Genomic DNA, 121,061 nt, shown 5'->3' on the forward strand with positions numbered 1-121,061 from the left:
TGTCATTCGGAACCGCTACATCGATCACTACGGCCATCTTCTTCTGTTTGTCTACCACCACTATGTCCGGTTGGTTAGCCACCACCATTTTGTCCATCTGTATCTGGAAGTCCCACAGGATCTTAGCTCGGTCATTCTCCACCACCCTTGGGGGCATCTCCCATTTTGAGCTCAGGACTTCCAGGTTATACTCGGCACAGATGTTCCTGTACACTATGCCGGCCACTTGGTTATGGCGTTCCATGTATGCCTTGCCTGCTAGCATCTTGCACCCTGCTGTTACAGTGGGGCAAAAAAGTATTTAGTCAGCCACCGATTGTGCAAGTTCCCCCACCTAAAATGATGACAGAGGTCAGTAATTTGCACCAGAGGTACACTTCAACTGTGAGAGACAGAATGTGAAAAAAAAAATCCATGAATCCACATGGTAGGATTTGTAAAGAATTTATTGGTAAATCAGGGTGGAAAATAAGTATTTGGTCAATAACAAAAATACAACTCAATACTTTGTAACATAACCTTTGTTGGCAATAACAGAGGTCAAACGTTTACTATAGGTCTTTACCAGGTTTGCACACACAGTAGCTGGTATTTTGGCCCATTCCTCCATGCAGATCTTCTCGAGAGCAGTGATGTTTTGGGGCTGTCGCCGAGCAACACGGACTTTCAAGTCCCGCCACAGATTTTCTATGGGGTTGAGGTCTGGAGACTGGCTAGGCCACTCCAGGACTTTCAAATGCTTCTTACGGAGCCACTCCTTTGTTGCCCGGGCGGTGTGTTTTGGATCATTGTCATGTTGGAAGACCCAGCCTTGTTTCATCTTCAAAGTTCTCACTGATGGAAGGAGGTTTTGGCTCAAAATCTCACGATACATGGCCCCATTCATTCTGTCCTTAACACGGATCAGTCGTCCTGTCCCCTTGGCAGAAAAACAGCCCCATAGCATGATGTTTCCACCCCCATGCTTCACAGTAGGTATGGTGTTCTTGGGATGCAACTCAGTATTCTTCTTCCTCCAAACACGACGAGTTGAGTTTATACCAAAAAGTTCTACTTTGGTTTCATCTGACCACATGACATTCTCCCAATCCTCTGCTGTATCATCCATGTGCTCTCTGGCAAACTTCAGACGGGCCTGGACATGCACTGGCTTCAGCAGCGGAACACGTCTGGCACTGCGGGATTTGATTCCCTGCCGTTGTAGTGTGTTACTGATGGTGACCTTTGTTACTTTGGTCCCAGCTCTCTGCAGGTCATTCACCAGGTCCCCCCGTGTGGTTCTGGGATCTTTGCTCACCGTTCTCATGATCATTTTGACCCCACGGGATGAGATCTTGCGTGGAGCCCCAGATCGAGGGAGATTATCAGTGGTCTTGTATGTCTTCCATTTTCTGATGATTGCTCCCACAGTTGATTTTTTCACACCAAGCTGCTTGCCTATTGTAGATTCACTCTTCCCAGTCTGGTGCAGCTCTACAATACTTTTCCTGGTGTCCTTCGAAAGCTCTTTGGTCTTGGCCATGGCGGAGTTTGGAGTCTGACTGTTTGAGGCTGTGGACAGGTGTCTTTTATACAGATGATGAGTTCAAACAGGTGCCATTCATACAGGTAACGAGTGGGGGACAGAAAAGCTTCTTACAGAAGACGTTACAGGTCTGTGAGAGCCAGAGATTTTCCTTGTTTGAGGTGACCAAATACTTATTTTCCACCCTAATTTACGAATAAATTCTTTACAAATCCTACCATGTGGATTCATGGATTTTTTTTTCACATTCTGTCTCTCACAGTTGAAGTGTACCTCTGGTGCAAATTACTGACCTCTGTCATCATTTTAAGTGGGGGAACTTGCACAATCGGTGGCTGACTACATACTTTTTTGCCCCACTGTATATATATATATATATATATATGATTGTTTGTGTATTAATACAAAAACAATAGACATGCATTCGATTGTGTAATTTAAATGATCTAGGTAGCTCTGTTTTGGAAGTTCAGTTAGAAATGTATTTTGGAGTTTTTACGTGCTTTGGAATTTCTAAGTGCTTTGGAGTTTGTACGTGTTTCGTCTCTAGGGGCCCCCATAAATATTTATATATAAACATATATAAAGAAAACCAAGTTTTTTTACATTACTAATTCCTTTTGTGCATAATTTTATATTATTGTTAATAATAAATTAATTAAAGCAACAAAACAACCTGAAGAGCTGGTTGGGAGCCGAAAGGGCCGGTTCTCTAAAAAGAGCCGGAAATCCCATCACTATTAGCAAGCAGTTTGCTGACTGTAGCGTGGGAGATGGGTGGTCTCGTAGGGTGTCTTGCATTGAAATCTGCTGCAATGACCCGGTTACTGCATTCACCAGATATCAACACAATTTCGATCCGCTCCTCACGTGTTAACCTCTTCAACATGTCAATGGCTGTGAACAAAGAGAAACTTGTAAATAACTCATGAAAGAATAAAGTTACGTTGAAACCAAGCACACCATTGTTTTTCTTGTGACATTACCAGTAAGTTTGATGTGTCACATGGCCCTCTTCCTATAGAGATTGACAGACCACATGACTTTCACGCATTGCATGCCGTGAACTCGTGGCAAAACAATCCAAGTACCTGCATCAAATGCAAGCATTTGCAGCACCGCAAAACGTTCATTCTTCGGTTCCAATAAATTCTTGCTTTGTCTTTGCCCCCCAAAAAGGTATGTACAAAACGAAGGAGAACAATGCCGGTCCGTACAAAGACAGACTTGATGAAAAGTCAAAGAAAAGATACGAGGAAAAAAATCTAACCAGTGAAAGGGTCAGACCCTCACGAGCACACAGAGGGACAAAATACGTTAGCGTGCTGCCCAACTTCACCACGCTCATATTTATAATCATACGGTTCTTGGAGTGAGTGCATACACTCGTGAAGTTTAGTAACTTTAGGTCACTGCAACAAGCCCAGGTACAGTTTACCGACGGATGGGTACAGGACCTTGAAATGCACCGTGTAGAAAGTAAAGACCATCGTATGTATCATAAGTTTACCAGTCTCACAAATCGTAATCAGTGAATCAGCAGATCTTAAGTTCTGAGGAAGAGAATTCCACAGTCTGGTGGCCACAGTAGCAAAAGCTCGATCACCCCTAGTTTTCAGTCTCGTATACTGAATAACAAGTAATCCCTGACCACAAGACCTCAGAGACCTACTAGGGGCATAGGGCTGTAAAAGTTCAATGATGTATGATGGTGCTTGTTCTTGAAGAGCCTTAAATGTCAGAACCAGAATCTTAAAGTGGACTCTGAATTCGATAGGGAGCCAGTGTAACTGTATAAGCAACGGTGTTATATGTGAGTATTTCGATGTTTTCGTCAGAAGCCTTGCTGCAGCATTTTGGACAGTCTGCAGACGCTCCAGGGAACTTTTGTTTAGACATGTGAACAGTGAATTGCAATAGTCCAGTCGTGATGAAATAAAAGCATGAATAACAATCTCCAGTTCAGTATGAGATATTATGGGGCTCAATTTAGAAATATTTCTTAAATGATAGAAGCAAGACCGAACCAGAGATTTGACGTGAATATCCAATGTAAGAGCAGGATCGAAGGTTATCCCTAGGTTCCTGATAGATGGTTTCACAAATGTTGAAAGGGGACCAAGAGCATTCATTATGCTGGGTACATGTGTGTCTGGAGCACATAAAAGGACTTCAGTTTTATTTTCATTTAGTTGGAGGAAATTGTCGGCCATCCAACCTTTGATGGTTTCCAAACACACATTTAAAGTCCGCAGCTTAGAAGCATCTTCAGGTTTAAAAGATATATAGAGTTGGATGTCGTCTGCGTAGCAGTGGTAACAAATATCCTCAAAAGGGCTCAAAATATGCTGGAGAGGAAGTAAATAAATTAAAAACAATAATGGCCCCAGCACAGAGCCTTGTGGCACACCAAAGGACAGGGACGTAGAAGATGACCTGTACTTAGAAACTGCCACAGAAGAGTATCGTTCACAAAGATACGAGGAGAACCACTCTAAGGCAGACCCAGATACACCGACCCAGTATTTCAGCCTATCAAGCAAAATATAATGGTCAACGGTGTCAAAGGCCGACGTGAGATCCAACATTAAGAGAACAGAACACTTACCTGCATCGTTTTGCATCAGAATGTCATTGGAAACTCTAAGAAGGGCTGTTTCAGTAGAATGAGCTTTACGAAAGCCAGACTGAAATTTGTCAAAGATATTATATTTGTCTAAAACTTCTGTAAGCTGCTTAGCCACAATCTTCTCTAAAATCTTAGCAATTAACGGTATTTTTGAGATCGGTCTGTAGTTGCTAGTGAGAGATGGGTCCAGCATAGGCTTTTTTAACAGGGGGTATATAACAGCAGTTTTAAAATAAGCAGGGACTTTGTCAGATCCCAAAGAGGTGTTAATTATAGTGAGCATACAGGGACCAATAGAGTAAAAGACATTTTTGAATAACGATGCGGGTAAAATGTCGAGTGAACAAGAGGATACTTTTGTTGCACTAACTATTTTTCCCAGCTCGGATAGTGAAACAGGTAAAAATCTTTCTAAAACAACAGGCCGAACTGGCGTGGGAACTGACAGTGCAGATGCTGATGGGGACAATTTTTTCCTTATATTGCTAATTTTTTCTAAAAAGAAAGCAAGAAATGTTTCACAGTCTTCAGCAGAAGAAATAATGGCAGCAGGTGGAGCAGGAGTAATGATATCAGTAATAGTATCAAATAAGACCTTAGGATTACCTCTGCTCTTTGCAACCAACTGAGAAAAGTAAGCAGCCCTTGCATCTCTAATAGCATTGTTAAAAGAGGCTAAAAGATCCTTTAAATAAAGGAGATGAACATTTAAATGAGTTTTCCTCCATAACCACTCAGCTTTACGACAATTATGTTTTATAGAGCGGATGTTGTCATTTAGCCAAGGTAGGGACTTGGAAACAGGCACAGGTCTCATTTTAACCGGACAGATTTCATCTAAGATCGAAAGACAATGATGATTAAATAGATCTGTTGAGAAATCAACACCGTTTTGTGGGGATAGTGTTAAATTAAAAGCATCTGAGAACTTCTGCGCTGTGGAGGAATTTATAATGCGCGACATAACTGCCCGGTGAACAGGAGACATAGGCTCATGAAAAGACATGTTAAAAAGAATACAATAATGGTCAGAGATAAAAATGTCCTTAGAACAAATACAATCAATATTCAAACCCAAGGTAAAGACAAGGTCCAGTGTGTGACCTTTGTTATGTGTGGGGCCGGACACATGCTGGATAAAATGAAAAGAATCCATAATGTTGATAAAACCCCTGGCAAAGAGGTCGGACTCATCATCAACATGTATATTAAAATCCCCCACTAAAAGCAATTTGGACAACCTCATAGTAGAGGACAGGAAGTCGCTAAACTCCGCTAAAAACAAGCTGTTTGGGCCGGGTGGACGATACACCACAGCACAGTAAAAAGGATCCTTACTGCCGATTTTAATGAGCTGCAATTCAAAAGAAAGAAAGTGTCCAACTTTCACTGAACGGCAGTTGAAACGGCTCTGAAATGCCACCGCGAGACCTCCTCCACGACCAGATCCCCGAGGCTGGCTGATGACAGAAAAGCCATTTGGGCACATTTCAATAAGAGACGAATAGTCCAAGCCCCGCTGCCAGGTCTCGGTCAGAAGCAGGAAGTCCAGATTTTTAGAAGCAATAAAATCGTTAAGCACAAACGATTTATTAGTCAAAGATCGGGCATTAAAGAGCGCCATAGTCAGCGGGGTGAGAGCATCATTATTGGGAGAAGCTCGAGTTAAAGGACGTAAATACTCGAGATTAGAGCCTTCACGTTCGTATATTCCACTCACCGAGGGGATGAAAAGCGAGTCAGCAGGAGAGTCTGGATGAACCCTTCTGAGGTAGCACGGTCTCGGAGAGCCAGGCCCTGTATATCCAAGCAGGGCCGTGGAGAACAAATTCCTCTCTATGGAGCTGTTTTGAGCGTAAGTAACAGAGCACGCACGGCATCGCTTTCCAATCAGCCCCCGTCGCCAGAAAAGCCTAAGCTTCACCTGGATACCTGATCTCCTTCCTCTTCTTCTCCGTGATCTACGGGGAACGCTGAGAACGCTGGCCGAGGATCCAGCCACTGGCGGTAGATGGAAAGTGCCAAAGGAGTGCGGGGAAAAGTGCGGAGAATGGAAAGTGCCAAAGGAGGAGGACGATGAAACATCTTGGGCCATCATTGAAGATCGGATTGATAACAGCGTCAAACGATCATAAACCAAGGCAGCCAGAACATCATTGATACAAATAAAAAACAGCAGAGTAGAGAAAAAAAACACGACGATAGAACGTGACAAACTGCACCCGGCAGCGGCGAAGCCAAACACAGGCGCCATCATACCGGAAGTGCTGATACAAAACAACTGTTTTATCATGTGAATAAAAGTATATGTTTTTGTCACTGTACCATGGTAATAACAGAAGCGAAACACAATATTGTGTCAGGAAAATTCACTATTTATGCACAATAAACAAAGGAGCATAGCACGACAATTTCTGTTCAGCGCCAGACTTGCTTGTAACCTATATCACCAATTATGTTAAGAAAAATGACGCATTAACTACAACAGCAGACTGACCTTTGTGGGAATGCTTGGAGCAGACTAACCTGTGAGCTGGAGTGTTCTGAGACATTATATTTGGTCTTTGAATGGCTGCAATCCAGTCGCCTCTTTGTTACTTCGGAAACACGGCTCGAACAATTTCTCTTCAACGACGTAATCTGATAACAACTGATCTCTTTACCCGTCGGCTTTCCGTGGCTGTCATGTGACCGGCTATTGCAGTTAATAATACAACAGCTTCTTGACATTTTTGTGTTTCTTTTTATCGCTGTGTGACTGATTTCAATTGAAAGCCTGCGTGCGCTAGTACCTCTTGCCACGAGTTCCCAGAATTCCTTGCGGTTTTACCCCTGAGTGACGTCACATTTTCAATCTCTATTGAAGAAACAAAAGTTGTATCCAAGATGGCCGATTTCTAAATGGCCACCATGGTCACCACCCATCTTGAGGAGTTTGCCCCCTCACATATACTAATGTGCCACAAACAGGACTTTAATAATGGATTGGATTTATATAGCGCTTTTCAAGGCACCCAAAGCGCTTTACAATGCCACTATTCATTCACTCTCGCATTCACACACTGGTGGAGGCAGCTACGGTTGTAGCCACAGCTGCCCTGGGGCAGACTGACAGAAGCGAGGCTGCCATATCGTGCCATCGGCCCCTCTGGCCAACACCAGTAGGCAAGTAGGGTAAAGTGTCTTGCCCAAGGACACAACGACCAGGACAGAGAGCCCGGGGATCGAACTGGCGACCTTCTGGTTACAGATACGCTTCCCAACCCCCTGAGCCACAGTCGCAATATCACCAACCATTCCCATGTTATTACGCTGTATCCATATAAATGGCCCACCCTGTACACACGCAGTTACTGTCCCTCCATTTACAAAGGCAGAGGCGTCACGGTGTGATTATTTTACGTGTAGTTTTCCTGTGTAATAATATTCAACATTGCTATCAATACATTTTTCAAAAATTGCCTCTCTGTGCCAAATGGGTTTAAAAACATAAAAAACTGGGATACTGTTTGTCTGTGATTTAGACGGGGGGAACAAATCGTGGCAGGATCAGCCTGATATTATTTGTATCCCGCTGTAACTTTACTGTATAAAGAGCAAACATCTCCAACATGTCAGGAGTAGTTAGTCACTACAACAAGTGTTTGTGAACTAAAAATCAATAATGTTGTATACTGTTTGTCCATGATTTGAACAGCCCAGCGCTGCTCCAGACGAAGGGAAAACCAATTCTGCAGGGAGACCTACCTCGGCACTTGTGCAGGTGAAGCCGAAGGGAAGATTTGCTTCACCATATTTTCTAGTCTTTGGCTTAGAATGAAGTTGGTTTGGAAACATATTCAGCGATGCTTCATCTCCTGCTTTGCGTTTGTGTTGGCGCCCCGTGTTAACAGTGTCCAAGTGGGGTTTTTTTGGATTTTTCCCCTTTTCATACCACGTCCCCCCTGCAATGGCTCTGCGCCCCCCCCCCCCCCCCCCCCCCTAGGGGGCGGGCCCCGCAATCTGGGAAGCTCTGCACTAACCAGATCCAGTAGAGACTCTAGCATGAAGAGTTGGACACCACCAGATCCTCACAGGATTCACACCAGCTGGTTAGGGAAGCTAACTGCAAATGGATTAGACACACCTGCAATGACTAACTGAAGCCGGATAGTCTTGATCCCCGAGGATCCCCAGGACAGACTGGTCCCATCCAATTGTGAGCCAATAACCTGGCTTAGTACCACTTGGAAGCTTCTGTCAGGCGTCAGAGCAGCTAAGATGACCAGGCAAATAGCTCAATACATAAGAGGAGCAACAACAGGGATTGGCAGAAACACCAGAAGCACGAAACACCAGCTACAGTTGCTCAAGACTGCAAGACCAGACTTACTAACCTTAATCCCTAGAACTTCACAAGATCAACAGGACCCCAAGAGCCTTCATCAGGAACTCAGTTGAGATGTGGCGGACAACACTAGAGGCCAACTTCAAGCCCGTAGCACAAGTCACCATCAAGTATGGGATCTACCAAGGAGATGCTCTGTCCCCACTGCTGTTCTGCATAGGCCTGAACCCCCTCAGTGAGACCATTGACAAGACTGGCTACGGATACCGACTACGGAGTGACGCAGTCGTCAGCCACCTCCTGTACATGGATGACATTAAGCTGTATGGAGAAAGCTGGATTGGAGAAATATAGTCAGATGATAACAAAGAGAGGGAAGGTACTCAGAACTGAGGGGATTGAACTACCAGAAGGCAACATTGCAGACATTGAGGACACCTACAATTACCTGGGTATTCCAAAGGCAAACGGGAACCATGAAGAGGCTGCTAGGAAAGCTGCAACCACCAAGTGCCTGTAGAGATGAGGTAAGTCCTGAGGAGTCAACTAAATGGAAAATCAACACCTACACCCTGCTGGTGATCAGATAACCTCCTGGGATAACAAGCTGGGCAAATGAGTAGATAGAAGCCAATGACATCAAGAAAAGGACGTTTCTGCTAAAAGTTAGCAGAAAGAAACTAAAAGTTAGTTTCAAGTGCTTGCTCATACGGTGTTATGTGATTTTTGGGTTTTCTCTCCAATATTGGAGGTCTTTAGGTTATATAAAATTTCAGTTCTTTGTATTCTTGAACGGCCAAGAAAGACACGGCTCAAAGTGGTCAAACTCAAAAAATGATCATTAATTTTACATATTCCGGAATATGGAGACCTGAACACACGAACACACAAGCTCAGGTCTGAAGCTCAAACAGAAAGCCTAGTCATTTATATAGACGTCACACACACTTTAAGCTTCGATCAAAGACTCTGCTTAGTTTCACTTTCTGGCTGCAGGTCCTATTTTCTCTGCAAAAGCATGCAGTTTCCTGTCAGTACTTTGTGGCACAGACTGTACTCAGAGTTGGGCCTTTTATATAAAACAATATAATCAGCAAATACGCATTCAGATTATTATATATTTAAATCTCAACAGTTACAATATAAAGCACCTTTAGGTGAGTGTTGTATAGCAGCGGTCCCCAACCTGTTTTTCACCACGGACCGGTTTATGCCCGACAATATTTTCACAGACCGGCCTTTAAGGTGTCGCGGATAAATACAGCAAAATAAAACTAGTACTGAAAAAAAGAAGATTTATTCATAACACACGTGGAAAGACCCAGGAAAACCGAGTTAACAATAAAAACTATAACAAAATAACGCTGAAAACCGATAAAAACCCTGAAAACCAGACATTTCACACCTGAGCCTCAACTCTCGCGGCCCGGTACCAAACGACTCACGGACCGGACCCGGCTCTGGAGGACTCGGGGGTCCATGAGCAGTTTTGACTGTTGTTGTTGTTATTATTATTATTATTATTATCGTTATTATTTGGTGATGTGTGTGTTTTTCTGCAAAATGCTGTGTTATTCTGTGTTTCACTCATTATATGTATAGGCAGGGTGTGGGTGTGTACATGTGTGTGTGTCTGGAGGATGGAGGACAGCCACCTGCAGGCCTCGTCAGGGGAGCTACTTAGGAGAGTGTTGGAGCTCTCACCGACGCGGGATCATTGCGTTGTCATCCCAAGTTAGTGTGTGGCAGTGTATAAGAGCGCAGTTCGTATATGCCCGTGGGGGTCAGTGTTGACGGCTGTTTCTGTGGTTTTCCTGCAGGTGGAAGAGTGGACCAGAAAGGCAGCACGCACGGGTGTGCGGAAGCACGACAGCGGGGAGCACGAGCACAGACGTCGGAGGGGAGCACACACACAGGAGTCAAGGGAGCAACGGGGATTTATTGTGTTTACAGCTTTCACTGTAAATAAAGTGCACTGTTTGCATCGCAGAAACCTGCGTTTTGGGTCCTCATTCCCCACATCCCCACGGTCTGCCAGCCAGACCGTGACAGAATTGGTGTTATTTAAATAAAATTGAACCGAATAACACTGAGAAATCTGATAATGATTAATAACAGCCCTACAGACAGCTGCACCTCTGTAAGTGGCTTCAAGGAAACCAAACCAAAACCTCTCTTCCCTACAGAAACCTGTTGCTAGGCAACAGCGAGGTTCGACCACTTCTCCAGGATGAGAGAATGGCGTCTCTGCTGCCACCTGTAGGTATGGAGGTTTTCAGATGCTTCACAGCAGTCTCAAAGGAGGTGGTCCAACAACGACACGAAGCTGAGGTAAAGGAGCGAAAGGCGTGGAAGCACCAAAAGGTACCGATCAACTTTCAGGAATCAGTGATAGATAATCAATCAGTAAAATTAATACTGCTGATAAGTTGCATGAGGGGAAGCTCTTCTGTGTAACTCAGGCAAGTGAGAAAAACCTGACCAAACCTGCTCGTCACCTGGAGACTGGGAAGTCCCTCCCTTTCATCTATGGTGCCCCCCCCCCTCAGCTTCTCTGCACCCCATTGGAGGATCTGGATCCCTTCTACCAATCACAGAAGGTCTCTGATCCCCTGGTCTCTCTGATGTGTCTGTCCATCTGACCTGTCTTTCTCTGTCTTTCTTGGACCCGTCTCCCTCTGACCTTCTCTCTGTGACCAGTCATGTCCACCCTAGCTGGAAAACTCAAAAACTTATTTTATTGTTGTTGTCTGTTGTCCTCCTGGGCCTTACTCTGGGTTTCTGAATTCTCCAACTTTGTATGAGATTTTTGTGATCTTCATGTCTCTGTCTGATCGTTTTAGGTTAACATCAATGATTTTTAGCTCGTCAATGTGCCTAGTCGACCCATTCAGAGTAATGATTTATTATAAGAGTTTCAATCAGGATCTGGAGTGCATCACAGCACAGAAAAAGAATAGTGAAGGTTACAAATGATCTTCTTATGGCCTCTAACAGTGGACTCATCTCTGTGCTTGTCCTGTCAGATCTCATTGCACCATTCAATACTGCTGAGCACAATATTTTACTACAGAGATTAGAACACATTAAAGGTACTGCACTGGAGTGGTTTGAAACATATCTGTGTCAAACAATAGTTTGTTCATGTAAACTTGGAGCCTTCTTCACACATATAAGTTTTTCGTGGACTTCCACTGGCTTCTGTGCTGGAACCAATTTTATTTACATTATAAATGCTTCCTTTAGATAATCTTAGTAAAAAACTGCATCCGTTTTCACTGCTATGCAGCTGATACGCACCTTTATTTATTCATGAAGCCAGATGATACAAATCAAATTTTGTCCTTCAGTGCACATATTAAACAACTATGTAGGACTGCTTTCTTGCATTTTTGCTATGTCTCTAAATTTAGAAACATCCTGAGTGAAAAACTAGTTCCTGCATTACTTCTAGGCTGGACTACTGTAAAAAGAAAAAGAATGCTTCAGACCCTTCCCATTTAAATAACGTCCATTTCAAATTTGCCTTTCCTAGCCAAAATTCATGAAATGATAGTGGCTGCACAGGTTCATAGACACCTCACTGGAAATTACTTGTTTCAGTCCGGCGTCCGTTCTTTTCATAGTACAGGAACAGCTCTAGTAAAAATCCCTACTGATCTTCTGCTTGCAGCTGACTCTGGACTCATCTCCATCCTCATTCTCCTTGACCTTGCAGTAGCTTTTGATACTATTTCCCACCGCATCCTTCTTTATAGATTAACATCTATTAGGATCAGTGGTACAGCACTCGCCTAGTTGACCTTGTATCTCTCTGGCTACTCACAGTTTGTTCAGTTACTCACAGATCAGTATCTACTCCAGTTAACTCCGGTGTTCCCCAAGGCTCTGTCCTGGGTCCTTTTTATTATCTATCTCCTACCCCTAGGTAATATTTTCAGAAAATATAACATCCAGTTTCACTGCTACGCAGATGACACCCAGCTCTACCGGTCCTCCAAACCCACAACTACTCTCCCACCCACATCAGTTTCTGACTGTTTAAGTGAAATCAAGGTCTGGTTTACCCACAACTCTCTTAAAATCAATGGCAATAATGGCACTCCTTGGTGGCTTCTTGTCCGGGCCTGGAGCCTGGGGCTCGCTCGGGCCACTTCGGAGGTGGGGTGCCCCCGGCCTCTCGGCCTGGGGCTCGGTCACTCTGGCGCAGCTGGCTGCCGGCGGAGCTCACGGGCGCGTCACTGCAACTCCCCCTGGCTTCTGCTCCGCGGCTGCTGAGTGAGCCCTCATCTGGGACTCTCCTCAGCTCTTTCTGTGGCGCGGCTGCCCCTCTGTTGGTCTTCCTTGGTCTCTTGTGTTCTGGGGGCCTCTGGATGTCTGGAGTTTTGATCTCCTCCATACCTGCTTCATGCCCTGGAGGACGGGGCTGTGGCCCCCCCACACCCTCTAGCAGATCATTACATGAAGGAACCTTTTAAAAAAAACAAGCGCGTCCATGCTCACAGGTGTACACACGGGTGATCACACCCACAAACTACACCCTTTTTGGCTCCTACCTCAAAGCACACTGTGTTCTGTTGATCTTATGTGCTGCACAATAATATTTAATATTTAGTATTTACTGTCATATTCCCATATATCATTGTGATGTTGTTTGTTGTATTGCTCTCATTTTCTTGTTTTCTTTTTCTTTCTCAACAGGTGATCCAGGTGGTTGATATATGTATTTTTTGTCTGCTTATTTAGTTGTTTTTTGTTTTTTTGCCCTCTATCCCCGTCCCTCTTGTCCGCTGTTTTTCTTTCCCTCTTCCTTTCTCCCTTTTCTTTTCCTCATTCAAGTCTGTCCCGTATCTAGCAAGTGAAAATAAAAAATAAAATAAACAATGAAAGGTGAATCAAATAGACCATTACGGCAAGGCTGGGATGGTCAATTTGGTAAAGTAAATCCGTTGGGCATCTTTCTTCGCCTTTAGACAACAATTTTGATGCAAAAGAGCCAAACGGGACAGGCAAAAAAGAAAAAAAAATTAATTAATTAATGGCAATAAAACAGAATTAATTCTAATAGGCACCAAATCAAAACTAACTAAAGTTCCAACCAGATGTCTTTCATTATCCATTAATAACTGTTTTGTCACACCCTCCCCTCAGGTTAAGAGTCTTGGTGTCATCCTCGATAGCACTCTTTCCTTCACAGCACATATAATATTTTCATCTCCGTAATATTAAACGCCTTCATCCCTCACTCACTCCAAACAGTACCGTCATACTTGTCAATGCTCTTTTCACATCTCTTTCAGATTACTTTAATTCTCTTCTCTATGGTCCACCTCCATAAATTGCATTTAGTTCAAATTACAGCTGCTCGTATTGTATCCAGAACTAGATCCACTGAACATATAACAGCTGTTCTTAAACAGCTCCATTGGCTCCGGGTTCACCTCCGTGCCAATTTCAAGATCCTGCTTCTTACTTTCAAAGCCCTTCATAACCTCGCTCCATATTTATCTGATCTTCTCCACACATACTCACCCCCTCGTACACTCTGCTCTTCTTCAGCTTCCCTTCTGTCTGTTCCACCTGCTCGTCTGACTACCATGGGACTCAGAGCCTTTAGTTGTTCTGTCCTGAGACTTTGGCCACACTTCCACCAGATCTCCAGACCACAAACCGTCTCTTCACTTTTAAATACTTTCTTAAAATTATTTATTCAGCACTGCATACCCTTCATTATGACTCCGTCTTAGTGCATTTTTACTTTGATTTGACTTTTATACTTTCATCTTTATTGTTTCCCTGTTAAATCCAGAATTCAAAATCCTGCTAGTCACAAAAAAGGTCTTGACTCATCTATCTCTGATCTGTCTGTCCCTCACCTCCTTTCTGTCCCTTATTTGTCTGTCTCTCATCCATCTCTCTGTCTCTTACTTGTCTGTCCTTCACCTGTCTGTCTCTCACCTATCTGTCCCTCACCCGTCTGTCTCTCACCCGTCTGTCTCTCACCTATCTGTCCCTCACCCGTCTGTCTCTCACCTATCTGTCCCTCACCTGTCTGTCCCTCACCTGTCTCTCTGCAGACCTTCATGGTTCTCAGTAAAGGAAACATCATTAACAGGTTTAGTGCTGACTCGTCTTGTTACCTGCTGAGTCCATTCAACCCGTTGAGGACCCTCGCCATCAAGACCCTTCTTCATCCATATCCTTTATGATGTCATAGTGTCAGGAGCCTCTGTGTGGTCAGGTTTTAGCTCTCTGGACCAGGTGAGCTGAGTTTTCCCTGAACTCTCACACATTCTTCAGTATATTCATCCTACTGGCGATCCTGGGCTTCGGTGTTCTGGAGTTCAAATTTCCTGTGGTGAAGTAAGATACACACACACACACACACACACACACACACACACACACACACACACACACACACACACACACACACACACACACACACAGATCTTTCAGCAGGAGCAGAAAAACACGACTAAGTGATGAACAGGGCTGTTGATGGCAGCATCGATGAGTCACAGCATGAGAATGGTTTTAAAGTCTAAATCCATGCTAAGGCTCAAAGACAAAGAGCCAGTCTGTCCTCAGTCTGTCCTCAGTCTGACAGCAGCAGCACACACAGGTCTGTAAAGGTCAAACTGACTTTGCTCGCTGTTGTCGAGACAGGAAATGCTCAGAGTGTTCTGATATGTGAACAGATTTGTCATACAGACAATTAAGAGACGGCTTAAAGGGCCTGTTGTGATGTTTCTCCATCGAGACAGCTTTTGTGTGACTCGTCCATTTAGGAGAGATCTGCGGTGGAAGTGTTTGACTCCTCTTCAGTATAATGGAAGCACTTTTACTGTCTTGGGCTGGCTGTAGCTCAGGAGTTAGAGCCAACTCAAACTAACTAACTGAAAGTTTGGCGGTTCAGTCCCTGGCTACTCCAGTCTGCATGCCAAAGTATCCTTTGGAAAGAACCCTGAGCTGGTGTGAAAGCTCTCAATCAATCAATCAATCAATCAATCAATCAATCAATCAATCAATCAATCAATCAATGCTTTATTCGCCACACACAGGTTGCCCTGCAGTGAAATGGGATCCCCCCCTCCCCGACCTTACACACACAACACAGACATCACATGGGGATACAGGTCAGAGATCGGTAGCGTTACAGAAAAACACTGAAATATACACTACAATGGGAAAGTACAAGAGTAAAAAAAGAGACCTCTACTCATGCTGGGCTCCTGGGAGGACAGCATGAGAACAGGAAACAAAAAAACTCCTCTGCACAGAAAGCACATAAATGTCCACAGCACAACATTATGGAGCACGTGACCAGCAACAGGGTTGAGTAGGGGGTGAGGAGTAATCCGAAGCAAACACAGCAGCCATCCTGCCCTGCGCTATTATTCCAGCGCGGGCCCAGACCCGCCGTGTTCTCCAGGAGGGAACAAGCATCGGAGGCGTTTGGAAAGGGAGGGGGGATGAGTGTGTGCATATCAGTGTTGATGTATGTGTGTGCGTGTCCAGAGTTTAGCTGAGACAGTGTCCTTCACCCTGCCAGGCTAAGTAAACAGTCTTCCAGCCAACCCAGATGGCCTTGCATGGAATAGAAGGAACAGACTCAAGACAGTCGTTATCAGGGTGTTGTTGTTCGGCTCCAGCCTTGAGCCGACATCTGGCGCCGAAGGGACAGCTGCATTATGATGGTGATTTTTCTTTTATGCGGACAACTCATGAGAATTTCAAAGCTGTTCTTTAACACTCCGACACTGGTCTCTCAATCTCCCGTTGCAGAGCCGCGAGCTTCTCCATGATGTTATCAAACTTGCGCTCCGTGGTCTTGTCAATTCTTGTGCTCAAGGAGCAGATTCTGAGACCTCACGACCGCAGAGAGCTGCTCCAAGATGTGATCTAACTTTCACTCAGAGGTGTTATTCTGAGTATTCATGGCAGCCATAAGATTCTCCAAGCTCTTAACCGTGCTGCACTCAGTGAGCCCATTCTGAGACGTCGCGCCTCGTCCCATTGTTTCAATCCCAGCGGGCAGCCTTGGGGGGGTTTGAACAGCCGGTTCCACTTTCTTAATTCTCCAGGGCACTCGGGCTCTCCCGAGCCCAAACTTCTCTGGTGTGAAAGCTCTCTGTCTCACGTTTATGTGAACAGGTACGTGTACATGGCAATCTTCGTGTTTGAGGCTCTGGTGAAAGTCGTGGCAAGAGGCTTCTGTGTGGGACGCTTCACCTTCCTCAGAGATCCCTGGAACTGGCTGGACATCATCATCATCAGCACCCTGTAAGGCTCAATAACACACCTCACACTCTCACACAGACTGTATGTACAGCCATGAATCTGCATTCTTTCTAATGACCAGCAGGGGGCAACTTCAGGTTGCACAAACAAAATTCAGTGTAATCTGTTTTAGATTTATTGGAAAACGGCTGACATGAAGTTGGTGAGACTTATTTCTCTGCCGTGATTCTCCGACACGTACAGTTATTGGAAAAGAAAGTTTTCACAGGACGATCCTGAGAAAAAAAACAAGTCCAGCCTTATTGCCTTCATGGGAGTTAAGAGGGTAAGCAGCAGCCAGGTGCTCCTAATCGAGCCAGACTGATTAGTCATACAGAAAATGATCACATCAAGCTGTTGCTGCTGAAGGTGTCTCTCCAAGCTCATTGATGAGGTACAATTAGGACTGCTTATACTGTGAGTTTGTTAATGGAAGAGCTCCTCTTTGATCACTTCTTTAACCTCCTAGGACCTGGCGTCCACGTGTGGACATCACATTTTGGGTTATTTAGACCGAAATACTCAATTTCGCTCTGCAACGGCCTGATATCCACTCACGAGGACATTATACTCCTACTGTTCTATTGAAATTTTAAACAAATATCCTCATATGTGGCTTTCATTTTTCTTAGAAACAAAAATTAGGTAAAAAAAATAATCTGGTAATTCTTTATTTTTACATTCATCAGGTCCCAAAATGCCCAAATATCAAAGAGAAATTAAAAATGCATGCCGAGGAAGAGTTCGGATGTTAGGGGGTTAATGTTGGTTACAGATTAACGTGATCCAAAAAACAGGAAACAGTATAAAAGAGCCTTCACAATAAGAGCCTCTCAGTCCTGAATAACAAGGCTCACTGCAGCTCAGAAAATACTCAAGAAATGTGATCCACCGATTGAATCCACTCAATGCTGGACGTGACCTTTACAGTTACACCAACACAGTTCTTGTCAGTGTGGTCTCATATCTATAGATCCATGTCCGTGCAAATAAGGTGGGCTTTTTCCAGCTGTGAAGATGAAAATTATCTTTTTGCTGCTTTCACCACCACATCCATCCATCCCGTTTTCTTCTGCTTATCTGAAGCTGGGTTGCAGGGACAGCAGCCTAAGCAGAAAAGCCGAGATCTCTCCACGATGTCCTGGGTCTGCCCCGGGGCCGTTCCTTTGTTATTACCCTTATATTTCGAGTTTAGTTGTTCCTTGGTTCAGGCACTGAAACTCCCTGTTTAGGTTTGGGACTCTTTCAGTGTTTGAATCCAGGCTGACATCAAACACTGTCCCAGCAAACTGACCACAGAGACTCTTGATGTTTCTTAAGGCTTGGTAACAAGCTAACCTCCTGTAGCTGAACGCTCGCTGTGCTGCTCTGCTTTCCTGTGTACGTCTCCTCTACCTTTGTCACTGATAAAGGTTTTAGATTTATATTAGGACACTAACTGTCACGTCCTCATCACCGGCTTTGCTTCTGTATGTTCTGCTCGACACACTTTGGCTTTTTCCTGCTCGGCTGTAAATGTGTCTTTATGTTTTACAGCTGCTTTAATCACTGCTTCATGATGATGATGATGAAGGTGGTGATGATGACTCTGTGTCTCAGATTGGTGTCACAGTTCGTAGATTTGGGGAAGTTTGCTGTGCTGATGACGATTTCTCTGCTGCTGAAGATCTTCACATGCAGCCGAGGTGTGTGTGTGTCTGTCTGTGTGTGTGTGCGTGTGTCTGTGTGTGTCTGTGTGTGTCTGTGCGTGTGTCTGTGTGTGTGTGCGTGTGTCTGTGTGTGTCTGTGTGTGTCTGTGCGTGTGTGTGTGTGCGTGTCTGTGTGTGTGTGTCTGTGTGTGTCTGTGCGTGTGTGTGTGTGCGTGTCTGTGTGTGTGTGTCTGTGTGTGTCTGTGCGTGTGTGTGTGTGTGTGTCTGTGTGTGTGTGTGTGTCTGTGTGTGTGTGTGCGCGTGTGTCTGTGTGTGTGTGTGTGTGTGTCTGTGCGTGTGTGTGTGTGCGTGTCTGTGTGTGTGTGTCTGTGTGTGTGTGTGTCTGTGTGTGTGTGTGTGTGTCTGTGTGTGTGTGCGTGCGTGTGTCTGTGTGTGTGTGTGTGCGTGTCTGTGTGTGTGTGTCTGTGTGTGTGTGTGTGCGTGTCTGTGTGTGCGTGCGTGTGTCTGTGTGTGTGTGTCTGTGTGTGTCTGTGTGTGTGTGTCTGTGTGTGTGTGTGTGCGTGTCTGTGTGTGCGTGCGTGTGTCTGTGTGTGTGTGTCTGTGTGTGTGTGTGCGTGTCTGTGTGTGCGTGCGTGTGTCTGTGTGTGTCTGTGTGTGTCTGTGTGTGTGTGTGTGTGTGTGTGTGTGCGACTTGTATTCACAGCGGGGGCTGTCTTCACAGGTCTGAAGAAGACAGTCGAAGCTCTTGTCCAATCGGTGAAGAGGCTTGGTTGTGTCATCATCCTGACGTTGTTCTGCCTTAGCATCTTGGCTATGATTGGTTTACAGCTCTTCATGGGAACCCTGAAGAACAAATGTGTCATCTGGTCGATGAACACAAACACGACAGAGTTCGATTTCCACAACCACACCACCTCTCCAGGTATGATGGTCGTACCACGTCCTGATTGGCCGGTTAGCCTTTTAAGACAGTCAGATGGCTGACTCGCAGGTCTTCTTCCAACATTACAATGAAAGCAGTGGAAAGAGATCTCATGTGAGATCAGGTGAACCTCTGAGGAAAAGTCTTCAGGTCCAAAAACAGTTTTATTTGTTGTTATCAGATTTTAAAATCACCCGCAACAATGTAGATGCTGAGAATTGCAGCATAAATGTGACCTTGAATCTGTCATTGAGAGTATTTCCTGGCTCAGTGATGTATTAAACATGTCCGTGAAGACAGCTCTGCAGCACAGTCCCTCAGTGCTCGTCCAGGGATGTTATCAGGACCTGGGGCTCTGCGAGAATTGATCCTGGTATTAGAAAGTTTAGAAATGTTCAGCTGGCTTTGTAGTGCAGACTTCAGCACCTGTCATCGTTGCCACCCCTGCCCTTAAATTAGAAAGGTGAAATATGATCCGTTTGTACGGTTTGGATGTCTGTCTGCCTTCTAGAAAACTATTACTACATTCCTGGACATCCTGATCCTCTGGTGTGTGGAAACCAGTCAGACGCTGAGTAAGTAAACATGAGTCTCTTTCATTCACTGACAACAACAACAACAATAAAAACAAACTGTTTTTTATGTGTTCAGGTGCTGTCCAGATGGTTTCACCTGTGTGAAAGCAGGAAGTAACCCAAACTTCGGATACACCAGCTACGACTCGTTTTTCTGGTCTCTGATGTCATTTTTCAGACTCATGATGCACGACTTCTGGGAAGGCCTGATGCAGTTGGTCAGTAACTCACCGATGACCACATGCAGGCTCCTCCCAGTACTCCGGTTGTCTCATCTGTTTCTCTCACCTGTCTGTCCCTTTGCAGACGTTGCGAACTGCAGGAAAATCCTATCTGATCGTCTTTCTGTTCGTCTTCTTCCCGGGTTGTTTCTTCCTGCTCAGTCTCATTTTGGCAGTGGTTGTTGTGACACGAGCGGAGCAAGAAGAGACTCAAGATGCCGAGGCCATACAAAGAGAAGAAGAGTTCGGACGGATTGTGGAGGTGCTGAAGAGGAGAGAGGAGGAGGAGGTCAGTAAGGACTCATTGCTTCCACAGGAATTAGGAGGGCAATGAGCAGCCAAATACTAATCAAGTCTAATCAGATTTAGTTCATTGGTTGGTCATCAGTAAGTGTGTGCACCTCTTTAACAGCAGATTTTGTCAGTTTGCTGTGGAGCATCCAGGTGTGTGCTAACACAATACCACCTTCTCTCCAGGACTGGGTGCTGCACCTTCAAAAAAACAAAAGCAGGAATCAATGATCCACACACGGGAATAAAGTTGCTTCTTATTTGCTGAACCTTGTGTCACATGTTACAGGTGCAACTTTTTTACGTCTACCTAACTTACAGCCCTCTCTTCTTCTGAATTCTTACATTTATCTCGACTTCTGGAACAGACTCAACACCGCTGTTGGGTCTGCGCTACAGCAGGCCCGCTGGTTCAGACTGATTCCTGTAAAGAAGGAAATACAGAACAGCAATCGATCGGTTTTCACATGCTACAGCAAGGGGAGGATGTCGGGGCAGCCCTTCTGCCCTCGAGCTCAGATTACTCCAAAGAACCAGCCCCCGCTTGCAGCCTTTTTTTGTGTGACACACAGTTTACACAAGCACCCATTGTAAAAAACCCCTATGGTCACAAAAGGTTAAAACACTGCGTGTGTGTGTGTGTGTGTATATGCATGTGCGAGCATGTTTGTGTGTGTGTGTGGATGGGGGTACGTTTGTGTGACTTCCTGCTGAGGATGTGCCTACAGTTACGCTATAGCCCCCCTCACCATTCAACAGGCTGGGGAGGGCAAAAGAAACAGAAGGATGTCTCTGAGCACACAGTTTAAGGCCAGGCTTACAAACTTAAGTACAATAATGGCAACATTTAACAATTTCAGCCTAACAACCACCTTTCCTGGCCTCGCCAGTATAGCAACACACAATGCCCTATCTCAACAATCAACCTACTCTGTGCGCTTCTCCAGAGAAATAAACATGAACTTAAAACGCCTGTACTGATAATAACTGTTATGCATATATAAACAAATGATTCATTATGATACCACACTGGGCATTGCAGCAAATTCACGGCAAGAACTGATGCTCAGAGAAACCACAGAGAAACCCCAGTTACTGTGGCTGAGGTCCAACAGCCCCACCTCAGACTCTACAGGCCTCATTGAGCAGGTTGATGGGCTCCATGGCCACGACAAAAGGGAGATCAGAGTCGCCTTTATTGGCCGTGTATATGCGCAGACACATACGAGGAATTTGGTTCGGGTAGATGACGACTCTCAATCACAGCAATGTAAATCACAACAATATGTAAACAACACAATAGAAACAATATAAAATAACCATAAGGTGTGTGTCTCTAGGAGGAGAGCCACACCAACAGCTGAGCTCTGACAGCTTGGAGCACTGGCACACTAGGCCCAGGTGTTGCCAGTGTTGCTAAAACATTCCACACCTGTACAAAATATACTGGAATAACACGAGTAGGTCTATTATCGGGCTTTAGTTCTGTTCATATATCAAACACGTCCTATTCTTCATCTAAATATCCTTCTGTGTCTAGCATGTGACCAATCCTGCAGACCTGTCGGCAGCATTTAAAATCCAGCTGTTCCAAAGACCTTTCACCAGCTTCTTCTCAACTTATTGTGTCAGCCGTGACCTTTCTGAGACAAAATAACCCTGTTTGGAAACTGTTCAGAGTACTGTGGGATGGCTCTGCTGAAATCGTCATTTAGCATAACTGAGTTTGGGTGTTTTGTTATGGACAGCAGGCTTCCAGCAGGGCAGAGACTCCAGAGCAACAGGACTCACTGCAGAAGAAGAAATCAGCTGGTATACGAGCTACTAAGCAAGAATACGTTGAAGGTAAACAGATATTTACCTCCACCTCTTTAACCTCCACCTTCCTTCATTGGGACAGGACAACACGCTCTGTCACTGAGAGCAGTCACAGACAAACGCGAAGAGCCGAGGCTCTGCAGACAACTTAATGCTGACACAGTTTGTGGCCTCACAGAGTAGCTTTGTGTTGCAGAGGCAGAGGAGCACCACCGGCCTTTGTGCTGCACCTGCACTGACGCCTTCCTGAAGGGGGACTGTTGTGGCTGCTGGCGATGGCTCAAACAGCAGCACACTTTTATCACGAACCCTTTCTTTGACCTGGTCATCATCATCTGCATCATTGTTAGCACCATCTTCACAGCCATGGAACATTACCCTATGATGGAGGAGTTCATGGAGACCCTGGTCATCGCTGAGCTGGTGAGTGTTGAAGAAGTGTCTGCAGACCCTGTTATCTCCTACTTGGTTAATTTAATGGCAGCTTCTTCACTGCAGGCTAAAATCAGGACTTTTCCATTCTGCTCCCTTAGTTTGGTGTAGACTTGATCAGTCGGAGGGACCATATGTTCTTCTTCGATGTGCCTCCATGACCAATTTAGTGATGAATGCTTTTAGCGGGTTCTTCAGCCACCTAGCAAGAGTGGTTTAAAATGTCCACTCAGAGCAACTACATCACAAATGGTAACAAACCAACGGTACAAACCTGTAAACGACCTGCATAACTGAGAGGAAAAGCAGCACAGTGAGGTAAAAATGTAACGGGGGTACAGTATAAACCTCTGGCAAGTCTCGAGAAAAGTAAGGATCAGCTGGGATTCAGAGGGAGCTTTACTGAGGTTTATTTACATCGTGAGTCTTTTTGCAGTAACTTTGATGCCTGGTCAGAGTGATCTACCTTTACATGGGTGACATTTCACAGGAAAATTATTGTTTTGTTGGAACTTCTACTTCTGCACGGGACTCGGTGTGTTCGAGGTTTTTCGTTCGCCTGTCTGCCGATGGTTGGATGAATTGGATGCAAAACATGCTTCTACCCTGTGACCTCTGACCCCTTTGAACTGTGCAGGTCTTCCGTGTGATCTTTGCAGCTGAGATGATCATCAAACTTGTCGCACTGGGCCTGCATGGATACTTCCAGGTCAGATTTGTAGTTTCTTCTCAACAGTTCAGCGATCTGCCATTTTCAAAGAAACATTTGTGATTGTTTGTTGTCGTGGTTACAGGTGCGCTGGCATATCTTCGACTTTATCCTCGTCATCATTTCTCTGGTGCAGCTGGGACTGGCTGACGTTGAGGGTCTATCTTTGCTGCACAGTTTTCTTCCGGTTAGTATAACATCACCATCACTGTCATCATCATCATCTGTTCTCACGTATCTTTCTGTTTGTCCAGTTTCGAGTGTTTCGGCTGGCCCGTTGGTGGCCGATGCTCCACATGTTTTTGAAGATCGTCTGGGCCTCAGTGGGGAACCTGACTCTGGTTCTCTTCATCACGGTCTTCATGTTCTCTGTGGCGGGCGTGCAGCTGTTCCAGTCAGACTACAAAGCTAACGTCTGTCGCATTTCTCTTGACTGCCAGCTTCCTCGTTGGCATATGGAAGACTTTTTCCACACCTTCATGCTTGTCTTCAGGGTCTTGTGTGGACTGTGTTTAGAGTCTTTATGGGATTGCATGGAGGTCTCGAATGATGGCATGTGTGTGACCTTCTTCATGATTGTCCTGATTGTTGGAAAGCTGCTGGTGAGTCTCTTTACACTTAACAACCTAGAATGACCCAGTCCACCTTAGTCCAATCAGAGTTTTTGAATGAGTTCCTGGTCTGTTTGCAGATCCTACATCTGTTCCTGAATTTATTGTTCATCAATGTTCAGCTGGTGGATTCAGAAGACAAAACAACAAACATTCTGCAGAGTACCATGAAACAGACCAGAACCTGGATCCCCAAGAGAATCTGGACTTTGTGGGGGAAGAACTACGTTGACCAAGATCACAAAGGTGGTTTTTGTTTGTATATTTGTCTTTGTAGGTTCTCAGTTATCCAGGTCACAGTAATCCAAGGAGCTTGTTTTGTGCCATTACTTTATTGCTGTTTTGGGGGTCTGCATTATTAACATGGAATGTAGATATAACACTGGCACACCCACAACGAGGTAACATATTAGTCAAAGTCAAACTTTATTGTCATCTCCGCTAAATGGCAAATGGTAAATGGCCTGTATTTGTATAGCGCATTACTTGGTCCCCTATGGACCAAAAGCACTTTACACTGCATTCAGTCATCCGCCCATTCACACACTGGTGATGGCAAGCTACATTGTAGCCACAGCTGCCCTGGGGCGCACTGACTGCTACAGCCAGTGCAGCATATAAAGACAAGACGACGAGTTACATCAGTGCAAAAAACCCTAATAAATGGATATAAAAGGAGTAGAAAAATAAATATACACTTAAGACTAAGACTTAGTGAAGTCCTGTCTTGAAGCCTGAAACTGGATGTTTACAAACTGGATCTGACTTCGACAGTGAGGGACTCTGCTCACTACTCATTGGTAGTAAAATGTAAAGTGGATTGTAGTCTCGACTTAAATCTTCCCGTCCTTCCTTCTCCTCAACAAGACTTCAAACTAGTGACTGAGACCATAAATTCATCAGTGAGCTGAGTGATGAGGTGAACACGAAGCTCATTTTCTCATATACTTGCAAATGTTCAGGTTACAACCAGAGGAGTCGCCACCTGCTGGACATTAGAGAGACTGCAGGTTTGAGGCAGTGTTGCCTTCATGTTTCAGGTCATCCTCACACATACTCTGTTGTTAGTGGTTTATTTTTTTTCTGTGGATCGTATTTGGATTTCTGTCTTTTTTAAGTTTTAGATTTAGAGCTTTTAATTTGAAAATATTTTCATGTTTTCCTCATTTGCAGGTGACACTGAAAAAGACAACAAGGAGGAATATCTGGCCTTAAGCTCTGTGAGCTCAGATCAGCTGACCCTCGATGATAACCACACAAACATGGCCGCCTGGGAGGCCCCCGTCGCTGTGGCTGAGATCGAGTTTAGGACGCCTGAAAATGCAGAAGAAAAGGAGACGCAGCATGTAAAGCAGATTCTACTATTTTTGATCCTAGAGCAGAATTTCATGTTAAAAGTAAATACTGATGTGTGACGCAGCTTCGGCCTCGAGTATGAACAGCAGATAAACATGTTTGTGTCGCCACGGGGCGACCGTGGCTCAGGGGGTTGGGAATCGCATCTGTAACCGGAAGGTCGCCGGTTCGATCCCTGGGCTCTCTGTCCTGGTCGTTGTGTCCTTGGGCAAGACACTTTACCCTACTTACCTACTGGTGTTGGCCAGAGGGGCCGATGGCGCGATATGGCAGCCTCGCTTCTGTCAGTCTGCCCCAGGACAGCTGTGGCTACACCTGTAGCTGCCTCCACCAGTGTGTGAATGTGAGAGTGAATGAATAGTGGTATTGTAAAGCGCTTTGGGTGCCTTGAAAAGCGCTATATAAATCCAATCCATTATTATTATTTATTATTACACAGTACTATTTTCCTCACTGTGATCACTGTGCATGAAGAACATCTCTCCACCCTCGATGTGACCGCAGCATCATCAGAGCTTCAGCATAACTGCAGTTGTCTTTATGATGAATTGAGTGAAACACAGCGATGAGATGCTTTCACACACACATCCACAGCACACAGGTTTAAAGCAGACAACTGGACCGTGTAAAGTTCAGGTTTTAGTTTGAAATTCATCAGCAGCTGCTGATGTTAAAATCACTGCAACAGTTTAAAGAAGGTGATCATCAGACTTTTACAGGACTGAAATCAGCCATCCTGAATTCACAGACACAGTAAAGACCCGAGACATAAACCGCGTGAGCTTTCAGAGTGTGAACACTTAGTCCGGTGACAGTATTTTAAAGTAACTAGGACATTAAAGTTTATTTATGTTTGTGAACTTCTGTGTCTGCAGTGTGACGTCATGCAGAAACGTAAAGATGAAACTCATCCAGAACCTGAGGACTGCTGCTGCAACAGTATGAGCACACACACACACACACTGTTATATCAAATTATTATATGTAAAATAGTTTAAACCTGCAGTGACAAACCTTTGTCTCCCTCTTCTGGCAGTGAGAGTAATTACGTAAATGCTGAGCTTTGGTAAACGTGTTCATGTTTCACCATATTTGGATCACACAGACTCGGATACCTGCTAATTAGTGTTCAGTAACATCCAAATAAAATCCTCAAGTTTCAGTCCCTGAAACTGGACCTCAGACTTCTTGAATGTCTGTTGGTCCAGTCAACCTCACAGCAGCCATATTATTGGTCAGATGATTGTAATAAAAATGATCCAAAAGACTCCAACAGCACAAACACGGTCCAGAGGTCCAGTTCAGGGACTGCAATTGGCAGACAGCTAGCAGCTACACCCGCCTGTGTCACCATCCACCTGTTAGTCAAAGAGGCCACGCCCCTAATAATGCCAACTTTAAGGCTCAATACAAACCTTCTCTCACTCTCTTACAGTTGTCATGAAAGGGGGAAATTATGGATATGGATTTGGTCTCAGGCTGTAAACATGTTTATTTGTGCTGTAAAGTTTTAACATAGGGACATGTTAAATCTATGGGGACCGGCTCACTGCTGGAGCCTCTGCAAGAGGAACTGCAGCTTTTGGTTCTTCTGTGCATGATTTAGTTTTCAGTGCCTCCGTTTGATGGATGATGTAGACCCAATTTAAAAGTTCAACAAACTGTGACATACAGAGATGATATCAAAGTTCCTTCACTGCAGCTGTTTCCGTTACATCAAGAGAACAGAAGCCAATCAGTCAGCAACGCCTCTGATGTGTTTCAGGCTGTTACATCTGCTGTCCGTTCCTGGAAATAGACACATCCCAGGGTACCGGCAGGGTCTGGTCTAACTTCAGGAGAGCCTGCCTCTGCATCGTGCAACACAAATTCTTTGAGGGCTTCATCGTCTTCATCATCCTGCTGAGCTGTGCAGCTCTGGTAAACAGACATTGTCAATACATATTTGACAATATACATCATGAATTCATGTCACATTCAAACCCTGGACTCACTTGGACATGTTTTATCTTCCTGGCTTAACTCCACACTGAAACCACTAAGCTAAACATATGGCACTGATAGCGACCTGCATGAACCCACAGACAGTTGATTTGGTCTTTGAAATCACTTTTGGATCAGTGTCTTGATGCATGCTCAATCATCCAGGTAAGTAAATCCCAAAGGTTGAATCTGTACACCTGGTCGTAACGTTTTCAGGAGAAACTTTCATCATCAGGGGACGTCTTCAGTCTCAGCTGACTGCAGGTCTCCAACCATATAAACAGGACATTTGCACACTGACTGAAACTAGCACCACTGAAGGAACAATGGGCTGGGAGGTCAGTTCCTTCATCGTTAATATGCAAATTCTTTTGACCATTTGATCAAAGACGATTGATCAATTACCATGAGTCCCATTCACAGAGAGTTGGGGAATGGCTGCAATCACAGCATTGTAAGATGGTGACAGATGTACCCTTAGGCCCCTCCTCCATTCAGAGATGGTCCTTCCCTTTTCACGTAAATGGCCTCCTTGACTCCGCCTTCAAACCAGCGTTCCTCCCTGTCCAGGATGTTACATCCTCATCATTGAAAGAGTGTCCACTGGCCTGTAGGTGTGAATAGACTGCAGAGTCCTGGCCTGACGAGGTGGCTCTTCTGTGTTGTGTCATCTGCTTGTGCAATCTACTGTTTATAAGGTTGGAAACCTGCAGTCAGCTGAGACTGAAGAAGTCACCTGATGATGATGAAACGTTTCTCCCACTGAAAACGTTCAGATGAACTGAATCAACCTTTTTGGGTTTTGGAGCTGTTGGGGTGGTTTCCTGTTCATGGGTAGAAAAGTTATGTCTTATTATTGCAGAGGTGCTGCTCTGAAAGACACAAAACATCCCCTCACTAAGGCGCCAGAGTTGCAGATGATCACAGTCTACAATATTAGAGAGAGGATCACAACAATCAGATGACAAGAGCAGCCCTTGGTGACAGTGGGAAGGAAGAATCCCTTTTTTAACAGAAAGAGACCTCCATCTGAACCAGAATCAGGGAGGAGCAGCCATCTCCTGGATGTGTCGGAGGGTGGTGGGAAAAAACACAGACAGAAAAGAAGAGCTCATGAAGAACAAACAGGACAGCAGGTCGTCTGTTAAACCAGAAGGTCACACTGCTAGAATGACAGTGGTTGTCCTTAGATCGTCTCATATGCTGCTTGTTGTGAGTAAACAGGCGTGTGTTTGTGAACAGGTTTTTGAGGACATCTACCTGGGGCATCGTCCAGTCTTGCAGAGAGTTTTGAAGATGGCAGACCTGGTGTTCACCTTCGTGTTTCTGGTGGAGATGCTACTGAAGTGGATCGCTTTTGGATTCAAGAAATACTTCACAAGCTTCTGGTGCTGGCTCGACTTCCTCATCCTAGATGTAAGAGCACAATCGGCAGCACCGATTATTGGCAGTATTTTACAAAGCCAGTCACGGAGGGACCACAAGCCAGTGTTGTCCTAGTGCTGGTCCCAAGCCTGGGTAAATGGGGAGGGTTGTATCAGTAAGAGTATTCTGGCTAAATCTTGGAATGAACGAAAAATGATGTGGGGCATTTAACCATGTGTGGAGCTGGGGATCATAGACCCACCTCAGCATTGGTGATGGCACCGAAGCTAAAGGACGGGCTGTTCATGTCTGAGATGTGGGCGGCTTTGACAGGATGTCAGTATTTGACGTTGTAGTAAAGAAATGGGGTTTTTTCAGTTTGAACAGATAAACTAACAGCACACAGTCAGGCTGGGTAAGATGAACCTGCTGCTTCACTGCTCTCCTGTACAATGAGGTCAGTTCAATTTAATCGAGTTCAATTCAATGTTATTTATATAGCACCAAATCACAACAACAGTTGCCTCAAGGTGCTTTACACTATAAGGTCAAGACCCTACAGTAATGTTAAGGAAACCGAAAAAACCCAACAATAATATGACCCCCTATGAGCAAGCGCTTTGGCAACAGTGGGAAGGAAAGACTCTCTTTTAACAGGAAGAAACCTCAAGCAGAACCAGGCTCAGGGAGGGGCGGGGCCATCTGAGGCGGGGCCTGATGATTTAAGACCTTATTGGTTTAAGAGTATGTGAGGAGCAGGATTTTGAATTCTGGATTTAACAGGAAGCCAAAACAGGAGAAATCTGCTCTCTCTTTCTAGTCCCTGTCAGGACTCTTGCTGCAGCATTTTGGATCAGCTGAAGGCTTTTCAGGGAGTTTTTTGGACTTCCTGATAATAATGAATTACAGTCGTCCAGCCTGGAAGTAATAAATGCATGAACTAGTTTTTCAGCGTCACTCTGAGACAGGATATTTCTAACTTTAGAGATGTTGCACAAATGGAAGAACGCAGTCTTACATATTTGTTTAATATGTGCTTTGAAGGACATATCCTGGTCAAAAATGACTCCAAGGTTCCTCACAGTGTTACTGGAGGCCAAGGTAATGCCATCCAGAGTAAGAATCTGCTTAGATACCATATTTCTAAGCTTTTCAGGGCCGAGTACAATAACCTCAGTTTGATCTGAATTAAGAAGCAGAAAGTTAGCGGCCATCCAGGTCTTTATGTCTTTAAGACATTCCTGCAGTTTAACTCATTGGTGTGTGTTATCTGGCTTCATGGACAGATAGAGCTGGGTGTCATCTGCATAGCAGTGTAAATGTATGCTATGTCTTCTAATGATGCTGCCTAAGGGAAGCATGTATAATGTAAACAGAATTGGTCCTAGCACTGAACCCTGTGGAACTCCATAATTAACCTCAGTGTGTGAAGAGGACTCTCCATTTACATGCACAAACTGGAGTCTATTAGATAGATATGATACAAACCACTGCAGTGCAGTACCTGTAATACCTACAGCATGTTCTAATCGCTCTAATAGGATATTATGGTCGACAGTATCGAACGCTGCACTGAGGTCTAGCAGGACAAGCACAGAGATGAGTCCACTGTCAGAGGCCATAAGAAGATCATTTGTAACCTTCACTAAAGCTGTTTCTGTGCTGTGAACTCTATGAGAAGTAAGCAAAGTTTATTTATTAAGTTTATTTATTTATTAAGCACTTTTCACAGAGTCGCTGTACACAAAAGGGTCAAATAAATCTGAACATTAAGTGCTAAAATATTCAATAAAAATATTTGATAAAATAAAATAAAATAAACAGGTAGTTTTAAAATAAATAAATAAACCTATAATCATTCCAATAAAACTTCTGAAGCCTGTTTAAACAAAGATTTTAGTCCACAGAGTCCACTAAGTGTAGTTGTGGTGGTAGACTGTTCTACAGCCTTGGTGCCACAGACTGAAAGCCTCTGTGCCCCCTCGTCTTTAGTCATTTACAGGGAACAACCAAAAAATCCAGAGTCTGTGAATGAAGAAAGAAAGCAATGATTTGTCCAAGCTGGAAAACAGGTTATTACAATAGTCTAAAAATAACTTAGAAATGTTACTTAAATGAAATGAACAGCGATATGATGAAGATTTTATATGCAAGTCGAAGCCAGAGAAGAATCCAATATTACACCCCGTACATGGCTCAACTCCTTGAACGGTCCACCATATACAAGCACAGGTGAGCCCATAAATGGCAGGAAGTAAACATTCATTACTAAATAAGGAAACCAGAATCTTACATGCAAGCGCGCCTGCAGTTAAACACTATAGCTAATAGCATCCCCCACCATGCTAGATCTAGGGGAGGAAAAATATCTGCACGCAGTTCAAGAAAAGGTTTACAGTTTTAAACACAACAATGACAACTTTGATCAGAATGACTTCAACAGATACAATGGTTTGTTCTAACAGAGACAGTCCTGTCAGATAAGTAAGAAGAAAACCAGTCTAAGGCAGAGCCACATACACCAGCCTAAACCTCAAGCCTGTCAGGCAGAATGTTATGGTAAATGGTATGAAAGGCTGCACTAACACTGGACAGAATGATAGCAGAACAGTCCCCTGCATCAGAAACCATTCAAAGATCACTACAGATTCATTATACAAAAGACAGAGTAAAGACCTGATTTCCTACAGTTGAAGCCTGACTGAAACTCTTCCAATAAGCCATTCCTCTGCAGATGATCTGTTAGCTGTTGACAACTACTGTTTCAAGAATCGATAACATGAAGGCTGGGGATTGGCCTATAATTAGCTAAGACAGCTGGGACAAGGGGTTGTATTTAAGTAATGTTTAACAACTGCCATCTCGAAGGCCTGTGGCTTGTAGCCGATTATTAGAGACAGGTGGATCACATTGTCACCGCTGTGCTGTCTTCTAGGTGTCTCTGTTCTCCCTGATGGGCAACATGCTTGGATACACCAGCCGGCCTCTGAGAGCTCTGAGGACTCTGAGGGTCCCGTCTCGCTTCAAGGGCATGAGGGTGAGGCAGGCACTCATACAGATACAGACATTGCCGAGCAGGATGTAGGTGTACTCTTCTGCTAGAGAAAGAAGATCAAATATTTATAAAATTCTTTGCTTGTTAAATGATTTGTAGAGTTCGTGTGACTTTCTCTTTTGCTCTACTCATCATTGTGTTCCCTTTTTAGGAGATTTGAGTCCTTAGGGTGTGTCTGTTATTTCCCATAGACACTGAAGGTTTGTCCTATCCATCATCATTCTCCTTATTTGCAGGGTATCTGTCCCTAACAGTTTCTTCGATTTCACCCAACTCAGGGAGCGTTCATCAAACAATCTTTGTTTTCTTATTTCTCGGTTGTCCATCCTACAGACGTGGCCCAGGTATTTTAATCGCTGGTGTAAGCAGAAGGACTTTATCACTTTTGTCTCAGTAATGCGTGCAGGTCTGCATTTGTGAGTTTTAATCGCCAACCCGTTATTCAGCCTCCCAAATCTGTATGACCACACAAAAAGAACACACTGTCCTTTGATGTTCAGAGGAAAGTTTGTCCATACTTGAGGAGGTTACTCCACAGACTGGCGGCTGTGCTCCATTTGGTCAGCCAGAACTAAAGTCCTGTTGGATGGAGAGCCAACATGGAGGCAGCTTATTAACTGGATGTGAGCTGATTCACAGCAGAGACCTTTTTGTCTCTCTGTCTGTGAGCAGGTGGTGCTGAAGGTGCTTGCCGTGACGCTGCCCTCCATGTTCAGCATGCTGCTGGTGATTCTGGTCATCTGGCTTGTCTTCAGCGTGATAGGAGTGAATCTGTTTGCAGGAAAGTTTTCTTACTGTTACAATGAGACTTCAGAGGAGCTTTTCTCCTTTTACGTGGTGAACAACATGACTGAATGCTTTTCACTGATGGATCAGAATTTCTCTGAGGTCAACTGGAAGACGTGGACGTTTAATTTTGACAATGTGGGGATGGGTTTCCTGTCGTTGCTGATCATGGTCAGTGTGAACACTCTAACTTGTTAGTTAGAATGCATAAAACCATCAACTGTGTGGAAAAAACATAACCAAGCTAACTAAAGTCAGTATCATTTAGTAATAGAGCTTGAATTCATTGTTTTTCTAATGAAACTCTGTGTTGATTGTGGGTCAGGGGACGTCTTCAGGCTGGATGGACATCATGTATGCAGCTGTGGACTCCAGACAAGTCAGTATACACGCTGGATCAGTACTGTTACTGTTGCTGTTATTACTGGTATATTACTACTGTGTGTGTGTGTTAAAACCACTGTGTGTGTGTGTGTGTGTGTGTGTGTAGGTGGAAGACCAGCCGCACTACGAGATCAATGTGTACATGTACCTGTACTTCATCTGTTTCATTATCATCGGCTGCTTCTTTACGCTGAACCTCTTCATTAGAGTCATCATTGATACGATCCACCAGCAGAGACACAAGATAGGTCACGCACACACGCACACACACACACACAGAGTTGGGCATCAGTCTGTAGAAGCTCCACAGTGTTGGCTGAATTCGTTCTTCCTGTTTCTGTCAGTTAACTTTGCTCTTGTCTCTCATCTCTACTTCGGAGGGAAACATGTTTTTGTGACGGACCAGCAGCAGAAATATTTGAGCACCATAAAGAAACGATTCTCTGAAAAACGCAACAAAACTGTTCCACAACCTCAGGTCAGTTCAGATATAGTTCTTCAGTCTTTGTCAACTGCTGGCTGATTTTCATTTTTAGCCCAGTCCTTGTACCCGACCACTTTCAGAAGATTACCCAACTCTGACCCATTCAGGCACAAAAGAGGCTCCTAACTCAAGGGATGAACTAATGTTGTGTCCACACATGATGCACAACTCAGGAAACAACCAGTTTCAAGTTGTATCTTTGAGCTCTTTTGCTGAATTTGTGAAAAATGCCAAAGTAATGGGAATCTAAGGAGCTTGGAAAGAGAACCGTTAGTTGTTTGAAGACGTTTCAGCTCTCATCCGAGAAGCTTCTTCAGTTCTAAGGTCAAATGGTGGAGAGTCCCAGATTGAAACCCAGTGGGAGTTTCCCCCCAAAGAGGTACAAAGGACCCCCTGATGATCCTCTGCCTAATCACATGAGCCAAGGTGTGAAAACGGGTGTGGGTCACAATCAGCCAGGGTTTCGGGTGAGCTCATGGTGAAACCCGGCCCCACCCTGTCATGTGATTTCCTGAGGCCAGATGGCCCAGGATGTGAGTGGGTGTTAAGGCGTCTGGGGAGGGATGTCAGAACTGGATTATAGATGGCAGAGAGTTGTAAACTCCAGGTGGACTTAAATGGCTTCTTTCACTCCTCTTTTAAACATCTGTCCTCTCTGTCCAACATGTGAACATTGGAATCCTCGAAAGAGCGTCCTTTCCCCCGTGTCACCTATTGTAGCCAACTTAACTCTCTTCCTATTGAAAAAACAAAAGTTGTATCCAAGATGGCCGACTTCTAAATGGCCACCATGGTCACCACCATGGTAGACAAACTGGCAGCTCTTACTGTGGTGGCATCTGTCATTTTTTTCAGTGTGGTATGTTGGAGCAGCAGTTTATCGGCAGCTGAGAGGAAGAGGTTAGATAAACTCATCAGGAAGGCCAGCTCTGTTCTGGGATGCACCCTGGACCCAGTGCAGGTGGTGGGAGACAGAAGGACTCTGGCCAAAATAACATCTCTGATGGACAGAGTCTCCCACCCCATGCATGTAGATGTTGCTGCAGAGCTGCTTCAGTGACAGACTGCTGCATCCTCAATGCATGAAGGAGCGTTTCTGCAGGTCCTTCCTCCCTGCAGCTGTCAGACTGTACAATCAGAACTGCTCCCAACAATCATACACTGTAAAAACTGTGACTAGAGGTTACTTAAAAAAGTTATGGCAACAAAGTGACACTTGAAATAATTAAGTAGATTTTAATTTCAAAAGATTTATGTAAAATGTAGAGAAAATGTTAATTAAATTCAAATAGAAAACAAAAGTAGATATTAATAGAATTAAACTGTAAATATGTGTTGGATTTAGGGTCAAAATCTCAAACTGAAGGTTGAAATTGCCCAACTTTATCAAAAAAAATAATTGATATGAAATAAGTCTCTGAGAAAAATTACTTTGAATTTACTAACTATCTGGCAAAGGTTTAGTAAAAACTTCCTAAAATATCCATTACAAAGAAATGAAATCTTGTTTTTTCAGTAAAACTCAAATTGGATTCAATAATTTTCCAAATAAACCTTAAAAATAATGACTGAATAATAAGAGAAAATGAAATGAATTTTACTTATTTTCTGAGTAAAATGAATCAATTTCACAAAGAAAACATCAAAACAGTAATTTGTTTTATTGTGGAAAATAAAACACAGTAATTTATAATATAACATTTTTCTGCTCGTATACACTGAATTCTCATCAACAATCTCCTGATCTCCTAAATACATTCCTCTGCTGTAAATTTGTTTTAGTGTCATAAACAGTTTATCACACAGCTTTGTGTACAGAGCAACAGCAACATAAACTGCATGAATGTAAACCAGTTTTGTAAAAAAGAAATTAATCTTTAGACTGTAATATCAACATGAACCTGAAATTTGAATATCCTTTACCGTTTCCTTTATCTCTGTTACTTATTTATGATTGACAAACAAAAACTTTAGTTTGTCAATCTTTTGTTAAATTGAATCACTCAATATAACTGTAGAACAAAGGTTTTTCACTCATGTACATGGAATATCAATAATGTAAATCAACCTTTTATCCCAATTTGGATGTTTAACCTGAGAAAATCTAAGACACATGTAAGAGGAAGTAACATTTCTACAGCTACAGGACTGCACTTCTGTTAAATTTTAAAGTTGTTTTAAACCAATGTTTTATAGTAACATACACTATAAACAAAGAAAAGCTTCACTAGTGATTCCTCCAATTTGCTGCCTTTCAAACAGAATATTCCTAAGAAACTTGTAGGTAATAAAAAACAAAATTAAAATGAAGAGCACAAATACAGCCTGACACATTGCAGGTCATTTGGGTAAGATATGAATAAGATGAAATTAACTTAAAAACTGAAAAGATAGCTGCATCTAACAAAGACAAACCAAAGGTTTTCAGTGAGCTTACTTCCCTTTCATTCTTTCAGAGTCCTCGTTTAAGCCAATAACTTGTTCTTGAGGCTGTTCACTTTTGGTGAGAGCTTAGCACAATCCAGTTCAAGGAAAAGTTTCTGGAATACTTCCAAGGTGTATTTTAGCTCTTTGGGATAGGCAAGATCGACTGCATATGTCAATCCAACCAGCATTGCGCATGCTCTTGGAAAATTGCCCAGAGCAGGCATAACTCTCACACCCTCCAGCACAATGCCAATGTCATCCTCCTCAGATCCAACAGCCTTGATTTTGTAGATTTTCATCCTCTGTTCAGAAAGATCTTGTGACACACCATCCTCATCAGCATCCTGAAACAACAAACACATGGGTTTTCTGACTGTAGTTGCACACATGAAATATTTCCTGGACACATCCTGTAGCTGAATGACAAATAAAACATGATAATGCCTCAAATTATTTGAAACTTGACAAACACATATGAATAACAAAAACAGAATAATGTTTCTACTTCAACACTTACACTGTACTCTTTGATCAGTTGATCAATGGACTCCCCAAGGTACACCATCAAGCACTGAATAACCAGATTTCTGGTTATGTTATTGCTAGGATTGCTTGGTGACTGAAAATGAGCAAGAATTCCAAAAATTACCATCAGATAAGTGACCATTTATTAAGACAAAACTGTGAGAATTGGCAGTATTAAAAAAAACTGTTAAATATCAAATTATCATCACATGGAGCATTATGTGCGATAATTAGCTGATGTTAATGCACATGCCTGGGTGCTGACAGTCAACACAAAGGTATTGTCAACATGCTTGACAGGTTCAATCTTTAAATGTGTCGTTTTAGTAAATTACATTAATTTAGTCATTTAGTTTTTTTATCTAATTTAGTTTATGTTCGTCAGAAAGGGTTTTTCCTTCTTGGGACAAAACAAAAACCCAGCAATACCTGTACTTGTGTTTTTTTGTTTGTTTTTTGTTTGTTTTTTTTTACTAAGAATAGACATGTATTTAAAATACAATTAAAACATGAAACCCATAATTGTGTTGTTAATTATATCAGTGACGTCCTGGCGTCCTCTTGCACTGACAAAAACATGCAAACAAATTAGTGGAGCTGTGCACCATGCAAATGAAATTTGACAAAAAAATTCTTTAAATAAAATTCCAAGCTGAAATGTCTGTGGAAAATACCTTGGCTATGATAGCCTGCAACTTCAATCCCATGCTGATCAGGTGAATTTAAGTTGAGGGATCTTCCATTACCTGAAAGGAAAGCAACATTATCATTTTTGACGTTTAGTCAGCTGTGTAAAAACCAAGGAGGAACCCACCCGGGGGATTAATAAAGTTTTATTTTATCTAATCTAATCTAATAACTTTAATCTCAGCCAAACCGATTTACTCACGAACAAATAAAACACTGAAAAAAACCAAACAATAACATTTTTAGGTTGTCTAAGTGACTTATACATTACGTTTAAACTGAGTAGCGAAACCCCGCGGTGATCTGAAAATGATGTGCCGGGAGTTGTGCCGTTCTCAGCGGCTTCAGTGACCCTCGAGCTCCCGGCTTGCTATCGAGCTGGTGGGTAGCAGATGCTCCGAAAACGTCGAAGCACTTTTGCAAACATGCGATATCTTGATAAACCGAGCAGATATTTGATGTTTACACAGCTACTTTCGCGCCTGAAAATATGTTAAAAGTTTATTTTGTGACCCAGAAAGATTACTAAGAGTAATTTTAAAACTTAGTAGCGGCCGCCATTATTGGAAACTGGAGTTCGAAAAACTGACTGTGGCTGACAAAATCACTCACAACTGACCGCAAAACCTTTTCATGAACTTTTAAACGTGGATGAAAGACGTTAAAACTCATCGGAATATACCGTTGATATTTTTTAATACGGTAAAACATGTGGTTAGTTAAAGCTGTTCAGTAACACAGTCGTGAAGGCTTGGAAAGTGACCTTGTGCTAGCAGTCCACTAACTGCCATTTGTGTAAAAATACGATACTATCATTACAGTGATGATTATTAATAAAATTTCGACGTATCATACTGTTTAAAACCTTTACTCAAAACCGATATACGTTATTGTTTAAACCGTGTCTTATATTTGAACAAATTAAGAAGTCTTACCTCTGACAAAATGGAGACGTCCACTCATGAAGCGCGTGTGTCCTGCACGTGGCACAAAGGATTATGGGCGGAAGTGTACAATGATTAAAATGAAAATGCTTTCATCAGTTAAATCTATTAGATTTCTTAAATTTTTTTAGTACTCAAACATTTTTTTTAAATCTACTCAACAAACCATTGCTGAATTTACCCCAAACAAAACTGTGTAAATTTAAATAACTGAACATCTCAAAATTGTTGAATTTTGCTTAGATTTGATTAAAACTACTCATACACGTTTTTACTGAGTAATAATTACTATTACTCTCCTATTAGATTCTAATTAACCCCAATCACAGTTTTTACAGTGTAGGTCTGCGCTGTAACTGCAATAATTTAATCAACCGATTCGCACAGCAACCTGGTTTGCCTCTTAGCTGTAGTTAATTTTATTTAATTTAACACTAGATTTACTAACCCTGCGCAAATTTGCGTAAATCCCCTGAACCTAAAACCTATTAGAATTACTGACTTTTTTTATTTTCTGGCGCAAGTCCCAAGGTGTTATTCAAACTGGGGTGAATAAAATGAATAAGGCTGGTCAGCATCACCTCATCCCCCATCACACTGAACACTGGTGCTCCACAGGGGTGTGTACTGAGCCCTCTCCTGTACTCACTCTACACCTACAACTGCACGGCCACTAACAACTCCAACATCATTGTGAAGTTTGCGGACGACACTACAGTGGTGGGTCTTATCACCAAAGGTGATGAGACGGCCTACAGGGAGGAGGTCAGCGCCTTGACCCACTGGTGTCAAGACAACCATCTCACCCTCAATGTCGCAAAGACAAAGGAGTTGATAGTGGACTTCCGGAGGTGCAGAGAAGTACATACCCCCATCACCATCAACGGCGCTGCTGTGGAGAGAGTGAGCAGCTTCCGGTTCCTTGGAGTACATCTGGCTGAGGATCTTACGTGGTCAGTACACACAAACAAAACAGTGAAGAAGGCGCAGCAGCGCCTCTTCTTTCTCAGGAGACTGAAAAGATTCGGCATGAGCCCCCGCATCCTCAGGACCTTCTATCACTGTGCCATTGAGAGCATCCTCACTGGATGCATCACCACCTGGTATGGCAACAGCACCACCTACAACTGCAAAGCTCTCCAGCGAGTAGTGCGGTGCTCTGAACGGATAATTGGAGGTGAGCTTCCCTCCCTCCAGGACATCTACAGGAAGCGGTGCCTGAGGAAAGCGGGGAGGATCATCAAGGACTCCAGTCACCCCAGCCATAAACTGTTCAGACTACTCCCATCAGGAAGGAGGTTCTGCAGCATCCGGTCCCGTACCAGCAGACTGAGAGACAGCTTCTTCCATCAGGCCATCAGACTGCTGAACACTTCATAGTCACCTCAGCTTCACTTAAGAGAACTTCAACATTTTGCACTCCACACTGTATATAAATGCCACTGTTTTGCACATGTCCAACTACCAACCTCTGTATATTTTATATATTTTATTTATTGTTTATTCTATTTAATTTTTAAAATATGTATAGACACACACACACACGTAGATATTTATATTTAGTATACACATTCAGTAATGCACATACACTCTTATACTGTACATATATTTATTCATATAATTCTCAGATTTACCCATTCTTATATTTTGCTTGTTCTTATGTTATTGTATTTTAACACAACTCTGTTGCTTGTGAAGCTCGCACACAAGAATTTCACTCGCATGTACTGTACCAGAGTACCTGTACATGTGATGTGACAATAAAAGTGATTTGATTTGAAAGTTCATCTCGCTTCCATCGGCCCAAATATGTTTCTCAGACCTGTACACGCTCCTTTAGATGTTTTCTGGTAAAATCTATTCTAGCACTTCTTGAGTGTAACCAGTAGTTTGCATCTTGTTGTAAACTCTCTGTATTGATCGTAGACTTTCAAAGAGTTTCACCAACCTCCTCAAGAATCCCCTTGACTCAATTAGATGCTCTGATCCTAAATACAACACCTTGAATCAGTTTCAGGTTTTGTAACTGCTCAAACTTTCATTGAATAATGAGGGAATGGGCTTTACTGTTTGTCACCTTTGAGCCTCTGAAAACGGGGGACTGCATGAAACAACAGTTGATGGAATATTTTTACAAACCTTTAAAACTCACGGTGTGCAGACACTAAAATACGCATCAGAGTCCAGATACTTATGGATATATGTTCATATGTAGCACGTGAAGGCACGTATGGAGGCGTTGCAGTAATAAAGGTAATGACTGTTAGAGCTGTCAGATTAATGACTGTAAGGACGAGTCTCATTTTGTGCAGTAGAGAGAGTCATCAGCTGTCAATCAGACTCTTACACCAGCCTTCATATATTAGCCTGTTGCCTCCTACTGTGGAGGTGAAGAAACAAATTCTGTTTCAGCAGTGATTAAGATAACATTGGATCACAAAGTTTCTCCTGTAAGAGGGTTTTTACTGAAAACTATTTGCAGTGTCAGCAAACCAACTGACTGCCGGAGTGTTTAAAGCTTACGTCTTTGTCTCCAGAATTGCTGCCTGGCTTGGCTGTTTGACCTGGTCACCGCTCTGTACTTTGAGATCTTCATGGTGGTGGTTATCTTCTTCAACATGGTGGTTCTAATGGTGGAGACTGATGATCAGAGTGAGGAGAAGTCACTTGTCCTGAACTGGATCCATCTCATCCTTGTGGCCATCTTCCTTGTTGAGTTTATCCTGAAGATCATTGCACTCAGACAGCATTACTTCAGAAATGTCTTGCACATTGTGGACTTTGTGGTTCTCACTTTGTCCATTATAGGTGAGTCCTACACACAGAAACAATCTTATTTTCTTATCTGATCTCAGTTTGGTTAGTTACTGCAAATGTCTGCGGGCTGTAACAGAGGTGTGGACTCGAGTCACATGACTTGGACTCGAGTCATTAATTTTATGACTTTAGACTTGACTTGAAAAAATGTTCTAAGACTGTGACTTGACTTGGACTTTTACACCAATGACCTGGGACTTGAATTGGACTTGAACCGGTTTACTTGAAAAGACTTGATGTTTCACCCCAAATATAAAATTTAACATGCAAAGTGTGCACCATTAATTCAATTTATTTATTCAAACCACACTCCGTATGTATGTATGTGTGCGTGAGCTGTAGCACAGCCAATCAAATTAACCAGATTTTTAAAGAAAAGAAAAGGAAAAAAACGCTCAAAAATGCTGCAAGGAGTTAATTTTTTCAGGTACATAAACTATGAAGTAGTCAACAAAAAACCGAAATGCAATATGCAAAACATGCAAGTAGAGAATCACAGTTGAAGTTGTATAAAGAACGGTAGGCGGGGCTTCATGACTTCATCTAACTAGCAAATGTTGTCCAGGCTCCGTTGGTGATACAGTTCTTTTTAATGTGTATGATATTTTTGTCATGCTATTTTAAAGCCAGTCCTACAACCGCATCCAAGAATAACATGCAGCTTATCTCAGAACTGTGTGAAAATTATTCTTGGAGCTAGGTTTAATTGAGCTGCATTTTATAGAGGTGCAATTTCACAATTTGTGTATATTTTCTAAGTTCACTATTTCATCATGTGTTGAGAAAAACACAGATTTAAAAATTACATGGTCTAATATTTACATTTAGCATAACTGCAACATTTTTTTTTTGTTTTTTTGTTTTTTTTAAAGACTCGAAAGGACTCGAAATTCAAAGTTTCAGACTTGTGACTTTACTCGGACTTTTACACCAGTGACTTGAGACTCGACTCTGACTTGCCTGACATTACTTGAGACTTGACTTGTGACTTGAGGATAAAGACTTGAGACTTACTTGAGACTTGCAACACAATGACTTGGTCCCACCTCTGGGCTGTAACAGGAAGTACAACGTTCCCTGTTTTTACTCTAAAGTCAGTCTGTGTCATCGTTTCTGCAGTTTAAAATGTCTTTGCCCTCTTCCTGATTTCCTGATGTTTGTCACACTTACATGTTTCAGATCAAACAATGAAAATATTTGTCATTATTAAGGGGAAAAAAACCCAAATCCAAACCTGGCCTGTGTGGAAAACCTCCACTTATCAGAATCAGAATCAGAATACTTTATTGATCCCTGGGGGAAATTATTTTTTGTTACAGTGCTCCATTTTAAACCAACATTAAGACAAGACAGACAATACACTAACTAAGAATAGTACAATATATACATATATATACATACATACATACATACATACATACATACATACATACATAAGTCACTCATAAATAAATAGTTGGAAAAGAAACATGTGTAGTTGTAGCAGCAAACAGTGTGTTAAGTGGATGCGTTGTACAGGGAGATGGCCACAGGCAGGAAAGATTTCCTGTGTTGTTCAGTGGTGCATCATGGGTAATCTCAGTCTCTCACTGAACGAGCTCCTGTGACTGACCAGCATGTCATGGAGTGGGTGGGAGGTGTTATCCAACATTGTCTTTATCTTGGACAGCATCCGCCTCTCCGACACCACCTTGAGGGAGTCCAGCTCCATCCCCACAACATTGCTGGCCTTACGGATCAGTTTATTAAGTCTGTTGGCATCTGCTGCCCTCAGCCTGCTCCCCCAGCATGCAACAGCATAGAGGATCGCACTGGCCACAACAGACTCATAGAAAATCCTCAGCATTTTCTGGCAGATGTTGAAGGACCTCAGTCGCCTCAAAAAATAGAGACGACTCTGGCCCTTCCTGTAAAGTGCTGTGGTGTTTTTAGCCCAGTCCAGTTTATTGTCAATGTGTACTCCAAGGTATTTATAGTCCTCCACAATGTCAACACTGACCCCCTGGATTGAAACAGGGGTCAAGTGTTTCCTGGTCTTCCTGAAGTCCACGATCAGTTCCTTGGTCTTTGCCACGTTGAGCTGCAGATGATTCTGCTCACACCACGTGACAAAGGAGTCGACCACAGCCCGGTACTCTGTCTCATCATCCCTGCTGATGCATCCAACCACCGCAGAGTCATCAGAAAACTTCTGAAGATGGAGGTCTCTGTGCAGTGGCTGAAGTCTGTGGTGTAGAGGGTGAAGAGGAAGGGGGAGAGGACAGTCCCCTGTGGTGCCCCTGTGTTGCTGATCACCTTGTCAGACACACACTGTGGGAGACGTACATATTGTGGTCTTCCTGTCAGGTAATCAACAATCCAGGACACCAGAGAAGCATCCACCTGCATCGCTGCTAACTTATCACCCAGGAGGGTCGGCCTGATGGTGTTGAAAGGCATCAAAAGCAGAAGAAAGAGTGTGGCGTGTCTGTGTTATTTCCATTGTTGTCTAAAGCATTGGAGAAGATGGTCCTCTCACAGACGCAGGCCTCCTTGGATGCAAATAATATCAGCGATAAATTCCAGTCTAGCTTTAAACCACGCCATAGCACCAAAACAGCGCTGCTGAGAGTCCTTAACCCCTGGAGGATCTTAGAAAAATGCATACGCTATCGGACCTAGAGCCACAAATCGACCACGCCCAAAAAGTGCTATAAAAAATTTATATATTAATATTTTATTCCACTTTAAATTAGCCAATCTTTTAAAACTACTTCTCCCTGAACTATCCATGTAAAGTTTTAATTATATTTCGGGGGTTTTAACCCTTTTAATCGCAGTTTAATTACATGTGCGCACCGTTTTTTTTAGCCCCCCGAAACAAAACAAAATATTTTAAAAAAAAAACATTTGAAGTAATATTTGATTGTTATTATAATTAGGCCTTTAGATGGACTAAAGATTGGCACCAACCTTCATTTCGATCGCCTTTTATTTTTTTTTTCCGGACCAGAAAATGGTCTCCAGGCGGCAAATGCTCCTCCTCTAGGCCGGAATCGGTGCATGCTCCCGGGTTGACTCGCGACGATGACCGGGGCATGTTGCGTCGGACCCCTTTTTCCAACACACACATCCGGTACCACGTCACAACAAATACGTCATTTCCTGTTGATTAAAAAAAAAAATCCAACCTCAAACGGTCCTGGGGCCGAAAATTGTCCCGCCCGATCAGCGGGCGAAGCCGCTGCAGCACGCCGGAAATGACGCTTCATTCCCCGCAGGTCTCTTTAAGCAGCCCGCTGTTTTCCAGCCCCGGGTCAAATGTGGAGCAAGGGCGCCACCCGGTGGACAAATAAAAAAATTACAACTCTAAGGCCAGTACTGCAAGCGGAAGCGGAAGCATTACCGATCACGATCGATTTGACCGTAATTTTTTTGCCGTGAAAAATAGCGTTTATAATGGGTTTCAATGGGGCACAAATCGACCACTAGGTCCGATAGCGTAAGTTTATCGATAGCTTAGCCACTGAAGCTAATTTCCGGAAGTCATACTGAAATTTTAACAGTAAATGTGACCGAACTTTTTTTTGCAGACTTTCGCTATATTCCATTCAACACTGTGCAAATGGCAGGTAATCAAAATTTGAAAATAGCCACAAATCGACCCAAGACCCTCCAGGGGTTTTAATGGCCTTCTTTTATTTGCCGACTCAGAGTGCTCTACGTTCTTAGTTTTATTGGACTTGACCTCTGCCTTTGATATGGTTGACCATAATATCCTCCTATTGAGGCTTGAGCACACAGTAGGCATAATGGGTAATGCCCTGAACTGGTTTAGATCGTATCTGTCGGACAGGTCTTACATACTTACTTGCTCTTCCTCTGTTGCTCCCCTCTACTGTGGTTTGCCCCAGGGATCTGTGTTGGGCCCTATGTTGTTTTCATTGTATATGCTGCCCCTAGGCTCTGTCTTAGAGAAGTATAATATCTCCTGTCACTTTTATGCTGATGATATTCAAATTTACTTTTGGCTCTCTGGTGATGTTTGGTCATCAGTACACTGTCTGCTAGAGTGTTTGAGAGAGGTCAAAGATTGGCTCTCTGATAACTCTCTTATATTGAACAAGAAGAAAACAGAAATCGTGCCGTTCGACAACCATATTTCACAGGGCCAATTTGCTGATACTCTTGGACCCCTTGGCACCTTTCTTTCTGGCACTGTTAACAACTTAGGTGTCCTCTTAAACAGCTAAGTTTGACAAACAAGTATCCTCGGCAATGTTCCCTCTAAGCTGCACGCATGGGCAATTGCGCACTGCTGGCACAGTCTCTGCACACAAAAAAAGAAAAAATCGAACCTGAATTGAAATTAAATTTAAAACTTTAACAATCCTGTTCTGCAGTGTGAGTCAGTGACTGACTGCTCCCGTATGTGATCAGAACGATGCCACCTTATCCCAAAGTCCAGCCAATGATGCGATTCACATTCGTATATACGCAGCCAATCAACGTCGCTGACAGGCTCTGACAGCGTCCTTATGCGCCGACACCGGTGTTTTAGCGAAGCAGCTGCTGTGGAGTGAAGCCACGTTAATGACAACGTGTACAACCATTGGAGATGTGAGCAGGACAGACGGAACAGCTGACGGACAAAGTGTGGACTTTATACCAGTTTTTAAATTGTGTTGAGAGGGGGGGAGAGGGGTGGAGAGAGAGAGGGGGGGGGGAGAGGGAGAGGGGGAGAGGGAGAGGGAGAGGGGGAGAGAGAGGGGAGAGAGAGAGGGGGAGGGAGAGGGGGAGAGAGAGGCGGGGAGAGGGAGGGGGGGGGAAGAGAGAGAGATTTGAGATTTGTGACGTTTAGCGTGTTTGGAGTGTGTAGTTAGTGTGTAGTTAGTGTGTAGTTAGTGTGTAGTTAGTGTGTAGTCAGTGTGTAGTTAGTGTGTAGTTAGTGTGTAGTCAGTGTGTAGTTAGTGTGTAGTTAGTGTGTAGTCAGTGTGTAGTTAGTGTGTAGTTAGTGTGTAGTTAGTGTGTAGTTAGTGCGTAGTCAGTGTGTAGTTAGTGTGTAGTTAGTGTGTAGTTAGTGTGTAGTTAGTGTGTAGTCAGTGTGTAGTCAGTGTGTAGTTAGTGTGTAGTTAGTGTGTAGTCAGTGTGTAGTTAGTGTGTAGTTAGTGCGTAGTTAGTGTGTAGTTAGTGTGTAGTCAGTGTGTAGTTAGTGTGTAGTCAGTGTGTAGTCAGTGTGTAGTTAGTGTGTAGTTAGTGTGTAGTCAGTGTGTAGTTAGTGTGTAGTTAGTGCGTAGTCAGTGCGTAGTTAGTGTGTAGTTAGTGTGTAGTCAGTGTGTAGTTAGTGTGTAGTTAGTGTGTAGTTAGTGCGTAGTTAGTGTGTAGTTAGTGTGTAGTCAGTGTGTAGTTACTGTGTAGTTAGTGTGTAGTTAGTGTGTAGTCAGTGTGTAGTCAGTGTGTAGTTAGTGTGTAGTTAGTGTGTAGTCAGTGTGTAGTTAGTGTGTAGTTAGTGCGTAGTTAGTGTGTAGTTAGTGTGTAGTCAGTGTGTAGTTAGTGTGTAGTCAGTGTGTAGTCAGTGTGTAGTTAGTGTGTAGTTAGTGTGTAGTCAGTGTGTAGTTAGTGTGTAGTTAGTGCGTAGTCAGTGCGTAGTTAGTGTGTAGTTAGTGTGTAGTTAGTGTGTAGTTAGTGTGTAGTTAGTGTGTAGTTAGTGCGTAGTTAGTGTGTAGTTAGTGTGTAGTCAGTGTGTAGTTAGTGTGTAGTTAGTGTGTAGTTAGTGTGTAGTCAGTGTGTAGTTAGTGTGTAGTTAGTGTGTAGTCAGTGTGTAGTTAGTGTGTAGTCAGTGTGTAGTTAGTGTGTAGTTAGTGCGTAGTCAGTGTGTAGTTAGTGTGTAGTTAGTGTGTAGTCAGTGTGTAGTTAGTGTGTAGTTAGTGTGTAGTTAGTGTGTAGTTAGTGTGTAGTCAGTGTGTAGTTACTGTGTAGTTAGTGTGTAGTTAGTGTGTAGTCAGTGTGTAGTTAGTGTGTAGTTAGTGTGTAGTCAGTGTGTAGTTAGTGTGTAGTTAGTGCGTAGTTAGTGTGTAGTTAGTGTGTAGTCAGTGTGTAGTTAGTGTGTAGTCAGTGTGTAGTCAGTGTGTAGTTAGTGTGTAGTTAGTGTGTAGTCAGTGTGTAGTTAGTGTGTAGTTAGTGCGTAGTCAGTGCGTAGTTAGTGTGTAGTTAGTGTGTAGTCAGTGTGTAGTTAGTGTGTAGTTAGTGTGTAGTTAGTGCGTAGTTAGTGTGTAGTTAGTGTGTAGTCAGTGTGTAGTTACTGTGTAGTTAGTGTGTAGTTAGTGTGTAGTCAGTGTGTAGTTAGTGTGTAGTTAGTGTGTAGTCAGTGTGTAGTTAGTGTGTAGTCAGTGTGTAGTTAGTGTGTAGTTAGTGCGTAGTCAGTGTGTAGTTAGTGTGTAGTTAGTGTGTAGTTAGTGTGTAGTTAGTGTGTAGTCAGTGTGTAGTTACTGTGTAGTTAGTGTGTAGTTAGTGTGTAGTCAGTGTGTAGTTAGTGTGTAGTTAGTGTGTAGTCAGTGTGTAGTTAGTGTGTAGTTAGTGTGTAGTCAGTGTGTAGTTAGTGTGTAGTGTGGTCAGTAGTGTTGTTGTGTGTCAGGACAATGAGGCGCCTGCTGAGTGTTACAGGTGTTACAGCAGTGACACATCTGCTGCTGTCAGGCCTGCAGGTATCAGGCTGTTGTTCTCCTTCATCTCATAGTGGACAGAAATTATTTTTTGGAGCGGCACAAATAATTTGTGTGGCATCAGATTTGATGCAGAACAGCTGATTGTTCTGTAAATAGTTTGAAATGTTTGTTTAAAAAACGCTTTGGCTGCATTTTTAGGTAAACAGCTGCAAAAAACTTTGTTGTTTGCATAACTCAGTTACTCTTTTGAAGAAGTAACTAAATAATTAATTGCCCAACATTGGTCATTATTTACTGTATTTTGCAGACAGAGTTACAGGACTCTCTCCCACAGAGTCATACTCATAATACAAGTCAGAGCTTTATAAAAATAAAAAAAAGAAAGTTGTGTTTTCAAAACTGGAGTTCAAGTTATTTTTACTTCCAATAGTGTTAACATGCTACAAAACCAATTTTTCTAAAACATTGTAAGTGGCCTAAAGCAGTTAATTAAAAGTCGTCTAAGATAAATGTAAATGCTGTAATTTGATTACTTTAATAAACCATGTAAATTGGATGGATTAGATGCTGGCGTGACCACAGTGCACACGTCTGCTGGTGCTCACAGTGGTCCAAGGGACGCTCAGGGAGTTTGTGTGTTCGCTCAGACACGTGAAACATTAGAGGGAACATTGATCCTTGGTAGTTAAATCTAGTTTTTACCAACTGCGTCAAATATCCAAGGCCAAGCACTACATAGGACCTTGAGAACCTATCCATGCATTTCTGACCTCTAGATTAGACTACTGTGATTCCCTTTACTTTGGTCTCTGCCCTTCTTCATAGATTGCAGCTTGTCCAGAATGCTGCGGCACACCTTTTGACTGGAACCAGAAGGTTTGCCTCTATTACCCCAGTCCTCGCTGACCTGCATTGGCTCCCTGTCAAATACCACATTGAGTTCAAAATTCTCTTGCTCACCTTTCAAACCATAAACAATACTGCGCCGTGCTACCTCATTGAACTCCTTAATCCGTATATCCCCAGGAGAGCCCTAAGATCATCAGGACAGTTACTCTTGGTGCAGCCTAGATCCCAGCTAAAGACCAGAGGTGACCGTGCTTTTGTCCTGGCAGGCCCTAGCTTCTGGAACAATCTTCCTGCTGCCGTTCACGCCTCTGATTCCATCCATTCATTTAAATCACAGTTAAAAACTTAGCTGTGTGGCCGAGCGTTTTCGGTTAGTCAGTGCACATTCCCTATATTTCATCCAGCTGTTATTTATCTTCTATTGATGTACCACTGTATGTATACCCCCACTTTATATTTATGAATACTCAGTGATTTTATTTTCTAAAATACGCTCTGATGTTTTATTTCTTATTTTATCTGTATTTTTGTTTAACCAGCTTTTCTCAATTCTTAGCTTATTTGTACTCTGTTATGGTCTCATATCTGTTATGTTTAAACATTTTTATGAAGCACTTTGGTGTACCTTCGGTCTTAAATGTGCTATACAAATAGTTGTTGTTGTTGTTGTTGTTGCAGGTCTCTTCTTAGCTGACATCTTGGAAAAATATTTCGGCAGTCCCTCTCTCTTTTCTGTTATGCGATTGGGTCGTTTGTTCACCTTATGTGGAGCATTCCCTCACATTCGGTTTGCCAGAAGGATCTGGATGCTGATTATGGGCTTTGTGATGTCACTTCCTGCCCTTTTCAACATCGGCCTGCTCTTCTTCCTAATTGTGTACACATTCTCCATCATTGGGATGTTTAACTTTGCCTACGTGAAGCATGAGATGATGATCGATGACATGTTTAACTTCAAGACATTTGGAAACAGCATCATCAGCATGACTATGATCACCACGTCCTCGGGGTGGGACGGCCTGTTGAGTCCCATCATGAACACGCCTCCAGACTGCGACCTGCGATTACCTGAGCCTGGTAACTGCGCCAACCCGACGGTGGGGATTGTTTTCTTCAGCTCCTACATCCTCCTCTTCTGCCTGCTGGTGATCCACCTGTTCATCGTTGTCATCCTGGAGCTCTTCAACACAGCGAGCCCTGAGGACGCTGAGATGCTGAGTGATGATCACCTCCAGATGTTTTATGAAACCTGGAGGAGATTTGACCCCAGTGGCTCGCAGGTCATACAGTACAGGTGAGACTGAGCTCGGTGACGGTTTCTAACCTTAACACTAATCAAAAATGGTTCTGCACTATAATGGACTCCACTGTAACAGTCTAATAGTCTCTAATGGACTTTAATATTTTCTAATGTGTTCCCCAGTGAGCTGGCAGACTTCTGTGATGGTCTCCAGGATCCTTTGAGGATTCCCAAACCAAACACCATAAAACTGACTCACTTGAATCTGCCTCTGTTTCCTGGAGACCAGATCAGCTGTTTGGATGTTCTGCGCACAATTACTACACAGGTAAGGTCACCTGGGATGGGCTGCCAACATTTTGATATGTTTCTTAAACTCTGTTTGCTTAAACTAAAACCACTCTAAAGTCTTCTCCTTAAATGTTTACTGAAGAATTTTAGGTTTCCTCTTTATTTTCATCTTGTTAATCAACCAAAGACCCAGACATTCATTTGAAAGCCTGATGCTTAGCCTCGTCCACCCCAGCTGTAAAACTCAGAAACCAGTCTTACTTGTTATCATCTATCGTCCACCTGGGCCTTACACAGAGTTTCTGTCTGATTTCTCAGACTTTTTATCTGATTTAGTTCTCAGCTCAGATAAAATAATTATTGTGGGTGATTTTAACATCCATGTAGATGCTAAAAATGACAGCCTCAACATGGCATTTAATCTGTTGTTTGACTCAATTGGCTTCTGTCAAACTGTAAAAGAACCCACCCACCACTTTAATCACACTCTAGATCTTGTTTTAAGTGGGAAGAAAACCTCCGGGCCCAAACAGGCTGAGGGAGGTGTAGCCATGTGTTGCTACCAGGTAGGCATGACTAAAGATACGCTGAGGAAAAGAGTCAGAGATTATATGCCTACTGAAGGATATACCCTGGTCAAAAAAACAACACCAAGATTCCTCACAGCATTACTGGTGGCAAAAGCATTGCCCTCCAGAGTAAGAATCTGCTTAGATACCATGGTACTAAAATTTTTTGTATAACGTACAATACCCTCAGTTTAATCTGAATTTAGAAGCAGAAAATTAGAGGTCATCCAGGTCTGATGAAGACCCTCGAGAGGTTGGTTCTAAACCATCTGCGCCCCCTGGTGTTGTCTTCATTGGATCTGCAGTTTGCTTACCAGCCTGGCATCGGGGTGGAGGACGCCATCATCGACCTCCTGCACCGAGCTCTGACTCACCTGGAGAAGCCTGGAAGCACTGTGAGGATCATGTTCTTTGATTTCTCCAGTGCTTTCAACACCATCCAGCCACAACTTCTGAGGGACAAGCTGGAGCTATCAGGAATGGACCACCACATGTCCCAGTGGATACTGGACTACCTCACAGGACGCCCACAGTATGTGAGGACACAGGGCTGTCTCTGACACGCTGGTCTGCAGTCCGGGGGCCCCACAGGGAACTGTGCTGGCACCGTTCCTCTTCACCCTCTACACTGCAGACTTCTCCATCAACTCCCCACGCTGCCACCTACAGAAGTTCTCTGACGACTCTGCCATAGTCGGCCTCATCACAGGTGAGGACGACTCAGAGTACAGACAGCGGACTCTGGACTTTGTGGACTGGTGCCAGCAGAACCACCTGTTGATCAACGCCGGGAAAACCAAGGAGTTGGTGGTGGACTTCCGGAGATGCAGACCCACCACACTGACACCGGTGAACATCCATTGGGATAGTGGACTCCCACCTGGTGGGAGTTATGGGGTGTCTGGCCCATTGTGGATAGGTACCTAGGTGTTCACCTAAATAATAAACTGGACTGATGCTCTTTACAGGAAGGGTCAGAGCAGACTCTACCTGCTGAGGCGGCTGAGGTCATTTGGAGTCCAGGGAGCGCTTTTAAAGACCTTCTATGACTCTGTGGTGGCATCTGTCATTTTTTACAGTGTGGTATGTTGGAGCAGCAGTTTATCGGCAGCTGAGAGGAAGAGGTTGGATAAACTCATCAGGAAGGCCGGCTCTGTTCTGGGATGCACCCTGGACCCAGTGCAGGTGGTGGGAGACAGAAGGACTCTGTCCATCAGAGATGTTATTTTGGCCAGAGTCTCCCAGCCCATGCATGTAAATATTGCTGAACTGCAGAGCTGCTTCAGTGACAGACTGCTGCATCCTCGATGCATGAAGGAGCGTTTCCGCAGGTCCTTCCTCCCTGCAGCTGTCAGACCCAGCCAGGCTTGTTTTCTATGAGCCTGGGCCACATAAACCAAACCACAATCGAGCCAGATATGGCATGCCATCGCATAAACAGTGCCAGCTATGCCAAGCCTGGCCCATATCTGGATGACACACGTCTTATCATGCCAGAAGTCAGCCAGCAGTGCCGGCTTGATGCCAGATCCGGGCCAGACCTGCTTGCTATGTGGGAGGAGGATCACACTCCTCAGCCTCCCTGGGAAAGTCTATGCCAGGGTGCTGGAAAGGAGAGTTTGTCCGCTAGTCTAACCTCAGATACAGGAGGAACAATGCGGTTTTCGTCCTGGTCGTGGAACACTGGACCAGCTCTTTATCCTCTGAAGGATACTTGAGGGTGCATGGGAGTTTCCCCAACCAGTCCACATGTGTTTTGTGGACTTGGAGAAGGCATTCGACCGTGTCCCTCAGGGTGTCCGGTGGGAGGTGCTGCGGGACTCTGGGGTGTCTGGCCCATTGCTACGGGCCATTCGATCCCTATATAACCGTTGCAAGAGCTTGGTTCGCATTGCTGGCAATAAGTCGGACTCGTTCCCGGTGGGCGATGGGCTCCGCCAGGGCTGCCCTTTGTCTCCGGTTCTGTTCATAATTTTTATGGATAGGATTTCTAGGCGCAGCCAAGTGGCGGAGGGCTTTCACTTAGGTGGCTTCAGAATCTCATTTCTGCTTTTCGCGGATGATATACGACGAGGGTATACGACTGTGGAACTCTCTTCATTATAATTTAAAGAATTGTATAAGTTTACATTGTTTTAAAAAGTGTTACATGCTTAAAACGATAACTCAATATGAAGAATGCGAATGAAATTGGAGTTCATTGAAAAAGGATCCTTTATAATTTTTTGTTTTATTTATTTAATTTTATTTTTCTCCCTGTTACTATGTGGAGTGGTATATTCTGATTGTAAATTTGTTGTTTGGTTTGGGTTAGGACCGGAGAGAAATGTTAATATTAGTTTGTTCCCTGATTTTTGGTGCCCACTTGTAATATAAGTTGGATTGTAGATAGGGGGCAGGGTTTAATAAGAATATTTTCTTCTTCCTGCTCCTTTTCACACATGGTTGTAGTGCTTTGTTGATAGAAAGTGTGGTTGGTTTGTTTGATCTGTTATACCAAGTGTGAAATAAATAAATAAAGGAAATGAAATGAAATGATGTGGTTCTGTTGGCTTCATCGGGTGATGGCCTCCAGCTCACACTGGAACGGTTCGCAGCCGATTGTGAAGCAATGAGGATCAGCACCTCCAAATCTGAGGCCATGGTTCTCAGCTGGAAAAGGGTGGAGTGCCCAGGATGAGTTCCTGCCCCAAGCGGAGGAGTTCAAGTATCTCGGGGTCTTGGTTGCGAGTGATGGGAGAAGGGAGCCGGAGACGGATTGGTGCTGCGGCCGCAGTGATGCGGGCGCTGCACCGGTCCGTCGTGGTGAAGAGAGAGCTGAGCGTAAAAGCGAAGCTCTTGATTTGCCGGTTGATCTACGTCACTCGTGCTCATTGATCAACAGCCACTGATCAATGAGTACCTTTCAAAGAGTGCTTGGAAAAGGCCGCAATTGCACCTAAAGGCCAGCGGCCACTCTTTCAGTGATGAGGATGTACACATCCTGGACTTTCCTTTTTAATAAATAAATTTTTCCTTCAATACAGAAAACTTTAAAGGCCTTCTTAACCTCACCTAAGGACAAAAAAGGAATCATACTTATGGTGGCCCAGGTGGCCTGTTGATAAACTATAACTATTGCTTGTATTATTCTTATTGTGATTTTTGATGTTGTTGTGTTTGCAGGCGTTTGATGAACCAGCAGAGGTGGATGCCCTCAAAGCCAAACTGGATGAAATAGTCAGGATTCACAGCCAGGTTCTATTCTATTCTATTCTATTCTATTCTATATATTAGTGAACTTTAAAAACACATCATTGCAACAGATTTTTTGCAACAGGTTAATGAGAGAAAATAAATTAAAAGTCAGAGCTTCAGGTTTGATTTTATTCAGCATGAAAAAAATAGTTGTCTCAAACTTTTCAGCTGGACTATTGAAACACTTCAGTGATTATTCTTTGGATTATTTACATTTACGCATTTTAATACTTTTTAAGTTGTTTTTTAAGAATACTTTTAGACACGCCTTTTCACGTATTTGCTGTTTCCCAAAACCTAGGCCGCATCCTTCGGAGGACCCGGCCTTTGTGGGCTACGTGGGCTTGGTCCTCAGGAGGCCGGTAAGCTGGAAATGAGCGGCTGTGAAATTGGACAGTCTAGCCTTCTTGATTTGTTCCCGCCCTTACTTCCGCATATTTCTGGTCGCTAGCACCACAGCGTGAAAACGTTATAAAAAATGGGCCCAAAAATGGGCCCAAAAATGTTGCTCTTTTTCCAGGCACTTTCTAGAAAGATTATTTTAATTATAAAAAAAACTCTATGCAAATGTCCAAAGCCCTTCAACACAACTGCTATAAAAATTTAACTTTTGCTCCACTAGATTTTCAGAACCTACCATAAAAATAAGGGACTGTCCTTTTTTGTAAGAAATCTTATAAATCCAGCAGGGGATCAAATAATTATAGCCCCACTGTATTTTAGATGGTTGCTGGGTCTCAATAAAGCTTAAGGAACACACTTGCAGAGAGGTCACAGACACATAACTTACCACTATTTTTTTTAAATCAATCAGGCCAATTGAATCTTTAAATAACTAAGGACACTGTGCCAAAACTAACTAGGTCAATAAAACTACATGAAGCAGAGATTCTAACTGGTGAGTCCCGTTTTCCACAGGTGTCACGTGAATCAACCACCACCTCGCCAGCACAGGAGGAGACAGACATGATCCAGAAACATGTGCAAGGTGGAGATGCTGAGCAAATGGTAGTCCAGGCTGTGGGCAGAGAATTACAGTGAGATGATAATCTACTTCTACCTCCTTCCTTCGTTCTCCTGTTAGTGAACTCGACTCTTCTTCTGCGAGGACTCAGTGACACCAGATCAGAGCAAAATGTGTAAGAAAAATGTGCAAGTGTGCTTCTTCTCATTCTCGATGATGCCAAAGATTTTTCCCTTCTGACAGTTCGGTTTGTGTGGGGGCAATTACCTGAGACCCACATAAACACCAGTTATTTTACTAACACTTATTAACCCTTATTATGAGTTATTATTGTGACAGGAATAAAACCAGTTCTGCGTATACAAACAAACATTATGTTAAACTACAACAACAAAACTACCAAAGAGAGGAGAAGAAGGAGCTGAAGCTGATTTTATTACATTACGAACTTTGATTATATGATTTATAGTGAAATAAAAAATATTTCCATCCATCCATCCATCAGTCCATACTCTACTGCGCGTCCTCCCCACCCAAACCTCAGCCGAGAACATTTCTGAAACCTGAGAGCAGTGTTGCCAACTCCTCAGTAAGGAAAATCGCTATTGGCGGTCCTAAAAGTCGCTAGAAGTCGCTAAATGACGTCATTGCCTAATTTGCATAATTGGTCATGCTAATGTAATTGTAACCTTCACTGTTGGAGAGAGAAATAACATTGTGGAAGAGACAAAGTGAGTAAAAAACATCCTAAAGGCATTTAGAGTTTATTTAGAACTACAAATTAAATTTATTTTAGCAATTATTGTTTTTTTAATGTCACAATTCCAACCCTGCTCCTTTACCCGGGCTTGGACCGGCAAAAGTGACCCGAAATAAGCACTCTGGTGGAGTTACTTTGTGTGTGTGTTTATAAGTAGTTTTAAACCTTGTGATCCACAAAACAGCATAAGAGTAAAAGAGTAAAAGAAGAACTGACTGCGTTACAGCACCCGCTGCTTGTTGAGAGTAAAAGCGATATGCGACTTTTTTTAGAAAAAAAGTCACTAAGGGGTCTGAAAACTCGCTAAATATAGCGACAAAGTCGCTAAGTTGGCAACACTGCCTGAGAGCACTGCGTCAGGTTTCTGGACTTGCTGAAGCCCGTGCTCCAGCTCCACCCACGGTTTGCCTGGTTTTAAACAAAACTTTTATTCTTCGGGACTTTTTCAGTTCCTGTGATCTGGATTTTCTGTGACTGAGATGTGTCTCAATGAGTCCAGTGCTATATCTGAACTTTTACCAGTCGATTGTTGCTATTTTAACTCACCATGAACGTCGGGCAGAGGTGGAGGCACAGGATTACAAATGGAAGCAGTGCTATTATTAAATTCTGTTCTTTTGAATTCTTTTGGCAACAGAGAAAGACTGGACTCAGAGTGGTCAAGCTCCAAAAATGATCTTTATTTTACATTTCTGGAAATGGAGACCCGTCACACGAACACACACACTCTGGTCTGAATTCTTTGCCAGCTAAATCCGTATATATATTTCTGCACTGCATCACACCGACACACAGTTTACTTAATACGCCTGTGCAGCTCTGCACTAAAACTTCCTGTTCTCTGCAAAAGCAGTTTCCTGTCAGTACTCTGTGACATTGTGCTCAAACTGGCGTTCTCCTAGTCTGGCCTCTATAAAACAATATAAACAGAAAATAAGCATTAAGAATATATATTTATATCGTAACACTTTCTACAGCCTTCGTTCTCCAGCTTTGAACTTACCTCGTTTGAGGTGAGTCGCACAGACCCGGTTTTCTGCGCTGTCATCTATCGCCCCCCGAAATACACTAAGAATTTCATAAATGACGTTTCTGATTTTTTTTAGCTGGGATTATGCCCAAAGTGTTCTTATTATTGGAGATTTTAATATACATGTATGTTGTCCTGATAAGCCACTGGTAAAGGACTTTTTAAGCCTTATTGACTCTTTTAGCCTGGTACAGTCCGTGCCTGGCCCTACACATGAGCACGGACACACACTGGACCTTGTCCTGTCATATGGTCTGCCTGTCACTAACTTGGAGATTTGTGACTGTGCACTCTCATATCATATGCCTGTGTTATTCAACATTGGTTTTACACATACTGCAGTTAAACCTGGCGCTCCTGCTTGGCGCTGTCGGGTTATTAACCCCTCCACTGCTGCGCAGTTTTTTTGCTGCTTTTAATCAGCTCCGTGGCCCTTCTGACTTTGTTTCCTCTGACACAGAAGAGCTTAATTCCTGGTTTTATTCTTGCTGTCAAACAGTCTTGGACTCTGTGGCTCCTTTAAAAACCAGGCAGCCGAAGGCTAAACCTGAGCCTTGGTTTAATGAGAGCAGTCGGGTTGTTAAGAGGGAATGTCGTCGAGCAGAACAGAGATTGAAAAAGGATAAACTGCATGTATCATTTCAAATTCTCAAATTCTGCTGGCATCGCTACCAGAACACTGTTAAAGAGGCAAAAAGGGAATATTTTGCAAATATTGTTTCTTTCGACAGTCATAACCCACATGTGTTGTTTAGGACCATTGACACTGTTCTTGATACTCCACTGAATGTCTGTTTGGAAGTTTCTCCTGATATTTGCAATACTTTTCTGAGTTTTTTTCTTGAACAGGTTGGCACCACCAGGGCTCTGATCAAAGCTCCTGACTCTGACCCCTCTGTCTCTGACATTCTCCACTTTAGAGGATGTGGTTCACCATATTAAGCCCGCAGGTTCCCCTCGGGATCCTGTCCCCCCACAAAGACATTTTTCCTAGTATAGGCAGTATGTCCTTGACATTATTAACAGCAGTTTGTCTTCTGGTATGGTTCCTGCAAATTTCAAACATGCAGTAGTGCAGCCACTGCTTCAGAAACCTGGCCTTGATCACAAGGTATTAGCTAATTATAGGCCTATTTCCAAGCTGCCTTTACTTTCCAACGTTTTAGAGAAAATTGTTTTTTGTCAACTGAAGTATTTTCTAGATGAAAACAGTATCCATCCTTAGAAGGCATGGGACCTCTTTTCATTGTTACGCTGATGACTGCCACATTTATTTGCCACTAAAGCAGAAGGATGGCCTCTCCATTAAACCTCTCTTGGCATTTCTAGATAACAGTAAAACCTGGTTGGCCTTAAACTTTTTATTATTATTATATTAAACAATAATATTTTAAACCTGTTATTACTGACAGCCAAATTAGAGCAGTGAAGTCCATTTTTTATCATGTAAGGCGACTGGCAGGTGTGAAATCTTCTTTCTGGGCAGCACACTGATCCATGCTTTTATTTTATCCTGTCTGGACCACTGTAACTCCCTTTATGTGAAGGTCAGGCAGTCGTTGCTCTCACATCTGCAGCTGTTTCAAAATGCCGCTGCATAAAATGCATCGTCACATAATCACCAGTTAACAATATGCACCTGAGGCTACAGTCTATCCTGTTGATTAGCACACACATATGATCTTTCGTTCACGTTTTCTGACTCACTGACCTTAGGATTTTAGGTTGCTTAAGTTAAAACTTCAAAATAACTGCCTGTGGGGATTTCCAAATGGACTTTAGTTCAACTAATGTGTTTCTCAAAACATTCAAATGTTTAATATCTTTCTCAGAATTTTATTGTCTTTGTCCTTCAAACGCTCCTCAGTAACAGAACATATGGCAGTGTGCTTTTCTGGTCCCAATGTGCTCATGTGGCATGTCTTCACGTAGTCTACTAACACAACTCACCTTCAGGAAGTATCCAATCCGATTATATGAATAACACTTACATAGCAGACTGCATGATTATTCGATTGATTGGTTATTCTTCATGTAACTGTTGCTTTTTTGTGTCTGTTGTGAACCATCATCTTATATAATAATGTTAATAAAGGTATATATTAAAATATTCTAATATACTAGTTATTAAAGCATTTGTATTTCTCTACATCATAGGTGTCAAACTCTGGCCCGCGGGCCAAATTTGGCCTGCAGCCTAATTACATTTGGCCCGCGAAGCCATGCCAAATTACTATTAGAGCTGGCCTACTGGTATTATACAGCTAATATATCTATTGTTTAGTATTAAGCTTTGCTTGTTCCATATTCAGTTTTTCAGCAAAACGTGTTTGAGTCCATAAGAAAAGATTCATTCTTATATCTGGAGGAAGATTTTTTTTCAATAAATATTAATGTTAGCCCGCGACCTTGTTCCAGTTTTGAATTTTGGCCCACTGTGTATTTGAGTTTGACATCCCTGCTCTACATTTACATGTATTTTTAAAAAAATGTTTGTAAACACAAGTCTAACTCACAATAAACACATGCATATGAAAACACGTGCTTTGGATTTTGTCTGAACTGCCTGCCCCGCTCTGTGGGTTCCAAGCCTCGACTGACTGCTGAAAGTGTCAGGGTGGGAAACACACGGAGAGCAGCAGCTCAGGTTTGTTTAGTTCAAACTAAAGCTTAATAGATTTATTCTGGATTTCCTGTTATGGCAGCTGCCATGTACTATAATAAGTAGACAGTCAGCTTATTCAGAGAAAGTGCAGCAAGTGTTAAATGTGAAAGTTCATGACGGCACGATAAGAAAAAGACTGAACAAGTATGGTATCTTCCAGTGTTGGGAAGGTTACTTTTAAAATGTATTCCATTACAGAATACAGATTACATGCCCTAAAATGTATTCTGTAACGTATTCCGTTACGTTACTCAATGACAGTAACGTATTCTGAATACTTTGGATTACTTAATATATTATCATGCGTTTTACAACAACGTGAATGTACTATTGCTGTGTGATTTATTACTATTACTGAAGGTCCGCGACTCCGAACTGTAGTAAAGGGACCTCTGACTAATACGGCGGGGTCCCTGTCGGCTCGTAGCCGAAAAATAGCTTTACTTTGTTGTGTGGGTCAACTTTGCTAGCAGAGACAGAGAGAGGCGTTGAAAGGCTGCTCCAACGGAACTTATTGTTTCGGAGGAAAACATGAACACGGTGTACAGTCGAGTCTTAACAGCTTACTTACAACTGGGCTCGTCAGGCTCTCTTCTTGGCTGCAGTGGTTATTATTATATTTACATGCTTCCAGCTCCCGTTTTTCCTCGACGACAACTCGTACCTTTCCACTCCCCTTTTTCTCCCTCCTCGCGCTCACAGACCCATAACGTGTATGGCAGTCCATTCTCCCTGCAGCACGGACTACACTGCCCATGATGCAACATTCTTTAGAGCTATGCTTGTAGCATTCTGCCTGTTAGCTTAGCACAACAACAACAACAGCGAAAAGGCGCTCTCTCACCCAGGAAACACACAGTCGCAGAGAGAGAGAGAGCGTCGCCCTGTAACTATGGCAACTGTAACGCTGCCGCCTGGAACAACAGAACGTAGCTGTCAAACAAACCCAAACAGTCCTGACCCGCGACAAAATGAAACAGGAAAGTACCGCCGTGTAATCCATTTATTTCAACAAAGTAACTGTATTCTGAATACCACCTTTTTAAACGGTAACTGTAACGGAATACAGTTACTCATATTTTGTATTTTAAATACGTAACGGCGGTACATGTATTCCGTTACTCCCCAACACTGGTATCTTCTCTCTAAAAGAACACGACTTAGGTTTGCAAAGCTGCACCTGACAAATCCCAAGACTTCTAGTACAACAAAACAGCCTTACGGACCTGGGATTCCCATTTCTACAGACGCTTGACAACACAGTGAAAGGGAGACTGCGCCTGAGATGGCAGCTAAAAAATGTTGTCATAAAAAATGTCCCATGTTGTACTCAAAGTCAGGGCCGGGACAGAAAGGGGTGAGAGAAGCCAAGCTACTGGAAGTTTACCACCAGAAACAGTGTTTTGGAAAGTAGAAGCATGCAGCACACAAGCATGCAGCACACAAGCATGCAGCACACAAGCATGAGCGGTCGTTCTCTTTGCTTAAGGAATCCAGGTGAGTGACTGTCTTTTAAAAGATTGAAATCATTTCAGCAGTTGAAATTGCAAGTTACAGCTGTCTGCTTCACATGAAGGATGACCCTGTGAGCAGGTAATACAGTTTTATAACACAACAAAAACAAGTATTATTATCTCCTCTTGGGAATGACGCAGCTGGTCCTGCAGTCAGCCGATTGGATCTTCTCCTGCACTGCATCCACCACTGATGTCGTCTGCATCTGCTCCTTTTCCTGGAAAAAGGAAAAAAACACCTCACTCCCTGATATCCAGCCTGTTGTTTCTACTTATTTTCCAAGTCCGGGAAGTTCTGGCCCAGAAAAATATCCCCCTGACTCTAACCAGTAATGATGTTTGCAAATCCCTCTGCAGCTCAACATGTCACTCTCAGTAATTCAGTTTAATCACAGCTCTGAATGGACTTTTGACCCTCATTGCACAGTGCCAACTCTTAACGAGCACAATTCCAATGTTTATATAAAACTCACACAAAAACAGCTTTATTTAACCATTTTATTCCTAACAGCCTACAAGAAAAGTGTGAGACTACTTAGTCAGAAAAGAAGAAAAACAGCCAACGAGAAGTGACGCAGAGTCCAGTTCAGCTTTATTTATATTGATCCACGTCACAACAATACTCGTCTGAAAAAGCTTCACCCAGAGCCGACAGTATTAGAGACACGAGACAGAAGGACAGCTGACAGCTGGGTTAAAGTCATGAAGAGACCCAGTTCACATCCATGTTCGACTGAATATGTGTGAAGGTAGAAAACCACAAACAGGAGCAGCAGCTGACCTTCCTTCATTAATGAGTAAACAGCAAAAACACTGTTTTTAGTTTATGTTTTGTCTTGATTTACTGAATTTAGTCTAGTTTCCATTTGTTTCCACAGTGAGTTTGATCCTTTCAGTTTAGATTCTTGCACAGGGACAGTTTCCAGTGACCTGAGGGTCATTTATAAAAGCAGGAAGGAGCTGACAGAGCTCTTAAGATCTTTGTCTATAGCTGTATTCATGTTTGTGTGAATATAAAGTTAGACTGCTGTAATGGAGGGTTCCAAGCAGAGGGGGCATACTTAATTCATTTTTATTTTCAAATCATTTGCATTTCTCTTTGTTTTCATCTCTCCTAAATTCTAGTTGTTGTTTTTTTTTGTTTGAACATTATTTATTCATTTATTTTATTTGTTTATTTTTGAATGCAATTTAACAGTTCAGCAGGTTCAGGTGGTTCTAATCTCGGTGTTTCCAGGTGACTTCTTCAGTCTCGGCTGACTCCAAGTTTCCAACCTCATAAACAGTAATGACTGACTATTGCACCACTGAATGGACAATGGGCTGTGAGGTCAGTGTCTTGGTCATTAATATGCAAAATGTCATGGCCATTGACCAGGGGTGGAAAGTAACGAATTACATTTACTTGCATTACTGTAATTGAGTAGTTTTTTCTGTATTTGTACTTTTTAAAGTCATTTTTCAAGTCTGTAATTTTACTTTTACTTAAGTATATTTTTTTAAAAGTTTTGTAGTTCGCTACGTTTTCAATCACACCCTCTACTGAGTAAATTAAAAATAAAAAAAACATTGCGCTTCGGAAATACTGCAGGGAATGATGGGTAGTAGAACAAATTGGCGTTAAGGTCACGTTAAAGATGGAGTTTAACTGCCACTGCACTTTAATTTGTAAAGTTTTTCTTTTCACTAAAAAAGAACTACTTTGAGATTTATATCCCACTGTCTTTTTTTGCACTACTCAGAAGCGGCTGTCCTCCTGCTGACAGAAACGTAACTATGTAACTTTTACTCTGAGTACATTTTAAATGAGCTACTTTTTACTTTTACTTGAGTACATTTTTAGACAGGTAATTTTACTTGTACTTGAGTAAAATTTCAGCAAAGTAATAGTACTTTTACTTGAGTAAAATATTTTAGTACTCTTTACACCTCTGCCATTGACAATGGAGCAATGGTAACTGGTAATTCAGGGTCACCTGGTCCAGCCCTAACTATATGCTTTAGCAAAAAGGAAAGTTTGAAGCCTAATCTTGAAAGTAGAGATAGTGTCTGTCTCCTGAATCCAAACTGGAAGCTGGTTCCACAGAAGAGGGGCCTGAAAACTGAAGGCTCTGCCTCCCATTCTACTTTTAAATACTCTAGGAAGTAGGCCTGAAGAGCGAGAGCGAAGTGCTCTGTGGTTAAGTCAGTTTATTCATTGAGGGCAGGGCCGGCCCGTGGCATAGGCCGTATAGGCAAATGCTAAGGGCGCCGTCCATCAGGGGGCGCCACGCCAGTGCCACAAATGTTGAAAAGAAAAAAAAAAGTTGGTACTATTATTTCTAAATACAAAAAATAATCCCACGTTAATTAAAATGCAAAGTAAAGCTTATTTAATAGAAATATTATTTGTTACAACATTACGCCCCCCCCCCCCTCCCCGCACGATGCGCCCCCTCCCTTCCCGTATCATGGTTCCTTTTGGACGTCACCACATCAAAAAATCAACACAAGATGTCAAAACGGCCAAAACTGTCAGGTGGCCAGGGAAGAAAAAAGAGAAAAGAAGAGGAGGAGAAACAAGAAAAAGACAGAGGTAGGTAACGTTAGCCTACATGAAATTATTTGTCTGAATGTGATAGTAACCTAAATTTTTAGCATTAAGCTAATGTTACATGATTCGCTAATTGCTAATCAATAAATAGCTAGTTAACTGTTTTAACGTCAGTTAATATTGTGGAGGGGGCTAAATTGTTATGGAAAATAATAATGTAACGTTAGGTAATTACAGTACTCCCACCTTTCCCACCATTCCTCATTTGTATTCATCTTTTAACCAGGTGTTTTTTGTTTACATTGTTATTGCCTTCTGGTTAGCTAACGTTTACCCTGCAGGTAATAGTCACTTTTCCATCCATCCATCCATCCATCCATCCATTTTCATCCGCTTTGTCCGGGGCCGGGTCGCGGGGGCAGCAGCCTAAGCAAAGTCAAAGCTAGTCACTTTTCCACCCCTGTATATATTATAGTTGTAAGCCTAGTTGTTAAAGCGCACATCATTAATGTTAATTAAGCAATATCACATGAGAGGGAATGCTGTTTTTTAATATGAGCACTGCTGTGATTCGGTCAAAGATAATCATAACATAACATTCTCATATGAGCATTTCACTGTAATGATGACAATAAATTGAATCTAATCTAATTTGCATATCAGTTAACATCATACATATATCTCTTTGGTTTTTCATTTATATTATATCATTTCATTTTATTCCTGGAATCATATGCTTTTATTATTAGACTTTAATACTCAGTGGTGTCACATACTCCTCTCTTCAGATGCACTGTTGAAGTTTCTAAATCCCACCCCTGGGCCATCTACCACATGGATAGTGTCAGGAGAAGACATACCACAAGTTAAAGAGCATTTCCTGGGCTTTCTTGTTGCAGAGGAATCAACAGGAGATCATTTGTCAACTCTCATCCTAAAACGGATAGAGGAGCTTAACATTCCTTTTGAAGACTGCAGAGGACAGTCCTATGACAATGGGGCCAACATGAAGGGAAAAAATAAAGGTGTTCAGGCAAGGTTGCTTCAAAAAAGGAGCTTTTTTGGTCCCATGTGGTGCCCACACTTTAAATCTGGTAGTAGCTGATGCTGCAAAAAGCTCACCAGATGCCCTTGGCTACTTTGGGCATTTAGCAAAATTATTCAAGCTCCTCTCAGCCTCCACCCATAGGTGGGATGTTCTCCTGAAACATGTGAAAACCACCTTGAAATCATGGGCTGAGACCAGATGGGAAAGCAGGATAAAAAGCATTGAGGCAGTCAGATATCAGGCTCGGCAAGTCAGAGAGGCTCTTCTGGAGGTGAGGGAAACAGCTACAGACCCTGTGGTCAGTGTTGAAGCCCAGTCTTTGGCTGAGGAGATTGGATCCTATCGTTTTTGCATTTGTACAGCCATCTGGTATGACATTCTCAGCAAGATCCAGTATGTGAGTAAACTCATGCAGTCGGCCTCCATGCAGCTAGATGTGGCTGTCGACTTGCTAAAGAAAACCAAAGATTCCCTCACCAGCTACAGAAACACTGGATTTTCTGATGCACAGACAACGGCAAAGGAGATGTGTGAAGAAATGAATGTGGAGGCTGAACTCAAACAAAAGCGATTGAGAACCACCAAAAGGCACTTCGGTTATGAGTCTCCAGATGAGCCCATACAAGATGCACTTAAAAAAATGGAAACCACATTTTTTAATGTGGTAGTGGATACAGCCATCTCTTCACTTGATGAGAGATTTCAGAACCTTGGAGAGGTGAATGACAAGTTTGGAGTACTCCTCAATTTCCACAACTTACAAAATAAAGGGCTGCTACAGCAGTGCCAAACACTGAGTACTACTCTGACCCATGACAGCCAGCCGGACATTAATGGCACAGAACTTGCAATGGAAATGCAGAATTTCCCACCATTGCCATCAAAGAACATGAGAAACATGGAACTCTTGACCTTCCTGCATGAGAAGAAGCTGGTAGAAATTTACCCCAACATGTGGGTTGCTCTGAGAATCTTTGCCACTCTTCCTGTTACAGTACCTGCTGCTGAAAGAAGCTTCTCTAAGCTCAAACTCATTAAAACCTACCTGAGATCTACTATGATGCAAGAACGTCTCAGTGGACTTTCCATCATAAGCATAAATCATGTGGTCTCAAATCAGTTGTCATATGATGATGTTGTAGATGACTTTGCTGCAAGAAAGACTAGGTGTCACGGTTCTGGGTCCGTTGGACCCAGTATTTTGAGTTTTATTATGTTTGGGTTTTAGTTTACATCGGGGATTGTTTTCTTGTTCTCTTGTTGTGTTTATGATGATGATTATGATGTTTATTATTAGAGTTCCATGTTTCTGTTTATCTGGGTTTAAGATGCAGGTTTAGTTTCATATGTTATTTCCTGTCTGTCTCTCGATGTCGAGCCTGCGTGTGATGTTTTATTGTGAAGGTCTGCGTCTCATGTGAGTGTGTTCAGTTTTACCTCTGTCTCGTCTTACTGATTGTTCCCAGCTGTGTCCACCACCTGTGTGTAATTCCCGTATTTCTCTGTGTGTATTTAAGTCGTGTCCTCCGTCATTGTAGTTGCTGGTCCGTCTGTGTATTCCACCCTGACTCATCTGTGTATCTACCATGTCTCACCCGTGTGTTCTCCCTGCTGTCCGTCATCATTCTCCTCTGCTCATTTTCATTCAGGTTTGTGCTTTGTAGTTTTAGTTGTTTCCCAGTATAGTTTAGTTCTCCGTGTTGCCGTTTGCCTCTCCTTTTGTGTTCAATAAATCACCTTTTACACCTTCACGACTGCCTGCGTGTGGATCCTCCTTTTCCTCCTCCACACGGCTCCTCTCACTCGCCGTGACACTAGGAGAGTAAGGCTGTAGCAGGTGATGTGAGGTTGATGAGGGGGTGGTGTACAGTAATTTGTAAGTCATTCTAGTTAATGCAGTATTAAAAAGCACAACTAGAGAACTCTGTAGTATCCCCTTTTTTGTAATATAGTTGTTAAAGTCATACTGGTTTATTTACAGTAATATCTTGTTTTGTGCAGTGCCTTATTTATATTGTATTTTTAATTTATTTTATCCAACTTGTTGACACGTTTTATTGTGTTTATGTATGTAAAATTTATTGTATTTCATATATTCATTTTTTATTTTTTGTATTCATTTATTTATTCATATATTTTTTTATCTTGTTAATTATTCTGATTGTGAATTTGGTTTCTTTAAGTAAAAAAAAAAAGGTCAAAGACAAAGCTATTCGGTTTCTTGTGAGTACATACACTACACTGCCAATGTAGGGTGGCGCCACCTAAAATCTTGCCTAGGGCGCCAGATTGGTTAGGGCCGGGCCTGATTGAGGGTGTCTGTCTATGCTGCTGTATTATTCTTTCTTTGTGAGTTTTTGGTAAATTTTTTGTCTGTTTGGGAGCTGACACAGTCTCAGTGGAGATGGGTTTTAAAAAATTTGTCCATATTTCTAGAAATGAGAGCTGCTCCATCCAAAGTGGGATGGATGCCGTCTCTCCTAACAAGACCAGGTTTCCTCCAGAAGGTTTGCCAATTATCTATGAAGCCCACATCGTTTCTGGGACACCACTCAGACAGCCAGCAATTTAAGGAGAACATGCGGCTAAACATGTCACTCCTGGTCTGATTGGGAAGGGGACCAGAGAAAACTAACACCAATTTAAAAAAGACACAGAGGGTGTCCTGACAGAGAAGAAGAAAAAACGTTACCACACATTACATTTGTTTTTTTACTTTGATCTGAGTCTTTACAGAAGAAGACTCAAGTTTACTGACAGGAGGATGAGGCTCCGCCCACAACCTGGAGTAGCGTTCCCTCGGTGTCTCCATCCCGCACGTGTTCCTGGATCAGGTCTGCAGCACACTGTGTTGATGAGGTGAAGCTCACCTGTTCACATGACACCTGTAGGAAACAGGACTCACCTGTGAGATTTGTCACCTGTTGAAATCTTTGAAGTGTCCATGTTATTCATTTACAGATCAAATGTCACCCAACAACCACCTAAAATAAGGTCTGAAACCTTAAAGGCAAAATCCAGGGGAACACTGGATGTAAGCAGTCCATAGAATAATCACTGAAGTGTTTCAGCATTTCAGCTGAAATGTTTGAATTGCTCATTTAATCAGCTCAAATAAAATCAGTGAATCAGCAGCAGTGAAATCATCACTGATGACACCATCACAAAGCAATCATCTGTGCTTAAAATCCCACTAACAACGAGAAGACAAGAACCTGGCTGTTAATCCTGAATATTTCATCCAGTTTGGCTTTGTCCACCCCTCCTGATTCACCAAACACCTGCAAACACAACAACAACATCATAACAAGGTTGTAACTACATTAAGAATAATACCAGCAATAGTTGTAATTTATCAATAGATTTCTCACACAAAGACACCGTAAGTATGATTCCTGTTTCATCGTTAGTTGAGGGAAAGAAGGTCTTTAAAGGTTTCTTTAGTAATGGAAAACCAGAGACCAAAAATCTTCTTCAATCAGTGAAGAATAGTAAGATGTTCTGGCTTTACGGAGGGCTTTCTTATAAAGCAGCAAACTGTTTCTCCAGACTCCAGAAATCTCTCAGTCAGAACATGCTATGTCATGTTTAGGCGGAAACTAGCGAGCTAACTTCCTGCTAACTTCTAACTCCATTAAACTTCATAAATACTGTTTTCATGGATGCCTGGATGTTAAACTTAGTTGTTACACCTGGTAAAACAGCAACGCTGATCATTTTATTACAGATGAAAGAATTTAGTGCAGGGGTCGGCAACCCTGGGCACGCGTGCCACAGCTGGCACGCGAAGGGTTAACTGATGGCACGATCATAGCTGGACTGGCCATTGGGCTTACCGGGCATTTGCCCGGTTGGCCGATGGTTTTGTTTGTTTGTTGTTTTGGTTTTTTGCAACGTATAATCATTGAAAGGTGGTGGATTGGCCAGTTGTTGGCTGATGTGTAAATGTAACTCAGTTGTTTGGTGGTGGCTGTGGTGGAGCTTCCACAGAGGCCAGCAGGTGGATGAGGAAAAGGGGAGGCAGGAGGAGGAGAGACCCGAGGCGGCCGCCGGTCCGAGTGTCAGGTGATCTGAACTTCAGAAGTTATGACCTGCAGTCTATCTGGGTCAGATATAAACCAAGTTTAGGTGGAGTTTATTTTCGTTGTGCTGACTTTTTACAGTCAGTTACAATAACTCGTACTGCGTTCTAGCATGACGGAGTTTCTATACTTGGGTGGTGCTATGATGTTACTGATGGTGAACTTTATTTTGTTCATAAGGTTAGTTAGTAGAGTTGCCAACCGTCCCGTACAAACATAATCACCCCGCATTCAGAGAAATTATTACGTTTCGTGTTGAGCTGAGAAGGAACTGTTTGTCCCGGACTTCAGCTACAATGAAAAAAGACACAAAGCTGGATTTATTCTGCGTCTTCTCTCATTCTCTCCCCTCCCTCTCCTGTTTCTACTTCAATCATGAAGCTGATCAACAATCAGCTGATCGGCACCAGAAAGAGGAAACCAGCAGATGTCGCACTAAAGAACAGCAGCAGGTTTAAGCTTGATCAGCTGTTGTTAGAATTTATTTAATATTACTTTCTATCAGCTGATGTTTGCTGGAGCCACAGCTGTAAAGCTGCTGGTCATGATGTCTGTTTGGATATGTGGTGAGAGGGAAACATGAAGATGAAACCAGGAGATGTCCTTACTGAATCATCAGAGCTGAACAGGTGATGGAGAAACAGGTTTACCTTTTAGGTGACATGAATGAGTTGAAGTTATGAACTGTTTCTGAGAGACAAATAACACCAGGATCCTTTTCTTTGTAGACCAAAAACCAAAGTTTTTATCTGATGTAAAATGTATAAAAATCATATCAGCAAGAGAGTGTACAGCACTGTCACAACAGTGTTTGTTTTCATTGTTGTGAGGAGACCATAAACAGCATTTGCATTTTCTGCTGTACCGTTCATTTGCTGTTATGGATAAAAAGTGTCTTTTTTTTGTTTCAAAATAGCTGATAACTATTTGCCAACTGCCAACATCTGCAAACAAATATAATTCTGTAAAGTACTGTTAATATAGAGCGTTATTAAATGTATTGCTAATGCAGTCATATGGCACACTGACTTCTGAGGAAATTTTAGATGCACTCATCATCAGAAAGGTTGCCGACTCCTGATTTAGACAGTTTGTAACTCTGAGTGATGCCGCAGAGTTCATTTGACTTTGGGACCTGAAGCAGAGTTTGGACCAGACAGGAGAGGGTTTTCAGGAAACACTGTTAAATGTTCAGTTTCTATCCCATACGTTAAAACAAGATCTACAGTGTGATTAAAGTGGTGGGTGGGTTCTTTTACATTTTGTGAGAAGCCAATTGAGTCTAATAACAGATTAAATGCCATGTTGAGGCTGTCATTTTTAGCATCTACATGGATGTTAAAATCATTTATTTATTTCATTTTCATTTATAAAGCACATTTAATAACAACAGGGTGTTGACCAAAGTAAATGGTAAATGGCCTGTATTTATATAGCGCTTTACTAGTCCCTAAGGACCCCAAAGCGCTTTACATATCCAGTCATCCTCCCATTCACACACTGGTGATGGCAGCTACATTGTAGCCACAGCCACCCTGGGGCGCACTGACAGAGGCGAGGCTGCCGGACACTGGCGCCACCGGGCCCTCTGACCACCACCAGTAGGCAACGGGTGAAGTGTCTTGCCCAAGGACACAACGACCGAGACTGTCCGAGCCGGGGCTCGAACCGGCAACTTTCCGATTACAAGGCGAACTCCCAACTCTTGAGCCACGATCGCCCAGTGCTGTACAACATAACAATTAAACAGTGGCATTAATAACAACAACAGATAAAAATAAAAAATTAGAGCAGCAGTCCCCAACCTCCGGGCGTCGGACAGGTACCGGTCCGTGAGTTATTTTGATACCGGGCCGCGAGAGTTGAGGCTTAAACCGGTCCATGGTGCAAAAAAGGTTGGGGACCGCTGCTCTAGAGGGCGTATACAGCTGCACAAGGTCAGACAAATAGTCCGGTGCATGGCCATTTAGCACTTTATAAGTTAAAAGTAAGATTTTGAATTTAATTCTAAAACGCACTGGAAGCCAATGAAGGGAAGCAAGCACCGGAGTAATATGTTGGTGTTTCTTCACACGAGTGAAAAGGCGAGCTGCAGCATTCTGTACCAGTTGGAGCCGGGCCAAGCTGGACTGACTGACACCCACATATACAGGGAGTGCAGAATTATTAGGCAAATGAGTATTTTGTCCTCTGCATGCATGTTGTCTTATTCCAAGCTGTATAGGCTCGAAAGCCTACTACCAATTAAGCATATTAGGTGATGTGCATCTCTGTAATGAGAAGGGGTGTGGTCTAATGACATCAACACCCTATATCAGGTGTGTATAATTATTAGGCAACGTCCTTTCCTTTGGCAAAATGGGTCAAAAGAAGGACTTGACAGGCTCAGAAAAGTCAAAAATAGTGAGATATCTTGCAGAGGGATGCAGCAGTCTCAAAATTGCAAAGCTTCTGAAGCGTGATCATCGAACAATCAAGCGTTTCATTCAAAATAGTCAACAGGGTCGCAAGAAGCGTGTGGAAAAACCAAGGCACAAAATAACTGCCCATGAACTGAGAAAAGTCAAGCGTGCAGCTGCCAAGATGCCACTTGCCACCAGTTTGGCCATATTTCAGAGCTGCAACATCACTGGAGTGCCCAAAAGCACAAGGTGTGCAATACTCAGAGACATGGCCAAGGTAAGAAAGGCTGAAAGACGACCACCACTGAACAAGACACACAAGCTGAAACGTCAAGACTGGGCCAAGAAATATCTCAAGACTAATTTTTCTAAGGTTTTATGGACTGATGAAATGAGAGTGAGTCTTGATGGGCCAGATGGATGGGCCCGTGGCTGGATTGGTAAAGGGCAGAGAGCTCCAGTCCCACTCAGACGCCAGCAAGGTGGAGGTGGAGTACTGGTTTGGGCTGGTATCATCAAAGATGAGCTTGTGGGGCCTTTTCGGGTTGAGGATGGAGTCAAGCTCAACTCCCAGTCCTACTGCCAGTTTCTGGAAGACACCTTCTTCAAGCAGTGGTACAGGAAGAAGTCTGCATCCTTCAAGAAAAACATGATTTTCATGCAGGACAATGCTCCATCACACGCGTCCAAGTACTCCACAGCGTGGCTGCAAGAAAGGGTATAAAAGAAGAAAAACTAATGACATGGCCTCCTTGTTCACCTGATCTGAACCCCATTGAGAACCTGTGGTCCATCATCAAATGTGAGATTTACAAGGAGGGAAAACAGTACACCTCTCTGAACAGTGTCTGGGAGGCTGTGGTTGCTGCTGCACGCAATGTTGATGGTGAACAGATCAAAACACTGACAGGATCCATGGATGGCAGGCTTTTGAGTGTCCTTGCAAAGAAAGGTGGCTATATTGGGCGCTGATTTGTTTTTGTTTTGTTTTTGAATGTCAGAAATGTATATTTGTGAATGTGGAGATGTTATATTGGTTTCACTGGTAAAAAATAAATAATTGAAATGGGTATATATTTGTTTTTTGTTAAGTTGCCTAATAATTATGCACAGTAATAGAAAGGCAGCAGGCCCAGACAAGGTGTGTCCTAGGATGCTAAAGGCGTGTGCTGCTGAACTTGGGGAGCCGCTACAACGAGTCTTCAACCTCAGTCTGCGACTGGGGAGAGTGCCCGCCCTATGGAAGACATCCTGCATCGTCCCGGTCCCCAAAAAGAACCGGCCCAATGAGCTGAATGGCTTCCGACCGGTGGCACTGACGTCACATCTTATGAAGACTCTAGAGCGGCTCTTCCTCAACCTCCTCCGACCACAGGTACAACATGCCCAGGACCCACTACAGTTTGCATACAAGGCGGGTGTCGGAGTGGAGGATGCCATCCTGTACCTCCTACACAGAGCCCACTCACACCTGGATGGGGGAAAAGGCACGGTCAGGATCCTGTTTCTTGACTTTTCCAGTGCCTTTAATACCATCCGGCCCTGTATGCTTCAGGAAAAACTGAACAGGATGGAGGTGGACCCCTGCCTGGTCGCTTGGATCTCCGACTACCTCACCGACAGACCACAGTACGTCAGGCTGAAGGACATCACGTCTGACACAGTGGTCAGCAGCACAGGAGCACCACAGGGAACTGTGCTGTCCCCTCTTCTCTTCACCCTGTACACCTCTGACTTCTGCTACAACTCTGAATTATGCCATATTCAGAAGTTTGCAGACGACACAGCCATCATGGGGTGTATCTGGGATGATCAGGAAGAGGAGTACAGAAGTCTGGTGAGGAACTTTGTCGCATGGAGTCACACAAACCACCTGCAACTCAACACCTCAAAGACTAAGGAACTGGTTGTGGACTTCGGGAGGTCTAGAGCAGGTCCACTGCCGGTTCAGATAGAGGGGGAGGAGGTGGAGGTGGTCAACAAGTACAAGTACCTCGGGCTGTGGGTGGACAATAAACTGGACTGGTCATGCAACACAGAGCACCTGTATAAAAAAGCCCAAAGCCGACTGTACTTCCTCAGGAGGCTGAGGTCTTTTAACATCTGCAGGAAGCTCCTGAGGATGTTTTACCAGTCGGTGGTTGCTGGAGTACTTTTCTATGCTGTGGTGTGCTGGGGGAGCAGCACAGCAAAGAAGGACTCACCCAGGCTGGAGAAACTGATCAGGAGGGCTAGCTCTGTGGTCGGCATGAAGCTGGACACTCTGGTGACAGTGGCAGAGAAAAGGACATTAAAGAAACTGATGGACATTATGAACAATGCTGGGCATCCTCTGCACACGGCCATAAACAACCAGAAGAGTCTGTTCAGTGACAGGTTGCTTCTCCCAAAGACAAGAACTAACAGACTTAAAAACTCCTTTGTCCCACACGCCATCAGACTGTTTAACTCCTCTCTGGAGGGGAGAGGGAGGGGAAACAGGAGGACAAAGGAGGGGGGAACAACTAAGCTGTAGTGCCTCTTCACCTCACTGTGCAATACCTTTTGTGCACTACTTTTGTAAATAGTCAACAGTGCAATAGACCTCAATACTTGAAATGTGCAATTCACTTGTATTTTTATTTTTTATTCCTATTTATTCTATTTATCCCCTTTGTATATTTTATTTATATTGTCTCTGTATTTATATATATATGTGTGTGTGTGTGTGTGTGTGTGTGTGTGTGTGTGTGTGTATATATATATATAATATTCTGTAACTCTGTAACTTCTGTCGGTGCTGTGCTTTTTTGGAAATCGAATTTCCCAGAGGAACCCACCCGAGGGATTAATAAAGTTCTATCTTATCTTATCTTATCTTATCTTAATAGTCACCTGCACACACAGATATCCCCCTAAAATAGCTAAAACTAAAAACTAACTAAAAACTACTTCCAAAAACATTCAGCTTTGATATTAATGAGTTTTTTTGGGTTCATTGAGAACATGGTTGTTGTTCAATAATAAAATTATTCCTCAAAAATACAACTTGCCTAATAATTCTGCACTCCCTGTAGTGAATTGCAGTAATCCAGTTGAGATAAAACAAACGCATGAATGGCTCGTTCCAAGTTTCTAAAGGATAGAAAAGATCTCACTTTGGATTGGAGCCTTAATTTAAAAAAGGACCGCTGGACAACTGAATTAATTTGTTTCTCAAATGTAAGTTTGCTATCCAAGAAAACCCTCAGGTTTTTTACATGCATTTTAACAGCACATGTTAGGTTGCATGAGTCCAAATCTGGGGCATTGAAATTACCGCTTGGTCCAAAAATAATTACCTCAGTTTTATCCTCGTTGAAGGTAAGAAAATTTGAGGCCATCCAGGTTTTGGTAAATGGTAAATGGACTGGTTCTTATATAACGCTTTTCTACTCTTCTGAGCACTCAAAGCGCTTTACACAACTTGTGCATTCACCCATTCACACCCATTCGCACAAGCACATCTTTCTCAGTAACATTCACACACACTCATACTCCGATGGATGAATCGGAGAGCAATTTGGGGTTAGTATCTTGCCCAAGGATATTTGGCATGCAGACTAGGGGAAGCCAGGAATCGAACCACCAACCTTCCAATCAGTAGATGACCTGCTCTACCGCCTGAGCTTTAACTTCGTCGAGACATTTGACTAACGATTCCATGGGCGTAGAGGTGTTTCTATTAAACCGAAGATAAATCTGGGTGTCATCGGCATATGAGTGAAAGCAGATGTTATGCTTCCTAAAGATTAGGCCTAGGGGCAACATGTAGATTGAAAAAAAGAATTGGGCCTAATACGGATCCCTGCGGGACACCACAAGTAAAAGGAGCTGGGGAAGAAATAAAATCATCAAGGCTCACGGAAAAAGTCCTCTTGGAGAGGTACGACCTAAACCGTTCCAAGGGGATACCTTTGATACCACATTGCTCCAAACGGGAGATCAGAATGCTGTGGTCAACAGGATCAAAGGCTGCAGTTAAGTCTGGGAGCAGGAGCACAGCTGGGTCTCCTGAGTCAGTGATTAATAAAATATCATTAAGTATCTTTAGGAGGGCAGTTTCTGTGCTGTGGTGGGTTTTGAAGCCCGACTGGAACTTCTCAAAAATATTATGACTGTTTAGAAAGGTTTGTAGCTGCTCAAATACAATCCTTTCTAGAATTTTTGACAGAAACGGTAGCTTGGAAACAGGTCTAAAATTAGCAAGAACAGAGGAATCAAGATTCGGTTTTATAAGCACTGGCTGCACTACAGCGTGCTTATATCCAGTTGGTACTACTCCAGAGCTGAGACTGCTATTAAAAATAGTTAAAATGTCAGGACTGACTACCTTAATTATCTTTTTTAGAAAATGGGTTGGGACTCCATCTGAGGGGCAGGATGATGTCTTTATGCTATTGCAAAGCTCTTCTACCTGCTTAAGACATACAGCCTCAAACTGGTCAAAAGCAGTTGAGGGGGTATATGTTGATGAGACATTATACAGAGATGGGGTAGATGTAGATCGAAGCCTTTCTATCTTATTAATAAAAAACTGCAAGAATCTATCGCAAGTTTCAATGGAGCTATCTATATGGAAAGCGGGGGAGGTATTCAAGACCGAATCAATAACTGAGAAAAGAGTTCGGGGGTTATTAGAGTTGGTCTCAATAATGTTGTGAGAAACTTAGATTTTTCGGCTTTTACGATGACTTGATATCTAGATAGGCTCTCTCTCAGCAGCAGGAAAGACACTTGTAACTTGTCTTTTTTCCATTTTCGTTCAGCCTTCCTGTACTGTCGCCTAGCTGATCGAGTTGAGTCGTTTATCCACGGGTCTGAGTACGCTGTTGATCGCACTGATTTAAATGGGGCGATCTCATCAAGAATAGTCTTACATTTATTATTAAAATTCAAATCCATCTGCACAATGCCATCACCAAGAGAAGAATTCGACAGTCCTTCAAAGGCAGTGGAAGACTGTTCTGTGGCCGTTGGTTTAAAAACACGATAACATCGTGTTGAGGATGTAGGTTTAAGATGGCAATGAGATAAAAGTATATTAAACACTAATGGACAGTAGTCGGAAAAGATTGCATCAATTATTTCCAAATTAAAAATTGGTAATCCAAATCCATAGGATCGTCAGATCCAAATCGCTGTGAGTAAAAAAGTCCTTTAAAATAAAGGTTTTATTAGCTAACGAGCGGACATTAGCAAGGCTACTCCTTAGTGAAGTCGAAGGCTTAGTAATGGAAATAGGAGCCCGTTGAAGTGTCCGCAGGTTCTGGAAATTTATTCCTCTTCGACGATGTCGCGGAGGTCGCAGGCGTGGGATCATTGTAGTAATCCCAGCGACAGGAACCATACAGGGGTAGATCATGGTCGGGGAGGTCCAGTGTTTGACGTAGTCAGATCTGGCCGCCTCAAAGTATTGATCATTCCCGGGACGTAAGAAGGCAGCCTTCAGTCTCACCAGTCGACTGCTTCGTCTTCCCCAGCGCCGGCGGTGCCTGGTTGATTGGGGTAGCTTCGAGATAAAGCAAAGGCTGGCAGGGACAGAAACGCCGGGCAGAAACGGTGGAGGGAGAAATTTCTGATTTCCGTAGTTCCAGCAGGATTCACGTCTCTAACAAGGTAATGTTAAATCTAAAAGCGTTTGGCGATCATAAAAACACAGAGAGTTAGCATCTTTTGAAGCGAGTAAAACAAAGGCAAACAATAACACTGGGAGGGACAGACGGCTGGCCATGAACACTGGCGCCATCTTTGGAATTTGGATCCACAATATCACCCACAATAATTATTTTATCTGAGCTGAGAACTAAATCAGATAAAAAGTCTGAGAAATCAGACAGAAACTCTGTGTAAGGCCCAGGTGGACGATAGATGATAACAAGTAAGACTGGTTTCTGAGTTTTACAGCTGGGGTGGACGAGGCTAAGCATCAGGCTTTCAAATGAATGTCTGGGTCTTTGGTTGATTAACAAGATGAAAATAAAGAGGAAACCTAAAATTCTTCAGTAAACATTTAAGGAGAAGACTTTAGAGTGGTTTTAGTTTAAGCAAACAGAGTTTAAGAAACATATCAAAATGTTGGCAGCCCGTCCCAGGTGACCTTACCTGTGTAGTAATTGTGCGCAGAACATCCAAACAGCTGATCTGGTCTCCAGGAAACAGAGGCAGATTCAAGTGAGTCAGTTTTATGGTGTTTGGTTTGGGAATCCTCAAAGGATCCTGGAGACCATCACAGAAGTCTGCCAGCTCACTGGGGAACACATTAGAAAATATTAAAGTCCATTAGAGACTATTAGACTGTTACAGTGGAGTCCATTATAGTGCAGAACCATTTTTGATTAGTGTTAAGGTTAGAAACCGTCACCGAGCTCAGTCTCACCTGTACTGTATGACCTGCGAGCCACTGGGGTCAAATCTCCTCCAGGTTTCATAAAACATCTGGAGGTGATCATCACTCAGCATCTCAGCGTCCTCAGGGCTCGCTGTGTTGAAGAGCTCCAGGATGACAACGATGAACAGGTGGATCACCAGCAGGCAGAAGAGGAGGATGTAGGAGCTGAAGAAAACAATCCCCACCGTCGGGTTGGCGCAGTTACCAGGCTCAGGTAATCGCAGGTCGCAGTCTGGAGGCGTGTTCATGATGGGACTCAACAGGCCGTCCCACCCCGAGGACGTGGTGATCATAGTCATGCTGATGATGCTGTTTCCAAATGTCTTGAAGTTAAACATGTCATCGATCATCATCTCATGCTTCACGTAGGCAAAGTTAAACATCCCAATGATGGAGAATGTGTACACAATTAGGAAGAAGAGCAGGCCGATGTTGAAAAGGGCAGGAAGTGACATCACAAAGCCCATAATCAGCATCCAGATCCTTCTGGCAAACCGAATGTGAGGGAATGCTCCACATAAGGTGAACAAACGACCCAATCGCATAACAGAAAAGAGAGAGGGACTGCCGAAATATTTTTCCAAGATGTCAGCTAAGAAGAGACCTGCAACAACAACAACAACAACAACTATTTGTATAGCACATTTAAGACCGAAGGTACACCAAAGTGCTTCATAAAAATGTTTAAACATAACAGATATGAGACCATAACAGAGTACAAATAAGCTAAGAATTGAGAAAAGCTGGTTAAACAAAAATACAGATAAAATAAGAAATAAAACATCAGAGTGTATTTTAGAAAATAAAATCACTGAGTATTCATAAATATAAAGTGGGGGTATACATACAGTGGTACATCAATAGAAGATAAATAACAGCTGGATGAAATATAGGGAATGTGCACTTGACTAACCGAAAACGCTCGGCCACACAGCTAAGTTTTTAACTGTGATTTAAATGAATGGATGGAATCAGAGGCGTGAACGGCAGCAGGAAGATTGTTCCAGAAGCTAGGGCCTGCCAGGACAAAAGCACGGTCACCTCTGGTCTTTAGCTGGGATCTAGGCTGCACCAAGAGTAACTGTCCTGATGATCTTAGGGCTCTCCTGGGGATATACGGATTAAGGAGTTCAATGAGGTAGCACGGCGCAGTATTGTTTATGGTTTGAAAGGTGAGCAAGAGAATTTTGAACTCAATGTGGTATTTGACAGGGAGCCAATGCAGGTCAGCGAGGACTGGGGTAATAGAGGCAAACCTTCTGGTTCCAGTCAAAAGGTGTGCCGCAGCATTCTGGACAAGCTGCAATCTATGAAGAAGGGCAGAGACCAAAGTAAAGGGAATCACAGTAGTCTAATCTAGAGGTCAGAAATGCATGGATAGGTTCTCAAGGTCCTATGTAGTGCTTGGCCTTGGATATTTGACGCAGTTGGTAAAAACTAGATTTAACTACCAAGGATCAATGTTCCCTCTAATGTTTCACGTGTCTGAGCGAACACACAAACTCCCTGAGCGTCCCTTGGACCACTGTGAGCACCAGCAGACGTGTGCACTGTGGTCACGCCAGCATCTAATCCATCCAATTTACATGGTTTATTAAAGTAATCAAATTACAGCATTTACATTTATCTTAGACGACTTTTAATTAACTGCTTTAGGCCACTTACAATGTTTTAGAAAAATTGGTTTTGTAGCATGTTAACACTATTGGAAGTAAAAATAACTTGAACTCCAGTTTTGAAAACACAACTTTCTTTTTTTTTTTTTTTATAAAGCTCTGACTTGTATTATGAGTATGACTCTGTGGGAGAGAGTCCTGTAACTCTGTCTGCAAAATACAGTAAATAATGACCAATGTTGGGCAATTAATTATTTAGTTACTTCTTCAAAAGAGTAACTGAGTTATGCAAACAACAAAGTTTTTTGCAGCTGTTTACCTAAAAATGCAGCCAAAGCGTTTTTTTAAACAAACATTTCAAACTATTTACAGAACAATCAGCTGTTCTGCATCAAATCTGATGCCACACAAATTATTTGTGCCGCTCCAAAAAATAATTTCTGTCCACTATGAGATGAAGGAGAACAACAGCCTGATACCTGCAGGCCTGACAGCAGCAGATGTGTCACTGCTGTAACACCTGTAACACTCAGCAGGCGCCTCATTGTTCTGACACACACAACAACACTACTGACCACACTACACACTAACTACACACTGACTACACACTAACTACACACTAACTACACACTAACTACACACTCCAAACACGCTAAACGTCACAAATCTCAAATCTCTCTCTCTCTCTCCCTCCCCCCCCTCCCTCTCCCCGCCTCTCTCTCCCCCTCTCCCTCCCCCTCTCTCTCTCCCCTCTCTCTCCCCCTCTCCCTCTCCCTCTCCCCCTCTCCCTCTCCCCCCCCCCCCTCTCTCTCTCCACCCCTCTCCCCCCCTCTCTCTCGCCGTCACTCCTAAAACTTCCTCCTTCCTAAACAACTAAAGGCCATGTTGCCATATCATTTTTTGATTGGTCGACATGGTATATTTTTCGACCAATAGGAAAGGGTGGGGTTTTTTTGGTGTTGTCTTTGCTCGCAGGCTTTTGAGCGTTTTCCTTATAAAACGCCGTTTTTACCGTTTCTTCCTGCAGTAAATATAAACAACGACAGTATTCAGGAAGGAAAACAAACACTGCAGATATTTTATCATAACTCTGGTTTTACGTGGCCGATCAACACAGTTTAAAAACTGGTATAAAGTCCACACTTTGTCCGTCAGTTGTTCCGTCTGTCCTGCTCACATCTCCAATGGTTGTACACGTTGTCATTGTTGTGATATTTTGATACCATGGTAGCATTTACAGGATATTGTTTTATAGTGATATTATACAGGAAAACTGTTACTCAATAAGGCCCATTTACTAGTTGTTTTTCTCTTTCTCTGTGACCCAAGAATTAATGTGTAAGAATAACAGGCTGGTACCTCAAGGTCGAAAATACCACAGAGATCACTTCCTTACTCCCATCCTCCCTTCTTTATCTCTTACAAAAAGGTTTGTTAAAGGCCAGGTGGTTTGTTTCAGAATTCACTAATGAAAGAACTCTGTATTCTATGTCTAGGAGTGTATTTTGCTGGGATGATCATAAATTGTAGCTGAACTGATAAACTATACAAAGGATACTTCTTTGCTCAGAGGGCAGGAAGACGCTTCCTTATTTGGTCTGTACCGGTTTGAACTGAGAATCTGCTGACACATGAACCTTTTTCCTCTATATAAACTGTTGTCTGATGAATAAACCTTTGAGTTGATTTTGGGAAAGCAACCTGAAGCAGTCTGTGTTTCCTTGTTCTCCCAAGCTACTCCCGACGTCGTAACTAACCTGCTGAATGGTATACCTGAGTGTTACTTTGAATAATTTTGAATCTTATAGGGTAAAGACAAAACTCTGCTTATAGGTGCCCATGCCTCGGAGGAAACCCGATCCACGGATGACCCGGGACGGAGATTTCTTTCAATTTGGTGTCAGAAGTGGGATACGCTAACGAAGGTAAATACGTGTCTTTTATATTTATATGGGACTGTATTATACCTTTCTCAGTGACCCACAAAGAAACGGGATATGCTGACGAAGTTTTCCTTAGTGGCCCAGATAAATGGGATACACTGACGAATCTTCCTTAGTCCCCGAATAAAGTAAATTAAAAGCAGAGAGACACAGGAAGTTGCCTGTTGTTTTGCGAGAAGTTGCTCGTTAAGTGAGAAGTTGCTCACCAAAAACAAAATAAAAGATAAAATTGCTAGCAATAAAATTGAAAGTAACCTCAGCTGTGCCTCAGCAAAAATACTAACATAAATCCTTCAAGCATGTAAACCCCTCTGGAAATCACTGAACATGGGTCAGAATAATTCAAAGACCTCAGACAGGTCCGAGAAAAAATCTAAATTAACTGTAAAACCGAAAAAAATAAAATATAAAGTCTATGTTAAAATGATGCTGAATTTTGATGTTGCAGATCCAGAAGAAAGTGAGAAACTAATGTATGCAAGAGTACCACCTGCCCCAGCACAGCAGGGAGGTTTCAGAGGACGGAAAGATAAGAGTAGAGATGGTTTTTTTTGCTGTGGAAAGATAGGACATTGGTTTAGGGAATGCAAATTTGCAGCTTCCAATAGAGCACGCGTGCCTCAACCACAAAATGCAGGACAAGCTCCTGCCACTAGGCGGCAGCAGAGCTCTTCCAGTCAAGGTAACTGGCAACAACAAATTTAGCTCCGTTTTCCAGCAGCCGCAGACACCCAGAGCAAAAATGAATTTGTGTATTTCATTTAACACAAAGGGTGAAATGTTTGCTGACACTGATAACAGCTTATGTTTTTTCTGCCCTATGCACCGACATCATGGAGAAGGAACAGCCTCTGTGTCAGCTGGACGCCTCAGCAGAGAATGAACTCAACATCTTTTTGTCCGGTACTCCATGTCACACACTGTGCCAAACACGTGTACAGTCGTTACCAGGTAATCCCATGACTGGGAGCCACACTTTTGTCTCTCTCACACTGTTCAACAACATGATAACTGCTCACACCAGTGAAGGTCAAACAGTGGTTTTGTCACATAACTCAGACATAGGTTATGACATAACTACACCATGTCGACACATAGATCTAACCTACCCTATCCACTGTACTATTTCTGCAGTTACGTTGCCAGCTGAATACCAGAATATGACATTATGGTCAAAAGGTGAGAATGATGTAGGATTTATTGACTGTACACCTTATCACGCACAGCTGAAACACAACAAGCCAGTATATGTCAAGCAATATCCCATTTCTGCCGAAAAAGTCGCAGCCCTAGATGTCATCATAGGAGATTTATTGACTACAGGAGTAATAAAGCCCACAGTATCTCCACATAACACTCCTGTCAATCCTGTGCCAAAGCCTAACAAACCTGGCGTATGGCGTTTCACACAAGACTTAAAGCAAATTAATGCAGTCATTATGCCTCTGCCACCTCTCGTCCCAGACGTTCCCAGCATATTGACATCCATTCCATCCACAGCTTACACATTTTACCGTGGTGGACCTGTGTTCCGCTTTTTTCTCAGTGCCTGTGCATGAAGACACACAGCCGATATTTGCATTCACACATAGAAATAAGCAGTACACTTGGACTCGTTTGCCCCAAGGCATGGTAGACAGCCCTGCTGCTTTCTCAATGGTGGTCCGTGCTACCCTGGACAGCTTCACTCCTCCGGAGGGCTGTACGTGGATGACCTCCTCTGTGCTCCGAGTGAGGAACTATGTCAAACTGCTACACACATGCTTCTCCAGCACCTCCAACAGACTGGCCACAAAGCATCGGCAAAGAAAATGCAGTACTGTCAGACTTCTGTTCAATGTTTGGGATTCACACTGTCTCACGGAAAACGTTCCATGACTGCAGACAGGGTCAAAGCTGTGACCTCTGTCCCTCGGCCCAATACACAGAAGGAAATGCTGTCCTTCCTAGGCATGGTGAACTATTGCAGACAGTGGATACCAGACTGTTCTTTTCATGACCACATTCTGCGTGACTGTTGTAAAAAAGACAAGCCTCCTCGAATACTGTGATCCACAGAAATGACTGCCTCTTTCAATGCATTAAAGGGAGCGCTGGCCTCCGCCACTCAAAGGTGCTGCCTGTGGTTGTTCAGGGGATGCCGGCCTGCCTGAGGGCAGTAGCAGCTTGCTCTATCATGATAAGGGACTGCGAGAAGCTCACACTCTCACATGACACTATTCTACACACCAATCACCAGGTCACGACCATTCTAGCAAACATAACTACACAACACATGACCGCACAACGTCGCTCAGGTTATGAAGCTACACTGACCTCCACACCAAATCTCACTATAAAGGCGAGCAGCACACCCAATTCGCCAGCACATTTATTGATCCGTATGCTGTGTTCCTCTGACCGACAGGATGGCTCAGACGGGCTTGACGTTCATGACTGCATGACGCGTATACAGGAATCCACAGCACCACGTCCAGATCTAGAGCAAACACCTATCCCAGACTCAGCCACGGTTTATGTGGACGGGTCCTGTTCAAGGCCGAATGACAACTCATTTCTTTGTGGCTATTCAGTAGTGACATTGCCTGACATCATACTAGAGGCTCACTCATTACCATTTCACTCAGCACAAAAAGCAGAGCTCATGGCTTTAATACGCGCCTGTGAGCTACATGTGGATAAGCATGTGACAATTTACACGGACAGCCGTTATGCGTTTGGCGTCGTACATGACTTTGGCACATTGTGGAGACAAAGAGGATTTAGATCTGCTGACGGGAAATCAATTACTAAATTCTGATTTTGTTCAAAGACTTTTTCAGGCTATACAGCTACCATCAGCCATTGCAGTCGTTAAAACGAAAGGACACAGTACAGCTGACACAGACGAAGCAGCAGGTAATGCCCTAGCAGACGTGACTGCCAAAGCTGCAGCTGCGTCACAGCTCCCACCTCCACAGGAAGTATTATCTGTGCCCCTACAGCTGCCACTTGTTACACTCCCAGACTATTTAGAAACAAATGTTGATTTAAAATTTATACAAGAGCAGGCCTCTGCATCTGATTACACCTATTGGGAGGATAATGACTGTACCTTAGATGACAGAGATGGCCTATACAAAATTTTGAGGGTTTGATTGCCCTCCCATCTTCCCTGCTGCCAGTCCTTGTCCGACATTTTCACGGTGTGAGTCATGTCGGACAGGGAGGGGTAATAGGGGCAATAAAATCAAGATTTGTAATTGAGAAAACATTACATGCAGTAAAAAGCATATTAGCAACCTGTCTAACATGTGCACGAACTAATGTAGGGAGACCAAAAGCAAAACATCAGCATTTATCACAACCAGATTTTCCATTTCATACATTATGACTCCATCCGCAGCAACCAAATTATCTCCATTTGAAATAATCATGGGAAGACCATTTCCAACACCATGGTCAGCCTCCAGAGGGGCACCGCTATTGGAAGGGGACATAGACACTGCATTGTCCGACTATGTTCACAATCTGGTAGAAACACTGAATAATAACTATCAGAAAGTTTGTCTCTCTCAGCCTCTCCCCTCCACAGTTCCACCAGTGGAGACATGGAGACGCGGTGTTGGTGAAGTCGCTAAAACCAAGGACACTCGGGGAGGCCGCGTTTTCCAGCCCCCAGACTGTACTTGCAGTAACGAGAACCAGCATCCTCACAGATGGACAACCTCAGTGGATTCATGCCAGCAGGGTTAAGACCAGCCCAACCAGACCACCTCAGGTGTCGGATCAAGTAGACGACGACTCAGGCGAGCCAGCGCCGGGAACCAGAACAAATAAACACACACAGGTAGATGACGACTCAGGCGAGCCAGCGCCCGGATCCAATACACCTACACACACGCAATCACTGATTAACACACAACGCCTGAAAGAGCCAAGACTCAGAGAGCTCTTTGATGCTTCACCTGAACAACAACAAGGTACTCGAACATCCAGTAGGAACAGAAAGCCGAGAGTACCACATGATGTCTAACTTGATAAAGATAGACTCATTCCATCCTGATCATGGAGAAAATGAAATGCCCATTGTCATCATACGACGTTTATTCTATGTCTCTCGAACCTGGGACCAGGCCAGGAGACAACTGAAGAACTGTTTTTCTTATATATTTTCTTATATATTTAGGTTATTTATCACATCTATCGCATTAACCTTAGGATTTTTCTTTGCTATTTTGTATTGTAGACTGCAACCATGTACACATTTCTGCAGGTCATATTTTGCTGACAATACCTCATGCTCTATTTTACGAGACACATACTTAATACGCTCCTCACAATCAGTAAATGGCAACATAGACGCCCCTAATAAACCATTTTATGCGCCCCCTAGAGCAGGAGTCAACTCCTGGTATGAAAATGCTAGAACAGCTGCTCGTGATTTAGGAAACAGTAACTGTTATGTCTGTTCAAAGGGTAATCCAGAACAGGTAATAGTAGGATACCCCATATCCGGTTTCCCCCTCACTGAGGGACTAGAGAAAATCGGCGGAGATAATGCTCTCCTTAAAGACACTTTACAGTTGACTCTGAGCCCTCTCGACTGCCTACTTAGACACACACACACACCAACTAACCCTGAGACTCCATTAGGCGAATTATTGAAGTTATCTAATGACACCGCAGGGACCTGCGCCCCAATGAAACGCCCTAAGAATAGGTTAAAGCCCTCACTACCCCTAGGACAGATCCCTTTCCATTTTAATACTAGTATGATATGTCTGCGCAGACTAAAGTTAACTGGCCCAGACACCCACATAGATTATACAAAGGATAACTATACATTCTTCTCTGACTCCCCAGGTGCACGCTGTAATGAGACATGGCTAGCTGTCTCTGTGGCTGAAGTTTTATCATATCTGGAGGAACACACACACAGTTCAAGTTCGAGCGGAGAATCGATCATTGTTCCCCCAGAGGGTGTATTAAATGATACTGACTGGGGGGAGTTAGTTAAATCACACATGGTCACGTGTCTAACTAGAGCAATCCCTAACGGTTATTGGATGTGCAATAATACTCTCAGATTAGCCTTACCTGTTAATTGGACCAGTACCTGTGGTCTAGTAACTTTAGCTCAAGAACTACTAATACAACAAACCTCGGATCTGCCTGTATCCAGCAGACGTACAAAACGCTCCGCTTACTCACATAACGTTTACATAGATGCTATAGGAGTTCCACGCGGGATACCAAAGGAATTAAAGGCACAAGGAGAAATATCAGCAGGGTTTGCCTCAATACTACCGTGGATACAGGTAAACAAAAATGTAGCCTGGATCAATTATGTTTATTACCATCAGCAAAGACATACCAATCTGACCAATACGGCCCTTAAAGCCCTAGAAGAACAGATGTCTGCTACCTCTTTAATGACCATGCAAAATAGAATGGCCTTAGATATGCTGTTAGCTGAGAAAGGAGGTGTTTGCGCGATGTTTAGAGATGTATGCTGTACTTTCATTCCCAATAATACCGCCCCTAACGGTTCATTCACACAAGCTATGAATAGACTTGAAGCATTGCAGATAGAACTAAGAGCCAACGCAGGTCACGGTCAGTGGCTAGACAAGTGGCTGCAGGACACGTTTGGAAAATGGAAGGAACTAATTGTAGCCTTTGTAACCGTTGCAGCATGTATTATTTTGTTTTTGATGATTATTGTCTGTTGACTGATACCATGTATATGCTCTCAGAATTTTTGACATTAAGCTTGCTCGAAGGACCAGTTACATTTATGATTTGTTTTACGTTTATGATTTGTCTTTAGATTATGTTATTACATTCTGTCTTTATACTATGTTATCATTTTATGATAAAAGGAGAGAACTGTTGTGATATTTTGATACCATGGTAGCATTTACAGGATATTGTTTTATAGTGATATTATACAGGAAAACTGTTACTCAATAAGGCCCATTTACTAGTTGTTTTTCTCTTTCTCTGTGACCCAAGAATTAATGTGTAAGAATCACAGGCTGGTACCTCAAGGTCGAAAATACCACAGAGATCACTTCCTTACTCCCATCCTCCCTTCTTTATCTCTTACAAAAAGGTTTGTTAAAGGCCAGGTGGTTTGTTTCAGAATTCACTAATGAAAGAACTCTGTATTCTATGTCTAGGAGTGTATTTTGCTGGGATGATCATAAATTGTAGCTGAACTGATAAACTATACAAAGGATACTTCTTTGCTCAGAGGGCAGGAAGACGTTTCCTTATTTGGTCTGTACCGGTTTGAACTGAGAATCTGCTGACACATGAACCTTTTTCCTCTATATAAGCTGTTGTCTGATGAATAAACCTTTGAGTTGATTTTGGGAAAGCAACCTGAAGCAGTCTGTGTTTCCTTGTTCTCCCAAGCTACTCCCGACGTCGTAACTAACCTGCTGAATGGTATACCTGAGTGTTACTTTGAATAATTTTGAATCTTATAGGGTAAAGACAAAACTCTGCTTATAGGTGCCCATGCCTCGGAGGAAACCCGATCCACGGATGACCCGGGACGGAGATTTCTTTCAGTCATTAACGTGGCTTCACTCCACAGCAGCCGCTTTGCTAAAACACCGGTGTCGGCACATAAGGACGCGTCATAGCCTGTCAGCGACGTTGATTGGCTGCGTATATACGAATGTGAATCGCATCATTGGCTGGTGTTAGGTTTTGTATTGTTGATTGTCATTTATGCTTAGAAATATTTAACCATATATGCTTAGAGGTGTATAATCAATTGTGTAGTGATAGGATGTGTGATCTTTAACAGGCTGCAAAGGCTTGGTGTGTATTCCACACTAGAATGCACACCCACATCCTGGGAGCACGAGAGAGGTCGTACCTTCTCTTATTGTTTTATGGTAGGATTAACGTAGCTACGTCTGTTCTAGTCTAAGTGCTTTTTGTTTAGATGAACTGTTGGATTTTCCAGACCAGCAGGTTAAGGAAGTCGTTTATGGGGTCACACTCTGACCCCACACACACACACACACACACACACACACACACACACACACACACACACACACACAGTATTCTTTGTTTACATGTATACCTATGTAAGATGTTATATGTTAATGACCCTATGCATATTCATGTAACCACAGTAAAAGGAGTGCTATGGGGAACCTGGCTGAGAGTCTGATGGAGGTACAAGCTACAAACCTATCAGCTGGACTATGGGATAAGGTGGCATCGTTCTGATCCCATACGGGAGCAGCCAGTCACTCACTGACTAACACTGCAGAACAGGATTGTTAAAGTTTTAAATTTAATTTCAGTGCAGGTTAGATTTTTTTTTTTTTTGTGCGCAGATACCATGCCAGCGGTGTGCAATTGCCCATGCATGCAGCTTAGAGGGAACATTGCCGAGGATACTTGTTTGTCAAACTTAGCTGAAAATGTTTTTTAAAAAATTGGTTTTGTAGCATGTTAACACTACAGTATTGGAAGTAAAAATAACTTGAACTCCAGTTTTGAAAACACAACTTTCTTTTTTTGTTTTTATAAAGCTCTGACTTGTATTATGAGTACACTACACTACAGACTAGCTAAACGTCGCAACACACGACAACACACGACAACACACGACAACACACGACAACACACGACAACACACGTCACAAATCTCTCTCTCTCTCTCTCTCTCTCTCTATCATTTTTTGATTGGTCCACATGGTATATTTTCCGACCAATAGGAAAGGGTGGGGGGTTTTTTGGGTGTTGTTTTTGCTCGCAGGCTTTCGAGCGTTTTCCTTATAAAACCCGTCAACAACAACAGTATTCAGGAAGAAAACCAAACATTGCAGATATTTTATCATAACTCTGGTTTTACGTGGCCAATCAACACAATTTAAAAACTGGTATAAAGTCCACACTTTGTCCGTCAGTTGTTCCGTCTGTCCTGCTCACATCTCCAATGGTTGTACACGTTGTCATTAACGTGGCTTCACTCCACATCAGCCGCTTTGCTCGCTAAAACACCGGTGTCGGCACATAAGGACACTGTCATAGCCAGTCAGCGACATTGATTAGCTGCGTATACACGAATGTGAATCGCGTGATTGGCTGGACTATGGGATAAGGTGGCATCGTTCTGATCCCATACGGGAGCAGCCAGTCAGTCACTGACTAACACTGCAGAACAGGATTGTTAAAGTTTTAATTTTAATTTCAATTCAGGTTCGATTTTTTCTTTTTTTGTGTGCAGAGACTGTGCCAGCAGTGCGCAATTGCCCATGCGTGCAGCTTAGAGGGAACATTGCCGAGGATACTTGTTTGTCAAACTTAGCTGTTTAAGAGGACACCTAAGTTGTTAACAGTGCCAGAAAGAAAGGTGCCAAGGGGTCCAAGAGTATCAGCAAATTGGCCCTGTGAAATATGGTTGTCGAACGGCACGATTTCTGTTTTCTTCTTGTTCAATATAAGAGAGTTATCAGAGAGCCAATCTTTGACCTCTCTCAAACACTCTAGCAGACAGTGTACTGATGACCAAACATCACCAGAGAGCCGAAAGTAAATTTGAATATCATCAGCATAAAAGTGACAGGAGATATTATACTTCTCTAAGACAGAGCCTAGGGGCAGCATATACAATGAAAACAACATAGGGCCCAACACAGATCCCTGGGGCAAACCACAGTAGAGGGGAGCAACAGAGGAAGAGCAAGTAAGTATGTAAGACCTGTCCGACAGATACGATCTAAACCAGTTCAGGGCATTACCCATTATGCCTACTGTGTGCTCAAGCCTCAATAGGAGGATATTATGGTCAACCATATCAAAGGCAGAGGTCAAGTCCAATAAAACTAAGAACGTAGAGCACTCTGAGTCGGCAAATAAAAGAAGGCCATTAAGGACTCTCAGCAGCGCTGTTTTGGTGCTATGGCGTGGTTTAAAGCTAGACTGGAATTTATCGCTGATATTATTTGCATCCAAGGAGGCCTGCGTCTGTGAGAGGACCATCTTCTCCAATGCTTTAGACAACAATGGAAATAACACAGACACACCACACTCTTTCTTCTGCTTTTGATGCCATAAGTGGAGGTTTTCCACACAGGCCAGGTTTGGATTTGGGGTTTTTTCCCCTTAATAATAAACACATTCATTTAGAAACTTCAGTTTGCGTTTACACGTGTTATCGTTGACAAATATTTTCATTGTTTGATCTGAAACATGTAAGTGTGACAAACATCAGGAAATCAGGAAGAGGGCAAAGACATTTTAAACTGCAGAAACCATGACACGGACTGACTTTAGAGTAAAAACAGGGAACATTGTACTTCCTGTTACAGCCCGCAGACATTTGCAGTAACTAACCAAACTGAGATCAGATAAGAAAAGAAGATTGTTTCTGTGTGTAGGACTCACCTATAATGGACAAAGTGAGAACCACAAAGTCCACAATGTGCAAGACATTTCTGAAGTAATGCTGTCTGAGTGCAATGATCTTCAGGATAAACTCAACAAGGAAGATGGCCACAAGGATGAGATGGATCCAGTTCAGGACAAGTGACTTCTCCTCACTCTGATCATCAGTCTCCACCATTAGAACCACCATGTTGAAGAAGATAACCACCACCATGAAGATCTCAAAGTACAGAGCGGTGACCAGGTCAAACAGCCAAGCCAGGCAGCAATTCTGGAGACAAAGACGTAAGCTTTAAACACTCCGGCAGTCAGTCGGTTTGCTGACACTGCAAATAGTTTTCAGTAAAAACCCTCTTACAGGAGAAACTTTGTGATCCAATGTTATCTTAATCACTGCTGAAACAGAATTTGTTTCTTCACCTCCACAGTAGGAGGCAACAGGCTAATATATGAAGGCTGGTGTAAGAGTCTGATTGACAGCTGATGACTCTCTCTACTGCACAAAATGAGACTTGTCCTTACAGTCATTGATCTGACAGCTCTAACAGTCATTACCTTTATTACTGCAACGCCTCCATACGTGCCTTCACGTGCTACATATGAACATATATCCATAAGTATCTGGACTCTGATGCGTATTTTAGTGTCTGCACACCGTGAGTTTTAAAGGTTTGTAAAAATATTCCATCAACTGTTGTTTCATGCAGTCCCCCGTTTTCAGAGGCTCAAAGGTGACAAACAGTAAAGCCCATTCCCTCATTATTCAATGAAAGTTTGAGCAGTTACAAAACCTGAAACTGATTCAAGGTGTTGTATTTAGGATCAGAGCATCTAATTGAGTCAAGGGGATTCTTGAGGAGGTTGGTGAAACTCTTTGAAAGTCTACGATCAATACAGAGAGTTTACAACAAGATGCAAACTACTGGTTACACTCAAGAAGTGCTAGAATAGATTTTACCAGAAAACATCTAAAGGAGCGTGTACAGGTCTGAGAAACATATTTGGGCTGATGGAAGCGAGATGAACTTTCAAATCAAATCACTTTTATTGTCACATCACATGTACAGGTACTCTGGTACAGTACATGCGAGTGAAATTCTTGTGTGCGAGCTTCACAAGCAACAGAGTTGTGTTAAAATACAATAACATAAGAACAAGCAAAATATAAGAATGGGTAAATCTGAGAATTATATGAATAAATATATGTACAGTATAAGAGTGTATGTGCATTACTGAATGTGTATACTAAATATAAATATCTACGTGTGTGTGTGTGTCTATACATATTTTAAAAATTAAATAGAATAAACAATAAATAAAATATATAAAATATACAGAGGTTGGTAGTTGGACATGTGCAAAACAGTGGCATTTATATACAGTATGGAGTGCATAATGTTGAAGTTCTCTTAAGTGAAGCTGAGGTGTCTATGAAGTGTTCAGCAGTCTGATGGCCTGATGGAAGAAGCTGTCTCTCAGTCTGCTGGTACGGGACCGGATGCTGCAGAACCTCCTTCCTGATGGAAGCAGTCTGAACAGTTTATGGCTGGGGTGACTGGAGTCCTTGATGATCCTCCCCGCTTTCCTCAGGCACCGCTTCCTGTAGATGTCCTGGAGGGAGGGAAGCTCACCTCCAATTATCCGTTCAGAGCACCGCACTACTCGCTGGAGAGCTTTGCAGTTGTAGGCGGTGCTGTTGCCATACCAGGTGGTGATGCATCCAGTGAGGATGCTCTCAATGGCACAGTGATAGAAGGTCCTGAGGATGCGGGGGCTCATGCCGAATCTTTTCAGTCTCCTGAGAAAGAAGAGGCGCTGCTGCGCCTTCTTCACTGTTTTGTTTGTGTGTACTGACCACGTAAGATCCTCAGCCAGATGTACCCCAAGGAACCGGAAGCTGCTCACTCTCTCCACAGCAGCGCCGTTGATGGTGATGGGGGTGTGTACTTCTCTGCACCTCCGGAAGTCCACTATCAACTCCTTTGTCTTTGCGACATTGAGGGTGAGATGGTTGTCTTGACACCAGTGGGTCAAGGCGCTGACCTCCTCCCTGTAGGCCGTCTCATCACCTTTGGTGATAAGACCCACCACTGTAGTGTCGTCCGCAAACTTCACAATGATGTTGGAGTTGTTAGTGGCCGTGCAGTTGTAGGTGTAGAGTGAGTACAGGAGAGGGCTCAGTACACACCCCTGTGGAGCACCAGTGTTCAGTGTGATGGGGGATGAGGTGATGCTGACCAGCCTTATTCATTTTATTCACCCCAGTTTGAATAACACCTTGGGACTTGCGCCAGAAAATAAAAAAAGTCAGTAATTCTAATAGGTTTTAGGTTCAGGGGATTTACGCAAATTTGCGCAGGGTTAGTAAATCTAGTGTTAAATTAAATAAAATTAACTACAGCTAAGAGGCAAACCAGGTTGCTGTGCGAATCGGTTGATTAAATTATTGCAGTTACAGCGCAGACCTATGATTGTTGGGAGCAGTTCTGATTGTACAGTCTGACAGCTGCAGGGAGGAAGGACCTGCAGAAACGCTCCTTCATGCATTGAGGATGCAGCAGTCTGTCACTGAAGCAGCTCTGCAGCAACATCTACATGCATGGGGTGGGAGACTCTGTCCATCAGAGATGTTATTTTGGCCACAGTCCTTCTGTCTCCCACCACCTGCACTGGGTCCAGGGTGCATCCCAGAACAGAGCTGGCCTTCCTGATGAGTTTATCTAACCTCTTCCTCTCAGCTGCCGATAAACTGCTGCTCCAACATACCACACTGAAAAAAATGACAGATGCCACCACAGTAAGAGCTGCCAGTTTGTCTACCATGGTGGTGACCATGGTGGCCATTTAGAAGTCGGCCATCTTGGATACAACTTTTGTTTTTTCAATAGGAAGAGAGTTAAGTTGGCTACAATAGGTGACACGGGGGAAAGGACGCTCTTTCGAGGATTCCAATGTTCACATGTTGGACAGAGAGGACAGATGTTTAAAAGAGGAGTGAAAGAAGCCATTTAAGTCCACCTGGAGTTTACAACTCTCTGCCATCTATAATCCAGTTCTGACATCCCTCCCCAGACGCCTTAACACCCACTCACATCCTGGGCCATCTGGCCTCAGGAAATCACATGACAGGGTGGGGCCGGGTTTCACCATGAGCTCACCCGAAACCCTGGCTGATTGTGACCCACACCCGTTTTCACACCTTGGCTCATGTGATTAGGCAGAGGATCATCAGGGGGTCCTTTGTACCTCTTTGGGGGGAAACTCCCACTGGGTTTCAATCTGGGACTCTCCACCATTTGACCTTAGAACTGAAGAAGCTTCTCGGATGAGAGCTGAAACGTCTTCAAACAACTAACGGTTCTCTTTCCAAGCTCCTTAGATTCCCATTACTTTGGCATTTTTCACAAATTCAGCAAAAGAGCTCAAAGATACAACTTGAAACTGGTTGTTTCCTGAGTTGTGCATCATGTGTGGACACAACATTAGTTCATCCCTTGAGTTAGGAGCCTCTTTTGTGCCTGAATGGGTCAGAGTTGGGTAATCTTCTGAAAGTGGTCGGGTACAAGGACTGGGCTAAAAATGAAAATCAGCCAGCAGTTGACAAAGACTGAAGAACTATATCTGAACTGACCTGAGGTTGTGGAACAGTTTTGTTGCGTTTTTCAGAGAATCGTTTCTTTATGGTGCTCAAATATTTCTGCTGCTGGTCCGTCACAAAAACATGTTTCCCTCCGAAGTAGAGATGAGAGACAAGAGCAAAGTTAACTGACAGAAACAGGAAGAACGAATTCAGCCAACACTGTGGAGCTTCTACAGACTGATGCCCAACTCTGTGTGTGTGTGTGTGCGTGTGCGTGACCTATCTTGTGTCTCTGCTGGTGGATCGTATCAATGATGACTCTAATGAAGAGGTTCAGCGTAAAGAAGCAGCCGATGATAATGAAACAGATGAAGTACAGGTACATGTACACATTGATCTCGTAGTGCGGCTGGTCTTCCACCTACACACACACACACACACACACACACAGTGGTTTTAACACACACACACAGTAGTAATATACCAGTAATAACAGCAACAGTAACAGTACTGATCCAGCGTGTATACTGACTTGTCTGGAGTCCACAGCTGCATACATGATGTCCATCCAGCCTGAAGACGTCCCCTGACCCACAATCAACACAGAGTTTCATTAGAAAAACAATGAATTCAAGCTCTATTACTAAATGATACTGACTTTAGTTAGCTTGGTTATGTTTTTTCCACACAGTTGATGGTTTTATGCATTCTAACTAACAAGTTAGAGTGTTCACACTGACCATGATCAGCAACGACAGGAAACCCATCCCCACATTGTCAAAATTAAACGTCCACGTCTTCCAGTTGACCTCAGAGAAATTCTGATCCATCAGTGAAAAGCATTCAGTCATGTTGTTCACCACGTAAAAGGAGAAAAGCTCCTCTGAAGTCTCATTGTAACAGTAAGAAAACTTTCCTGCAAACAGATTCACTCCTATCACGCTGAAGACAAGCCAGATGACCAGAATCACCAGCAGCATGCTGAACATGGAGGGCAGCGTCACGGCAAGCACCTTCAGCACCACCTGCTCACAGACAGAGAGACAAAAAGGTCTCTGCTGTGAATCAGCTCACATCCAGTTAATAAGCTGCCTCCACGTTGGCTCTCCATCCAACAGGACTTTAGTTCTGCCAGGAAAGTTCACTATTAGCTACTGAAAGACCTGAAAACCTGTAAACAAAAACTAAGCAAATGATATACAACGTAAACAATCATTCAACTTGGGGTGTAAATTGTGTGACATGCAACTGGCTTTATACTAGGGTTACAAGGCATTGATAAGTCCTGGTAAGACCAGTCGCCTCTCACACCTCCGTCATTAGGACAGCTACACCCTGGGGAACCCAGTCTTGTGCCTGGCTGACCAAATGGAGCACAGCCGCCAGTCTGTGGAGTAACCTCCTCAAGTATGGGAAAACTTTCCTCTGAACATCAAAGGACAGTGTGTTCTTTTTGTGTGGTCATACAGATTTGGGAGGCTGAATAACGGGTTGGCGATTAAAACTCACAAATGCAGACCTGCACGCATTACTGAGACAAAAGTGATAAAGTCCTTCTGCTTACACCAGCGATTAAAATACCTGGGCCACGTCTGTAGGATGGACAACCGAGAAATAAGAAAACAAAGATTGTTTGATGAACGCTCCCTGAGTTGGGTGAAATCGAAGAAACTGTTAGGGACAGATACCCTGCAAATAAGGAGAATGATGATGGATAGGACAAACCTTCAGTGTCTATGGGAAATAACAGACACACCCTAAGGACTCAAATCTCCTAAAAAGGGAACACAATGATGAGTAGAGCAAAAGAGAAAGTCACACGAACTCTACAAATCATTTAACAAGCAAAGAATTTTATAAATATTTGATCTTCTTTCTCTAGCAGAAGAGTACACCTACATCCTGCTCGGCAATGTCTGTATCTGTATGAGTGCCTGCCTCACCCTCATGCCCTTGAAGCGAGACGGGACCCTCAGAGTCCTCAGAGCTCTCAGAGGCCGGCTGGTGTATCCAAGCATGTTGCCCATCAGCGAGAACAGAGACACCTAGAAGACAGCACAGCGGTGACAATGTGATCCACCTGTCTCTAATAATCGGCTACAAGCCACAGGCCTTCGAGATGGCAGTTGTTAAACATTACTTAAATACAACCCCTTGTCCCAGCTGTCTTAGCTAATTATAGGCCAATCCCCAGCCTTCATGTTATCGATTCTTGAAACAGTAGTTGTCAACAGCTAACAGATCATCTGCAGAGGAATGGCTTATTGGAAGAGTTTCAGTCAGGCTTCAACTGTAGGAAATCAGGTCTTTACTCTGTCTTTTGTATAATGAATCTGTAGTGATCTTTGAATGGTTTCTGATGCAGGGGACTGTTCTGCTATCATTCTGTCCAGTGTTAGTGCAGCCTTTCATACCATTTACCATAACATTCTGCCTGACAGGCTTGAGGTTTAGGCTGGTGTATGTGGCTCTGCCTTAGACTGGTTTTCTTCTTACTTATCTGACAGGACTGTCTCTGTTAGAACAAACCATTGCCTCTGTTGAAGTCATTCTGATCAAAGTTGTCATTGTTGTGTTTAAAACTGTAAACCTTTTCTTGAACTGCGTGCAGATATTTTTCCTCCCCTAGATCTAGCATGGTGGGGGATGCTATTAGCTATAGTGTTTAACTGCAGGCACACTTGCATGTAAGATTCTGGTTTCCTTATTTAGTAATGAATGTTTACTTCCTGCCATTTATGGGCTCACCTGTGCTTGTATATGGTGGACCGTTCAAGGAGTTGAGCCATGTACGGGGTGTAATATTGGATTCTTCTCTGGCTTCGACTTGCATATAAAATCTTCATCATATCGCTGTTCATTTCATTTAAGTAACATTTCTAAGTTATTTTTAGACTATTGTAATAACCTGTTTTCCAGCTTGGACAAATCATTGCTTTCTTTCTTCATTCACAGACTCTGGATTTTTTGGTTGTTCCCTGTAAATGACTAAAGACGAGGGGGCACAGAGGCTTTCAGTCTGTGGCACCAAGGCTGTAGAACAGTCTACCACCACAACTACACTTAGTGGACTCTGTGGACTAAAATCTTTGTTTAAACAGGCTTCAGAAGTTTTATTGGAATGATTATAGGTTTATTTATTTATTTTAAAACTACCTGTTTATTTTATTTTATTTTATCAAGTATTTTTATTGAATATTTTAGCACTTAATGTTCAGATTTATTTGACCCTTTTGTGTACAGCGACTCTGTGAAAAGTGCTTAATAAATAAATAAACTTAATAAATCAACTTTGCTTACTTCTCATAGAGTTCACAGCACAGAAACAGCTTTAGTGAAGGTTACAAATGATCTTCTTATGGCCTCTGACAGTGGACTCATCTCTGTGCTTGTCCTGCTAGACCTCAGTGCAGCGTTCGATACTGTCGACCATAATATCCTATTAGAGCGATTAGAACATGCTGTAGGTATTACAGGTACTGCACTGCAGTGGTTTGTATCATATCTATCTAATAGACTCCAGTTTGTGCATGTAAATGGAGAGTCCTCTTCACACACTGAGGTTAATTATGGAGTTCCACAGGGTTCAGTGCTAGGACCAATTCTGTTTACATTATACATGCTTCCCTTAGGCAGCATCATTAGAAGACATAGCATACATTTTCACTGCTATGCAGATGACACCCAGCTCTATCTGTCCATGAAGCCAGATAACACACACCAATGAGTTAAACTGCAGGAATGTCTTAAAGACATAAAGACCTGGATGGCCGCTAACTTTCTGCTTCTTAATTCAGATCAAACTGAGGTTATTGTACTCGGCCCTGAAAAGCTTAGAAATATGGTATCTAAGCAGATTCTTACTCTGGATGGCATTACCTTGGCCTCCAGTAACACTGTGAGGAACCTTGGAGTCATTTTTGACCAGGACATGTCCTTCAAAGCACATATTAAACAAATATGTAAGACTGCGTTCTTCCATTTGTGCAACATCTCTAAAGTTAGAAATATCCTGTCTCAGAGTGACGCTGAAAAACTAGTTCATGCATTTATTACTTCCAGGCTGGACGACTGTAATTCATTATTATCAGGATGTCCAAAAAACTCCCTGAAAAGCCTTCAGCTAATCCAAAATGCTGCAGCAAGAGTCCTGACAGGGACTAGAAAGAGAGAGCAGATTTCTCCTGTTTTGGCTTCCTGTTAAATCCAGAATTCAAAATCCTGCTCCTCACATACTCTTAAACCAATAAGGTCTTAAATCATCAGGCCCCGCCTCAGATGGCCCCGCCCCTCCCTGAGCCTGGTTCTGCTTGAGGTTTCTTCCTGTTAAAAGAGAGTCTTTCCTTCCCACTGTTGCCAAAGCGCTTGCTCATAGGGGGTCATATTATTGTTGGGTTTTTTCGGTTTCCTTAACATTACTGTAGGGTCTTGACCTTATAGTGTAAAGCACCTTGAGGCAACTGTTGTTGTGATTTGGTGCTATATAAATAACATTGAATTGAACTCGATTAAATTGAACTGACCTCATTGTACAGGAGAGCAGTGAAGCAGCAGGTTCATCTTACCCAGCCTGACTGTGTGCTGTTAGTTTATCTGTTCAAACTGAAACAACCCCATTTCTTTACTACAACGTCAAATACTGACATCCTGTCAAAGCCGCCCACATCTCAGACATGAACAGCCCGTCCCTTAGCTTCGGTGCCATCACCAATGCTGAGGTGGGTCTATGATCCCCAGCTCCACACATGGTTAAATGCCCCACATCATTTTTCATTCATTCCAAGATTTAGCCAGAATACTCTTACTGATACAACCCTCCCCATTTACCCAGGCTTGGGACCAGCACTAGGACAACACTGGCTTGTGGTCCCTCCGTGACTGGCTTTGTAAAATACTGCCAATAATCGGTGCTGCCGATTGTGCTCTTACATCTAGGATGAGGAAGTCGAGCCAGCACCAGAAGCTTGTGAAGTATTTCTTGAATCCAAAAGCGATCCACTTCAGTAGCATCTCCACCAGAAACACGAAGGTGAACACCAGGTCTGCCATCTTCAAAACTCTCTGCAAGACTGGACGATGCCCCAGGTAGATGTCCTCAAAAACCTGTTCACAAACACACGCCTGTTTACTCACAACAAGCAGCATATGAGACGATCTAAGGACAACCACTGTCATTCTAGCAGTGTGACCTTCTGGTTTAACAGACGACCTGCTGTCCTGTTTGTTCTTCATGAGCTCTTCTTTTCTGTCTGTGTTTTTTCCCACCACCCTCCGACACATCCAGGAGATGGCTGCTCCTCCCTGATTCTGGTTCAGATGGAGGTCTCTTTCTGTTAAAAAAGGGATTCTTCCTTCCCACTGTCACCAAGGGCTGCTCTTGTCATCTGATTGTTGTGATCCTCTCTCTAATATTGTAGACTGTGATCATCTGCAACTCTGGCGCCTTAGTGAGGGGATGTTTTGTGTCTTTCAGAGCAGCACCTCTGCAATAATAAGACATAACTTTTCTACCCATGAACAGGAAACCACCCCAACAGCTCCAAAACCCAAAAAGGTTGATTCAGTTCATCTGAACGTTTTCAGTGGGAGAAACGTTTCATCATCATCAGGTGACTTCTTCAGTCTCAGCTGACTGCAGGTTTCCAACCTTATAAACAGTAGATTGCACAAGCAGATGACACAACACAGAAGAGCCACCTCGTCAGGCCAGGACTCTGCAGTCTATTCACACCTACAGGCCAGTGGACACTCTTTCAATGATGAGGATGTAACATCCTGGACAGGGAGGAACGCTGGTTTGAAGGCGGAGTCAAGGAGGCCATTTACGTGAAAAGGGAAGGACCATCTCTGAATGGAGGAGGGGCCTAAGGGTACATCTGTCACCATCTTACAATGCTGTGATTGCAGCCATTCCCCAACTCTCTGTGAATGGGACTCATGGTAATTGATCAATCGTCTTTGATCAAATGGTCAAAAGAATTTGCATATTAACGATGAAGGAACTGACCTCCCAGCCCATTGTTCCTTCAGTGGTGCTAGTTTCAGTCAGTGTGCAAATGTCCTGTTTATATGGTTGGAGACCTGCAGTCAGCTGAGACTGAAGACGTCCCCTGATGATGAAAGTTTCTCCTGAAAACGTTACGACCAGGTGTACAGATTCAACCTTTGGGATTTACTTACCTGGATGATTGAGCATGCATCAAGACACTGATCCAAAAGTGATTTCAAAGACCAAATCAACTGTCTGTGGGTTCATGCAGGTCGCTATCAGTGCCATATGTTTAGCTTAGTGGTTTCAGTGTGGAGTTAAGCCAGGAAGATAAAACATGTCCAAGTGAGTCCAGGGTTTGAATGTGACATGAATTCATGATGTATATTGTCAAATATGTATTGACAATGTCTGTTTACCAGAGCTGCACAGCTCAGCAGGATGATGAAGACGATGAAGCCCTCAAAGAATTTGTGTTGCACGATGCAGAGGCAGGCTCTCCTGAAGTTAGACCAGACCCTGCCGGTACCCTGGGATGTGTCTATTTCCAGGAACGGACAGCAGATGTAACAGCCTGAAACACATCAGAGGCGTTGCTGACTGATTGGCTTCTGTTCTCTTGATGTAACGGAAACAGCTGCAGTGAAGGAACTTTGATATCATCTCTGTATGTCACAGTTTGTTGAACTTTTAAATTGGGTCTACATCATCCATCAAACGGAGGCACTGAAAACTAAATCATGCACAGAAGAACCAAAAGCTGCAGTTCCTCTTGCAGAGGCTCCAGCAGTGAGCCGGTCCCCATAGATTTAACATGTCCCTATGTTAAAACTTTACAGCACAAATAAACATGTTTACAGCCTGAGACCAAATCCATATCCATAATTTCCCCCTTTCATGACAACTGTAAGAGAGTGAGAGAAGGTTTGTATTGAGCCTTAAAGTTGGCATTATTAGGGGCGTGGCCTCTTTGACTAACAGGTGGATGGTGACACAGGCGGGTGTAGCTGCTAGCTGTCTGCCAATTGCAGTCCCTGAACTGGACCTCTGGACCGTGTTTGTGCTGTTGGAGTCTTTTGGATCATTTTTATTACAATCATCTGACCAATAATATGGCTGCTGTGAGGTTGACTGGACCAACAGACATTCAAGAAGTCTGAGGTCCAGTTTCAGGGACTGAAACTTGAGGATTTTATTTGGATGTTACTGAACACTAATTAGCAGGTATCCGAGTCTGTGTGATCCAAATATGGTGAAACATGAACACGTTTACCAAAGCTCAGCATTTACGTAATTACTCTCACTGCCAGAAGAGGGAGACAAAGGTTTGTCACTGCAGGTTTAAACTATTTTACATATAATAATTTGATATAACAGTGTGTGTGTGTGTGTGTGTGTGCTCATACTGTTGCAGCAGCAGTCCTCAGGTTCTGGATGAGTTTCATCTTTACGTTTCTGCATGACGTCACACTGCAGACACAGAAGTTCACAAACATAAATAAACTTTAATGTCCTAGTTACTTTAAAATACTGTCACCGGACTAAGTGTTCACACTCTGAAAGCTCACGCGGTTTATGTCTCGGGTCTTTACTGTGTCTGTGAATTCAGGATGGCTGATTTCAGTCCTGTAAAAGTCTGATGATCACCTTCTTTAAACTGTTGCAGTGATTTTAACATCAGCAGCTGCTGATGAATTTCAAACTAAAACCTGAACTTTACACGGTCCAGTTGTCTGCTTTAAACCTGTGTGCTGTGGATGTGTGTGTGAAAGCATCTCATCGCTGTGTTTCACTCAATTCATCATAAAGACAACTGCAGTTATGCTGAAGCTCTGATGATGCTGCGGTCACATCGAGGGTGGAGAGATGTTCTTCATGCACAGTGATCACAGTGAGGAAAATAGTACTGTGTAATAATAAATAATAATAATGGATTGGATTTATATAGCGCTTTTCAAGGCACCCAAAGCGCTTTACAATACCACTATTCATTCACTCTCACATTCACACACTGGTGGAGGCAGCTACAGGTGTAGCCACAGCTGTCCTGGGGCAGACTGACAGAAGCGAGGCTGCCATATCGCGCCATCGGCCCCTCTGGCCAACACCAGTAGGTAAGTAGGGTAAAGTGTCTTGCCCAAGGACACAACGACCAGGACAGAGAGCCCAGGGATCGAACCGGCGACCTTCCGGTTACAGATGCGATTCCCAACCCCCTGAGCCACGGTCGCCCCGTGGCGACACAAACATGTTTATCTGCTGTTCATACTCGAGGCCGAAGCTGCGTCACACATCAGTATTTACTTTTAACATGAAATTCTGCTCTAGGATCAAAAATAGTAGAATCTGCTTTACATGCTGCGTCTCCTTTTCTTCTGCATTTTCAGGCGTCCTAAACTCGATCTCAGCCACAGCGACGGGGGCCTCCCAGGCGGCCATGTTTGTGTGGTTATCATCGAGGGTCAGCTGATCTGAGCTCACAGAGCTTAAGGCCAGATATTCCTCCTTGTTGTCTTTTTCAGTGTCACCTGCAAATGAGGAAAACATGAAAATATTTTCAAATTAAAAGCTCTAAATCTAAAACTTAAAAAAGACAGAAATCCAAATACGATCCACAGAAAAAAAATAAACCACTAACAACAGAGTATGTGTGAGGATGACCTGAAACATGAAGGCAACACTGCCTCAAACCTGCAGTCTCTCTAATGTCCAGCAGGTGGCGACTCCTCTGGTTGTAACCTGAACATTTGCAAGTATATGAGAAAATGAGCTTCGTGTTCACCTCATCACTCAGCTCACTGATGAATTTATGGTCTCAGTCACTAGTTTGAAGTCTTGTTGAGGAGAAGGAAGGACGGGAAGATTTAAGTCGAGACTACAATCCACTTTACATTTTACTACCAATGAGTAGTGAGCAGAGTCCCTCACTGTCGAAGTCAGATCCAGTTTGTAAACATCCAGTTTCAGGCTTCAAGACAGGACTTCACTAAGTCTTAGTCTTAAGTGTATATTTATTTTTCTACTCCTTTTATATCCATTTATTAGGGTTTTTTGCACTGATGTAACTCGTCGTCTTGTCTTTATATGCTGCACTGGCTGTAGCAGTCAGTGCGCCCCAGGGCAGCTGTGGCTACAATGTAGCTTGCCATCACCAGTGTGTGAATGGGCGGATGACTGAATGCAGTGTAAAGTGCTTTTGGTCCATAGGGGACCAAGTAATGCGCTATACAAATACAGGCCATTTACCATTTGCCATTTAGCGGAGATGACAATAAAGTTTGACTTTGACTAATATGTTACCTCGTTGTGGGTGTGCCAGTGTTATATCTACATTCCATGTTAATAATGCAGACCCCCAAAACAGCAATAAAGTAATGGCACAAAACAAGCTCCTTGGATTACTGTGACCTGGATAACTGAGAACCTACAAAGACAAATATACAAACAAAAACCACCTTTGTGATCTTGGTCAGCGTAGTTCTTCCCCCACAAAGTCCAGATTCTCTTGGGGATCCAGGTTCTGGTCTGTTTCATGGTACTCTGCAGAATGTTTGTTGTTTTGTCTTCTGAATCCACCAGCTGAACATTGATGAACAATAAATTCAGGAACAGATGTAGGATCTGCAAACAGACCAGGAACTCATTCAAAAACTCTGATTGGACTAAGGTGGACTGGGTCATTCTAGGTTGTTAAGTGTAAAGAGACTCACCAGCAGCTTTCCAACAATCAGGACAATCATGAAGAAGGTCACACACATGCCATCATTCGAGACCTCCATGCAATCCCATAAAGACTCTAAACACAGTCCACACAAGACCCTGAAGACAAGCATGAAGGTGTGGAAAAAGTCTTCCATATGCCAACGAGGAAGCTGGCGGTCATGAGAAATGCGACAGACGTTAGCTTTGTAGTCCGACTGGAACAGCTGCACGCCCGCCACAGAGAACATGAAGACCGTGATGAAGAGAACCAGAGTCAGGTTCCCCACTGAGGCCCAGACGATCTTCAAAAACATGTGGAGCATCGGCCACCAACGGGCCAGCCGAAACACTCGAAACTGGACAAACAGAAAGATACGTGAGAACAGATGATGATGATGACAGTGATGGTGATGTTATACTAACCGGAAGAAAACTGTGCAGCAACGTCAGCCAGTCCCAGCTGCACCAGAGAAATGATGACGAGGATAAAGTCGAAGATATGCCAGCGCACCTGTAACCACGACAACAAACAATCACAAATGTTTCTTTGAAAATGGCAGATCGCTGAACTGTTGAGAAGAAACTACAAATCTGACCTGGAAATATCCATGCAGGCCCAGTGCGACAAGTTTGATGATCATCTCAGCTGCAAAGATCACACGGAAGACCTGCACAGTTCAAAGGGGTCAGAGGTCACAGGATAGAAGCATGTTTTGCATCCAATTCATCCAACCATCGGCAGACAGGCGAACGAAAAACCTCGAACACACCGAGTCCCGTGCAGAAGTAGAAGTTCCAACAAAACAATAATTTTCCTGTGAAATGTCACCCATGTAAAGGTAGATCACTCTGACCAGGCATCACTGTTACTGCAAAGACTCACGGTGTAAATAAACCTCAGTAAAGCTCCCTCTGAATCCCAGCTGATCCTTACTTTTCTCGAGACTTGCCAGAGGTTTATACTGTACCCCCGTTACATTTTTACCTCACTGTGCTGCTTTTCCTCTCAGTTATGCAGGTCGTTTACAGGTTTGTACCGTTGGTTTGTTACCATTTGTGATGTAATTGCTCTGAGTGGACATTTTAAACCACTCTTGCTAGGTGGCTGAAGAACCCGCTAAAAGCATTCATCACTAAATTGGTCATGGAGGCACATCGAAGAAGAACATATGGTCCCTCCGACTGATCAAGTCTACACCAAACTAAGGGAGCAGAATGGAAAAGTCCTGATTTTAGCCTGCAGTGAAGAAGCTGCCATTAAATTAACCAAGTAGGAGATAACAGGGTCTGCAGACACTTCTTCAACACTCACCAGCTCAGCGATGACCAGGGTCTCCATGAACTCCTCCATCATAGGGTAATGTTCCATGGCTGTGAAGATGGTGCTAACAATGATGCAGATGATGATGACCAGGTCAAAGAAAGGGTTCGTGATAAAGGTGTGAAACTGCTGTTTGAGCCATCGCCAGCAGCCACAACAGTCCCCCTTCAGGAAGGCGTCAGTGCAGGTGCAGCACAAAGGCCGGTGGTGCTCCTCTGCCTCTGCAACACAAAGCTACTCTGTGAGGCCACAAACTGTGTCAGCATTAAGTTGTCTACAGAGCCTCAGCTCTTCGTGTTTGTGTACCTGTGACTGCTCTCAGTAACGGAGCGTGTTGTCCTGTCCCAATGAAAGAAGGTGGAGGTTAAAGAGGTGGAGGTAAATATCTGTTTACCTTCAACGTATTCTTGCTTAGTAGCTCGTATACCAGCTGATTTCTTCTTCTGCAGTGAGTCCTGTTGCTCTGGAGTCTCTGCCCTGCTGGAAGCCTGCTGTCCATAACAAAACACCCAAACTCAGTTATGCTAAATGACGATTTCAGCAGAGCCATCCCACAGTACTCTGAACAGTTTCCAAACAGGGTTATTTTGTCTCAGAAAGGTCACGGCTGACACAATAAGTTGAGAAGAAGCTGGTGAAAGGTTTTTGGAACAGCTGGATTTTAAATGCTGCCGACAGGTCTGCAGGATTGGTCACATGCTAGACACAGAAGGATATTTAGATGAAGAATAGGACGTGTTTGATATATGAACAGAACTAAAGCCCGATAATAGACCTACTCGTGTTATTCCAGTATATTTTGTACAGGTGTGGAATGTTTTAGCAACACTGGCAACACCTGGGCCTAGTGTGCCAGTGCTCCAAGCTGTCAGAGCTCAGCTGTTGGTGTGGCTCTCCTCCTAGAGACACACACCTTATGGTTATTTTATATTGTTTCTATTGTGTTGTTTACATATTGTTGTGATTTACATTGCTGTGATTGAGAGTCGTCATCTACCCGAACCAAATTCCTCGTATGTGTCTGCGCATATACACGGCCAATAAAGGCGACTCTGATCTCCCTTTTGTCGTGGCCATGGAGCCCATCAACCTGCTCAATGAGGCCTGTAGAGTCTGAGGTGGGGCTGTTGGACCTCAGCCACAGTAACTGGGGTTTCTCTGTGGTTTCTCTGAGCATCAGTTCTTGCCGTGAATTTGCTGCAATGCCCAGTGTGGTATCATAATGAATCATTTGTTTATATATGCATAGTTGCAGTCTTACACGCCTCTCTGCAGCTTCTCTCCTCCTGCTACCCCCCCAAAAACCCATCTCCATAGAGACTGTGTCAGCTCCCAAACAGACAAAAAACAAACTAAAAACCAGCAACAAACAACTTAAACATAAACAATCACAAAGAAAGAACAATACAGTATCCACATCTGAACCAAAGAGTAAAACAGTGAAATGTGGATTATTAAATATTAGGTCTCTCTCCTCCAAGTCTCTGTTAGTACATGACTTAATAATTGATCAACAAATCGATTTACTCTGCCTTACAGAAACCTGGTTGCAGCAGGATGATTATGTTAGTTTAAATGAATCAACACCCCCGAGTCATTCTAACTACCAGAAATCTCGAAGCACAGGCCGAGGGGGAGGTGTGGCAGCAATTTTTCACACAAGCCTATTAATTAATGAAAGACCAAGACAGACTTTTAATTCATTTGAAAGCCTGATGCTTAGCCTCGTCCACCCCAGCTGTGAAACTCAGAAACCAGTCTGACTTGTTATCATCTATCGTCCACCTGGGCCTTACACAGAGTTTCTGTCTGATTTTTCAGACTTTATATCTAATTTAGTTCTGAGCTCAGATAAAATAATTATTGTGGGTGATTTTAACATCCATGTAGATGCTAAAAATGACAGCCTCAACATGGCATTTAATCTGTTATTAGACTCAATTGGTTTCTCTCAAAATGTAAAAGAACCCACCCACCACTTTAATCACACTCTAGATCTTGTTTTAACATATGGCATAGAAACTGAACATTTAACAGTGTTTCCTGAAAACCCTCTCCTGTCTGATCATTTCCTGATAACATTTACATTTACAATAATTGATTACACAGCGGTAAAGAGTAGACTTTATCAAAGTAGATGTCTTTCTGAAAGCGCTGTAACTAAGTTTAAGAATATAATCCACCCACTGTTATCACCTTCAATGCCCTGTACCAACACAGAGCAGAGCAGCTATCTGAACGCTACTCCAACAGAGGTCGATTATCTTGTTAATAATTTTACCTCCGCACTACGTACGACTCTGGATACTGTAGCTCCTGTGAAAACTAAGGTCTCTAATCAGAAGTACCTGACTCCGTGGTATAAGTCTCAAACACGTAGCCTAAAGCAGATGACTCGTAATCTGGAGAGGAAATGGCGTGTCATAAATTTAGAGGATCATCATTTAGCCTGGAGAAATAGTTTGCTGCTTTATAAGAAAGCCCTCCGCAAAGCCAGAACATCTTACTATTCATCACTGATTGAAGAAAATAAGAACAACCCCAGGTTTCTCTTCAGCTCTGTAGCCAGGCCGACAAACAGTCAGAGCTCTGTTGAGCCAACAATCCCTTTAACGTTAACTAGTAATGACTTCATGAACTTCTTCACAAATAAAATTTTTATCATTAGAGAAAAAATTACCAGTAATCATCCCACAGATGTAATATTATCTACAGCTACTCTTAGTACCATTGATGTTAAGTTAGACTCTTTTTCTCTAATTGATCTTTCTGAGTTAACTTCAATAATTACTTCCTCCAAACCTTCAACGTGTCTTTTAGACCCCATTCCTACAAAACTGCTCAAAGAAGTCCTGCCACTAATTAATTCTTCGATCTTAAATATGATCAACCTATCTCTAATGATCGGCTATGTACCACAGGCCTTCAAGCTAGCTGTAGTTAAACCTTTACTCAAAAAGCATCTCTAGACCCAGCAGTCTTAGCTAATTATAGGCCAATCTCCAACCTTCCTTTATATCAAACATCCTTGAAAGAGTAGTTGTCAAACAGCTAACAGATCATCTGCAGAGGAATGGTTTATTTGAAGAGTTTCAGTCAGGTTTCAGAGCTCATCACAGCACAGAAACAGCTTTAGTGAAGGTTACAAATGATCTTCTTATGGCCTCTGACAGTGGACTCATCTCTGTGCTTGTCCTGCTAGACCTCAGTGCAGCGTTCGATACTGTCGACCATAATATCCTATTAGAGCGATTAGAACATGCTGTAGGTATTACAGGTACTGCACTGCAGTGGTTTGTATCATATCTATCTAATAGACTCCAGTTTGTGCATGTAAATGGAGAGTCCTCTTCACACACTGAGGTTAATTATGGAGTTCCACAGGGTTCAGTGCTAGGACCAATTCTGTTTACATTATACATGCTTCCCTTAGGCAGCATCATTAGAAGACATAGCATACATTTACACTGCTATGCTGATGACACCCAGCTCTATCTGTCCATGAAGCCAGATAACACACACCAATGAGTTAAACTGCAGGAATGTCTTAAAGACATAAAGACCTGGATGGCTGCTAACTTCATGCTTCTTAATTCAGATCAAACTGAGGTTATTGTACTCGGCCCTGAAAAGCTTAGAAATATGGTATCTAACCAGATTCTTACTCTGGATGGCATTACCTTGGCCTCCAGTAACACTGAGGAACCTTGGAGTCATTTTTGACCAGGACATGTCCTTCAATGCACATATTAAACAAATATGTAAGACTGCGTTCTTCCATTTGTGCAACATCTCTAAAATTAGAAATATCCTGTCTCAGAGTGAGGCTGAAAAACTAGTTCATGCATTTATTACTTCCAGGCTGGACGACTGTAATTCATTATTATCAGGATGTCCAAAAAACTCACTGAAAAGCCTTCAGCTGATCCAAAATGCTGCAGCAAGAGTCCTGACAGGGACTAGAAAGAGAGAGCAGATTTCTCCTGTTTTGGCTTCCTGTTAAATCCAGAATTGAATTCAAAATCCTGCTCCTCACATACAAGGTCTTAAATAATCAGGCCCCATCTTATCTCAATGACCTTGTAGTACCATATCACCCTATTAGAGCACTTCGCTCTCGCTCTGCAGGCCTACTTGTTGTTCCTAGAGTATTTAAAAGTAGAATGGGAGGCAGAGCCTTCAGTTTTCAGGCCCCTCTTCTGTGGAACCAGCTTCCAGTTTGGATTCGGGAGACAGACACTATCTCTACTTTTAAGATTAGGCTTCAAACTTTCCTTTTTGCTAAAGCATATAGTTACGGCTGGACCAGGTGACCCTGAATCCTCCCTTAGTTATGCTGCAATAGATGTAGGCTGCCGGGGGATTCCCATGATGCATTGAGTTTTTCCTTTCCAGTCACCTTTCTCACTCACTATGTATTAACAGACCTCTCTGCATTGAATCATATCTGTTATTAACCTCTGTCTCTCTTCCACAGCATGTCTTTATCCTGTCTTCCTTCTCTCACCCCAACCGGTCGCAGCAGATGCCCCGCCCCTCCCTGAGCCTGGTTTTGCCGGAGGTTTCTTCCTGTTAAAAGGGAGTTTTTCCTTCCCACTGTTACCAAAGTGCTTGCTCATAGGGGGTCATATGATTGTTGGGTTTTTTTCTCTGTATTTATGAAGCGCCTTGAGGCGACTTATGTTGTGATTTGGCGCTATATAAATAAAATTGAATTGAATTGAATTAACAGTTATTATCAGTACAGGCGTCTTAAGTTCATGTTTATTTTTCTGGAGAAGCGCACAGAGTAGGTTGATTGTTGAGATAGGGCATTGTGTGTTGCTATACTGGCGAGGCCAGGAAAGGTGGTTGTTAGGCTGAAATTGTTAAATGTTGCCATTATTGTACTTAAGTTTGTAAGCCTGGCCTTAAACTGTGTGCTCAGAGACATCCTTCTGTTTCTGTTGCCCTCCCCAGCCTGTTGAATGGTGAGGGGGGCTATAGCGTAACTGTAGGCACATCCTCAGCAGGAAGTCACACAAACGTACCCCCATCCACACACACTCACTCACGTGCACATGCGGACACACATACACACAGTGTTTTAACCTTTTGTGACCATAGGGTTTTTTACAATGGGTGTTTGTGTAAACTGTGTGTCACACAAAAAAAGTCTGCAAGCGGGGGCTGGTTCTTTGGAGTAATCTGAGCTCGAGCGCAGAAGGTTTGCTCCGAGATCCTCCCCTTGCTGTAGCATGTGAAAACCGATCGATTGCTGTTCTGTATTTCTTCACGGGAATCAGTCTGAACCAGCGGGCCTGCTGTAGCGCAGACCCAACAGCGGTATTGAGTCTGTTCCAGAAGTCGAGATAAATGTAAGAATTCAGAAGAAGAGAGGGCTGTAAGTTAGGTAGACGTAAAAAAAGTTGCACCTGTAACATGTGACACAAGGTTCAGCAAATAAGAAGCAACTTTATTCCCGTGTGTGGATCATTGATTCCTTCTTTTGTTTTTTTGAAGGTGCAGCACCCAGTCCTGGAGAGAAGGTGGTATTGTGTTAGCACACACCTGGATGCTCCACAGCAAACTGACAAAATCTGCTGTTAAAGAGGTGCACACACTTACTGATGACCAACCAATGAACTAAATCTGATTAGACTTGATTAGTATTTGGCTGCTCATTGCCCTCCTAATTCCTGTGGAAGCAATGAGTCCTTACTGACCTCCTCCTCCTCTCTCCTCTTCAGCACCTCCACAATCCGTCCGAACTCTTCTTCTCTTTGTATGGCCTCGGCATCTCGAGTCTCTTCTTGCTCCGCTCGTGTCATGACAACCACCGCCAAAATGAGACTGAGCAGGAAGAAACAACCCGGGAAGAAGACGAACAGAAAGACGATCAGATAGGATTTTCCTGCAGCTCGCAACGTCTGTGGAGGGACAGACAGGTGAGAGAAACGGATGAGACAACCGGAGTACTGGGAGGAGCCTGCATGTGGTCATCAGTGAGTTACTGACCAACTGCATCAGGCCTTCCCAGAAGTCGTGCATCATGAGTCTGAAAAGTGACATCAGAGACCAGAAAAACGAGTCGTAGCTGGTGTATCCGAAGTTTGGGTTACTTCCTGCTTTCACACAGTTGAAACCATCTGGACACCACCTGAACACATAAAAAACAGTTTGTTTTTATTGTTGTTGCTGTCAGTGAATGTAAGAGACTCATGTTTACTTACTCGGTGTCTGACCGGTTTCCACACACCAGAGGATCAGGATGTCCAGGAATGTAGTAATAGTTTTCTAGAAGGCAGACAGACATCCAAACCGTACAAACAGATCATGTTTCACCTTTCTAATTTAAGGGCAGGGGTGGCAACGATGACAGGTGCTGAAGTCTGCACTACAAAGCCAGCTGAACATTTCTAAACTTTCTAATACCAGGATCAATTCTCGCAGAGCCCCAGGTCCTGATAACATCCCTGGACGAGCACTGAGGGACTGTGCTGCAGAGCTGTCTTCACGGACATGTTTAATACATCACTGAGCCAGGAAATACTCTCAATGACAGATTAAAGGTCACATTTACTCCGCAATTTTCAGCATCTACATTATTGTGGGTGATTTTAAAATCTGATAACAACAAATAAAACTGTTTTTGGACTTTTTGTTTTTGGACCTGAAGACTTTTCCTCAGAGGTTCACCTGATCGTGGGGCGATCGTGGCTCAAGAGTTGGGAGTTCGCCTTGTAATCGGAAGGTTGCCGGTTCGAGTCCCGGCTTGGACAGTCTTGGTCGTTGTGTCCTTGGGCAAGACACTTCACCCGTTGCCTACTGGTGGTGGTCAGAGGGCCCGGTGGCGCCAGTGTCCGGCAGCCTCGCCTCTGTCAGTGCGCCCCAGGGTGGCTGTGGCTACAATGTAGCTGCCATCACCAGTGTGTGAATGGGTGGATGACTGGATGCGTAAAGCGCTTTGGGGTCCTTAGGGACTAGTAAAGCGCTATATAAATACAGGCCATTTACCATTTATCTCACATGAGATCTCTTTCCACTGCTTTCATTGTAATGTTGGAAGAAGACCTGCGAGTCAGCCATCTAACTGTCTTAAAAGGCTAACCGGCCAATCAGGATGTGGTACGACCATCATACCTGGAGAGGTGGTGTGGTTGTGGAAATCGAACTCTGTCGTGTTTGTGTTCATCGACCAGATGACACATTTGTTCTTCAGGGTTCCCGTGAAGAGCTGTAAACCAATCATAGCCAAGATGCTCAGGCAGAACAACGTCAGGATGATGACACAATCAAGCCTCTTCACCGATTGGACAAGAGCTTCGACTGTCTTCTTCAGACCTGTGAAGACAGCCCCACGCTGTGAATACAAGTCACATGCACATGCACACACACGCACACACGCATGTGCATGCACACACGCACACACACAGACACACACACACACCTCGGCTGCATGTGAAGATCTTCAGCAGCAGAGAAATCGTCATCAGCACAGCAAACTTCCCCAAATCTACGAACTGTGACACCAATCTGAGACACAGAGTCATCATCACCACCTTCATCATCATCATTATGAAGCAGTGATTAAAGCAGCTGTAAAACATAAAGACACATTTACAGCCGAGCAGGAAAAAGCCAAAGTGTGTCGAGCAGAACATACAGAAGCAAAGCCGGTGATGAGGACGTGACAGTTAGTGTCCTAATATAAATCTAAAACCTTTATCAGTGACAAAGGTAGAGGAGACGTACACAGGAAAGCAGAGCAGCACAGCGAGCGTTCAGCTACAGGAGGTTAGCTTGTTACCAAGCCTTAAGAAACATCAAGAGTCTCTGTGTGGTCAGTTTGCTGGGACAGTGTTTGATGTCATCCTGGATTCAAACACTGAAAGAGTCCCAGACCTAAACAAGGAGTTTCAGTGCCTGAACCAAGGAACAACTAAACTCGAAATATAAGGGTAATAACAAAGAAACGGCCCCGGGGCAGACCCAGGACATCGTGAAGAGATCTCGGCTTTTCTGCTTAGGCTGCTGTCCCTGCAACCCAGCTTCAGATAAGCAGAAGAAAACTAGATGGATGGATGTGGTGGTGAAAGCAGCAAAAAGATAATTTTCATCTTTGCAGCTGGAAAAAGCCCACCTTATTTGCACGGACATGGATCTATGGATATGAGACCACACTGACAAGAACTGTGTTGGTGTAACTGTAAAGGTCACGTCCAGCATTGAGTGGATTCAATCGGTGGATCACATTTCTTGAGTATTTTCTGAGCTGCAGTGAGCCTTGTTATTCAGGACTGAGAGGCTCTTATTGTGAAGGCTCTTTTATACTGTTTCCTGTTTTTTGGATCACGTTAATCTGTAACCAACATTAACCCCCTAAGATCCGAACTCTTCCTCGGCATGCATTTTTAATTTCTCTTTGATATTTGGGCATTTTGGGACCTGATGAATGTAAAAATAAAGAATTACCAGATTATTTTTTTTTACCTAATTTTTGTTTCTAAGAAAAATGAAAGCCACATATGAGGATATTTGTTTAAAATTTCAATAGAACAGTAGGAGTATAATGTCCTCGTGAGTGGATATCAGGCCGTTGTAGAGCGAAATTGAGTATTTCGGTCTAAATAACCCAAAATGTGATGTCCACACGTGGACGCCAGGTCCTAGGAGGTTAAAGAAGTGATCAAAGAGGAGCTCTTCCATTAACAAACTCACAGTATAAGCAGTCCTAATTGTACCTCATCAATGAGCTTGGAGAGACACCTTCAGCAGCAACAGCTTGATGTGATCATTTTCTGTATGACTAATCAGTCTGGCTCGATTAGGAGCACCTGGCTGCTGCTTACCCTCTTAACTCCCATGAAGGCAATAAGGCTGGACTTGTTTTTTTCTCAGGATCGTCCTGTGAAAACTTTCTTTTCCAATAACTGTACGTGTCGGAGAATCACGGCAGAGAAATAAGTCTCACCAACTTCATGTCAGCCGTTTTCCAATAAATCTAAAACAGATTACACTGAATTTTGTTTTTGCAACCTGAAGTTGCCCCCTGCTGGTCATTAGAAAGAATGCAGATTCATGGCTTTACATACAGTCTGTGTGAGAGTGTGAGGTGTGTTATTGAGCCTTACAGGGTGCTGATGATGATGATGTCCAGCCAGTTCCAGGGATCTCTGAGGAAGGTGAAGCGTCCCACACAGAAGCCTCTTGCCACGACTTTCACCAGAGCCTCAAACACGAAGATTGCCATGTACACGTACCTGTTCACATAAACGTGAGACAGAGAGCTTTCACACCAGAGAAGTCTGGGCTCGGGAGAGCCCGAATGCCCTGGAGGGACTTTCCCTGCCAGATACACGATGGACGGGTGGCAGACATGGAGGATCGTGTGCCTGGCAGGACTGTGGATCGAGGACGCTGAAGATATCTACCTATTCGGAACCATGAAAACAGGGTTCTTGCTGATCGGAGCTGGCTTGGCCCTGGCTTATCGGAGAATTAAGAAAGTGGAACCGGCTGTTCAAACCCCCCCAAGGCTGCCCGCTGGGATTGAAACAATGGGACGAGGCGCGACGTCTCAGAATGGGCTCACTGAGTGCAGCACGGTTAAGAGCTTGGAGAATCTTATGGCTGCCGTGAATACTCAGAATAAGACCTCTGAGCGAAAGTTGGATCACATCTTGGAGCAGCTCTCTGCTCCAAGATGACAAGACCACGGAGCGCAAGTTTGATAACATCATGGAGAAGCTCGCGGCTCTGCAACGGGAGATTGAGAGACCAGTGTCGGAGTGTTAAAGAACAGCTTTGAAATTCTCATGAGTTGTCCGCATAAAAGAAAAATCACCATCATAATGCAGCTGTCCCTTCGGCGCCAGCTGTGGGCTCAAGGCTGGAGCCGAACAACAACACCCTGATAACGACTGTGTTTAGTCTGTTCCTTCCCATTCCCTACAAGGCCACCTGGGTTGGCTGGAAGACTGTTTACTTAGCCTGGCAGGGCGAAGGACACTGTCTCATCTGAACTCTGGACACGCACACACATCCCCCCGCCCTTTCCAAACGGCTTCGATGCTTGCTCCCTCCTCGGGAACACAGCGGGTCTGAGACAGTAAAGTGCTTCCATTATACAGGGAGTGCAGAATTATTAGGCAAATGAGTATTTTGTCCACATCATCCTCTTCATGCATGTTGTCTTACCCCAAGCTTTATAGGCTCGAAAGCCTACTACCAATTAAGCATATTAGGTGATGTGCATCTCTGTAATGAGAAGGGGTGTGGTCTAATGACATCAACACCCTATATCAGGTGTGCATAATTATTAGGCAACGTCCTTTCCTTTGGCAAAATGGGTCAAAAGAAGGACTTGACAGGCTCAGAAAAGTCAAAAATAGTGAGATATCTTGCAGAGGGATGCAGCAGTCTCAAAATTGCAAAGCTTCTGAAGCGTGATCATCGAACAATCAAGCGTTTCATTCAAAATAGTCAACAGGGTCGCAAGAAGCGTGTGGAAAAACCAAGGCGCAAAATAACTGCCCATGAACAGAGAAAAGTCAAGCGTGCAGCTGCCAAGATGCCACTTGCCACCAGTTTGGCCATATTTCAGAGCTGCAACATCACTGGAGTGCCCAAAAGCACAAGGTGTGCAATAATCAGAGACATGGCCAAGGTAAGAAAGGCTGAAAGACGACCACCACTGAACAAGACACACAAGCTGAAACGTCAAGACTGGGCCAAGAAATATCTCAAGACTGGTTTTTCTAAGGTTTTATGGACTGATGAAATGAGAGTGAGTCTTGATGGGCCAGATGGATGGGCCCGTGGCTGGATTGGTAAAGGGCAGAGAGCTCCAGTCCCACTCAGACGCCAGCAAGGTGGAGGTGGAGTACTGGTTTGGGCTGGTATCATCAAATGTGAGATTTACAAGGAGGGAAAACAGTACACCTCTCTGAACAGTGTCTGGGAGGCTGTGGTTGCTGCTGCACGCAATGTTGATGGTGAACAGATCAAAACACTGACAGAATCCATGGATGGCAGGCTTTTGAGTGTTCTTGCAAAGAAAGGTGGCTATATTGGTCGCTGATTTGTTTTTGTTTGGTTTCTGAATGTCAGAAATGTATATTTGTGAATGTGGAGATGTTATATTGGTTTCACTGGTAAAAATAAATAATTGAAATGGGTATATATTTGTTTTTTGTTAAGTTGCCTAATAATTGTGCACAGTAATAGTCACCTGCACACACAGATATCCCCCTAAAATAGCTAAAACTAAAAACAAACTAAAAACTACTTCCAGAAACATTCAGCTTTGATATTAATGAGTTTTTTGGGTTCATTGAGAACATGGTTGTTGTTCAATAATAAAATTATTCCTCAAAAATACAACTTGCCTAATAATTCTGGACTCCCTGTACTGAAGAGGAGGCAAACACTTCCACCGCAGATCTCTCCTAAATGGACGAGTCACACAAAAGCTGTCTCGATGGACAAACGCCACAACAGGCCTTTTAAGCCGTCTCTTAATTGTCTGTATGACAAATCTGTTCACATATCAGAACATTCTGAGCATTTCCTGTCTCGACAACAGCGAGCAAAGTCAGTTTGACCTTTACAGACCTGTGTGTGCTGCTGCTGTCAGACTGAGGACAGACTGAGGACAGACTGGCTCTTTGTCTTTGAGCCTTAGCATGGATTTAGACTTTAAAACCATTCTCATGCTGTGACTCATCGATGCTGCCATCAACAGCCCTGTTCATCACTTAGTCGTGTTTTTCTGCTCCAGATGAAAGATCTGTGTGTGTGTGTGTGTGTGTGTGTGTGTGTGTGTGTGTGTGTGTGTGTGTGTGTGTGTGTGTGTGTATCTTACTTCACCACAGGAAATTTGAACTCCAGAACACCGAAGCCCAGGATCGCCAGTAGGATGAATATACTGAAGAAAGTGTGAGAGTTCAGGGAAAACTCAGCTCACCTGGTCCAGAGAGCTAAAACCTGACCACACAGAGGCTCCTGACACTATGACATCATAAAGGATATGGATGAAGAAGGGTCTTGATGGCGAGGGTCCTCAACGGGTTGAATGGACTCAGCAGGTAACAAGACGAGTCAGCACTAAACCTGTTAATGATGTTTCCTTTACTGAGAACCATGAAGGTCTGCAGAGAGACCGGTGAGGGACAGACATGTGAGAGACAGACAAGTAAGAGACAGACAAATGGGTGAGGGACAGACAGGTAAGAGACAGGTCAGAGACCTTGCGTGATTGGTAGAAGGGATCTAGATCCTCCAATGGGATGTTGAGAAGCTGAGGGGGCAGGTCCCCATAGATTAAGGGGAGTGACTTTCCAGTCTCCAGGTGAGCAGCTGGTTTGGGCAGGTTTTTCTGAGTTACCTAGGTTACACACAGGACCTTCCCGTCATGCCGTTGATCAGCGTTATCGAGTGCACTTATTAGTTATCAGTTACTGACAGCTGAAAGTTTGATCAGTACCCATTTATCCTTCCACGTCTTTCGCTCCTTTGCCCCAGTTACATGTTGCTGTTGGACTTCCTGTGAGGCCGTCGTGAAGTGTCTGAAGACCTCCGTACCCACAGGTGGCAGCAGAGACACCATGCTGTCATCCTGCAGTGCTGCCCGGATCTTGTTGTCACCTAGCAGCAGGGTTCTACGGGGAAAATAGGGGTGGCATTTTGATGTTTTGATCGGACCATCATGAGACAGGTTAGTTTCACTGTTTGAAACTAACCTGTCTCATGACAGTCCGATTATTTAGAAAACATTCATTAAGTCGTGAGCACTCTGGGATATAAGCCCGAGCTAAAGCACTAAACGGGTTTACTTTAGGGGGCGCCACAGACCGCACACGTTTAGAAATCAGTTAAATGTATTTGTGTGAAAATAATTTTGTCAGATTTAAGACACCAGAGATAGGCAAGTAATGCGTTACTGTAATCCAATTAGTTTTTTTTAAATTAACAAGTAATATAAGGGACTACTATTGCAAAAAAAGTAATTAGATTACTGTTACTTTCCCATAAGCACGCTGCGTTACTGTGCTACTAAACCGTGATTTTGTTTGTGAGAGTGTCTCATGAGAATGACATAAGCGTGTGCGACATTCTTGGTAACAGACGTGTGCAGATCAACAATGGATAATATGGAGCGATGGAGAAAGTAAGACCACGCAGCGTTTAAAGCGTGGAAGTAATCACATTACTTTCAGTTTAAATCCGTAAAAAGGGACACAAACATTAGCGTCTGCTGTACACTCTGCGTGGGAAGAAAACTCTTTTCTACAGCAAAAGATGAAACTTCAAATCTGAGCGAGCAGAGAGCACGCTGCCACGGGAATGTGACATTCACAGACAAACCGCCGGATCCCCCCATGACATGACCGCTGTGGGCAAACCTCCACCCGCCCCACTCCTGCTAAACAGGTGACAATAGATTTAGGAGCTGCTGAATCTTTGATTTTTCTGAGCCTGTCAAGTCCTTCTTTTGACCCATTTTGCCAAAGGAAAGGACGTTGCCTAATAATTATGCACACCTGATATAGGGTGTTGATGTCATTAGACCACACCCCTTCTCATTACAGAGATGCACATCACCTAATATGCTTAATTGGTAGTAGGCTTTCGAGCCTATACAGCTTGGAGTAAGACAACATGCATGAAGAGGATGATGTGGACAAAATACTCATTTGCCTAATAATTCTGCACTCCCTGTAAGTTACGTAAGGCTTCCTCTTCACACATTCAGGACTCTTGACGTGTAGTTGTACCTAGAGTGCGTAGCTGTACGTGTGTTTTTTATGTGCTCATTGAGGAAAACTTTGCAGAGATGTGAATGATAAAGAACAAAGGCTGTCTTCAATACAAACTCAATACAAATCCTTTCTGAAATGCTGTGCCGCCCACCTGATCCAGCCCTAACGATATGCTTTATCAAAAGGGAAGTTTTAAGCCTAATTGTAAAAGTAGAGAGGCCTGTCCCCTGCACACTTTGCCCCTCTTTCCTCTCCACTCTCAGATGCTAAAACTCTCAAATAAAGCAAAAAGTAAAAAAGAAGAAACCGTAAAAGAAACATATGAAGCATTAATTTTGATCCATATAACCATAAACCACCTACTTTATGTGCCAATAACACAGTTTTATTTGTGGTATTATTTTTCTTAGTATTTTCTTACTTTTTTTTGCTAAAGCAATGCTTCTAAAAAATATCCTCCATTGTCATAAATGGCCTGTATGTGTATAGCACTTTACTAGTCCCTAAGGACCCCAAAGCGCTTTACATATCCAGTCATCCACCCATTCACACACTGGTGATGGCAGCTACATTGTAGCCACAGCCACCCTGGGGCGCACTGACAGAGGCGAGGCTGCCGGACACTGGCGCCACCGGGCCCTCTGACCACCACCAGTAGGCAACGGGTGAAGTGTCTTGCGCAAGGACACAACGACCAAGACTGTCCAAGCCGGGGCTCGAACCGGCAACCTTCCGATTGCAAGGTGAACTCCCAACTCTGGAGCCACGATCGTAATAGTAATAGCATTTTAGGAGTGCAGTTCTACACAGAGGAAGGAGTGCAGGTTTGTGAACCAAAGTCTATCACTGTCCCACACGTTTCACTGAAAACCAGTTTAAATCAGACTTACAGCTGTGAAGGATTCAGCCTCAGCTGATTGGCTCTCCTCAGCAGCGCACCTCTCTCCTTCGTGCTGCTCCAGAAATCAAAAAAAGACATTTTTCTGTCTTCGGCGTCCCACCTCTCACTGATACAGCTCTGTCTGTCTCTCTGTCTGAATCTGTTTTCAGTGATCAGCTCTCTGCTCCAGCTGTTTGTCAATGGCTCCTCCCACATTAGTTACAAGACACACACAAAGGAACAGAATTGGGAACCGTGTTCTCCCAAAGAGACTCCCACATCCTGATTTCCTGGAAACAGTCTCTCTATCACACACAGAGACACAAACACAGGAATGAAGCTGTTGGTTGTTTTATAAGAACTCTGTTCATCTGTGGATAAAAACATCCACAGATGTTTTTATCATCTGTGGATAAAAACATCCACAGATGTTTTTATCATCTGTGAATAAAAACATCTGTGGATGTTTTTATTCACAGATGATAAAAACATCTGAAAACCCTGAAAACCCATCTGACTGACTAACTCTGCACACTTTCAGCTAGATTTCTTTTTTTTAACTCATTTTTGGCTTCACATTCCTCATCACCTACTTATTATTGCTTAGGTTAATAAGTATGTTTAGGTCGTGTTTCATCCTAAACATCAAACTTTGTCTTCATCAAACAGCTGCTGGCAATTTCCACGATTTCCATAATAAATAGAGTGAATTTGACAAAATTATAAAAAAAAAGTTCACTGCATACTTTCCTATTGTGATATCCACAGGGAAAAAAAAACAACTATGTAATTTTTGGAGAAACTGTGGTGGGATAGAATAGTGTGAAGTTAACACACTTAAAGCTTGAAGTAATTAGTGAATTGGAAGTGCTCTTGTGGCGATTGAGCAAAACAAGTGATTACTCTAGGAAGAAAATTCAAAATAATTTAATAATGTGGTAAGATTTAAATCTGTCTTTCTCTTGTCACGGTAACTTCCTGAGATATGACTCAGTATGCAAATTAGCTGAAATGAGTGGTGAGAAAGAAGCTTCCTGTGTGGAAACAGAGCAGTGACTGAGGAGGATTACTTGGTGAAATATATAATGTAGGTGAAATTAAGCCCCGTGTTTGCCTTTGCTCTCTGTTGCGTCGTACCCTCAACATGCTGTGTGTTTGTCCAGTTTTCCTGCACCTCGGTTCAAAGTCTTGTTTTGTTTTTGCTTTGCTTTTGTGAGTTTTGCCAGCAATAAAGCTGTTTTGAGTTCCAGTCCCGCTCTTTCCTGCCTGCCTGCCACACAGCCAACAATGCCAGTTTCTGGTAGTTGCAGCTCTGAGTGTTTGTTTCTTAATGGTATGAAAAAGATGTCGTCGGAGTGTAAACCAACTGGTCCCAGCTGCAGAACCCTTTGGAACCAGAGAGTGTTGTTCACACATGAAGCCTAGTCATGGAGCTCCAGATATGTTCTAGAAACATATCTATTTACATCCTGTCTCAGAGCGACGCTGGAAAAGTCATTTTTGACCAGAATATGTCCTTCAGTGTACAGATGTGCATATTAGCTTCTCTTCACTGGTTTTCTTTTAAATCCAGAATTACATTTAAGATCATTGTCATCACATGGAGAAGTGAATGACCCTTAACCGCTCTAAGCCATGCAGCTGTAACCTCAGGCTATGGAGAGATGAATGCACTGAACGCCTCTTTTCATTCCCCAGGTGTTTATACACACACTACTGCCGACCATTCAGTTTTGTCTTCTCTCTCCCAGTTTGAGTTGGGTCCTCATTCTGTGCGACCCGCTAATGTTACCTGATGCTACAAAGCTACTGTAACCATAACACGCCTAATTACTGTTATCAGG

At 43.2% G+C, this 121,061-nt stretch overlaps 2 protein-coding genes across 3 annotated transcripts; one reads left to right on the forward strand and one right to left on the reverse strand.

The window, feature by feature from the left end:
• The first annotated feature begins 14,697 nt into the window (after positions 1-14,697).
• On the forward strand, positions 14,698-58,819 carry LOC146629796 (sodium channel protein type 4 subunit alpha B-like). Of its 2 annotated transcripts, XM_085360244.1 has the most exons (28): positions 14,698-14,844; positions 16,639-16,767; positions 18,364-18,449; positions 19,135-19,335; positions 19,847-19,910; positions 19,987-20,128; positions 20,217-20,420; positions 22,171-22,267; positions 22,437-22,663; positions 23,310-23,381; positions 23,467-23,568; positions 23,636-23,983; positions 24,073-24,238; positions 25,166-25,338; positions 26,224-26,287; positions 27,114-27,268; positions 28,574-28,747; positions 31,632-31,733; positions 32,424-32,708; positions 32,863-32,916; positions 33,028-33,165; positions 33,295-33,399; positions 40,526-40,796; positions 48,977-49,592; positions 49,722-49,866; positions 53,564-53,635; positions 53,937-53,997; positions 54,554-54,618. In XM_085360244.1, the coding sequence occupies exons 2-28, from the start codon at positions 16,649-16,651 to the stop codon at positions 54,562-54,564; spliced, it is 4,254 nt and encodes a 1,417-aa protein (XP_085216370.1). In that variant the 5' UTR covers positions 14,698-14,844; positions 16,639-16,648; the 3' UTR covers positions 54,565-54,618. The 2 variants fall into 2 exon arrangements, with proteins under 2 accessions (XP_085216370.1, XP_085216369.1); XM_085360243.1 differs by lacking the exon at positions 53,937-53,997 and having other exon boundaries at positions 54,554-58,819.
• A 1,865-nt stretch (positions 58,820-60,684) lies between these two features.
• LOC146629797 (sodium channel protein type 4 subunit alpha B-like) lies at positions 60,685-119,366 on the reverse strand. Its single transcript, XM_085357151.1, has 32 exons — positions 119,228-119,366; positions 117,062-117,236; positions 116,825-116,962; positions 116,616-116,726; positions 116,441-116,520; positions 113,709-113,837; positions 112,025-112,110; positions 111,718-111,918; positions 110,808-110,871; positions 110,593-110,734; positions 110,301-110,504; positions 104,990-105,086; positions 104,587-104,816; positions 103,871-103,942; positions 103,710-103,785; positions 103,283-103,656; positions 103,028-103,193; positions 101,928-102,100; positions 100,979-101,042; positions 99,992-100,146; positions 98,513-98,686; positions 95,527-95,628; positions 94,324-94,608; positions 94,116-94,169; positions 93,867-94,004; positions 93,635-93,739; positions 90,004-90,274; positions 77,031-77,646; positions 76,757-76,901; positions 67,365-67,430; positions 66,933-67,034; positions 60,685-60,786 (listed from the first exon to the last, which is right to left on the reverse strand). Exons 1-32 carry the CDS (start codon positions 119,314-119,316, stop codon positions 60,685-60,687), a joined length of 4,986 nt encoding a protein of 1,661 aa, XP_085213277.1. The 5' UTR covers positions 119,317-119,366.
• Between the last annotated feature and the right edge of the window lie 1,695 nt (positions 119,367-121,061).

Source organism: Diplotaxodon limnothrissa, linkage group LG7 (genome assembly GCF_057381915.1).
Source record: "Diplotaxodon limnothrissa isolate DT_005_m linkage group LG7, D_limnothrissa_male_GT1.1, whole genome shotgun sequence".
Lineage (NCBI taxonomy): Eukaryota > Metazoa > Chordata > Actinopteri > Cichliformes > Cichlidae > Diplotaxodon > Diplotaxodon limnothrissa.

Excerpts from the sequence above, each read along its gene's own strand:
- LOC146629797 (XM_085357151.1), bottom strand. The coding sequence starts at position 119,316 with ATGTCTTTTTTTGATTTCTGGAGCAGCACGAAGGAGAGAGGTGCGCTG. Across the intron at positions 117,237-119,227 it reads AGGCTGAATCCTTCACAGCT|AACCCTGCTGCTAGGTGACA; the intron begins GTAAGTCTGATT and ends TTTTCCCCGTAG. Across the intron at positions 116,963-117,061 it reads AGACGTGGAAGGATAAATGG|GTAACTCAGAAAAACCTGCC; the intron begins GTACTGATCAAA and ends TGTGTAACCTAG.
- LOC146629796 (XM_085360243.1), top strand. The coding sequence starts at position 16,649 with ATGGCAATCTTCGTGTTTGAGGCTCTGGTGAAAGTCGTGGCAAGAGGC. Across the intron at positions 16,768-18,363 it reads ATCATCATCATCAGCACCCT|ATTGGTGTCACAGTTCGTAG; the intron begins GTAAGGCTCAAT and ends TCTGTGTCTCAG. Across the intron at positions 22,664-23,309 it reads CCCTGGTCATCGCTGAGCTG|GTCTTCCGTGTGATCTTTGC; the intron begins GTGAGTGTTGAA and ends TGAACTGTGCAG.